Genomic DNA, 144,179 nt, shown 5'->3' with positions numbered 1-144,179 from the left:
TATTGACTGGCTTCTATCACTCATCTGATTAAAGGTACCACTTACTTCCAAATGCTTAGAGCTGGGGCTGGGAGCCATTCATAAAACTCGTATTGAACGATCAGCTTTCACAAAGTTTGCCTTAATGTTTTTTGCACAGTATTGATCTGTGGGGGGAACTATAAAAATTGACACCAGAATAAACTTTGAAAGACGGCTCTCACTCAGCCGAACTGGGATCAATGCAAATCGACCGAGGCAAGGAGGGAGGGGAGGAAACAGCCCCTTCTCCATTAGCTGGTCTCCGCTTGACCAGCAAAACTCATCTGGATCTTTCCTGGCTCTGCTTAGGCTCTCAAATGCAGATACAATGGTGGTTAGGGTAAGTTCTGAGGTGGAGAACAAACCCCTCATCTTGGGATAAGGGGATCCTAAGAGCTGAGTTATCAGCACTTGAGACATTTGATTTTCCCTTAGAAGTCTCTCTTCCCCTCTGTGGTGCTAGTTATGGGTGAGGGAACCATGGAGGAGCAGAGGGGAATGAGTGTTTACTGAGCACTTACTATGTCCCAGGTGTTAGGACTGGGCATTCTGCAAACACGCGGGAGGCAGGGTCAGGTTGGCTCCACTAATACCTGGCTGATGACCTCAAACAAGCGGCTCAACCTTTCTGAACTTCCACTTCCTTCTGCAAAATGCTGATTATTCTAACATCCTCCTTACCAGATTTTCTTCTGCTTTTCAGGGATTAGTACTGAAAACTAGAGTACTGGCTCCTAAAGCAGAGTATGAATGTGTAAAAATTTTGCTATTACCTTAATCAATCCTAACTGCAACCCTGCAATTCGAACATAGTCACCTCCACATTGAAGAAGTACAGACTGAAGCTCAGAGAGGTTAAGTGATTTGCCCAAGATCACACAGCTAGTAAATGATAGGATTTTAACTCAAGGCTCTCCAACTCCCAAGGCCACGCTCATTACCTGAGAGCATATCACTAGTTATAACATAAGTCGAGGGCAGAGGGTGGGAGCAGGATGGCTCCCAGATCAATTTCCATGGTACGCATGAATCGTGGGGGGCTTGAGGCCTTCTCTGGCGCAGTTAGATGCTCCTTTCTGCATTTCATTACCCTGGCATGATCATCGTTAGCCAATCCTGGGAGCATCACCTCCAAGTGACCGCAAGCAGAGGGCACTGCATTTACAAAAGCTTAGAAGTCCGTCTGGAATAGGTGGGCACTGCTGGGATGCAATGTGAGAGACAGGGGTAGAGAAATAAAGGTTTCCCATCCATTGATTCACTCCAAGAATACTCACTGAGGACCTACTGTGTGGGGCACAGGGCTAGGGGCCGAGGACATAATGTTGAACATTCCTGACATAACAAAATGTGGACAAACAGATGAAGGTGACAATGCAGGGTAGTGATGAGCTATAATTAGGGGCCCGGCAGGGAGGATATGGAAGCACAGGAAAGGGTTCCTCAGTCTGAACTTGGAGCCCTGGGGAAACCTTCCCAGAAGAAGGTACATCTCACCTGAACTTATAATGACTCGCAGAATGTCTTAAGGTACAGAATCCAAGGTACCTCCTCTGGGGATGCTGGTTCAGGACAGAGAGAGTGGGGGAAAAGGACCTGTCCCCAGGTGATGCTAACAGCTAGGATGGGCAACTTCTAGGCTAGATGAACTCTTAAGATAGTGGTTCTCAATGTTGGCTGCATATTGAGCCTCGCTTGGGATGCTTTGAAGAAATTCCAGTAGCGGCCATACCTGTCTCCAGATCACCAGAACCAGAGTCAGCAGATGGGGGGTGGAGGGTGGCCTGGACATCAACGTTTTGTACAAAAGTTTCCCAGTTGATTCAGATTCATTGCTTTGGGAGGACCATGTAATGTTTGGACAAGTAAATAAGTAGGGGGAAAGTCAGCCTGCCCTGAAGTTTTTTTGTCTGGGTAAGAAAGTTAATTGCATGCCTTAGGTACTTAGTGCATACCAGCCCCTTTCCCAGCCACCAGCTCTTTAGCTTCATCTTTCCAACACCTAGATGTTGTTTTTCATCCCAGTTGCTTAGATGCAGCTCCTGAGATTCAGAGAGGTTGGGTTCAGACCCAAAGTCATGCAGCCGGCCAGCAGCAGAGGGTGATCCCACCAGGGCATCCCTTTAAAGGCGCCTGGATATGCATGTCCTTAAAGGCTTAAAGAACATCACGGAGAAAGCAAGAAGTGGGTAATGACTTCACTAAAGGTATTTCTGGGCCACTGGCCAAATATAGCAATGAGTCTCTTGCTCTTGAAATACAGGGTGGCTTGGAGGAAGCTGGGGGAAGCCAGGGGGCGAGGAGGGTACTTCCTGGGTGCTAATGGATACCATCTGAGCTCCAAAACCCTGCAGTGAAGAGCAGCATTTATTACGCCCACCTCTCGCACCAGAAAATTTATGACTGCTTCCAGTTCTAAGACTTCAAAATATAGCACAAAAATCAGCCTCCGCTGCTTCCCCTCACTCCTTCTCCTTATTTATTTATTTATTTATTTATTTAATTTATTTGTTTCCCTTTTCTCTTGTGCCCATGAAGTTTGCCCTCCCTTCAAATATCCTTGTTTGTTAGAAGTGATTCCAAGGCTGGGAGAAAAACCCCACCTCAGGCTGGTCATTACTTACTGGGGAGAGTTAGAAGCTGAAAGTTCCTCCTACCCAGCACCATAAATAACCTGTCTCCTTCATCAACCCACAAATCACTCCAGATTTTTGGAGTAAATAGTAATAGCTGTGTTTTCCCCCATGGGCATAGCTGAGGGTGTATGTATGTGCATGTATGTGTTTAATCTAATTTAATTCTTTTTTTTTTTTTTTTGCCTTGTAAAAAGCACCTTCGGCTCCACCCTCCACTTCTGAACACTCTTTTGAAGGGATTACCGCTCCCAGACTCCGGACTTGGGGACTTGGAAAAGGTCTATAGGTTTGAGATTTACTGTGGCTCCAGGGAGCTGCGAGATAGGCCAGCCTGAGTCAGGGCCGGAAGAATGTTCTTCTACTGTTTTGTTTGGGGGACAGGCACCCTGGCACTCCGTATCTTTCACTCTATTCGCTTTCACTGCACTGGCTCTGGCTTGCGAGGGGTCTCCAGCAGCCTCCTGCATGGTGCCCATCACTCACTCCACACTGTCCTCCCTCTAATCCGTCTTCTGTGCCAGTCATTCTTGAAGTGACCTTTCTTTTTTTTCTTTTTTTTGTTTGTTTGAGACAGTCTCACTCTGTTGCCTAGGCTGGAGTGTAGTAGCATAATCTCAGTTCATTGCAACATCTGCCTCCTGGGTTCAAGCGATTCTCCTGCCTCAGCCTCCTGAGAAGCTGGGCTTACAGATGCTTGCCACCACGCCTGGCTAATTTTTGTATTTTTAGTAGCAAGAGCCTTTTGCCATGTTGGCCAGGCTGGTCTCAAACTCCTGACCTCAAGTGATCAGCCGGAATCGGCCTCCCAAAGTGCTAGAATTACAGGTGTGAGCCGCCATGCCCGGCCTGCAGTGGCCCTTCTAAGCCTCCGGTCTTATCCTCATTGAGTGCTTTTCATCATTATGTCGGGTTCCTGCCTTAAAACCTCCCAGTGTCTTCCGATCTTAGTTTGGGTTCTTCCACAAAGCAGACCCACAGGCAGGAATTTGGGTACAGTCGAGAGGCTGCATACTATGCTAGTTAAACGCATGAAGTTGGAGTCAGATGTTCTGAGTTCAAATCCTGACTGTATGACTTGGAGCCACACTTTCCATATCTGTAGAGTGTGAACAACCATTATATCTACCTTACAGGGTTATGGTAAGAATGAAGTGTGTGAATAAAGCATTCGGTGCTGAGCTGGCCACTGAAGGAAGGTTTTTATTATGGGATACATCCTGGTATAGCTTTCTGTTCACAAGGCCCATCTGCCACATTCCAGTTGTTAGTCTCTTTGTGTGGCTTAGTCTGCATGCCCTAACCCCAGACTCCATGAGCATAGGCGTTATGCCTCACGTGGTTCTGTATCCCTCCCGGTGCCTAACTCTGAGCTGGGCAAACAGACACTCACGATAGGTGAAAGGGAACCAGAAGGTACTGACCTCCTTCCTGTGTAAAAAACAGGCATTATCCTTATTTTGAAAATAAATAAAGAGAGACTTGGATGTTAGCTAACTCGACCAAGGTCACACAGCTTGAATTTAGAACATGTTTGAACTGACCAACTTCAAACTTAATGCATGCTTTTTATTGCACTGAGCCACTTGCTCATGGTTTGATCCAGAAGAGAAAATACCAACCAAATATTAGAGATGACATTTTACCAGCTGCTAGGACTAAGAGGTGATGAGAAAGAGCCCGGTGACAAAGGTGTGGTTGTATCCAGGAAAAGAAAGAAACCTGTATGATCAAGGCACCGGAGTAGCTATCTTGATAGGTTATTTGATTGTAAGCAACAGAAACCTATTCTGGCTAACATAAGCCCAAAATGCTTGTATTGGAAGAACTGGAAGAAGTAGCTCACAAAATAGAAGAACCAGATGTCGGAGGGGTCAGGGAGCTGGTTGGACTTGGGATCTAAGTAGCAGTAAGTAATGCGATCAACCCGGATCACATGATAGCCTCTTAGCTCTAGGCAGTCAGGGTTTGAATGACTGTCCCACTGAGACTGCATATAACAACAGTGGGTGGGAACAACTTCCCAAAAGGGAAATGAGCATGCTAAGACCAGAAAGAAAAGAAATAGATATTAGGTTGGTCAAAACAGCTGATGCCCATTGCAGTGACGGTGTCAGTTAATTTTAGCAATATATATCATCTGCTGGGTTTTCCATGTGTTGGCCGTATTGCTGTGTACAGTTTTGCAGATTGCATCCTGCCCAAGACCAGCTTGCTAAGGAGGCACAGAGGTGCTAAATCCCGGCCCAATCACTGCTTGCCAAATAGCTGTATTAACCCAGAGGAAGGGATGTCTTTCCTAATGTGCAGAAAAACACCAGGTATAAATCATCCTATTTAGTCCTCTCAACAACACTGAAAGGTAGGTGTGGTAGATTAAGAATGGTCACAAATTCTTGCTTCTCTTCCTGTTGAGGAGATAGCTAAATCCTTGGGGAATGGAGCTCATGCTACATGCATTGTTGAGAAGCGGAGACTAAATACTCTCCCCTCTGAATCTGGACTGGCCTTCACGACTCACTTGACCAACAGAATATGGTGGAACTAATGGCTGGAACTTCCAAAGCCAGGTCATAAGAAACCTTGCTGCTTTTTTTTTTTTTTTTCCTGGATTTTATGATGCTATGAGACACCATGTATAACGTTCAACTACTGTATTCTATTGATCCATCACAGAGCTCAGATTAAAGAAGTCATAAACACATCACCTCTTAACCTAAGAGTACCCAAACAATTTATGACCACCTTCAATCTACCAAATTGTTGGTTGAACCCATTCAACAAGCATTTATTTGTTGAGCATCTACTTTATACCAGACACTAAGGCCCTGGGAATGCAGTGGTGAACAAAGCAGAAAAGTGATGTGCTTCCATGGAACCCGTATTCTAGTGGGAGGCTGCATTCTAGCTTGAATAGATGGATCAACGAACTGGAAAGGAAAACTGAGAATGTCTATCTGGTTTCCAACTTTTGACCTGCTACATGTGTCCTGTAAAATAATCTCACGATGACATGAGATCCAATTTGCTCTTTCCAAGCCAATTTTCCACTCATTGATCATCTGCATTTAACTTTGAGGCAACAGCTGAGAAATTCTGAAATAGTAAGAGGAAGATTCTCCCGCTTACTTTCCATGGGCTGTCTGGCATGTCATAGGGCTTAGGGACTAGGTGCTGCCTGAAACTCTTGTGGCCGAGTCAGGTCCCCCATTAGCTCTGAGTTCTGGAAATTGACCAGGATTTACAAAGAAGGAGGGCACAGGGAGAATGAGGAAGCTGGAGTTGCATCATCATGACTCAGGTCAGCCAGTGTCCACCTTGGCAATTGGCTGCAAGCTTTGGGATTGGCATGAGAAGGTTACGTTGACTGGGCCATCTAACCAGCAGCCTGAGGGCTGGGCCTGAGCAGCACCGAGGAATTTCACACATGGTGGTGCCAGTCTGGGTTCTGTTCTGGAATAACACATGCAAGTGGCAGGGAAAACTCGTGAGTCATTGAGCTAATCTCAGCTCTTTTAAACCGGGTGCCTGGAAGATGAGCAAAGTCCTGACTTCAGCACCATCAAAGAGGTTATATGGCAAAGTCAACAGTTTCAACAGGGAGGAAAAGGCTGAATCACCCAGGCCATTGCTTTCCCCTTGCCTGAGTCAGGAGTAAAGGATTAAGTATTCTATTTTAGGGAGTTCCTAAGTGCTCCTGAGGAGAGCTTCCAATAGAGGTGAGTAGGTTCCTATTAACTCTGCAACACACCTTTCAAGCTAGAATCCATTTATTTTACATTTCCATTATTGGGCAACCAAGTGCTATTTATGAACGCTAACTCTGAGCGTCCACAGATATAATTTATATCAATCACCTAGATTTGTTTTTCTAAAAATGTGCTCTGCAGAACACAGCAAATACTTGGTTACGTTTTCTTCAACAGATTTTTCTACTATAGGACTTTTCAGAGCCTTTGATATGCTAATGTACATTGCAAATCTCCAAAAAAGCTTTAGATCCCATTAACCTTTCCCAGCTTGTTTTGTCTATGAACCCCAACTTTGGAGACTAATGAAATTGTTTTTCATAAAGACACTTTGAGAAATGAGTTTCCTTGAATGGTTTAGAACAATTCTTTCAAATTGTGGGCATACAGATTAACCAGAAAGCTTATTATTAAAAATGCACATTTCCATCTCAGACATGAATATTGAGTAGGTCTTGGGTGAGGTCCAGAAATATTCATTTAATAAACATTTCAGGTGATTTTGAAGTGAGTGATTCATTGCACACACTTTGGAAACCACTGCTTTAGAGCCAGAGTTGGAAGGCATGTACATTTAATCCTTTATTTTAGAGAGAGGGAAACTGAGGCACTGAAAATGATTTTTCATACTGTTGAGTTTTTTGTAAAGTCAGGGATTGGTCTGAATTCCCAGATTAGAAAAAACCTTTCTCATCACCTAATGAGACATGCGGTACTTCATATGCATCAGAAATTTCTAGAAATAATAAATTAACTGTTCAAGGAGTGTTGAAATCACGGATGGATAAGTAAGTGAATGAATGAGTAACTGTATATCCCTGTTCTACTCACTTGTCCCTCTTTTGATGCAGCCCAAGAGCAGAGTTTGTTTGATGGGTTCTACTTCATGGCAAAGAAAACTGAGGTTCAGAGAAGTTAAGTAATTTGTTCAATGCCACTCAGCAAGTCATTGGTTAAGTCATAGTGTGAATCAGGACTTTTTCTTATTCCAGATTTCATTCCATGGCCAACCTCAGACCCTAGAATCAGAAGTGGATTTGTTTCTCAGCTCTGCTACTTGCTAATTGTGTGACACTGCTCAAGCAACATAACTTCTCTGAGTCTTTTGTGTAAAATGAAGATAGTAACTCACTTCATTGCTTTGCTGAAGGCATTAAATGAGGTAAAGTGTGTGCACCATGGCAGGGTGCCCAACATGTGCTAAGCACTTTATAAATATTAACGGCTGCTAATAATAATATTGATAACCGTGAATAGCATACAAAAGAGAGCAATGCACATTGCAAAGGAAAATAAATTTCTTTTTTGGATAACGATGCAATGGTCATCAGCTCGTAATGTCTGGATTTCCTGGTGTGTTCTGTTGGGTCTCAGACTCCCAGAATCCCAGAATGGAAATGGGCTCTCAAATTCACCTGGTCTAAGACCCAGCCCCTAATATAGGTTCCCTGTGAGAAGGCCCCAGCAGCCCCAGCTTCTCTCAGTTTATCACCTCCACTGACAGTGAATTATTTCTAGACAAATAGGAACAATTTTTGGTGCCCCATTTCCCAAAGTGTTGCCTAAGTACTACAACTTCCAGAAACTGGTCCTTAAGTAAAGAATTCTGCATTCAAATAATCTTGGGCAATGTCATTTGCTACTTTTTTTTATTTTTTGAAATGCCGTGGTGTGATCTTGGTGGCTCACTGCAACCTCTGCCTCCTGGGTTCAAGCGATTCTGTGCTTCAGCCTCTGTAGTAGCTGGGACTACATGCATATGCCACCACACCCGGCTAATTTTTGTATTTTTAGTAGAGACAAGGTTTCACCATGTTGGCCAGGCTGGTCTCGAACTTCTGACCTCAGATGATTCCCCTGCCTCAACCTCCCAAAGTTCTGGGATTACAGGCTTGAGCCACTGTGCCCGGCCTGTCATGTGCTCTTAACTGCTTTCCCGCACCCTACCCAGATATATTCCTAACACCCATGTTCATGTCAAAGGCTCTGAGAAGTCCTGCAGTCAGGAAAGAAAAGTCACTCTGTGTTGAACCCATGGCTCTCCAGACTCATTTGATCAAAAAACCACATTGACAGGCAGTTGAGCTTTTCCTCTGTGGAATCACTTTGGGAGCTTCTTCTGTGTTAGAAAGTTTTCTCATCTAGTAGTTCATAAGTAATTGTTTTTTTTCTGCAATCATGCTGCTATGCTATGACATGATTCTTGATTCATCCAAGTCAAAATACTACTGTTGTAGTAGTTCTTTTAGGAAATACATATTTTCTAAATGTGTATTTACTATTTAGTAACGCTAAATAGTATTACTAGTACCGTTTAGCATCTGGTACTGGTTCTGGCTGGTATGCACTGGTGCAGTTTTACTGGTTGTTTACAGCTGACATCTATTCTGAATGACCTCTGTCTGTGCCACATTGGTTGTTAATATTTTGAATGCCACTTCTGCTAACAACTCCTCAAGACTGTTCTGTCTCAAAGTCCACGACTGTAATTCTTAGTTCTATACATCAGCTTCCTGAGTCCCATCTCTTCTCTAATGGGACTCCTTGCCCAACTCAGACCCTACCTCATCCTTTAGCTTGTTTCTGCTACTAGTTAGTGACTTTAGTTTCTCTTCCCGACTCTCAAGGACCTTGTCCCCAGAAAATGTGCCTGAGAAGAAAGGTTAATGAAAAGTCACAAATCCCAGCACAGCGCTCGGTGTTTAAAAATTGCCATTTGACCTTGAAATTCAAGCACGCCCCTGCACACACGTGCAGACACCTCCCAGACTTCCTAAATGCAAATACCGAACTATAGCCCTTTGCCTATTGTAGCGGGGGTCTCCCTTCTCCCCATGAGGCAAATCTACTAAGAGAACTTCCAGAGCCCTTTCTTGGGGAGGGGAGGAAGGTTAAAAGTGTACATAGAGCATTCTTTCTGGCTCTGCTCAGAAGCCGACAGGGCAAAAGGAGTGGGGTTTCTGGTTTCAAAGGGAGTCCAAGCAAAGCTGCTTCTTTTAGTTGCAGCCCCTCTTAGCAAAATGAACAGCTTTTTTTTTTTCTTTCTTTCTTTCTTTTTTTAAAATCCTCTCTCTCTCTTGCAAGCAAAGCCATAAATCATGAGCGCTCCTCCGGCTCTGCGAGTGGGGGTCGGATTAAAGTTGTTTGGTTAGATTTGTTTGAATGTGTGTCTTTTGGTCTTCATCGCCTCTCCCTTCATAAACATCAGCTTGTAAGTTCTCGTCCCCTAGAGGACACACCGACAGCATCACGTTAAATATTTAGAACAGGAAACCACCTTACTCCACTGAATGGGAAAAGCAGTCTTGGGAATGGCGCTCCACCGGGCATCCCTTCTCTCTCCTGAGCTCCCAGATAAGAAGGCAGCCTCCTTATACCCAGGTGTCACCTCAAAGTCTCCCTGAGAAAGGAGTCAGGCTTGGCACCTAGTAGGCAAGCGCTTGGCTGGGAAGATGTAGCTCCTTGGAGCAGGTTTTGTAGACCAAGTTTAATCGATAAAATATATATATTTTGTGTGCCCTGGGGCAGGGCAGAGGCTTGCTCTGGTGTCCAGGATGGAGTACAGTGGTGCTGTCTTAGTTCACTGCAACCTCCACCTCCTGGGTTCAAGTGATTCTCCTACCTCAGCCTCCCAAGTAGCTGCGATTACAGGTGTCCACCACCACGCCTGGCTAATTTTTGTTATTTTTAGTAGAGACAGGATTTCACCATGTTGGCCAGGCTGGTCTCAAACTCCTGACCTCAGGCGATCCACCCACCTCAGCCTCCCAAAGTGCCGGGATTACAGGTGTGCGCCACTGTGCCCAGCCAAAATACATTTTTAATAGCCTTTTTCTTGTGAGCAAGATAGTTATCTGGTTCAGTGAAGGAAGAAAAACATGGTAGGAGTAAGAAGTCTGCCAAACCATCTGCCAAAGCATCACCCAAGTCCAGGTGCCCGTTTGTTGATAGGTAAAACTGTTCATGCTACTTTCCTGCGCAAAACCTTCTGTGGCTCCCTATTGCCAAGGGAAAAATGTCTACTTGCCATCTAGAACATAGAAAGACCTTTCAGAACTTGGCTCAAGTCTATCTTTTTCCCTGTTTGTTCTTTCTTTTATCCATGCCTCTGATCTCATCAAACTCTCATGCCTCCTTTTACAAAAGATGTACTTTTCATATCTTATATTCACTTCAGACTTGCCACTCCCTGTGCCTAGAGTGATATTTACTCCATCTCCCCTTCACATCCCAGGAAGAATTCAGCCTGTCTGCTATTAGTTTAGAGCAGAGTAGTCCCCCCTTACCTGCGGGGTATATGTTCCAAGACCCCAGTGAAACTGAAGATAATACTGAACCCTTCAAATACCATGTTTTTTTCCTATACATACACACTTATGATACATTTTAATTTATAAATTAGGTACAGGGAGAGACTAACCATGACGTGGAAAGTGAAACTGTATGGAGAGGACTCCTGTATTTTAATAGTAAATAACAGTAAATGGTAAAAAGGATATGTTGGTTCATGTAACTGAAAAGCCAAGATACATATGGGTTTCAAGTAAGTTCAAACAATGGCACAGGGGGCCCAGTTTCTTTCTGTTTCTCCACTTTGTCTTCTGCTGTGTCAAACACCACATAGTAAACCCTTGGTAACTCAGATCTTCCTTAACGGCAGCAGAGAAGTTCTAGACCTCACATATTCATAACATTCAGGAGAAAAGAGACTGTTTAGATAGCTTCTGCACAAGCCCTTGGATTGACATTTTAATGGTCCAAATCAGACCTTGTGTCCATCCCTGTACCAATGGCTGGGACTTTGGCGGAATCATATCTGTTTGTACATGTCAATCCCTCTGCTTGGCATACGCCTCCATGAAAAGCCCCTATTCAACCCTCAAAACCCAAGTCAAATGTCCCATAACTCTTTTAGGCTTCCCCTTTCATTCCAATCTCTCTGTGGTGAGTTAAATTCTTTTCTATGTTCCCAAGGCCCTCGATTTTATTTCTCTTTGTGCATACAGCATATTGCCTTATGCTTCCATTTTTAAATTTGTGACTTCCCCACTAGACTGTGAGTTCTTCTAGGACCACTGACCACACTGGATTCATATCAACTGCCCGCATGTTGACTCACATACTGCCAGACACATAGGAGGTCTCGAATTATCTGTCAAATGAATGTATGTGCAATGTGCGTGGATATCTGCTGTCATCACATCCAGGTTCTGAATCATCAAGCAAGATAGAGAGGTTCTTGAACTCTCAGGCTTGGAGCATAGAGATGACGCTTCCCTGCTGAGCACTGTCCCACTTTTGCAGAAACAACACACATCTGTCAAGGATCGTCTCTCAGAGATATCCCGGTCCTAAGAGAGTAATTTCAGCCTGGTTCTAAAAACAGATGGTACAGAGGTCAGACTCTCAGCAGGCTGGCATGTCCCACTCAAATTGTATAATTTAAGGAGACTTTAAAGGAATAGCATTTATCTTAGACATAAATAGAGGAGGTGCGGCTGGTTATAGGGAAACCAACTAGGGTAGGGAAGCACTCCAGGATTACTGACATGAGGAAGCTGTTACAACCTCACATCCTATGAGAGCAGTTTTCAAAAGCCAGAGTGTGAAAGCTGAAAGGGACTGCCATCTCACAGAAGCAAGGGGCTTCAGAAGAAGGAGACAGGTAAACCCCAACACCCTGACATACAGGAGACCAGTGTGTAAATCCCAGACCTCACGCTTCTCCTGCCAGTACCTCCTATTGCCCAAACCCAGTGGACACCAAGAAGCAAGGGAGCTGCTGATACAGTCCGTGTGGGTCAGCCTCCTGTGACAGAGAGTAGAGTGGAGAAGGCTGGGGAGGCGCAAGAGAACTGCCCATAGGGTAAGGTGAGTCAGGCCCTGGAAAATGAGGCTGTGATCAGCAGGGGCCAAATGGGTTTTATTTATTTTTTTTTTTTAATATTCTGTTAACTTGACCTCATTTTTCTTTTTGGATCAGAGAAGATGGCAGATTGTCTACCTTGATTCTGACTAGTTAATAAATAAAGATCAGCTAACTGGAAATAAAAGCGTTTAGTTAATTCTTGAACTAGTATTTCCTTTAGACATTTGGCATAGGTTTTCACAAGTTATTTTCAGGAAAGATGGGAAAGGTGGGCTGGATGTCTGCACTCATCTGTGGGCCTCCCTGCAGGCTGCATAATTCTCACCCAATGCGGGTGGATGAAGAATTGGAGGCAGGCAGGAAGATGGTTATGAATCCGTATGGCAGGGCTCCAGCAGCAGGCTTGCCTGCTCATACCATTGTTATCAATGAATTGATTAAAAACAGAAGATGTCTGTTTATTGTATTTCCTGGTGACAGGAAGTCTGAAGAACTGGCTATCAGTTTGGATGACAAGCTGGGATGGCAAATGGATGAAATGATGAACTGAGTTAAATGGGATCCCTCGAGTTAAGTTTTGGTACTCAAAATGCCAAATGAAAAAGCCTTAGGCCAGAGTCGGTTTTTAAGGAATGAGTACCAGTTGGCCAGGTGGAGGGAGCAAGAGCAAGAGAAGCACATCCCAGTTGGAGGACCCAGCAAGAGCAAAGGAATGCAGGTATGAAGCACCGTAGGCCCCAGACTGCGGACAGCTGCATTGAGAGGCAGGAAGTAAGAAGAGGTGAAATAGAAGAGGTATTGAGAACTCTGCCTAAGAAGGGCTTGGTCAGGAGCATAGAATTCAGCCCAAAGGTGACTGGGATCATGCAAGGGTTTTTAGGAAGGGAGTAAATAGAGAAGAATATTTATTTATTCATGTATATATGTATGTATTTTTAATTAAATCAGTTGATTGGTTCAGGATGTTTTCTTAAAATTTTATCAGAAGAATTTTCAAACATACAGAAAAGTTGAAAGAATTGTGCAAGGAACATCTGCACATCCCCCATCTAGATGCCATAATGGATATTTTGCTAGATTTGCTTTATCACACATCCATCCATCCCTTCATACTTCTAACCACTTCTAACCACACACCAATCCGTGTTCTTTTTTTATATATGTATAAATTGCAGACATTGGAATACTTTACTTCTAAACTCTTCAACATTCATAGCCTTAACTATAGTTCACACTTGCTAACACAGATTTGATTTTAAATATAAAATCATTACATGTCACAGCTTGTTAGCAAATCCAATCCATAGAGCCTGATTCCAGGGCTGGCGCTCATGCTCATATTCACCATCACACGGCATCTGGATGGAGCCACTCAAGCATTTTAAGTAGAGGACTGAGCCAAGAGGTGCCTGTCAATTAATGAGATGGAGATTTAATACAGGAGGAGGAGTCTGCACAGTTACCCGGGCAGGACCAAGATGGAGCAAGACCAGAACCATGGAGGAGAGATGCTAGATGCCCATCAAGCTGCTGCCCCAGAACTCAGGCTTTCTGAGTCATGACTCAGAAAGAGAGTTGAGCATTTGGACAGACCCTGTCCCTGATGGTCTTTATATCCCTGACTCAGCTCAGAGCACTTCCCTTATGGAAGACTGAGGAGGGCTCTGAGTCATAGTTCAGAACTAAGCAATTTCCTCAACATGTTGAAGGAAACAAAATAAACTCCAGAAGTACTAGAAAAAAACAGTGGAAGGACTGTTAACTGAAGATTGAGCGTTAATGCTTGGGGTTGGAATTCTGATGCTACTGTGTTTAGCTACCTGTCGAAACGCAAGCCAGTATCCCCAGTTTATCCACTTGTATATATTTGGAGAACTCCAAAATGCTCTTTTCCTTTTGTACTGGCCTAGATTTCTCAAGGCAGAATGGGATTTCCTTGGGATCCGTGGGAGTTTAGACGTGGTTCAGATCAAAATTCTCTTAGTGATAAATTAGACTGCTTAGTACATCATTTGCCATCAATATATGATTAAGTGGAGATTTAGTAGGAAACCAGTCAATAAATAAAGATCAGCTAATTGGAAAAAAAGCAATTAGTTAATTCTTGAAGTAGTATTTCCTTTTCCTATCAACTATCAATGCTAATTTTGTGCAGGGGAAGGGTTTAGATTTTTCTGACCTAGGATACAACTATTTTTATCCAATAAGCAATGAAGCTGTGTTGTAATTTCCACAGGCATTTTTGCATTATATAGAAAGTAACTACACACAGACTCAACAAAATGTTAGGACACAAACTTTTGCAATCAACTTGTAAACTCTCAGTTAAACATGGGGGAGATCAGAGAGAAGAATGCCAAGAAAAAATCTCATTAGCTTTCTTCCTAGCCTGGACTTAATAGTAGAATGTAATTTGGCTAATGGAGTTTGTGTTTTTCATTAAATTATATGAACATTAAAAAGATATCTAAAACAATAAAAATATTCCAGGAGGTTAATTATTCTTGGAGTTATTCATTCATCCTCACTCTGTCAAGCTGAACCTCATAGATTCTGTCTGATACAAGTAAGGCGAAGGTGAATATTTTTTATCATAATAGGGGTTATATCTTGGTCCTTTGAAACATTCCTGGAGCCTTAGGTTGAGAAGGCTCTTAGAAGATCTTACTCAACAGTTTTATTTTAGAGATGGGTCTGTATCATAGACAGAGTGCCATTAGATTTTATTTCCACCTAGAAGGAGCCCGTGTGATCCAGGAAGGAGGAAAACATATCAGAAAAGATATCAAGCTCTGTGCTAAGCACTTTGCAAACACTATCTCATTTATATATCTGGTGTGATAATAATATCGTTATCTCTATTTTACAAGTAATGACATTGAGGTCTGGGGAGGTTCAAGCCTTTGCTAAAAGTCATATAGTGAGTGGAGGAGTCAGTATTCAAACCCAGGTCTAGCAAACTCGAGAGTCTACATTCTTAATTAAGCTGTGAAAATAAAGCTGAATGGTGGATGTCTCCAGGAAGGCCGATTCTGATTTGTTATAAGGAAGTCAAGGTTTTCCCCCAATGGAAAGCCCAAGTGCAGAGATGAGAATTGTCCAAGGCTTGGCAGTATTCAAGCAGAGGAGGGTGATAATCTGTTAGAGTTGTTGCATTGGGATCTCTATTTCAGGAGGGAGGACGACTTGGATTCCTTTATCCCAAGATCCTCTAATGTTTGTGGAAACATCATTTGATAAGATGAGGTGGGTTTGGTCATCAGAGATTAGGAACATATTAGAAGATGTCACACAGTTTTTGGATTGATGAGCACTATTTGGGGATTATAATTGGTCACCTTATTCATTTATTTGTTCATATATTTACTCACCAATATTTATTGAGCACCTACTCCATGTCAACCTTATGTTAGGCACTGGCGATGATCTTATAGAGTTTACAATCTAGTGATGGAGTCTGAATCTTAAAACAAAGCAAGAAAACAAACCATTGGCAAATGATATAAGAGCTATGCCAAAAGAAATCAGAATCCATTGATGGAGAATGGGAAGACGCAGACAGGCTCCACATAAAATGACTCTCCGAGGAAGTGGCATTTAAAACTGAGGCTTGAATTATGAGAAGGGACGAGCCCTGGGAAGTTCCGAAGGTGGAGCATTCCTGGAAGAGGGAAGAACTTGTGCAAGGGCACTGATGCAAAAGAGCTTGCGCAAGCGACTGACAAAGACCCATGAGGTTGAAGCAGTAAGATGGTGAAGTTGAGCTGAGTGAAGTTGAGTTAGATGGTGAAGAGCTAGTTTGTACATCACACAAAGCAGTTTATGCCAAGTGCAATGGAAACTCATTCAAGTATTTTCAAGAATGAGAGTAATGGTATCTGATTTAAGTTTTTAGAAGATACCTCTGGCTTCCAGATGAAGGATGAATTAGAGGAAGCCAAGAATAGAAGCAAGGAGATCTGGAAGGAGGCTATGCGGTCACCCAAAAGTGACATGATGGTGGTGGCTTAGAGGAAAGCAATGGTGGCAAAAGGTTAGAAGTGTGGAGAAATGTGGAATATATAAATATTGGAGGGAGAGTCAGAAGGATTCACTGATGGGTTGGGAGAGCCTGAGATAGACTACATGGGAAGAAGAAAGCAAGAGATAGAGGGTAAATCCCAGGTTTTTGGATGGATAGTAGTAGTGGTTTCCTAAGATGGTGCACCAAGCTCTTGTGAACAGCATAAAGCTCACAACTGTTGGGGCCCAGGGCCATTCCCATAGACAAAGCAACTTAGAGACACACACACACACACACACACACACACACACACACACACACTCCTAAAACATCAGGGCTCTGTCAATTACTGATGGTAAACCACAGCCTGGATCTTGACCAATCCCAGGCTCCCACAAAAGCCAACAATTAAAAGCCGTATCCTCCCTGGATGACCAACCACTCTGGAGACCCCATACTCTCTAGGGGTTGTCTAACAGCTTTCAAGAGTACGCCCCAGCTCTAGCTCCCGAAAACCTGGCCCCGGCCCTAGGAAGTACTTCAATAATGGATGATCACCAATAAACAGCCAGCGATTTGCTGGAAATTATGAGCAATAAATAATTGAGAGGTAGGGAGCCTGACCAGTGGTACCCTTGCCTCCTGCTGATTCTCCTTAATGCATTTCCTTGATGCAACTCCCCATAGTGTAGGGCGCAGACAGTAATGAGTCTTTCGGAAGATGCTGACCAGAGAGTTATAAATAAATGAGCCTCTGCACATGGTAACAACAGGGAGCAGCTCAATAAAGACATGACTGAGCCGCCCCTGTTCAACCCATGTGGACTCCAATTGCTGTTGTGTGAAGCACCCTTGTCCCCAGCAGGGAGCCGACCTCGAAGACCTTGAGAAAGGTTCCAGGTTGCAAATCTATGCAGGTTTAGGGAGAGATGAGAAGGGTTGAGTCAACCATGAAAAGAAATTGAGGGAAGTTTTGTGATTAGCTCAGTTGTCCAGATCATAAAGAATTTAAGCTGCCTTTTCTCATCAAGTCTCAACCCCTATTCCTTCCCTCCTGAACTTCTATGTGGGGCTCATACCAATGTCCGCATGACTCTTGTCACTTGTTATCACCTCTTCTGCTCTGATTCAGTGCAAGCCACTCTCATTTCTTGTCTGTGTTATTGCAATAGCCTCAAACGGTACTCTCTACTCCAGTCTACTTTCAATACAATAGCCAGAGCAGTTCTGTTGATAGATAAGTCGCAGCATGTCTCTTTCATCTGCACAAAGCCTTCCAATGATGTCCATGGGAACCAAAGTGAAAATCAAAGTCCTCCCCAATCTGGATGCCCCATCAGCACTCCGGCATCCTCTGTTCCCACCCCATCAGGATTCTCTGCTGTTCCTTGCACAGATCAGACAAACTCCCACCTCCAGGCCCTTGTACTCTGCTCCTCCAGATATTGAGTCTTAGGAGTCATGAAGACTCTTCATACAGGTATCAGCACGGCTTTCCACACTGCTTTCTTCAGGTCTTTGTTCACATATCATCTTTTGAAGAGGCCTTTCCTGACCACCATATTGAATGTTGAATTATTTCTCTGCTTAGAGCATGCATACCTGTCTGGCTCCCTTTTTGACCTTGTTTTTCCAACCATTTTTCTTTTATCATCACCTGCACTCGTTTTCTCTTGCTGCCATAACGAACTACCACAAGTTTAGCAGCTTACACAACACACATTTATTTTCTTACAGTTCTGTAGTTTGGAAGTCCAACATGGGTCTCAGTGGAGTAAAATCATGGTGTCACCAGGGCTGCTCTTCTTCTGGAGGTTCTAGAGGAGATGCACTCCCTGACCCTTTCCGACTTCTAGAAGTCACACACTCGGCTCCATCTTACTCCACCTTCAAAGCCAGCAACCTTGCATCTCTCCAGGCATTCCTCTGAGGTCGCATTTCCTCTGAACTCTTTTTCTGCCTCCTTCTTCTACTTTTAAGTACCCTTGTGATTACATTAGGCCCACCCAGAGAATCCAGAAAAATCTCCTCCCATTTTCAGGTCAGCTGCTTAGAAAGCTTAAATCCATTCGCAACCTCAATATGTCTTTGCCATGTGATATGGTTTGGCTGTGTCTGCACCCAAATCTCACCTTGAATTGTAATAATTCCCATGTCAGGATGGGGCCAGGTGGAGATAGTTGAATCATGAGTCAGCTTCCCACATACGGTTCTCATGATAGTGAATATGTCTCAAGAGATGTGATGGTTTTATAAATGGGAGTTCCTTGCACACATTCTCTTGCCCATCACCATGTGAGAAGTCCCTTTGCTCTTCCTTTGTCTTCCACCGTGATTCTGAGGCCTCCCCAGCCATGTAGAACTGTGAGTTCTTTAGACCTCTTTCCTTTATAAATTACCCTGTCTCAGGTATGTCTTTATTAGAGCATGAGAATGAACGAATACACCCTGTAACCTAACATGTTCTAAGATTCCAGGGATTCGAATGTGGAATCATTTGGTGCTATCGTTCTGCTTGCTACACCATCCAACTGTAAACGTTGCTCTGCTAACTCAAATGTAAGGTGCAGGAAGGTAGGGTGTTATTTCAGATAGGTCAGTGGCTTTATCTACATCTGACACCTGCAATAGTGCCTGGTACATAGCCATCGTTTAAAAAAAAAATGGTTTTTGAGTGCATGAACACATGATGCTCTCAGATCATGCTCCACCCTTCTCCACCCACTTTGGGGCCCTGGAAGGCCGATCTGTATGTGCTGTGTCAGCAGGTTCCTTTGCCAAATAGGTGCTGTTTCCCTGTCTGGAATGTTCTTGTGTCTATCCTGAAAGTTTCAAACTCTTAGTCACCCTTAAGACCTAACACCCTAACATCCATTCTGTGAAGCTTCTCTGATTCTCCCAGGAAGAAGAAAAATTACTCTCTCCTCTGTGTTTGTTCTCACAGCAATTTTTTGCATCCTGGATGGTGTCCATCTCCTTCCCTAGAGTATTGTGAGAAGATTGAAATCATGTCTTTTGTTTGCTGGCCTTTGTGTTCCTGTATCTAGCATATAGTAAGTCTTCAGTCATTTCTTCATTGTATTCATTTATTTATCTTGGTGGAAAAATCCAGTGCCTGGGAACTCCAGATTTGAGAATTCAGTAGCAACTGGGGCATGAGACCCTAGAGACGAAGTATATATTACACTTAGGAAAGTAACAACAAAAATTGCTTTGAGTACTTACTACTTGCCAGGAGTTGTGTCAAATATTTTACATGCATTATCTTACTTGTATCTTACAATAGAGCCACTCTGCTGCCAAAGTTCATGCTCTTTACCATAAGATTAAAATGCCCAGGACAGTTGAAACCAGCAATCACTCGTCATATGGCAGACAGAGGAAGAGGATGTGAGTTCTAATGCAAATGTTTGTATAGTCCGTTCTGAAGACACACAGAGGAGAGAGTGAGAGGAGAGGACAGAGACACACAGAGAGAGAAAGAGAGAGAGAGAGAGAGAGAGAGAGAGAGAGAGAGAGAGAGAGAGAGAGAAACACACAGAGAAATAACACAATCTTAAAGGCCAAAGAGAAATAGAGGAAAGAAGATAGAAGAGAGAGATCCAGAAGTCAAGAAGTAACTGCTGTTTCCAGCTCAGAGTGACATTTCAGATGTCTCTTTGGTGCTGATTTTGTCAAACACAGCCTAACCTGGCCATTGATTTCTGGGTCAAAACTTTATTGAGACTAATAGGACTAGATGAGACTAACAGTTGGGCATCATGAACTTGACTTTCAAGTCAGGGAGTGAGGTGGGAATTCCAGACACATTAGTAAGTTCAGAGGATGAAATCTTTGGAGAAAGGGGGACTGCCGTGGATCCTGACGGGACCGAGGAGTATTTAGTGCACACCCGTGTGAACTCCGGGGCTCTAGGGACCTGAGCTCCAAGGGAGATGCTGGGAAGGTGGGGAGCATGGCCTGCCACCCCCGTTGGAAGCAGCACGGACTAACTTTTTCATGTTCTGGATGTTGCTCTTTTTTGATTGTTGGTTTTTGTTTTTGATTTATTCTTTTTGAGAGTTTTTTGACAAAGGGTCTCACTCTGTCATCCAGGCTGGAATGCAGTGGTGCAATCATCGCTCACTGCAGCCTCGACCTCCCGGGGTCAAGCAATCCTCCCTCCTCAGCCTCCCAAGTACCTGGCACCACAGGTGCATGCCATTACAACCGGCTAATTTATTTCTTTTCTTTTTATTTGTAGAGACTTGCTATGTTGCCCAGGCTGGTTTCAAACTCCTGGGCTCAACTGATCCTCGTGCCTCGACCTCCCAAGGTACTGGATGACAGGCATGAGCCACCACACCCAACCAGATGTTGATCTTTTACACACCACCGTTTGTGAAGGAAGGGTTCTGCTACTTGGATGAAGGAACGAAACCACCTCTTCATTGGTGAAAGGTGGATGTTGAGAATCAGAGAGGGGTTATTTGTATAATATGTCTTCTGTTTTCCCCAGCACAGCCTCTATTCCCCTTTCTCCACTCAGCATTCTGCCCTGAGAAATGTAACCAGGAAAACTGCATCAGTGGTCTTCTGTACCTCCTGGCTTCCGGCTGGATTTGGCCAATGAGAGCACTGGGAAGTCAGAGAGAGGGTGGAGGAAGGAGAGAAAGGTTGATGCATTTGGTCCCCCTACTCCCTTCTTGTGGCATCATCACTGACTTTGGTCCCTCCCCCAAAGCTCACAGCTCCCGCCAGGTGACCCTATTGCACAGCAATCCAACTCCAGGTTGAGCCCCCACTCCCTCCTCTTTGCCCTCTCAGGTGTGTACAGCCTTCTCCCCTCCTTACCAGCTCCCTGGTGAGGTTCTGCCACACTCATTGCTATTTTCCCCACACCCTTCCCAATCTTTGCAGTTAGACTCTTCCTTAAATTCTCCCAACATTTTCCTGACTTGAGTATACCCTTCGCTTCTTGCCAGGCCTTCTTGCCAAGGTCCCCGCCTTCTTAGCATCTTGCTTGGGGCTCAGCTCCTAGGAGCCCTGTGGTTTACACAGGTGTGCACCAAATTCTCCTTGGTCCCTTCAGAATCCACAGCAGTCCCCCTTCCTCTAAAGATTCCCTCCTATGAACTTATTAATGTGTCTGGAATTCCCACCTCACTCCCTGACTTGAAAGTCAAGTTCATGATCCCCAAATGTCAGTCTTATCTAATCCTATTAGTCTCAATAAAGTTCAGACCCAGAAATCAATGGCCAGATTAGAATCACTGCTAAAGTCACATCTGACTCTGATGGACACTATGTGACTTGCCCAAGATCACATGGAGGGTCAGGATTGGAGCTCTGCTCTCCCAGATCAGTGGCCTTTTGGTGTGGCAGATTCCAGGGGTCACTGCCTCTCTTTCTGGGAAAGCAGTCTGGGGGCCTCTGACATCAGCCAGGCCAGAGAGTGATGCGGGAGTCACCCAGATTAGGCTGGAAAGGCACAGAGTCTATGTTGAGCCATGTTGGAAGAGAAGAATGAGAAATTAAAGTGCTCAGGACCCTCTGACATTCCCAGGACCTAGGAAGACCTCAGCTCCCAAAAGTCAACTGACAAAATAATAACGCCTAGAGAGTGGATACTAAGCATTTTGCAGACAGCGAACTTATTAGAGCTCCATAACAAGTGTACAAGGGACTTAACATTGATTATAAGGCAAATGTGTCCAGAGATTTTTAAATGAGCATTTAAAATTCAATGTAGTAGGTGTTATTTTCATTTTGCCAGTGAGGAATAGCCTCCTCCCTCTCATTAATTTTATTACTGTTACTATCTGCATTACCATGATCATGAGTATTAGTTTTATATCCAAACCATGTGTCAGGTCTTAGGGAATCAAAATCTCATAGAAATCCACAAGAAGGAATGGACCTTCACTGTAGTGTGGGCTCCATGTGGGTAAAGGCTATGCTGGATTGGTTCTCATTAGGTGGCCTCATTTCCGACTGTAGTTTCTGAAACATGGCAGACACTCAGCAATCAGGCGGCTAGGGAAGGGAAGGGGAGGGGAAGGGAGGGGAAGGGAGGGGAGGGAAGGGAGGGGGAGGGGAGGGGGAAGGGAAGGGTAGGGAACGGAGGGGGAGGGGAGGGGGAAGGGAAGGGAAAAGGAGGGATGGGGAAGGGAGGGAGAAGAAAGAAAGAGAGGGAGAGGAAGAGAGGGAGAGAGGGAGGGAAGGAGGGAGGGGAAGGGAGGGGAAGGGAGGGGAGGGGAGGAGAGTGGGGAGAGGGAGGGAAGGGAAGGTAAGGGAGAAGAACGAAGGAGAAAGAGAGGAAGGGAAGGAGGGAGAAAAAGGGAGGGAGGGAAGGGAGGGGAAGACAGGGGAGGGGAGGGAAAGGAAGGGATAGGAAGGGAAGGAGGGAGAGGGAGAAAGGGAGGGAGAAGAAGGGAAAGGAAAGGAGAAGAAAGAAGGGCAGGGAGAGGAAGGGAGAGAGGGAGAGGAAGGGAGAGAGGAAAGGTGGGGAAGGTAAAGGAAGGGAGGAGGGGGAAGAGAAGGGAAGGGAAGGGAAGGGACTAATTTGTGAAGTCATGGCCTTTGGGATGCCAAGGCCAGCTCTAGCATTGTTACTCAAGCTTTCTCAATCTGGGTTCTATGTCTGTAAAAGGAGAATGAAAGCAGCACCTATCTTGCAGGGCTGTTAGAACACATGCATAGCACCTGACTCTGTGCCCAGCACTAAGTAGGTGCTCAATAAATACCAATCCCCTGTTCTCCCCACCACTGGCTAAGACAGCACCAGAGCTGGGGAGCAGGAGGGAAGGATGAGTTCACTGCCTCTGGAGTGGGGTCCCCTGGGATGCTCCCTTCCAGGGTCACTGCCGGAGAGCCGTATGAGCACAGCCCCAGATGATGGTGGTTGGGAAGGGGGTCACAGGGTGAAGTTGAAGGAGATTCATGACCTTGACTGTCCTCCACAGCCTGATTTATGGAGCAGTGCCGTCTCCAGATGATATGGAGACGCTGTGAATGAAGGAGCTGTAGAAAACCTTAATCCCCAAATGGCAGAAAGAGATACTCTCATGGCCAGTGTGTGTTTGATCACATCCATCAGGTGAGGCATGATTTCCCCGCACGGAATCCAATTGGTTGTCAGGCCTAAGCTGGTGTTTCTGAACTAGGAATGAAATATGTTCCCCACTTAGCCAACAAAATCCTTGGCCGATTTTGCTCCAGAAAAGGGTCTGGCCTCGGAATATTACAGTCATGTTACTGAGCCAATGCCAGCATTTAGGGGGTAGGAAGCAGGGGAAAGAGGAAGTGAGGGAAGAAATCCCCTCAGAAAAAAGAAACACCCAAGCCCCTTGGGCTGGTGAAGGCTTCAAGCAGAGCTGTGATGTGAGCAGTCTCTTAATGACCAGGCTTCCGGGAGGGCAGGTGGGAAGAACTGGGGGAGAAGTCACTGTTTGTCTTCTATGTGAGGATGCTGGTTGGATGGTCTAATGGGACCTAGAAGCAAGAGGAAGCAGCTCTTTTGGCAAGACCAACCCTTCTCTGTAGCTTCCCTGGATCTGTGCTCCCGGCCGTGCAGGCTGCCAGAACCATTCAACATCCAGGGTGGATAATGGGAATCCCATAAGCTAGAGGTGGCTGAGATTCAAGGCTCTGTCTGATGGAACAGTGGCCAGGGGAGAAATTCTGACTTCCTTATTCTCAGACCTGCCTCTTCTCACCGGGTCTCTTGGACTCGCTACTCTGAAGGCATCGACTTCCTGACAGACAGTTCCCTATGGTCCTCCCCTTGGTCCTCAGTTCACAGGATGGCAATTTATAGCCTGGACGCAGGATAAAAAAAGGGCAACATCTTCTCAACCTCTAGATTCAGGATACTTTTGCTGCACTAACCCTCTGAACCCCAGTGTGTAGTAGTTCTGTCTGTGGTCGGTTTTCTACGTGCCCCAAGCCTTCTAAATGTGGTGCATGCTGCTGTCGGATGTCCAGTCACATTTGCTGCTTGGTAAACATGAATTTATACTAAGAGCCCGTTAAAATGTCACCTCCACTGAGAAGCCTGATACATCTTCCTATTCTCTACCACAGCACTTCGTGCATCTCTCTCATGAGCCGTATTTAGGCCATTTTTTAGTCGTCCTCATTCTCACTATATCAGGGGCGTCATGAACTGAATAGCATCTCCCTCAAATTCATACATTGAAGCCCTGGCTACCAGCACCACTGAATGTAATCACTGAATGTATGGAAACAGGATCTTTAAACGGGTAATTAAGTTCAAACAAAGTCATTAATACGGGCCCTAGTCCAATAGGATTGATGTCCATATAAAATAAAGAAATTTGGACACAGACACCTACAGAGGGAAGATGATATGCAAACAGGGAGAAGTCACCACTGCAAGCCAAGGAGAGGAGCTTCAAAAAGAACCAACCCTGCCCACACCTTGATCCCCAACTTCTACTCCAAAGCTTTCAGAAGATACATTTCTGTTGTTTAAGCCCCCACCCTGACACCATCTACAGTACTTTGTTACAGCAGCTCTCACAGACTGATATAAGGGGGACAACAATTGTTCCCTGCAGTCAAATGCCCTACTAAGTTATATACCTCCTGCACATTGGTAAGTATTCTCAGCTTTGGTGGGTCATAGGGTCTCTGTCACATGTGCTCAACTCTGCCATTGTAACGTGGAAGCAGCCACAGGCAATACACAAATAAGGGGGTGTGGCTGTGTTCTAAAATGCATTACTTGCAAAACAGACAGCAGGCCAGTGAATTGGAGCACCATGGCAATAAAGGAAAGCCAAGCACAGAGAAATACACATCTCCTGCTACAGAAGATGATCAGCAGTGAGCCATCAGTTTGACCCTCTGTCCATCCTAGTACCCCAGACATAGAGGGAGGTGCTCTGGCCCCTGAGCTGTAGTTTGGCAACCTCTGTATTAGATGAAAGTTCCATGAGGCCAGGGTTTATGACCATTTTTGGCACACAGTAGAAGTTCAATTACTATCTGTTTTAAAAAGTTAACTTTTAAAATTGTTTAATTTCAAAATAATTATAAAAATTATACAAATCAGATAGTTACATGTAGTTTCACGTTTACCTAGGTTCACCTGTGGCTTATTATATGTCAAATCAATATATGTCAGTTTATATATAGGCATTAAAGCCAGAAAGATCTACTCTGCCCATTTCCTGATATGATGCCTGGGCAAATGACTTAACCCCTCTGAACCTCAGTTTCTTCACCTAAAATTGTGATAGTAACAGAACCTACCCATTAGGCAGCTGGAATTTAAATGAGAAAATGCATGCAAAGATGTTCTCACTTAATAAGTGGGAGCTGAACAACGAGAACACATGGACACAGGGAGGGGAACAACACACACTGGGGCCTGTTGGGGGAGGGGGTGGGGGAGGAAGAGCATCAGGAAAAATAGCTACTGCACGATAGGCTTAATACTTAGGTGCAGCAAGCCACCATGGCACACGTTTACTATGTATCAAGCCTGCACATCCTGCACATGTATCCCGGAACTTCAAATAAAATAAAAAATACATGCAAAGTATTGCATGCAACATTTGGTACTTAGTAAGCATTCCTAAATGCTAATATGTCTTTAAGTAATTCCACTTTTTTGTTTCTCTGATGTTTCCAGACCTAAACACCCGACTCTGTGGTCCAGACCCCAGTCCTCCAGATGACCGTGGGAGAGGTCTGCCCAAGATTTTTCCTAAGAAAGCCCCTGGGGATAAAAGGAAAGGGTCAGACCCCAGGACCTTCTGATGAGCAAGAGAAAATGGGATGACTCCAAGAAGGTTAGAGGGGTAGGCCACATGAAGATGGGCTATAAATACTTTTTATACTTTTTGTATTTCTGAAGAAACCTGTTAAAAATAAGTTGAGTATTCATGAATGCTTTGGGAGCCAGGAGAAGGTCCAGCTCAGGGGCATTCCTTCCTCAAATGCAATCAAATACTTACCATTTCTCACTCCTAGATCTGGCCACCTCCAGGAAGATGATAAAAATTGTAGGAGGAAAGAAAAACCAAAACCATGTGTTGGGAACGAGGAGTGGAAAAGGTGAATTCCACAAAGAAGCATGAAAAAGGACCGCAGGGAGACCACATGGCTCAGCACTGCGCAACAGTAGCCTGAACTGGGATTTTCCAAAGACTGTAACCATGAGGAGGGTGAAGCTAGTAACAACAGTCATAATAATAGCTGATATTTACATAGCACTTCCTATCAGCCAGATAATGTTCTGAGAGCTTTACTCTGGTATTAATTTATTTATATGGATGAACCCTCAGTAGTTTGTGAAGGTGTATTCTTTTCTTTTTAAATTTTACAAATACAAAAACCAAGGCACAGGGAGGTTAAGTAACTTGCCCAAGGTCACACAGTCAGTAAGTGGCATGGCAGGGGTTTGAACAGACTATCTGGCTCTAAGGTCTGTGTTCAACCACCAAAGCCAACCAATTGCTTCTCTTCATAAAACAGCCCTATCGGTGGACTTGAAGATTGTTTCCACAGTTGTCTGTTTTGTGCAATCAACAGGAATCAACAAACTTTCTATAAAGAGCCGGGTTTCCTTTCAGTAAATCTGGCCTTGTGGGAAAAGAGAGAAAACTGAGGATATTATCCAAAAAGAACCCCACATTCTCACAGTGTTTTTAATAGACAAATTTAGACAAATTTGAATTAATAATACAAATTGGATGCAATTGTTTTTGTGATATGTCTATTTATGAGAAGAATGGAATTCTGGTTTTGGGGGGTGTATTAATCTGTTTTCATACTGCTAATAAAGACATACCTGAGACTGGGTAATTTACACAGGAAAGAGGTTTAATGGACTCACAGTTCTATGTGACTGGCAAGGCCTCACAATCATGGTAGAAGGCAAGGAGGAGCAAGTCACATCTTACATGTATGGCAGCAGGCAATAAGAGAGCTTGTGCAGGGATGAGACTTACTATTGTGAGAACAGCATGGCAACGACCTGCCCCCATGGTTCAATTACCTCCCACCGGGTCCCTCCCACAAAATGTGGGAATTTAAGATGAGATTTGGGTGGGGACACAGCCAAACCATATCAGGGGGTTTAACATTTGGTATAAACAGGGTACAAAGTTAGTGTTCCCTACCATCATGGTAGAAATAGGGCCTCATTCTACAAATCCTTTCCTTGTTTCTCTGAAACACTGATATTCCCACATGAGAACTCTCTAGAAGGCATGGCCACTGTCTCTTAGCACAGCTGTACCACCCTCATAGTGCTGGAGAACTTCTCATATGGAGAAGCTGGTTAGGAGGGAGTCTCTGGGGAAGACTCCCTGGGTTTGAATTCCAGCTAAACTAGTCAGTAGCTATATAATCTTTGATGACTTACTTAACCATCCTAGAATAGAGATTGTTAACCAGTGACGATTTTGCTCTCCAGGCAACATTTGACTGGAGACATTTTTGGTTGTTCAAATTTGGGGATGAGGGTACCACTGGTATGTAGTGGGCAGAGGCCATAGAAGCTTCTCAACATCCTACAATGTATAAGAAAGCCCCCACAACCAAGAGTGACCCAGCCCCAAATGTCAATAGCGCTGAATTTGAGACTCCTATTCCAGAAGCTTCAGTTTTCTCATCTATAAATTAAACTGTAGTATTTTCTCCGTAGTAAAGATTAACTGAGCTGTAATAAATGCAAAGAAATACAACAGACTATGACATATTGCAAAGCACTTGAGATAAATATTATTATTCCTTTGATTTTTATTCCAAGATTTAGAAACATACAATCATTCTGAGCTTGCAGGACATACCCAAACAAGATCATGCCGGGGGCTGCATCTGGCAGCCCCTGCTCTAGCCTGAGGTTGGAGCAGGAGATCTCAGAGGAAAAAGCATTGTGTTACTGTCTCCTTTCCAGCTCATCCTCCCCGACAGCCACCCCTTCTCTCTCCCTCCCCTCTTAGCCAAGCTTGGAGACTGGATGCAAAAGCCATTATTAAAAAATGAACATGAGTTGTTTTTTCCCCTTTTTGATCAAATAATCCAGTTTGCTGCCTCAGACAAATCATTATTCATGTGGAACCTGCCCGTGCCGCCCCTGGGGAGGAAGACCAAATTGATTTAACATCTAATCCAGTTTGTACCTCCTGCTAACCCCAGTGGTGTGCTAACTTCACCCTTGCAGGATGGGGAGGAAGGAGGTAGAAGAAAGGAGGGGGCAGAGGGTAACACAAGGAAATTAACCCAAGGCGTAAGTCTAAGCCCAGCTTTCTACAAAAGCAAGACAGAGACAAAGCCTGTCATTATAGTGCCCAGTCTTTCTGTCTTAGGCTTTCTCATACTCAGAGATACGTTTTCTTCATCCGTCAGCTCATTGTAATAATAACAACACAATCGAAATGCCAGCCTCTTACTCTGTGATGAGTGGAATGCCTGACATCAAGAGGCATCATGGAGTCCATTTTCCAAGCTAGGGAAGCTGAAGATTACAGAGGTCAAAGAGCATGCCATGAGTGCATAGAAAGTTCTAGAACCAGGACTCACCATCAGCCCTGTCTATCCCCAAAGCCCCAAAGCCATAAACACCACATAAATAGCTTTCTGGACATAGGAAGGCTGTTTGGAAGGGTTCTATAGCCTTTTTCTGTAAGGGTCACCCACACACAATGCTGCAGACACATTTGGGTTGCCTATGTGTGGTGGTTGAAGGGTGAGTTGATCCTGATTATTGCTGGATCTCTGAATTTCCTCCTTCTCCTCACTACTAAACTTATCTTTCCATCTCTCTGGACTGGGGAGGTGGAGATGGAGGATATAAAGCAATTTGCTTCCTCTGGATGGAAAGGTGGTGTCCTATGGCACTGGGCAGAGTCCTGGCCTCTGGGGAAACCTCAGAGAGGTCAGTAGCACTGACATGTCTCTGGCTGTGTCCCTCTTTAGTAAGTGGCACATTCTGTGACTGTTGTCCTGAGCCAGCAAGCGGCAGACTCAGGCTTTTGCTCCAGGTCTATCTGGCTCTAAGCTGAGGTGTTCATTCCATTGGGTGGCACCGTCCCCTCTCTGCACTGTTCTTGTGTCCTCTCCTGTTCTGCCTAAAATTTGTGCTTAAAATGGCCTGAAATGGCCATACTGAGGCACTGTCTTTCAAGTGCAGACAGAAAGCAGCTTGAAACAAACTTCAGGGAAAGAGGTGGAAAGGATAGGAAAGAAAGGGAGGTGGAGCAGGCATGGGGCTGCCTATGCCTTAGGTCTCAGTTATAAGGGAGAGGGGGAGGAGGAGAGGTAAAGAGAAGGAAGAGGAGGAGGAGGAAGCGAAAGAGGAGGAAAAGTGGAGAAAGAAGGGAGAGGAGAAAGAAGGGAGAGGAGAAGAACAAGCGAGAAGAGAGGAAGGAAGAAGATGAGGAGGAAGATGAGAAGGAGAGAAGGGGAAGGGAGGGTGGGGAGAAGAGAAGAAGGGAGGGTGGGCTTTCATATGGACTTTGAGAGGAGAGATGAATCTGGTACTGATAGGAGTGCAGGCATCAGAGTGAGCTGGGCATCGGTCAGCACCCCAGCTTTGTCCAGCACAGTGCAGCTCTGATGATAAAGTCCACAGTGAATGTAGCACCAATAGGCATCCCCAGGGCTGGCAGCTTTGGGAGGACCAAGAAACAGTGCTTGGACAGAATTGGTGTTTTGTGTTGGACTCCAGCAACCTGGCCGTATGACGTTGAGAGAGAACCTCCTGCAAAGCTTTGGAGGCAGCCCCTTAACAGGGGTCATCATAATGGAAAAACAGATTACTCTTCAGGAATGCATGTGAGGCAACCGCTAGGGATTCCAGAAACAGCTGAGTGAGTCATTACGCATGGGAACCCCAAGCTGCACAGGTGAGAACCCTGAGATGGCAGCATTTGAGAGTCAGTGTTAATGAAAATAACTTCACTGAGCCCTATCCAGGCACCTTGTGTGTTAATATACTCAATCCTCAGGAAAAGGAAGCATTACCACCCCTGTTTTATAAAAGGAAAATGGAGCTCTGGTTTATGTCATCACTTAGTGGCAGAGCAGGGATTTGAACCCATGCTGGTGGCTGCCTGTCAATTTCTCTGACCCTCAGTGCTCTTCTACCTGGCTCTGCCCTTGGCCTCATGGGACTTAAGGAAATGGAGATCACATTTGTTGCTCAGGATCTACAGCTCTGGAAAGAATTGCCCCAAGGCATTGACGGCATCAGTGGGGCTGGAGGGCCCAAGTCCTCTGTATGAGTGCATGCCATGGCAGTGTGCGTGTGGGTGCATTTCTCTATGGGCTTGTGCGTGCTTTTGTGTGTGTGTTCTTGAGTGCTTTTGTTTCTGTGTGCATGTGTCTTTCCATATGCTTTTGTGTTTGTTTCTGTGTGTTTGTGTGTGCATTTGTGTTTATGTTTCTGTGTTTGTCTGTATTTTGTGTTTGTGTTTCTGTGTGTTTATACGTGTATTTGTGTTTGTTGATATGTGTTATTTGGATGTTTATCTTTTTGAGTCTTCATTTCTGTATGTATTTGTGTGTTTTTCTGTGTGTTTGAATGTGCATATGTCTGCATTTATGTTTCTGTGTGTGTTTCTGTGTGTTTTTGTTTCTCTGCATGTGTGTGTTTCTCTATGGGCATTTCTATATGCTTTTGTGTTTGTTTCTTTGTGTTTCTGTGTATGTTTTTGTATCTCTGTGTATGGGTTTGTGTTTCTTTTTGTTTGCTTCTACCTGTGTATATGCATGTGTGTGTGCGTGTGTGTGTTGGTGTGTGTTTATGTGTGTGTTTATATGGGTGTTTGTGTCTGTCTTTTGTGTTTGCATTTCTGTATGTGTTTGTGTGTGTCTCTGTGGGTTGTATGTCTTTTGTGGAACTGAGGCTGGAAGACAGAGATGATAACTAACACCAGAACGGACTTCCCATAGAGATGAAACAGCATCGCCAAAGGGTAAAGTAAATGAGACAGGCCAGCATTCCATCCTGGCTGGGAGCAACAACTCCATCTCCACTCTTGGGTTCTGCCCTCTCCAGTGTGGGATGTGGACAGCCCCCGGGCCTCTTTCTTGTGCCCCTTGCAGCAGCCCCTTCACACTGACCTCATCACCACCAGGGCCAGCATCCATTTCACCGGGTTGATGCTGGTGTAGCAACTGCCTTCCTTCCTCTGCCCCTCCATCCAAGTCTGCCTGTTTCACTGTGTGGGGCTGCATGACCAGCCCTAGGGAGAACCCTCACCCACAGTCTACATGGACGGTGTCTCTAGGCCTGTGATGTGTGCAGCCTGCCCAAGTTGCACCCATTTCTCCCTCCAAACCTCCTGTCCATTCCCAGATTCCAGGTTTGCATTATTCTATGGTACCTTCAATAATTCAGATGGGAGATCACACTCTAGTTACAGAGGGGGCCAGGAGGAGGGTGGGATGCACCATCTGGAGTGTGTCCCCTGAGCTCTGGGTGATGGAGTCCCTAACACTCGCCTGAGTCCTGTAGCAGACTTCAATGACCCACTCTGCCTAGGATGTTACTGGTCGATTTGGGCAGCAGATGGGCTCTCTGACCCCTGACACAGCCTGGAGCTCAGGATTCAGGAAGGAGCAGACAAGAGCTAACAAAACCAACTCTCTGAGCTGGGGGGCATTTTGGAAAGAAAGCACGAACCACCTGAAGCCAGATATTTGTTTCTCCATCTGCCTCCACATTCAAGTGACTGGGAAGGTTCCTGGATTTGTCCAAATGAGAAATGAGGCTGCACCCTTGGCCTGGGATAGGGCAGGCTACACAGTCCCTGACGTCAGCTTAAGAGAGTGGTTTCTGCACAAAAATATGCAGGCAATTTAGAATGCTTTACTGAAACAATTGGAGGATGATTTTGCAACTCTGCATGTTTAGGTGTTCGCAAAAATATAAGCGTGAAAATTGATACGTATAAAAGAGCCAAGATTTATCATGTACTTACTCATGTCAGGCTTTCATTGCAGTGTCTCATTTATCGTTCACATCCACCCAATGAGAGGGGTTTTACGTGATCTGCTACATTTTACAGGTGAGAAAAATGAGGCTCAGGGTTTAGATGACTCACTCAAGGTCACACAGCCAACAAGTGTCAGAGCAAACCTTTAAAACCCAAAGTGTCTTTGTATAACACCCCTGCCTTTTCTCCTATATTTTACTGACTCCCAGGACTTGCAGGGACTTATGTGTGTCTGTATATGCATACGTTTGACACACATGATATGATGTGCATATTCGGGTTTGTGTTCCTACGCCGCACAGCCTATCTTCCAAAAATAGCTGTAGTTAGAGATAACACTTGCTCGGAAACAAATGAAAAGCTTCAAATGCCCCATTTCATTTAATTCTCACATGAATTTTATATGATTGGTGTGATTGTTTCCCTCTGATTACAGTGCAGAAACCAAGGTTTAGAAAGCAGAAACAACTCCCCCACAGGAATGAATTAGTGAATCAATAAATTTGAGAGATATTTCAATGGCAGATATGATGACCTGTTGAATAACCTACATCAGGGACTGATTTTTTTCTGTAAAAAGCAGATAGATAGTAAATATTTTAGGCTTTTTGGACCAAGAGACAAAATTGAGACTTTCATGTAGGGACTGATATAACAGTTGAAAATATAACCATTAAGAAATGTCAAAATGACTCTTAGCTCTCTGGCCATCCTCAAAACAGGCAGAAGGCAGAATTTAGATTTGACTCACTGCCCAGAGCTGCTGACCTAACGTGGAGGTAGTTAGAAAACTGTTTGTTGACTTGAAGGCAAGCAACTGGGATTTGGAAAGAGAGATGGATTTTTGGATAACAGGTAAAGAAAGGAGGGCATGAGCATCCTCTTACAGGATGTGACCATCTTTCTCCCTCAGACTTTTCCATTCACAACATTCCCCCTCTATGTAGAACTTCCAATGTTCCAACTGAGATGGAACGAACAACCAAGGTGGGGCCATGATCAAGGTGGCTTTGAGTCCCAGAGCTTTGCAAGCCCGTGTGTGGCGGGGGCACTGTGGGGGGGTTTGGGGAGCCCTACTCCCATGAGGTCTTGAGAGATACATCCCTCCACCCGTATTGATGAGCCTGGGTACAAATTCAACCTACCATCAATGTTCTTTGCCTTTTGATGCTTTATTTTTTTTCCAGGTTTCCTCTGTGACTGTTGATGCTCTGAGATTAAAACAAAGCAGGAGGCATCTACAAGTAAAGGAAACACAGAAGCCGAGGCTGCACATCTTTTATTTGTTGTCTGATGATACTGCCCATGCTCAGTAGGAGGCCCTTTGGATACCAGAGGCCCCTGAGATATGTGGTCTATCAAACCAATGCTGTGCTGCTTATCTGAACTTCAATCCTGTGGCAGCGCCAGTGACAGAGAGGTGCCAATTGCAGCTTCTCTGATTTGCCACCTTTGGAGAATCCAGAGTGAACTAGATACAGGAGGGCACATTTCATTGCTGATTTTGACTGTAAGTGCACTCTCTGGGCAGACAAATCAATCTGAGAGCTGGCAACCCCCAGGTGGGCTGGTCACTCGCAGCAGCAGTATTCTTCACCTTTCTCTTTAGAGATCCTGGTGCAACAAAAAATGACTCGGGGGTAGAGTATCAGAAGACCTGGCTCACAGGCACCAGCCTGTTCCTTCCTTCAGGGTGGCCTGGGGCAGTGACAAGACCTCTCTTCTCCTTACTTTTTTCATTTGTAAAGTGGGAATCTTTTACAAATGAGAACTTTCATGCCTTTTGATGGGCACAAGCCCTTCATTGAATTTTGCATAGAGCTGGGATTAAACCCAAAATTGTGGTTTAAAGCCCTCTAAAGAGCATGCTACTGAGGCTGGCAGAAATGTGGAGAAGAATCTGGGTTTTCCAACCCCAACTCCGAAACCCTTTCCACTGCAAAAAGAATGATAATGCTCATAGTTTCCTTACCTGACAAGCCTGTGTTGAGTTTCGAAAGCATGTGAAAGCAGGTTGAGCAGGGCAGAGCCATGGCATGTCCAAAGTTGTTGCACTAGACAGAGTTGTACAGAACCAAGAAGAGGAGCTAAGAATGGACTTTGGGGCTGGGCATGGTGGCTCGTGCCTGTAATCCCAGCACTTTGGGAGGCTGAGGTGGGCAGATCACGATGGCAAGAGATTGAGACCATCCTGGCCAACATGGTGAAACCCTGTCTCTACCAAAAATATAAAAATTAGCTGGGCGTGGTGACACACACCTGTAGTTCCAGCTACTTGGGAGGCTGAGGTGGGAGAATCACTTGAACCTGGGAGGCAGAGGTTGCAGTGAGCCAAGGTTGCGCCACTGCACTGCAGCCTGGCAACACAGCAAGACTCCACCTCAAAAAAAAAAGGGACTTTTGAGCCTCACTTCCTAATGCAAAAAGAATAATAATGCTTGTAGTTCTCTTGCCCAACAAACCTGTGTTGTGTTTCGAAAGCATGCAAAAGCAGGTTGAGCAGGGCAGAGCTACGGAATGTTCAAAGTTGTTGCACTAGACAGAGTTGTACAGAGCCAAGTAGAGGGGCCAAGAATGGACTTTGGAGGCTCACTGCTATGGTTCAAATTTAGGCTCCACAAATGACAAGCTGGGGTAGACTTGGAAAAGTGAATTAACCTCTCTGTGCCTCAGCTTCTACACGTATAGAGGGAGATGATGACAGCAGCCTACCTTCCAGAGTTGTGGTAAGGATTAAATGAATCCATACATGTAAAGCCAGACACAAGGCACTTTGTAAGTATTGTTGTTGCTGTTGCTGCTGCTACAGTTCTTTTTTATTTATATCTAGCTCAAGTGGGGATTTCTCCAGCGACTAAAGCAGGTGTTCACCATGAGAAGCTCAAAGCTAAATTTCAATGCTCTAGTAAAACAATCAGATAAAAATTTAGGTTGCAAACAAATACCCCAAGTGCTAAACTCTCCCTTTCCTACATCCTCCCTCTGTCTTTATGAAGCTCAAAGGACTTGGCATCTTTTACAGGCACAAAAATATCAGCACAAGAATCCAATACCCACAAAACCCAGAGGGAAGGCACAATTCACTCCCAGCAAACACTGAGCATTATTAGAGTCATTTTTTTCCATTGTGAGATAGACATTTTTTAAAATTTTCTTCTTTTTAACAAGATGCCCTATTGCTCAGCCTAGTTGAGAGTGGTTTTATTCTGATTGATTAATACTGAAAAATAACTTGGCATCTTAGCCCTTCCAGGTTTTCTGCAAGGAACAAGGTGGCAGAGAGGATGAAGGAGGGTGCTCCAGGCTAGATACAATAGTCTGCCATCACCCAACCCACAAGGGCTGAAAATATCACCAAGGGAAGAGAAGGTAATGAAAGGACCTTCTTTGTCTATAAAGGGCAGCAACCCATCCAAAAACCCCAGTATCTGCACATCATACCCTGTACTATGTCTTCAATTCATTCTGTATTCTATGGACCTAGGTTTGGATAACCAAGTCAGCTTTTCATTTACAAGTCACTTTGCAGGATTCACTGCCAGGTAAATAATTTCTTGATGAAATCGATGATCAAGTAGCTTTACAAAGGTTGAATGAGGCTTGCTCGTGAAAGAGTGGAAAGGAGTCTATGAAAACCAACACGGAAATGATCATCCTAAATATAAAAGGAAAAAAAGTAGAAGCAAACCTAAATGCTCAACAACAGAAAATCAGTGTAGGGGATTGTTGAAGTCAGTGTGTTCTAAAATATGTGCTTTGAATAGTTCTGCTGAGATTATTATGCAATAAGATCATAGGTTGATAAGTAAATGAATCATAAAGTTTTATGTCCAGATATGTGTGAGAAATACTTAAACACATGTCTTGGCTTGGCTCACATAGTATTTAATATGCTAATGTGTTTGACACTCATTGGCTTGCTTCCTTTCAGTTCCCTTCCCCATCTTTCTTCTCCATGGTTCTGTACCTCAGGGAGGTGATCCCTACAAACTACATTTCCCAGTCTCCTTTGCTAACTGATTTCCAGTTAGTTTCCAATGGGGAGTACTGGTAAAATCCTAGAGGGTGGGAATACAGGAAGAGCCAGGGTATTTCTCTCTTCATGCTTTAAGAGGTGTCTCTGGCAATGGCCTTTTCTTGTCCATGCTTTTAGCTTCCCTGGCACAGTGTCTTCCTCCATGGCCCCAGCCCCCTCCAGACAGTCTCTGCTCTGATTCTGAGTCCTGATCCTTGGTAACTAAGCCATGAGACTTGCTGCTGATGAGAAAAGGTAACTAGAAGAGGAGGAAACTGTTCATTCCATCTGGCCCTAAGGGGTTGCAAGATGAAGGTGGAAACAGAAGAGGCAGGATGAAGCAATCAGAAGATGGGCCTGTAGAGTGCAGAAGATTAACAGAGAAATGGCTGGCCTTGTTGCAAATTGGGTTCCCTGGGAGGGAGATCCTGAGACCAACTTTAGACTAAGGATGTTTATTAAAGAGTTCCTTTAGAATCAACACCTGTGGAAAGGAAGGGATGGGAACAAGATCAGGCATACGGAAGCGTTGAGCTGTGATGCGATCCCAACATGGGACTCACTTGAGCCCATGAGAAGCTTTGGAGCAGGGATGGTCTTCAGAGATGTCCCAAATTGAGCCGGAAGCTCTGGGACTTTGTAATCCAAGTTTGCCAGTCATTGGATGCAGCTAACCTTGGAGGGAGATATGACCTTGTGGAGACAGTTTTTTCAGTTCTCCGATAGTAGGAGGAATAAATTCTTCATTCCTGAAAGGAATCAGAGTGATACGTCATAGTGTTCAACAAAGTCCCCATTCTCATTTGCGATTTTAGTAAGTGATATGTCTGGGGCTACCAAATGGGGACAAAGCTACATCCAAGTGGACTCAGTGACCATGATAATTGGGCTAACATGGACCTAGAGATTGAACTTTTCCAAGATACTTCTGGTTCCGGTGTAGAAAGGTGGGAACGAAGGAGTTCCAGTGCAAGGAACACAACACAGGTAAAGTGACAGCCAATAGAGTGGGAATGAATTACCACCCTGATGTGGGAAAGTAGTGCAAATGTAGGGACTCAGAACTCTACCATAGGGCTATGTCTAAGAACAAGGCTCAAATCTGGCACCTGCTCATGCTGGCGCTGGCTGAAGGCTTCAGCTGTAAATGTAAGAGGACAAGTTGCAACCAAGAAGACAGAAGATGCTGCCTGGGCTTCCCTAGGAGTTTGGTTTTTCCTTCCCTCAGGAAGTCATATAAGTAGCTCACCCTTCTTGCCCACTCAGCGAGACACCACTGTGGCATGGAGGCAGGAAGGGAAATAACAGAATATATTTCTTTCCAAGGAATTGCATATTACGTAGGGAGATTAATATAAGGAAAAACATCTAGTTAAAAGATGGGATTAAAATGCTGAATTTTAGTGTGAGCTAAATTTGAGAGCTTTCTATAAAAACTAGATTTGTGAACTATGCCAAATTCTGTGTGAAAGAACCAGGACAGGGTCGGGGTGCTGATTCCCAGTTAACAGTGACTTCGAAAGGAAAGAACAAGTGGGGAGCACTGTGATGTCCAGGGCCCAGGATTCTTCTGTCCTTTCATTCCTCCATGCACATCCGTCATTCGTAGATCTGTCTGAAGATTCAAGATGGAAGCATCTATGTTTCAGATAGCAAGGCGAAGCAAGGAGCAGAGAGAGAGCAAAGGCCACACATCAGTGATCTCTTAAGGATGGGTCCTGGATCCTGCCCCAGGGCACTGCCTCTTGTATCCCAGTGGCCAGAATTTAGTCCATAAGCCCACATCTAACAGCAGAAGAGGCTGGGAAATGTGACATCTATTCTGGGAAGCTATGTGCTTAGGTAAAACTCATAGTGCAGTGCTATGGAAAAAAGAAGAAAATGGCTCTCAGCAGACAGCTGGCAATCCCTGCTGCAGTGCATAGAGCACGTTGTAAGTGCTATCTAACTTAATTCTCATAGTAGCCCTAAGAAGTGGGCTGTGCCCATTGTACAGATGAGCAAATAGAACCCAGTAGCACCAAGCTTCTAGTCGATTATTAATAACACCAGTTTGCTTTCAGCCAAAGTTACTTGCTACAGGTAATATAATTAGCTTGTTGGGGGTTAATTTTTTCAATTTCTTTGGAGTTTCAGAGACAATATGCAGGTGAAAGAACCAGCCGCTCTTGGCTGACCTTGCTTTTTCTCCATAGCAGTCCTGGCTTTGTAAGAACCCTGAGCTCTGTTTGCTTTGCAATTACCCTGGGTGAAGGGAGCCCTCTGACATTTTCACATTGGAGAGGGACAGACACAGATCCTCAGCCCTCCCCTTGATTCTTTGATTGTCATTTCCTCTACCTTTTAAAGAAAATTACATAATAGCCATTACTTAGGCACCTTTCCAAAGTACTTAAACTACATTACTGCAAAAGGGCCCTGTGAGGAAATAGCCCCAGATGTCACATGCCAAGTTACAAAGAGAAAAAGAGGAGTCGGAGCTTCCTTTACTGAGATCCCCTCACTAAACAGTGCCACATGGGCATATGAATTTGCTTATTACCCACTCTGCGAAACCCAGGGCCAACCCAAACAGTATCACAGTCATTAATGAGACTTAGTTCCATTAGGCTAAATGTAAACATTTGCAACAAGTCTTCAAAGCCTCTGTTAAAAAAATATATACGTGTGTGTGTGTGTGTGTGTGTGTGTGTATTTTAGGATAATTTGAGCAATTACAAGTGACTAACCACACTCACTTTTCTATCTGTCCCCTGTGGGACTGCTGCTCTGGGGCCAGAAATGGTCCTGCTCTTCCAAAAGGAAAGATATTCATCTAACTTAGGAGGTGGAAGGTGATAAAGTCAGTCGTCACTTGTTGAATGATGAGTCAATATTTTTATGTCGTTTTTGTTGGACTAGAATTTACTCATATTTCTTTGCTCATGGCACCTCATTTTTTGCTGGGGTACCACCCCACCCCACTCTTAGTCCATGCAGGGGGGCAAGGTTGACTCTCTTCCCTTGAGTCTGGCTAATGGCATCATTCATACCCCTGGCTATAGTGCTTGGTTCAAGGAAGGGCATATGACCCAAGTCAGCTTAATGAGATTCAGACCTAGAACTTTTCCTGAAGATAGAGGGAAAGGGGGAGAAGTAGATGTCACTGTGCCTTATTATATTCCTCTCGTGCTGACTGTTGCCAAGCATGCTAACACCTTCTCCTTTGAGCATGAGAGACTGTAATGCTCTGAGCGCTTGCCTAGGGCACACAGAAGTGCTGTGAAGCTAATGCTCCTGGGAGCAGCCCCCAGCCAGGGGTGGATGGAAGTCAGAAAATCAACAGCACAGCTCCCTCATCTCTGGAATGAGATACGCATTCAACTATGCCCCAGAGGTCTTAACAGGGTATGGTCCGTATTTTTTTCATATGTAGAAGTGGGGTTGAGCATCAAATGCCCACAGTGGTAACCTTCTTATTAATGCACCTTTCTTCCCTTCTCTTCTTACTTCACTACAAGAGTTTTCTAGAGTCACTTGCCTGATAAATCACTTGCACTGGAATCCTTGTCTCAGAGTCTGTGTCTGAGGGAACCCAGCCTAAGAGACAGAACTATGTTTACACCACAGGGCAGGAACTGGCCTTAGGACACAGTCAAAACAGAAGAGGTAGCACTTAAAAGCAGAGACAGTGAGGTAAATATTCCTGATGGCATCATGTTGGGCATCTGGATACAGCCATGCCTGAAAGTTGCACTACACTTGAACTTGTCCTTAGATAAAATGTGTAAGAGCTGGGATTCCAAGGACTTGGTTGTGAGGCTTTTATACTGTCCTTTATGGTTCCAAATATCCATTCCCATTGTACTTGCATTAGCTCATACAGTACAAGGATATGGATTCATTCCAAGGGCTACTGGACTTTGCCTTTACCAAGAGAGGGTTAAAGCCACCAGGGTGGCACAGTTCAAATCCTTCACTGTAATTTCATGTAAATAACCTTCTGGCAGCTTCCTTTTCACTGATGTGCTCTTGTCTGCCAGCCAATCTCAGGCCTGGGCTTCCCCCAGGAGATGTTAACTCATCGTCCCTTATCTGCTTGACTGACTGTCATCTTGACACATCATTGAGCTGGTGATGAAGCCCTTAATTAGTTCATGTCTCCAGGCCCCTCCTATTGCCACCTCTTCTTCTGTTTGCTCTTTCTAGGCTTCTCTCTTTTCTTCTCTTTACCATCTCCAAAGAGAAAATTCTACCAGGTATTCTATGCTAAGCATTTTGCAACACTGTTCTATTTCATCCTCCCATCAGCCCTCTGAGATAGCAACTATGATCCGGAGTTTACAGAAGGAAAAACAGACCAAGAGAAGTTGCATTTACTGGTATTAGGCCCAGACAAGACCTGGTTCAAATCTCAGCTCTTTTACTTTCTTGCTGAGTGAGCTTACAGGAGCAATTTAACCTTAAAGTTTTATTTTCTTACAATGGAAACAGAAATACTGACCTCATGGGGTTGCAGTGATGAATGAATGAAATAATTATTACATAGCAGTTTGTTTAGGGTCTGGCACAAAGTAGGGACGTAGATATCATCATCATCATCACTGTTCATCTCTGAATCTAGAAAAAATTATATGTACAATGTATGTGTCTATCCTTGTGCAGATTCATTTATTTTGGAGATAAGTGATTTAATATAAGAAAAAATAATGAATGCTGTCCAAAGTTAAATCATCACAAAACCTATGGAAGTGGTCCTGCCATGATCCCCAATTTAAAGCAGAGAAAACTGAGTCTCAGAGGGGTAATGTCTCCAAGAAAACGGTGCTGATATGTGGTAGAGCCAAGAATTTAACCTACCATTTGGTTCCAGGGCTGGTGTTCCCAGCTCCTACTATTTAACCAGGTAAGAATGTGCGTGTCTCATGGGCTTACCAAGCTGAATGGTGGAAGTGGTGGTTCTAGAATCCAGATTTTCTGAATCACAGTGTGTTATGTTGTCACTTCAAACCACAACTTGTTAGGCCCCTGTATGTCCTGAATTGAAAGAGGTCCACTTTGTCTGGTGCAACTAACAAATTTAGATGCTATGCTACAGTGGGAACCATTCACATCTCAGCAAGAACTCCTCAGCTATTCACCAGCAGGAAATAGAACAAGGTAGGCATCTGACATAAAAAAAAATGCAACCCATTTTCAGAGAATGGAGCACAAGAACCCAAAGAGTCCAGTTTGCCTGAGCACTGCAGGTCCATACAGACTGATGTAATTGTTTCAGGCATGCAAAGAGATGTGGGAGAGGAGGTGAGGCTACATATCCCACCCTGCTCTCCTGTCTGTGTGAGGGAAATAACCGCCTCTCCTTGGAATGAAGACAGAGCCAGTGGTGAGGCCATTTCGCAAGGCAGCTTGAGGTTATCTGCATGGGGAAAACAACCCCCCAGTGAAGATTCTGGAAGACCTGGCTTCTTTCTATGACTCCCACTTCCCAGAAGAGAAAGTCTGTTCTCTCCTGTGTGGTGCTGGTAATGAAGGGTGGGATAGTAACAGCCAGGATCTCATTCAGTTAAGGGATCAGTAGATAATCCATAGAAAGAGGTTAGCACAAGGAGTTCGTGTGGTAAATCCTCCATAAACGCTTATTATTATTGTCACATTATAATTATTGTTGAATGGTTTATAACTGATAAATTGTAAACTAACATTTACAATGTTAATACATATATTAAAGTACTTATTAAGTAACAACTAAGAGGTAAGCATTGAGGATTCCATGGTAAATAAGTTGGACCAAGTTACTGGCCCTCAGGGTGCTTATGTTCTAGTGCAGAACTACCCAGTAGAAGTTCCTACGATGATGGAACTGATCTACATTTGTACTGCTCAATATGGTAGCCCCTAGTATCTTGGGGCTATTGGTTACTGAAGATATGAGGGGCTACTGAACACAGCCACAAGATACTAGGGGCTACTGAAATGTGGCTGTGCAACTGAGGAGATGGATTTTAAAATTTTATTTGATTTTAATGAATTTCAGTTACATTTAAATATCCACATTTTGCTGATAGCTACTGTATTGGACAGTGCATATATAGTGGATGAAAATAGATAATTATTTGCAAGTTTAAAACTAACATCTATGGGAGGAATGAATTGAATAACAAATATCTAATGAGTATCAGGAAAGTGCTAGGCGTTGGGGATTTAGTGGAAAGTAAGCTGGACAAGCGGCTGCTCTGAAGGTAAGATATTTAAGCTAAAACCCACATGGGATGGTCATGTTTTGTGAACAATGAGAAGAAAGTGTTCCAGGCAGAAAGATCAGTAACACAATGGCTGTGAGGTGAGAACAAGCTTGGGATATAAAAGGCACAGATAAAAAGCAAAAGCAAAAGCGGATGAATCACAGTGAGAGAGAACAAGAGTGTGGCATGATGTCAGAACAGGCAGAAACAGATCACAGCAAGACTTTTGGATTCAACTCTATGGGTATCCACTGGAGCGTTTTGCACAGGGGAGTAGCATGGTGAGAATTATAATTTTAAAACATCACCTGGCTGCTCTATGATTGAATGAACTGTCCGAAAACTAGAGTCTATGACAATCAACAGTTGTGAGGTTACTGGAGTCATTGATGTAAGAGATGATATCATAGACTAACATGCTTATAAAATATTCAGTGCAATGCCTGGCACAAAACCAGCATTTGCAAAATAACTGTCATTATTTTGGAGGCTACTTCTTTCCTGTGATGAAAACAACAGTTCACCTTAGCCAGCCAACCTGTCAAATTATATTCATAGAACACAAGAATTCAAGGGGAGTTTCAGGGCATCTGGAATCAAGTCAGAAGCAGTCTCCCCCTTTAAGTAACTCAAGCATAACTGGGGAGAGAAATCTGATGTTCTGTAAATAATTAAAGAAGGTCTCAAGCTAGAGCATGACCAATGGGTAGACGGCACGAGCCCTCTCTGAGAGCTCTCCTAGCTCAATAAAAAGAAGCCGCTGAAGAAGACATTGCACTATTCATTCCTTCAAACGATCCTCCTCTTGGAAATTATCGCCAAGCTTTTTCCATTTGAAAATCATTGATGCATCTTCCAGGAGAAGATGAAGCCTAAATACACACAGATGAGCAGCCTAGACTCTGGTCCAACCATATCCTTGCAGAAAGAAGATGAGCATGGATATGCCCCAAATGCAAAGAATGAAGAGAAATTTATTTTGTGGGAAGAGGGCAGGGGCATACTGGGAATTGGTTGCTGGAGGTCGTTAAGCCATCTTTGAGCTAACGAGCCATCTGCAGTGGATGTGATATGCCAACTTTTCTTGAAGGAGCTAAATGGTTAAGAGTTGCACCCAACAGTCTCTATACCTCTCCTTCCACCTAACCACAACCATCTGAGGCTCTACTGCTTCCAGAAGTTAGAAGACCTCCTCCTTGATACTGGTTGAATGCAACCATTTTTCTAATTAAACCATAAAACCAGATGCCTAACACGTAAGTACAAAGGAGGAGAAAACAAAGAAAAGACAATTTGGTTATTGCAAGACGTTGGGGACTTGGAAACCTACGCTTTACTCAACCTCCATTCATTATCCTTCATGTGTTGCTTTTTTGTTTGTTTGTCCTGACTGTAAATGGAAAACGAAAACTTTTCCCCAGTTTCCCACATTGAGACAGACAATGACATTATTGGTCCCTCATGGACTGAGTGCCTCTGGGCAACTGAGGTTTGAAATGTCCTGCAGCCTCAGTAACCTTTGTGGAAAATAGGAGGACACAGTATCTATTTTACAGGTCTGTTGTAAAGATCAATGTGAAAAATGTATGTAAACAGTTTAGGCCGGGCGCGGTGGCTCACGCCTGTAATCCCAGCACTTTGGGAGGCCGAGGCGGGCGGATCACAAGGTCAGGAGATCGAGACCACGGTGAAACCCCGTCTCTACTAAAAATACAAAAAATTAGCTGGGCGTGGTGGCGGGCGCCTGTAGTCCCAGCTACTCGGGAGGCTGAGGCAGGAGAATGGCTTGAACCCCGGAGGCGGAGCTTGCAGTGAGCTGAGATTGCACCACTGCACTCCAGCCTGGGTGACAGAGTGAGACTCTGTCTCAAAAAAAAAAAAAAAAATCTTAATCTTAATCTTGTGCTTTAAAGAGCCTAATAGAACAATGGCTGCCACAGTCATTATTATTCACAAAAATCCATTTTGCAACGTGTAATTATTAGTGTCAATAGCAATGTCCACGCAGAGTTTTTGGTAGCATTGATGTGACTTAGTGCCAGATCAAAGAGTAAGACATATTTGAGTGAAAGATTACTACCAGCTTGATGCAAACATCCTCTCAAAAAATATTTATTTATTCCCCTACCATGTGCCAGGCACTGGCCTAGAAACCAGTGACACAGAAGTAAATATGACAGACAAGGTCTCTGGTTCCATTGAACTTCATCAGGGGTGAGTTTGGGAAATGAGACAACAGACAGAAAAAACATTAAGGTGTAAATATTCAACATGTCAAGTAGTGATTTGTTCTAAGAAGAAAATCTGTGCAGGGTACAGTAAAAGGCGATGGAGAGTTATATGAAAGTATGACTTAAATGAATGGTCAGAAAAGGGCTTTCTGATAAGATGGCATTTGAGCAGCCACCTGGAGGAGGCGAGAGGGTGGCTGTTGATATCTGCAGGAAAGAGCATTCCTGGAAAAGGGAACAGCAAATGCAAAGGCCTTGAGGCTAAACAGAAACAAACGAAATGGAAATCTAGGTGTTTTCCAGTAGGGTTGAGGATGTCTGGGGAAGGTCCCTCATGTTGCAAAGTAAATGTTGTAGAGTAGGTACAGAATTCATTGTCTTTGGGGTCAGTCTCAGAACCCTGCTTGGTAGCACCATTCATCTGAGCCATTATGCGAAGAGGACTCAGTTCTCATTTTTAAATAATGTAGGGATTCCAACCAGTGGCCTTCCAGTTTCTCTGGAAGTCACATGCTTGTCATCTGCTAGAAATAGTAATGTCAGGCCGGAAGGCACCAGGGCCCCAGCTTCAGCCCCCGTCAGACATCCTGGCTGAGAGATGTGTTAGGCAGACCCTTGGGAACAGTTTCTGCCCAGCGGCTTCCCTGAGATTGAATGCCAGCAACTCCCATGGATAACTCCCTGGATTGCATCATCTGTGATGTCCGGCCAGAGCACCCCAATTAGCAGCCCTCTGCTGCCCAGATGGTTGGGGGACACAGGAAAACAGAGCGGTCAGCAACTTGGGTGGCTCTCCTGGAGCACAGCCCCTCTCTGTGCTCAGCAGGCGAAGGCCACATCTGGCCTCAGAGTAACTGCTTCCATCCCCATAGCTGCAACCCATCACCTCCTGGAAGCTGGGAATTCCCTTAGAAGACCAAAGGTCTGAGATGTGCAAAAAAGGATAATTTGATGGAATGTGTCCCTTTCCCATGCCAGTTCTCATTGATAGGCAGTTCAAGAGGCTTGGGTCCTAGAAATGAGTTGGAATCAGAGGAATGTACTGTTACATGCAGTGTGCAGTTCAGCAGTTGCATTCCAAAGTTATGTCCAACCAGGGACTCTTGAAGATGCCTTCGCACAGTGATGGAGCTGAGTGCCCCCAGCACCTGCTAGGTGCCAGCCACCATGCTGAATTCTTTACATGCAGAGTTTCCTTGAGTGCTCACAAGAGCCCTATGAGGGAGAGGCTATTGTTATGATGCCTTCTTTCTGTAGACAGGCAACATTGAGGTTCAGTGAGGTTAAGTAACTGCCTGTAAGTCACATATTTATTAAGACAGAGTCAGAACTTGAACTTAAGTGGTTTGAATCCAGAGCTCATAACCCTTATACACTGGCATGGCTCCCATCTCCTTTTGTCCTAATCATATAGACTGGGGATTGGCACACGTTTTCTGTAAAGGGCAGGATAGTAAGTAGTTTTTGCTTTACCAGCCATGCAGTCTCTGACCCAACTACTCTAAAGTACTTCTGTGATGCTATAATGGAAAAGCAGCCACAGACAATATGTAAGTAGATGGTGCATGTGGCTGTGTGCCAGTAAAGCTTTATTTCCAGAATCAGGCAGGAGGTTGGAGTTGGCCCACGGGCCATACTTTGTTAATCCCTGCTGCAGATGGTCACCCGCTGTGCCTTTCATGGAGCTTCGTGGTGCCTTCACTGGACTTCTTTTTGTGAGTCTCTCCCTTCACTTGGTTAAGTTCCTTGTGGGTTGACATTTAGATGTGTTTATCTCTGCATTTTTGGCCCTCAAGAAAGATATTTGAATTGATGAATGAATAAGTGACTGAGTGAACACATGATATGGGGATCAAAATTGCCCCACAGCTATGGTTAGATCAAACACCAGATCTTAGGCTGGGTTTCCTTGGAACCAGAACTTGGCACAAAGGCAAGTAGGTTGGAAAGTAATCTCGGGAAATACTGGTAGGGGAGATTTGAAGGGAGGCAAGGAAGGTAAGTGGCCTATCAAGGGTGCGATGCTGAGCAGGTTACATCTGTGGGCAGCTGGAGTTCAGCCTAACTGGGAAACTCTGGGAGACTGAGTAGAACATGCATCAGCTCTACCAACAGAGGGGCTTGAGGGCTGTTTCCAGGGTTATTGGCTTTCTAGCACCTCCAGTTTTCCCTGAGCATGTTCAAGCATGATCCTTGGCCAGAAAAATGTCAGAAGAGAGATATGGGTTTTCAAATTAAGAGGCCACCTGATTACAGATGATCTAAGCAGGGATCTGTTCACTGGCCAAAACCAGCTTGCTGCCTGTTCTTGTAAATAAAACTTTATAGGAACACAGCCATGCCTATTTGTTTATGCACTGTCTTTGCACTGCAAAGGCTGAGTTGGGTAGTTGTGACAGAGAATGTATGGCTTGCAATGCTGAGAGTATTTACTATCTGCCTCTTTACAGAAAAAGTGTGCTGGTCTCTGGTGTAAGAGATATGGGAAGGGCACTGACATCATCTTCCAAACAGTGATTTTAAATCATGTGAATTACTTACACCAGAATCGAGAAAACTGGGAGGTTGCACTTGAAAATTTCCAGTTATGGCTTCCACGGAAAAAGTAAAAATGCTTGCTTTCCATTGTCTTCCTTATTTTTTATTGCAGTAAAACACACACAACATGAAATCTGTCCTCGTAACAATTTCTAAGTGTAAAGTATTGTTAACTATAAGCCTGACATTGTGCAGCAGATCTCTAGAGTTTTTTCGTCTTCCATGAGTGCAACTCTATACCCATTCAACAGCAACTCTTGCTTTTCCTCCTCCTCCAAGCCCTGGCAATCACCATTCTCCTCTCTGAACCTATGACTTTTAATATTTTCAATATTTTATATAAGTGGATTCATGCAGTATTTGTCCTCCTGTGACTGGCGTGTTTCACTTAGCATAATGTCTTCAAGGTTTATCTATATTGTAGCATATGTCAGAATTTCCTTTCTTTTTTAGGTTGAATAATATATCATGGTACGTACGTATGGTTTTATCCATTCACTCATCCATGAACATTTAGGTGGTTTCCATTTACTGGCTATTGTGAATAATACTGCAATGAACGTGGGAGTGCAAAAATCTTTTCAAGATTGTTTTTAATTCTTTGGTGCACAGGAAACCAAAGCAAAAATAGACATCACTGAAAAGCTTCTGCACAGCAAAGAGCACAATCAACAGAGTGAAAAGACAGCTACATATTGGGATAAAATACTTAAAAACCATACATCGCATAATATCAGTTATTTTATTGTCCAAAATATTTAAGAAACTTCTACAGCTCAATAGCAAAAATAACAAATAACCTGATTAAAAACGGGCAAAGGACTTGAATAGATACTTCTCCAAAGAAGGCATACAAATGGCCAACAAATATATTATAAGGTGCTCAACATCCCTAATCATCAGGGAAATACAAATCAAAATGACAATGCGATATCGCCTCACACCTGTTACAGTGGTTATTAGTTAAAAAAGCAAAACACAACATAACAAACATTGAAGAGGACATGGAGAAAAGAGAACTTTCGTACACTGTTGATGAGCGTGTAGATTGGTGAAGCCACTATGGAAAAGAGACTGGAAGTTCTTCCAAAAATTATAAATAGAATGACCACATGATCCAGCAACCCCGCTTACTTTCTATTCACTGATGGCAAAAATCTGTTGTTGCTACTCAAAAGGAGACTTCTTCAGAGGGGGTGGGGACTGCCCATTTTATTTTATTTATTTGAAAACAATTTTTTTTGAGACAGGGTCTCCCTCTGTTGCCCAGGCTGGAGCGCAGTGGCGTGATCTTTGGTCACTGCAGCCTCGGTTTCCAGGGCTCAAAGAATCCTTCCACCTAAACCTCCCGAGTAACTGGGAGTACAGGCATGCACCACCACGCCCAGATAATTTTTTATTTTTATTTTTTAGAGATCAAGTCTTGCTATGTTGCCCAGGCTGCCTGCCCACTTTACATCATCTTCCTGTTTGGGTCTATTTAGTTCACTGTGTTTGTTCTTATGTCACTACCACCTGCAGTCCCCACAACCACCACCTTCCACCTCCAGAATATGAGTTCATGACCCCCTCAATGAGAATTATCACCAAATCCATTTTAGGAAGTGTATTAGTCTGTTTTCATGCTGCTGATAAAGACATACCCAAGTCTGGGTAATTTATAAAGAAAAAGAGGTTTAATGGACTCAGAGTTCCATATGGCTGGGGAAGTCTCACAATCACGGCAGAAGGCAAAAGGCATGTCTAACTTTGCAGCAGGTAAGACAGAATGAGAACCAAGTGAAAGGGGTTTCCCCCTATAAAACCATCAGATCTCATGACACTTATTCACTGCCATGAGAATAGCATGGAGGAAACTGCCCCCATGATTCAATGATGTCCCACCGGGGTCCCTCACACAACACGTGGGAACTATGGGAGCTACAATTCAAGATGAGATTTGGGTGGGGACACAGCCAAACCAAAACAGGAAGTGATCTTTCTTAAACTGAAATCTGACTCTGTGACTCCCCTGCTTCAAACTCACCCATCCTGGTGTCCTGGGCCCCTGGCCAGCCAGTTCTCTTTCTCTGTTGCACTCTCCATCTATACACCCTGATGTAGACCCTTGGTCATACCCTCCTCTCATGTTTTCTGGGTGTTTTACCCAAGTGTTGCCACTGCCTGAAACTTGGAGCCCTGCTCCTCCTTTTCCACCCTGCTGAATCCTTCATTCTTCAGCATCGTTCTCAGGTGTTTGTTTTGGGAAAATTATCCCAAGTCAGGCACAGTGGCTCACTCCTGTAATCCTAGCACTTTGGGAGGCCAAGGTGAGAGGATTGCCTGAGCCTAGAAGTTCAAGACAACCCTGGGCAACATGACGAAACCCCATATCTACAAAAAAACACCAACAATTGGCCTGGTGTGGTGGCACACATCTATAGCCCCAGCTACTGAGGGTGCTGAGATGGGAGAATCACCTGAGCCTGTGAGGTCAAGGCTGCAGTGAGCCATGATCATGCCACTGCACTCCAGCCTGGGTGACAGAGCGATACCCTGTCTCAATCAGGAAAAGAAAGAGAAAGAAAGAGAAAGAAAAAAAGAAAGGAAGAAAGGAAGGAAGGAAGGAAGGAAGGAAGGAAGGAAGGAAGGAAGGAAGGAAGGAAGGAAGGGAGGGAGGGAGGGAGGGAGGGAGGGAGGGAGGGAGGGAGGGAGGGAGGGAGGGAGGGAGGAAGGAAGAAAGAAAGAAAGAGAAAGAAAAGAAAGAAAGGAGGGAGAGAAGGAAGGAAGGAAGGAAGAAGAAGGAAGGGAGGGAGGGAGGGACCATTCTAGATTGTCCAAGAGGACACAATGACAGTCTACGTCTGAAGTGCTGCCACACATTAACTATTATGCACCCCCCTGGTATGGGCTGCAATTCTGGAAGATTCTGATTATTGCAGACAAAAACCATACTCCCTTCTCAGTTAAGCATCTCTTCCAGGGTTTTGTCTTCAGGGCATTTATTCTTTCCTTGCATTCTCAGCTTCCCATCTAAATACTGGAGCCCTGTGTCCTGAAGCAGAATCAGTCTGGGGGAACATCCTTTACCATAATTCTCCCTCTTTTCTGGAACAAAGACAATTATTCCCTTTTCCTCCAAAAAAAAAAAAAAAAATCATGCTATAGTAAAGATCATTGAAGTAGAACATGGTTGTTAGAATTAACTTTGGATTTGAATTGAAGCTTTGCCGTTTATTAGCTATGCAATCTTCACTAAGTTTCTTAGACTCTAAGAGTTTCAGTTTTCTCATTTATACAATGCACACAACAAACAGGTTGTTGTGGGGCTTGAGTGAGCTAATGTTTATAAACACCAAGCACAGACCATGGCTCAGTGTGAGTAAGGATAAATGCTAAGTGCATCAGTTACCAGTGCTTTGGGCTACAAGTGACAATATTCCCATTTAACAGTATCTTAATTCAAGCGTGTGTTATCTCATTCAACAAAAAGACTAGTGGTAGGTAGGTAGTTCCTGGGCTGATTCAGTGTTTCAACAATGTCATCAAAGGCCCAGATTCTTTCCATATTTTACTCGGTCATCCTTAGTATAGTAGCTTTCCATGATCGCACTGATACCTTATGGTCACAAGATAGCTGCAGCAGCTTCAGGTATAATACCCCCAAATTGTAGGAAGCAGAGACAAGAGTGACCCAACCATCTTATAGGGTTTTTACCTGGAAAGGGAAGCCTCATATTTTCACCAGCCTTCTTCCTTCATTTCGTCAGCTGGCACTGAATTCTATGTTCACCTCCAAATCAATCCCTGGAAAATGGAAGTAGGATTATAGGAATCATAATATGAGACTATTATCCTCATCCCTGAGACTCAGGAAATGTTCTCCTTTCCTCCAAATCTAGAAATCATCAATCATTACAAAACTGTGTTACATTGGCTCAGAAGAAGGGGATGTGAGGTTTTTGAGTGAGTGACAACATCTGCCACACTCACAATCAGTTTTAGAAGCAATTCACAGTGAGGTCCAAGCTACCAGAGTTCCTGAAACACCTTGAAACTTGTGCTAAGCCTTTGAGGTATGAGGCGTGGGTAGAGCCGGAGTTGAGGCCACAGTTGGGAGCCTGTCACTCATTCTTAATACCTAGCTTCAGAGGAGCAGGTGTCAGCCCCAGAGCTGAGGCTGGAGGGGCCCTTGGGCAGAAAGAGGTGAGGAGACAGGTGTGAAAGGGAAGGAAAATTTTGCAAACAAGTTTGGCCTCCTCCCAGGAGTGAGATTCCTGTGGTTTGCAAACTCTGGAATCTCTCACACTGAAGCCACAGACACCTGCTGAGGCTTTTCAGAGCTCACCCTCAAAGTCATTCTTGCGTATAATCTGTGGAATCTCAACTTCCTCAACCCCCACCTCCAAACTAGGTCTTCTCTGCAAGAAACTGTATGAAGAAGTCTGAAGCATTTCTAAGACAAATTAAGTCCATCGAGCTCACACCTTCCCTGTAACACAAAGCGCATTTCATGGTATGTTAGACCCTAGGCAAGACACGTGTTCTTCTCTAGATAAAAGTGTTTTGAGATCTGGAGATGAAAGAAAATATAGGAGGTGCGAGTTGGGTACTTGCCATTCATTCATTCATTCATTCAATAAGTATTTATTGAGTGTTTACTATGTGCCAGGCACTATTCTAATTGGTTGGGAATCAGTAGTGAAAAATAGGTAAAAATCATATTCTTCATGAAACCTACTTTATGGTAGGGAAACTAGGCAATAAGATAAATCTGAAAAATATATTGATATTAATTGATATTCTACCCATAGAACTTCTCTTAACCTACTTTCCACTTATGAAATAGTTCTTTGTTACTCAATATTTATTGCGTGCCAGGCTGCAACAGTTTTATGTGTCAACTTCGCTATGGCTCCAAAGCTCAGCTATTTGGACAAACATTATTCTGGATATGCCTGTGAGGATGCTTTTTGGATAAAATTTATATTTAAATTAGTAGACTTTGAGTAAGGCAGATGGCCCTACATAATGGGAGTGGACCTCAGCCAGTCAGTTGCAGGCCTGAAAAGAGCAAAGACTGACCTCCCCCAAGCAAGAAGGAATTGGGCTAGAAGATAACCTTTGCACTCGAACTGAAACATTGACTTTTCTCTGGGTCTTCAGTCTGCAAATTTTGGACTTGCCAGCCTCCATAATCATGTGATTCAACTGCTTGAAATAAATCTCTCTATATAATTTATACATATCCTATTGGTTCTGAATTCTGACTAAAACACAGGCATCGTGTGCTAAGTGCTTTGCAGTTACTAACCTAATTGAATTCTCACAACCCAGTGAGGTATTTTTATTTCCATCCCCCTCTTTGCAGATGAGCAAAGTGTGGCTCCAAAAGTAAATTGCCAAGGCTACTCGGCAAGTAAGCAGCAACATCAGGATCTAAACCTAGGGCTGTGTGACATCAAGGTCTACACCCAAAGTCCAACACATCCATTCAGTCCCATTTGCCACATGATGGCTGTCCCCACATCTCATGTTCCCCAAGGATTCCCGTGTGTGAGCAGGAAGAGTCTCCACACAGTAAAGGTGCAGTGATACATTTCCCACCTCTTTTTGATAACAGGTGGGTAGTATAGCTTGAATTGGGTTCCTTATGACAAGGTGGCAAGGGAGTACCCTGTTTAAAATCTCTCTGCCCCTACCCATTGAGAAAAATCTCTGTCCCTAGGATTAGGCTGAACAGAAAGTCCAATGAGTCAAAGTTGTTCTGATGTGCTTTGAAGAGAAAACACTGTAGTGAAATTTCACTATGGGTATGGACTAGGACAGGCTTTCTATTATTGTGAGGTAAAAAGTGTAGCTATATGAGTTGCACTGCCTGGGTTCAAATCCCAGCTTCCCCACATACAGGCTGTGTGATCCCAGCCAACTTCCTTAACCACTCTGAGCCTCGGTTTTCTCATAGTAACTCTGATAATAAATACTCACACTTCCCGCTCCCCGAGAGGCATGATGAAGCTTAAATCAGCACACACAAAGCTCTTGGGACAGTTCCTGGCAAAAATGTAAGTATCCAAAAAAATGTGATATATATTCACCATGGAATACTATTCAGCCATAAAACAGAGTGAAATAATGGCATTTGCAGCAACCTGGATGGAACTGGAGTCCATTATTCTAAGTGAAGTAACTCAGAAAAGGGAAACCAAATATTGTATGTTCTCACTTATAAGTGGGAGCTAAGCTATGAGAATGCAAAGGCATAATAATGATATAATGGACTTTGGGAACTCAGGGGGAGCGTGGGAGGAGGGTGAGGAATAAAAGACTACACAATGGGTACAGTGTACACTGCCTGGGTGATGAGGGCACCAACATCTCAGAAATCACCACTAAACACTAAAGAACTTATCCACGTAACCAAAAACCACCTGTTCCCCAAGAAGCTATTGGAATAAAAAAAGTGTGTGTGTATGTGTGCATATATATATATAATATAGTATATATATTGAAAGCACTGTGCCAAATAATTTGCAGTTACTGTCTTAAATTCTCATAAGTATCACAAGTTTATTGATCAATATCCAACGAACATTAGTTCTTATTTTGGGAGTAGCAGAGTTACGGTGTGTGGAATTCATACAGTGTGTATGTGCATATGTGCATGTGGTGGGGTGCTAGTTAAGGAAATAAACAGAAATTTGCTAAAGAATTTGGGGGGTCAGTGCAGTGAGGGGCCCCAGGGCCCCAGGGCCCAAGGTCTGCCAACCCATAGGGTTATTCCCTGTGGTAGCAATATATTTTCCATCAGTGTCTCCAACTCCTCAAAAAAATATATGTCTGAGCATAGGGTTCCCTTTATGTCCAAGTGTCATTTGATTATGTTCCTGACAGTGAGAAATCTCAGGATTTCTCACACCTTACAATGGTGTGACGCTTAGAGAACAAGATTGCTGCAAGCACTGCCTCTGAACTTGGGGTCTATGGACTCCTCTCTGGACCCTAGAGCGGACAGCACCTGTAATGGTCTCTCTCAACCCCCAGGTTCTTCTACCTAAACATTAGACAGGCTTAAGAAATAACTGCTGAAGAGACATGGTGAACCCTCATAAGCCCAGAGGTGATTGTAGCTGGGGTCGAGTTTTTTTAAGAGCAGGTTTTAATTTTTTGATATTGCTTTCTTGGGCAACAGAGGTGTGTTTTGCTTTGTTTTGTTTTTAACAGATACTCAACAAAGAGTGAGGCAGAGAAAAAAAAATAAAAGAAAATGGAAACAGCACTTCTACTGTCTGTGCAAATGGTGCTTTATAGTTACATGTGATGATTTTCACTTTGAGGTGTTTGCAATCTCCCCTTCCCACTTGACCCTCACCACAGTTCTGCGACATCACCCAGGCTGGTGTGAACAGCTCTGTGTTATAGATGGGGCAGTTGAAGTCCACAGGATTTAAAAGGACATCCTTAGGTTGCACAGAGTGACGAGAGAACCAGAATCTAAATCTCTTAATGCCTTGTCTTATACATTTTTAATTAAATAACAGCATTCTTGGAATGTCTGGGTATTTTAAGCTCCATACATGAGAAAATTGAGTCCCCTTAAAATGCAATGGGTTGTCCAAGATCACTTCAGTTATAATAATAGGAGTAGGAGTAGGAGGAGGAGGAGGAGGAAGAGAAAGAGAAGGAGAAGAAAAAGGAGAAGGAGTAGGAGAAGAATAAGAAGAAGAAGGAGGAGGAGGGGAGGGGGAGGGGGAGAGGGGATAGGGGAAGAGGAGGAAGAAGAAAAAGAAGAAGGAAGGAGGAGGAGAGGTGGAGGGGGAGGGGGAGGAAGAGGAGGAGAAAGAGAGGAAGAAGAAGAAGAATTAAGAATGACAGGGCGTATCAGTCATCCTCGGTTATATTATGCTATGCTAACAGGAAAATCCCTTAGGGGCATGTGAAAATATTGCTCACAGACACTATGGCCATTGTGGGTCAGCTTCAGCTCAACTGTAGATTCTGGGCCCAGGCTGAAGGAGCACTCTCTGTCTGAGATATTTTCAGTCTTGTTCCTTTTTCCAGGAAAAAGATTGATGGTGATGGAACACTCAGGGGCTCTTAAGGCTCATGCTCAGAGGTGCTCGTCACTCATGCATCACCGGCCAAAGGAACCCATGTGATGAGCATGGTATCAATGGGGCAGGCATTTATAATTCTCCCACCTGAAGAATCTCTTTAGGAAAGATGCCATAAAGGCAGGAACCAACATTTTTAATAAAGTCCATTCTATCACTGTGGGAATTGAAGACACACAGTGAAGGTCTCATCGACTGCCATGCAGAAGGTTCTGCAGAAGCAAAGGCCAGGTGGGTAAAGGAGACACAGAACCAGAGAGCAATGGGGCAGGTCTGGCTGGAGGGGAGGGTTCATGTAGGACTATTTGACTCTGAGTCAGATTCCTCATTACACCGGGCAGGTTAGGCGCCGACAAACACGGAGACAGTGGATATATCTCAACTACAACACAGTTCCCCATATCTGGAAAAAAGAGCAGTCAAGGGCCCTTAGACCGGATGTTATGGGTCCCTTGTGTTAGACTCAACCATGGCTCTCCGTACCTCTTGGGTATCCTACGAATCTAGTTATTCCATTCTCACCTTCAAGAATTGTACTGCAGGCTCATGATTTTGTGTTTTACTGTCATGAGTTTTGCCTTGTCCTCATTCCACTGATAAAATAAGTTAACATTATTCATTGAAAGGCACTTGCTTTTATAACATAAATGGATTTATGTACGGTATTAGTTCCTAGGGCTGTACTAACACAGTAGCAGTGACTAGGGGGCTTAAGCAACAGAAATTTCTTTTCTCATAGTTCTGAAGGCTAGAAGTCTGAGATCAAGGTGTTGGCAGGGATGGTTCCTTCTGAGGCCTCCCACCTTGGCTTGTAGATGACATCTTCTTCCTCTGTCTTCCTTCTGTACCTGTCTGTGCCCCAGTTGCCTCTTCTTATAAGGACATCAGTCCTATTGGATCAGGGCCCTCCAAAATGACCTCATTTTAACTCAACACCTTTTTAAAGGCCCTGTCTTCAAATACAGTCACATTCTGAGCTACCAGAAATTACAATTTCATCATAAAAATGTGGGCACCCAATTCAGCCCACAGCATGTTCCAAAGAAATATTATACCATAATCATATTATACTATCACTATAAATAAAAAAACACTCAGTTGCCATACACAGAAGCACCTAGAACCGTGCCCAGCACATTAATAGGTGCTCAATATTTATGAAATAAATGATTGAATACCAGTAAAAATAACCACAAATGGGGCAAAATTATTTTGTAACATTCTAAGTAGTTGATTATTAAAAGTTTGGAGCCTGATGTTCCTCTTTTTTAAAGCTGGGAGATTACAAGTGCTGGGGGGTGTTAAGGGCATATTAAAGCTGGGAGATTACAAGTGCTGGAGGGGTGTTAAGGGCATATTAGCACTAACAGAGACTTCTGCTCCGCTTAGTTAGAAAAACAAAGACATGATAAAGAGAGTAAGTTTCTCTTCAAGCGATTCTGTGTCATTTTCTCCTAAAATCTTCTCACATCCCGTTGGAGGCTTATGTTTCACACTTGGAAACACGTGGGCCTGCTCACAGGACAAAGCCACACTCTTACTAGAGAGCATAATGTCCTCCTGATCCCTCTCCAGTCTCTCTCTCCAGCCTTACATCTGTTTTTCCCACACCTTATACTCTAGTGGGCTCAAGTGAAGCAACTGAAGCAGGGCAAGTTGTCTCATTCCCTTCTGTGTGCCTTCATACATCCTCCTACCTCTGCTAGAAGCACCTTTCCTTACTCTGCTGGCTGGGCAAACTCCTCTTCATCCCTCAAGACCCATTCAAGAATGCCCACATTGGCCGGGTGCAGTGGCTCACACCTGTAATCCCAGCACTTTGGAAGGCCAAGACGGGAGGATCACAAGGTCAGGAGATTGAGACCATCCTGGCTAACACAGTGAAACCCCGTCTCTACTAAAAAAGAAATACAAAAAAAAAAAAAAAAAGTCAGCCAGGTGTGGTGGCAGGCACCTGTAGTCCCAGCTACTCGGGAGGCTGAGGCAGGAGAATGGCATGAACCTGGGAGGTGGAGCTTGCAGTGAGCCAAGATCATGCCACTGCACTACTCCAGCCTGGGTGACGGAGCCAGACTCCATCTCAAAAAAAAAAAAAAAAAAAAAAGAATACCCCTAAAAGATGGGAGATGGAAAACGTGGACTGCAAGTTATCATTTGCAGCATAATTCCATCTCAATGCACAAAAATACAAATATAGTTCTGAAATCCATGCATATGAACATATTAAAGCATGATGAGAATATAGCAATTTATTTTATTTTTGGTTATCTGTACTTTCTGATTTTTTGACAGCCAATATGTATTCTTCTGTAATGGTAATAAATAGCTACTTTTGATGTTTTCAAAGAGCAAGTGTCTACAGGTTTTCTTTTGGGAACTCTTCTTGAATAATACCCTGCTCCTCAAGACCCATGCACACACACACATGCACACACATGCCCCAGGCAGGCAAAGACATTAACAGTCTTTTCTGCTAACCTTGCATTTTGCACATAAATTAATTATTTCACTAATCATTCTGTTTAGGAATTATCTACTAGTTTATTTCCTCCCCACCCTAGCCTGTGAGGCAATATTGTTAGATGTTAAGAGCATTGGTCCTAGAGTTGCAATGCCCAGCATTACAGCCTGAATCCACACTGTCTCCATTGGCTCACTGACTATTAAGCATTATCCTATGCAAGGTGCTTTAGTTGGCAGGTGGGATACCCTTGTATTCAGAACAGACAATGAATCTGCCATTCCAGTGATAGGATGGACCACCAAGACAGTCATCTGTAAGCATAATAAATTAGCAAAATCAATAGTATACTAGAAGGCGCACATCGTGCTGTGCAAAAATGAAAATGCAGGGCACAGGGAAAGAGATTGAGAGTGTGGAAGGAAGCGAGTGACGGAAGAGATAAAAATTTAATGAGGGTGGTTGGTTCTTACAGAGAAGGGAAATTTTGAGTAAGAACTTGCAAGGAGAGAGGGTGTTATCCATGTAGATAACTGGTAGAGGAGCATTCCAGAGTAGAGATGGCCAGTGTAAAAGTGGGAGTATTCTCATGTTATGAATTGAATTGTGCCCCCATAAAATCCATATGTTGAAGCCCTACCCACTAATGTGACTGTATTTGGAGAGAGGACCTGCATGGAGGTGATAAAGTAGAATGGGGTCATAAGGGTGGGGCACTAGTCCAACAGGATGAGCATCTTCATAAGAACAGGCAGAGAGACGAGGAGCACTTGAGCACAGAGGAAAACCATGTGAAGATACAGTAAGAAGGCAGCCTTCTGTAAGTCAGAAGATGAGCCCTCATGGCTGGGTGTGGTGGCTCACGCCTGTAATCCCAGCACTTTAGGAGGCCGCGGCAGGTGAATCATGAGGTCAGGAGATCAAGACCATCCTGGCCAACATGGTGAAACCCCATCTCTACTAAAAATATAAAAATTAGACAGGTGTGGTGGCCTGTAGTCCCGGCTACTTGGGAGGCTGAGGCAGGAGAATTGCTTAAACCCAGGAGACTGAGGTTACAGTGAGCCGAGATCACGCCACTGCACTCCAACCTGGGGATAGAGTGAGACTCCATCTCAAAAAAAGAAATAAGCCCTCATAAGAAACCAACCTTGATGGAATCTTGATCTCAGACTTCTAGCCTCCAGAACTGAAGAAAAGGCCTTTCTATTGTCTAGAACACTCAGTCTGTGGCGTTTTATTATGGCCGCCTGAGCTAATATATCCGGTGTTTTGGAGAAATGGGAAGAAAACCAGAGTAACCTGGGGCAGACTGAATGACAGGGAGTATAGTGGATAATGAAGTAAGAGAGGCACCCCTCCAAGGAGCTAGACAAGAGGGAAACAAAACAGGTAGGGCTTTGTGGGGCACTGTATGAACTTTGCTTTCACTCCAAGGGAACTGGGGAGCCGTGGCAGCATTTTGAGCTGAGAGTGACACACTCTGAACTATGCTCCAAAAGCATTCCTCTGGTTGCTCTGCTGCGAATAAATTGTAGAAGAAAGGAATAGAAGCTGGAAGAACAATAGAAATCTGATGAAACAATTCACGGGGGAGATGAAGGTGACTTGGATTAGGCTGGAGGGGACAGCCATTGTCAGATTCTGAGGAGAGCATGACAGACAAGAGAACAGAATTTCCTAATGCCTGGGGAGTAGGGGTGTGAGAGAAAGAAGAGTCATGGAGGACTCCGAAGTTGATGAGAGCCACAGGAAAGAGGTTCAGGGGACATTAGGCAATATCTGGAGATAGTTTTGATTGTCACAAATTCAGAGGTGCTGCTAGTATCTAATAAGTAGAGGCCAAGGATACGATTAAACATCCTCTAACACACAGGAAAGCGCCCCACCACAAAGGATGGTCCCATCCAAATGTCAATAGCACTCAACTTCAGAAGCCTATGTGCAGAAGGTGGAACAGGTTGGGCTGAGAGCAAGACATATCGTTAGGAAAGACCAGTAGTTCCATTTTTAACATATTAATTTACTTACTAGCTCCCTGTGTACTGGTTGTATGATATTGGGAAATCATTTCATCTCTCTGGACCTCAGCTTTTCTCAAACTGGAAAATGAGGATTAAAAATTCTACCTACTGCATAGATGTCTTATGGAGTAAAAATGTAATGCACTTACAATAGTGCCTAACACAGAGTAAGCACTTCCTAAATTTTAGCCACGATTACTGAAAGAGAGTATTTCTTATTCATTGTGTATGCCAGCACTGAGAGCAAGACCTGGGACATAGTAGATATGCAATGAATGCTCATTGATTGACGTACCAAACTGATCACAGAGTTTCTTTTTATTTTCTCTCTCTGTCTTTTCTTTTCTCTCTCTTTCTTTCTTTTCTTTCTTTTTCTCTTTCTTTTTTCTTTCTTCTTTCTCTCTCTGTCTCTCTCTCTTTCTTCTTCTTTTCTTTTGATGGAGTCTCACTCTGTTACCCAGGCTGGAGTGCAGTGGCAAAATCTCGGCTTACTGCAACCTCTGTCTCCCAGGTTCAAGCGATTCTCCTGCCTCGAGTAGCTGGGACTACAAGTGCACACCATACCACCACACCCAGCTAATTTTCATATTTTTAGTAGAGACGGGGTTTCACCATGTTGGTCAGGCTGATCTCAAACTCCCGGCCTTGTGATCCGCCCGCCTCAGCCTCCCAAAGTGTTGGGATTACAGGCGTGATCCACTGTGCCTGGCCTGATCACAGAGTATCTATCTGATGATACGTGGGTTTTCTCCAGGCCCCACCCCAGCTGGAACTTAAAGGTGAATGTGGGAAGTCAGGTTTGTCAGCAGGTTTTCCTGGAGCTGGGATAAGGAAGCCAAACTGAAGTTTCAGTTGAAACCCACAAGCAGGAAGCATGAAAATGAGGGACAAGATGTAATCAAGCCCCAAATCTCTGTTCAGAGAGCCTTTCCCAGGGGCCTCCTGCTGGCACTGCCTGAAGCCTGGGCTTTTTACTAAAATGCAATTTCATTTATTTATTGCTTTATGGCTTATAACTCAAACGGCTTTGCATGTCATTTTTTAACTTATTAGTTAATAGACAAAGGTTTTATTAGATCCAATCAAGAAAGAGATCATGCATTCTTTTAATCATGATGTATGCAATGTTAAGCCATTCTTTGTAACTGAAACTCATCAATTTGCTCTTTCCAGGGACCAGAAAGAGTCTGTCTTCGGCTCCAGTCCCTCCTGCTTGGCTATCTTCTGGAGGCTGCTATAAATGGTTTCACAGCTCCTGTCCCTTTGGCTTGTAAATCACAGGCATGTGCCCATATGCACCAAGCTTCGACTTACCAACGTACAACCAGACACCAGGGACACGCAGGGGATCTAGCCATGAGACAAGCAAGCAAAACATGCTAAAGCCTGCATCTGTCAGGACTTCAGTTACAGGCAACAGATCAAGTCAATTCAAAGTGATGTCTAATACTAAAATGTTTATATATGTACATCTATGTATCTATAGAGGTGTAAAAGCTGGCAAAACAGGTCACTCAGAGGCAGACTACCCCAACATCAGTTCACTCAGTGGCCTAAACAAATCATCAAAAACCTCCGAATCTTTCATGATTATAGTCTTGATGCAGCCCAATGCTGGCCACATAGATGCTCAAAGAACATTTATTAAAAGAATGAGAAGAAAGAGTAGAATGGATCCAAGCTTAGCAGCTTCTTCTACTTGTTAGCCATGTACCACAGTTCTCAGCATCTCTTCCAGATACAATAATGTCCAGGTAAAGAATAGACTATTTTTCCTATCTTTGGGGATTTTTGCATATTTTTATTTTGAATTATTTCATATAAACAAGTATATACATATATAAATACACACATATATATACACATATATACATATATACACACACACACTTATACATGACTTTAAGTCTACGTAGTTTATATGTAATGTATATGACATATTGGGTTTAAAGGAGAATAAAATTAATTAATGTTCCTATAACTCATTGATGAGTGAAAGAAACAATACTTAATTGAGCTATGGAATCTTCCTGTATGCCCACCTCCAATTATCTCTCTCTCCCTGTCTACTCCCTCCAGGGAGCTAATCATTAGTATAAGTGTTGTATCATTGCTTCATCACTATCCTCTCTCCTCCTTTATAAGAGCAGAACACCATTCTCATGAGCACCCAAGAGACTTCCCTCAGGTTTTTTTGTTCCCCCCGCCCACTCCCCCTCCCCCCCCCGCCCACTCCCCCTCCCCCCCTCCGCCCAGAGCAAAGTCACATGCCTACTCATCAACCAATCGCAGACCAAGAGATTGGATTGACTGTGATTGCCTTGAGCCAATCAGAATTTTTAGTTTGTTTGCTTGAGACGGGGTCTAGCGCTGTCACTCAGGTTCTAGTGCTGTGGCACAATCATGGCCCACTGCAGCCTTGACCTTCCAGGTTCAAGCAATCTTCCCACCTCAGCCTCCTGAGTAGCTGAGATGACAGGCACACACCACCATGCCTTGTTACTTTTTGTATTCTTTGTAGAGATGGCTTTTTGCCATTTTGGCTAGACTAGTCTTGAACTCCTGAGCTCAAGCTGATCCACCTGCCATGGCTCCCCCAAAGTGTTGGGATTACAGGCATGAGCCACAGCACCTGGCCACGGTTAAAATGTTTAGTTTCTTAACCTTGAGAGAAATTACAAAAGGTTGTCCCAAAGGTTTTCATAAAGATTGTCATAAAGATGGAATCAGAACCTATATGTTACCCTATCATGGTATTTAGTTAATCAACTGATTTTGTTTCAATATGTAGGCCAACTTTCACTTCCAGCTGCAATCCTGCAGCTATATACACATACATACACTTGCACAAACACAATCACATGAGTGCACATACACATACGCATGCACATACACACAACTCTGAAATTGAATAGTCCTGAGTATTTATCCCAGCTCAGTAACATGAGTGACCAGACGTGTGGTTTTTTTTTTTTTTTTTTTTTTTTTTTTTTTACCTTCCTGTGTCTCTCTTTGCCCTCATTCTGTTGACAATAATTTTTATACGGCTGCTATGTGCTGGCACTGGAAGGTTCCCAGAATAGAATGATGAGGAAAGAATAAAGACAGAATCCTGCCCAATGGGACAGGATTCAAAGACTCATACAAATAAATGCAAAGTTATAATTCTATTGTAACTGCATCAGCCTAATACTAAATCCCATGAAGACGAGTTCTGTCTGTGAGACCACGTGGCATGAGCTGTGTGGAGGGCTTCCCTAGGAAGCGAAGGAAGTGGAATCTGAAGAAAGAGTAGGCATCAATTGGACATCAGATGTGGTATGCTCAAGCCTGCCCATATGCCTCGTGAGAACTGATAGTGCAATGTTCAGGAACTGTGCAAGCTGGTTATTAAGCACAGTACTTATTAATAATTAAATTATACAAACATAAAATTTTAAATGCTACATTAAAAACAAAGCAATAAATTCTCACAACTTATCACTCCCTGATTTTCTTACTATGTTTTACTATTTTTTTCTCTGAGGTCACTTATAATGATTATAACTATATGGTGGAAATGCCATATAATTAGGTTCTATGGTCCTTCTCTTCCCAACTTTGTGTCCAGTGACATCACGTTAGTAGCTTGAAACTTGGCCATGGTGGGAGTATTTACGCCACAGAAATTGGCAAGTGCTGTAGATGAGGTTTTTGTTTTATTATCCACCCACCCCCACCTAGAAAGCCAGTTATTAAACATTTACCAGCACACAATCTGGCAAAGGGGATTCAAGAACATTACAGATAATAGGGATGGTTCATAAAAAGGCCCCATGGTAGAGAGTAACATGACATATTTGAGAAATTGAAACAAGTTCATTGAGAATACTAAGAATCTCTACCTCAAAGGGTTCTATGAACTAAATAGAATAACCCATATAAACTGTTTAAAACAGTGCCTAACACATACTAAGCTCCTAATAATGGTAGATTTTTTTTTTAGTTCAGCAGTGTCCAGTTGCTTCCAATGGTAGCTTTTAGGTGTAGATTGTTAAGAAACAGGGTGGCAGATACTACTAGCTGCCTACCCAATATCCACCCCATCCCTTCTTCCTCAACTTAACAGAACTGCAGTATTGTTCAGGGTAGCAAGGTACTTAGTTATAATATTTGTGATCCCAGGTTCTGTGGAGTTCCAGAAAGCCACAGCACTCAGTGTTGACCAAAGAGACATAACTGAGGGTCTTGGGAAAAAACCCTTTCTGGATGCTCTTCGTAACTTTAATGTGGACACGGGGCTTGAAGCTGCAACAGGCATTTTTGCATTTGTGTGTGTCTTTGAGCTGCTATAACAAAATACCATATATGGAGAGGCTTCCAAACAACAAAAAAATATTTCTTACAGTTCTGGAGACTGGAAATCCAAGACCAACGTGCTGGCAGATTCCATGTCTGATGAGGCACTGATCTTCATACACAGCTGTCTTCTGACTGTAACCTCACGTGGCTGAAGGGGAAAGCAAGGGATCTCTCTCAGACGCCTTAAATAAGAACACTAATCCCATTCATGAGGCTTCTTCCCTCATGACCTAATCACCTCCCAAAGCCCTCATCTCCTAACAGCAGTATCTTGGGTATTAGGATTTCAACATACAAATTTACAAGAGCATAAAACATTCCATCCATTTCTATGTTGAGGATGCATGGAGGAGAAGAAGAATGAAAAACTTGGGATCACTGATGCTAACAGGGAGCCACTGGAATGGTCCTTCTCTGGACTTTTATATGGTAGTTTCCAAATCTGTCGTTTATGTCCATTCATCCATTGATGGACACTTAGGCTGATTCAATGTCTTGGTTGATATGAATAATACAGTGAACATGGGAGTGCAAATATCTCTTTGATTTACTGATTTTATTTCCTTTGGGTATAGAATTCAGAAGCAGGATTGCTGGATCGAATGGTTCTATTTTTAGTTTTTTGAAGAACCTCCGTACTGTTTTCCACAGTGGCTGCACCAATTTACATTCCCACCAACAGGGTGCAAGGGCTCCCTTTTCTCCACACCCTGGCCGACATTCATGATCCTTTTTTTTAATAGCCTTTCTAAGAGGTGTGAGGTGATAAATCATTGTGGTTTTCATTTGCATTTCCCTGATGATCAGTGATATTGAGCATGTCTACATAAACCTGTTGGCCATTTGGATGTCTTCTTTTGAGAAATGTCTTTTCATGTTCTTTGCCTGTTTCTTTTTTTTTTTTTTTTTTTTGAGACGGAGTCTGGCTCTGCCGCCCAGGCTGGAGTGCAGTGGCCGGATCTCAGCTCACTGCAAGCTCCGCCTCCCGGGTTTACGCCATTCTCCTGCCTCAGCCTCCCGAGTAGTTGGGACTACAGGCGCCGCCACCGCGCCCGGCTAGTTTTTTGTATTTTTTAGTAGAGACGGGGTTTCACCGTGTTAGCCAGGATGGTCTCGATCTCCTGACCTCGTGATCCGCCCGTCTCGGCCTCCCAAAGTGCTGGGATTACAGGCTTGAGCCACCGCGCCCGGCCTCTTTGCCTGTTTCTTAATCAGGTTATTAATTTCCTTGAGTTCTAGGAGCTTCTTATATATTTTGAGTATTAATCCTTTATCAGACATACAATTTGAAAATATTTTCTCCTATTCTGTAGGTCATCTTTCCACTCTATTGATTGTTCTCTTTGCTGTACATAAGCTTTTTAGTTTGAGGTAATCCTATTTGTTAATTTTTGCTTCTGTTGCCTGTGATTTGGGGGTCATATAAACACAATAAAATACTCTTAAGCATTTTAAAAAAAGGCAGTCCTGTCATTTGTGACAACATGGATGAACCTCAAAGACATTTTGCTAAGTGAAATAAGCCAGACACAGAAAGACAAATTCTTCATGATCTTACTTTTATATGAAAACTGAAAAAGAGTGAAACTCATAGAAGCAGAGAGTGGAATGGTGGTTACCAAGAGCTGGGGGCAGGAGAGATGTTTGCCAGAGGACACAAAATTTCAGTTAAAGAGGAGGAAGAAGTTCAGGATATCTATTGTACACAAGGTGACTATAGTTACTAACAGTGTACTGTAATCTTGAAAACTGCTAACAGAGTAGATTTTACATGTTCTTATTACACAAAAAAGCTCTCATCACACACAGAAATGAGAGATAATGAATATACTAATTAGACTGAGTTAGCTACCCCACAGTTTATATATATATATATCAAAACATATTTATGTTATATACTATATATATATTCAATTTTTATTTGTTGATTAAAAAATAATTAATTTTTTAAAATTCCTTGTCTATTTAAGCCACTGAAGCTGTGTGTTCCATTACTTGCAGCTCAATGTATTCCTAACTGATACAAATGAATTTTCCAGCCAGTATAATATGCAATGTGGCTATAAGAAGCCAGTCAAAAGACCCTAGAAACTTCTCACTGAAATTCTGGTTCAAGAACCAACAGGATTCACAGCACCCGGAAGCTGGTTAGAAATATAGAGTCTCAGGTCCCACCCTGGACCTCCTAACAAAATTTACATTTTAATAAGTTCTCCAAATATTCATTCCACAATAATAAAAATTTAGAAACACTTCTGTAGAAAATCCTCAGGGAACAGTTAGATTTTCTAACCTTTTGATTTACGGACACTTGTCTGAAAATGCTCTAAAGATGCAAAATCAGAACCTATCCGTGCAAGCAGATTTTTTTTTTTTTTTTTTTTTTTTTGATGCTTGCTGGACTTCATTCTGAGCCTCGTAAGGCAACCAGAATTTGCTGTTAGCAGCTCTCCAAAGTGGTTGCAAGATTACCCAACACCCAGAAAAGAAGCCTAAACATCCATCCCTTGATAAACACATCCAGGCCCTGAAAAGTTCAAGCTCTGTGTTGGGTCTTGACCTCTGAAATATTTATACACAGTGATGCACCTTCCAGATAACATCTCCTGGAATCTGCTTAGCAGCCAGGCTGCAACAGGGAGTGAGTTAATAAATGCTCTTGTTGTCTATAATTCAGCAAGAAAGCTTTTGCTAAGCCCCCAGACACAGCTAAGAATAGCTAGGTTCCTTCTCGTCTTTGAGAGCTCCAAGTTCAAAAATAAGTTTCCCGCTCCTCTCCTGCCTCTGCTAGACTATGCTGTAGAAGCTCTCAGAGTTGGTGCTACCCTGGCCCATGCCCAAGAATACCTTTGTTTGTTGGAATGGATTCAGCTCTTGGCTGATTTCTTCCTTGTACCACTCCTTGCCAGACTAGTTCAATCTTGGGTCATTCCTGTTTGGGTTTCTTGATTAACTCCAAGTCTCCCAGGGAAAGGAAGAGAAAAAAAGCTTTGTTAGAGCAACAGGGCCCATGAGTCACACCAGCCTAGGCTTGTCTTTTTTCTCCAAGCAGACCTTCCAGAAGACCTATCTTCGTTCCTCTACTTTGAGAGTTCTACTTTTCTCCATGGATTCTAAAACTGGGTTTTCTCTTCTGTCCCCTGACTAAGGGAGAGTCTGAAGAGCAGGTTCTTTAGAATGTAACATGCCAAAAATCAAATCCCTGCTTGGCCTCTAACCAACTGTGGGACCAGGAGTAAGCGACTTGAGCTTCCCAAGCTTCAGTGTCCATGGTGGTAATGACGTGCACTCATGGCTCATGCCAAGAATTTTGTGCATATCCACTAGAATATGTGTCCTGAGAGGGTAAGGTTTCTCCCTAAGTTGCCTACTGGTATATCTTTGGTGTCTCTGTCCATCCCTGATCCATTGAAGTTACTCAATAAATACATTTTTTATGGGTGGGGGTAACTGATTCTTACAACAATCCTATAAGGTAGATGCTATAACTCTTCCCATTTTTCAGATGTTGAAACCAAGGTTCCGAATGGTGAAGTCAGTTGTTCAAGATCACACAGCTTACATGTGACAGAGTCAAGATTAGGACACAAACCTGCCTGCCTTCAAAGCCTATTCCAGCCATCCTAAGGAGCTATAGATATTAGATACTGAAGTCAATATGCATAACACACTTCACACACGGTAGGTAGTCAATAAATACCGTCTCCCTCTTCCTCTTGATCTCTCATACCATCTTCTCTCACCAATCCTGTTTTTTACTCCCCCATCTTTCCCCAAACTCTACTTCAAGTTGGAAAACATTGAAGAACAAACAAAAAAATTTCCTTGACTTGGCCTCCTCAGGTCCCACCAACTGATAGGAAGCAGACATTCAAACTCAAGGGAAGGGAAGGAGGGCATATTCATCCCCAGTGACACTCCCAATGACAAGGACAGTTCTGCTTGAGACTTCAGTTTCCTGTTTTTTTAACCTCTACCTTTCTATCACAGCCGAGTTGTGTCATGTCAACATATTGTGATCATTCTTTAAGTGAGGTGTGTACACTAGCTGTTTGTGAAAATTCAGGTTCCTGGGCCTTGCCCCCAACCTACTTAGTTCAAATTTCTGGGAGCAGGGTCCCAGCGTGTTCATTTTTAATGATCTCCCTGAGTGGTTCCTAGGCACACTGAAGTCTGGAAACTCCTGACACAGAACTTTGGCAAGTGGGAGAGGAAAAGCAAGCGCTTCCTCAACCTGAGCACATAAAACTCTGCACTCCAAGTGAGCTCGGGAAGCTGAGTTCCTGTGGGGGATGGCTTCTCATGTCTCTTATCCACTGTGCACCCTTGGGATCATCCCCTCATTTGCTACTGGAGACAGATATTGTAGCTCTGCCTGGCTCCGGCACCCCTGAATTCATGCGTGTTCTGCATCATGTTCCACTCTGTTCCAACTGTCCCTGGGTGTAGCTTTGCCTTAGAGCAGTAAGTGTTCCCCAACTTTTTCAGCATCAGGACTGGTTTCATGGAAGACAATTTTTTCCATGGATTGTGGGTTGGTGGTTTTGGGATAAACTGTTCCACCTCATATCATCAGGCATTAGTTAGATTCTCAAAAGGAGCATGCAACCTAGATCCCTCACATGCACAGTTCACGCTAGGGTTCACGCTCCTATGTGAATCTAATGACGCTGCTGATCTAACAAGAGAGGGAGCTCAGGTGGTTATGCTCCCTCATCTGCTGCTCACCTCCTGCTGTGTGTTTCAGTTCCTGAGAGGCCACAGACCAGTACCAGTCCACGGCCTGAGGGCTGGGGATCCCTGCCCTACAGCATACAGTGCTGCCTCTAGCTTTCAATGAGGAAATACAATTTCCACTGAGCAGAAGAATTTAACATATTAGTCAAAGGGAGAAGTTAACATATTAATCACTGAGATAAATAAATACTACAAAAAAAAAAAAGAGAGAAAGGAATAAAGGAAGGCAGGGAAGGAGGGAGGGAGGGGAAAAAGTAGTCATTCACAGCCATGAACATGCCATGAGGTTCCTAGGGAGTGAAACACACACACACATACACACAAGCACTTGCACACACGTTTGTGTTGCTATTTCATTATCTTTCATTCATTTTTCCAAGTCCCTTCAACATCAACCTTATCACAGTTTTCTTTTTGGGGACCTGGGCATGTCTCTGAACGGCTCTGTGTCTCTGGAGCCGTAAAATTGGGATAATAACCCTACTTTTTCTGTCCCCAAAATGTTGTGAAATAATTTAGGTGTGGCTGCTTTCTTTGAAAAGACTGGAGAGCTGTGCAAGTATCACAGGTTATTATGATCATTACCGGTTTCCAGGGCCCCTGAGATGCCCATGCCAAAGTACCCCAAGGCTCTCTAATGAACATACATGAACCCGTTCTATAGCTGGACAAGCTGATTCAGTCTGAGCTTTGGCAGCGCGACCCAGTGAACAGTAGAACAAGTTGAAGACATCAGACAAGGCTCCTGGCCTCTGCTTGTGGATGCTGTTGTGTTTTGCCTGTAAGTCAACATACTTTTGTGAAGGAAACAAGGGGAAGTGGGTCATAAAAGTTCAGGACCTTTGCTCCTGGAAGCACTGAGCACTACTTCTTCCAGAAAGGTCCTTTGTTGATTCTAGGCACTAATAGGATCAATTGACCTCATGGTAGTCCAGGATTTGGGGTCATAAGCTCCCCTTGGATCTGATAAAATACTGAGTCAAGGTCCCCTGCTTCCATCAGGGAACAGACGATGTCTGTTGCTTTAAATGCTATATCCCTGAGTTCTGCCCAGGGACCTGACACATAGTACGTGCTCAATAAATGTTTGTGGAATAAATAAGTGATTGAATAAATGAATGAACAAAAGAATAAATAAATTTCCTCGTGGGACGCTAGATAAACAGGATACGTTCTCTATGTCTCCTCTCCACACCCACAGCCAATGTTGACAGATTCCCATCCTGTGAGTCCGGATGCAGTCTCAGTTCTTGTGGCAGCCACTTCCAATTATTTATTCAGCAACTATCAATCCAGGGCCTCAACGGTGCAAGGCACTGTTCTGGACACTATGGAACATGGCATTGGATAAAAAGCCAGCTCTCTACCCCGTAGCTGTTTTTATTCTACAGATTTGGCGGAAGAAATGAAACTGATTTATCACCCACAGTTGCCAGAGTAGGAGTCTTTTCAGAGTCCTCCTCCCCAGGGATCAAGTGTTGTTTTTCTCATACAATGGGAACATCATTCTCTGCTCACATCCCATGCTTGATCAGTTGCTAGGTCCTATATACACAGATCCTAAAATATTCCTAATATATTTTGAATCCGGTCACCTCCCCTAATCACCACTCCCTAGACCGGAATAACATCGATACTTCCTGGGCAACTGCAGTGGTCTCACCCCCACCATCCTCCAACTTATTATTCATGCAATGGCCTTAGCTCAGCACCTGACACACAGGGCTTTTGATAAACGCTACTTAGTGTTTTGTTTTTACAGCAGGGGATCAATACAAGGTAGCCCAATACTACAGTTTCTGCAATTATCACTGAGACAAAGCACATGGAGAGGCTGAACACATAGACTGTGGAGTCAGACTTCCAGCACCCAAATAGGTATTTGCCATTTACTCATTGTGCATTTTTAACCCTACCCTCTCTGCGTCTCAGTTTCTTCATCCACAAAATAGAGATAAAAATGAGCTGACTGCTAAATGTACGCACATTAATATATGTAAAGGGTTTAGACCAGTTTGAGGCACATAGTAAACACTCTATAAGTGTTATCCATTCTTGATTTTTTTTAACATGGCAAAATGTAGAAGAGCAATTATGTAGGATACTTAGCACTCTTGTTTCTGAACAAATATTGCTATTTAACATATGTATTTGTTATATATATATGTTTAACAATATATATACATATATTAACACATATATTTGTTAGGCCATTTCACATGTTTTAATGAATCACTCACACACAGAATACGTTGGGTACTTCTAGCTATGATGGGCAAATTCTATGAGGACATGGCTCCCGAATGCATTTCCCACCACGGGGGGAAGACAACACACGCTGGAGTGCTCTCCCTTTTAATCACAAGAAAGACAAAATGGTAAAGTTGCTTCACGCTTACCCTCAGCAAGCCTGCCAAATATTTAAACTTCCCCTTCCATTCACAAGCATCCAGGCCCCTGACAATTCTCTGCCTGCTGATGATCTTCACCTGCACCCACTGGCCGATACATCCTGGTTGAACTCCCCCAAACCCCCATTTCCCCAACCACTCTTTTCTTCTCTTTCACTATTCCCAAATTCTCTGTCAGTCTCTGTTAATTTTCATTGAAGAAAAAAAAAAAGTTACTTCCTAAAATGTTCAAAAGTCTTTCCTCGGTTTGTTATTAAAGCAATTATCTAGCATAACAAACCGAAATTGCAAAAAGTATTCTAATGGGAAACAAATGCTCCTGACAAGGAACCGACTGGGCTCAGAATCTTTATTGAAAAATGAGGGGAAGGTGATTAGTGGGGAAAGGCAGGGGAGGAAAGATTTTCCACCTGGCCTTGGACAGTACATCAAAAGGCCGTCAGAAGGATGCTATTTATAATCATTATTGCTATGTCTTAGAGGGCTGTGGGTCTGCCATCCCTGCTGACTCCCCCCACAGTCCCGTTTCTGCATGTAGCCTAGTTCACACAGCAGCCACCTTGTAGAGCCGGACGACGTGGGGCCATGTCCTGAAGAAAACTTGCAGCCAAGTGTGGTGGCTCACACCTGTAATCCCAGCAGAGGGTGGGAGGCAGAGGTGGGTGGATCACCTAAGGTCAGGAGTTTGAGACAAGCCTGGCTGACATGGTGAAACCCCGTCTCTACTAAAAATACAAAAATTAGCTGAGCATGGTGGCATGCACCTGTAATCCCAGCTACTTGGGAGGCTAAGGCAGAAGAGTAGCTAGAACCTGGGAGGCGGAGGTTGAAGTAAGCTGAGATCGCACCATTGCACTTCAGCCTGGGAGACAGAGCAAGACTCCATCTCAAAAAGAAAAAAAAAAAAAAAAAAAGAAAAGAAAAGAAAAAAGAAAACTTGCATGGTTTGAGGTCCATGTGCCACAGCCAGATGCGTTCCCATGTGCCTTCATTCCATCCCTAACATCTTTCCAACCTCACCTCAACCTTCCAATAGGTCATGGCCAACAGCAAAACCCAACACCTAGAACAGCTGCTGAACTTCCCAGATGCCCAGTGAAGTTCTGATTTTCTGTGATATGGACTGGAATCGTGTGAATATCACAGGAAAGAAGGCTAGGAGAAAACACATTCATTCCACAAACATTTATCAGGCATGTATGATGTGTATATGGGTGGAAATAAAAGAGCCACAGAGTTTTCTTCAAGTGTGGACACCAGTATGGAAGACAGGTAGAATTTTGGGCCAACTCCCATTGATTGGTCACTATGACCTGAAACCATGACTTGAGAAGATTCTGATCTCAGAAGGAAGTGATTCTCTGATTGACGATGGACGCCTGTCACAGGCACAATATCAAGAAATGGGAGCACACAGCATATTTGACTAAGCTTGCCTAGTGCCGCTCTTCTCAAACTGGAATGTGCATGCTAATTAACTGGGATCTTGCTAAATTACAGATTCTGAAATAGCAGGTCTGAGGTGGGGCCTGAGGTTTAGTATTTCTAGCAAGATCCCAGGAGGTGCTGATGCTGCTGGGCCACAGAAGTGTCCGGTAGGAACTATCAATAAAATCATCATGTTCTCAGATCTGTCATTCACATGGTCAAATAACTTTATCTAAATAATTGCACTGGAGAACAAGGAATTCCAGGGTACATTCTGAAAGGGCGATTCAAGATCTGGTCTTTGAGTTTTCCAAAATCAAAGGTGGTGGTTCAGTCAGCTCGGACTTGGAACAGGTGTTTCCATGGATTGTCTGGGAGCAAATGAAGGCTCCCATAGGGTTTCAGGCTCGGCTCAGAACTCCATCCAGAAGTTCAGATGTTTCTCCAAATCAACTCCAAGGCATCTGTCTGTCTCTGGGGGCCTCCTAGGAACTCTGTCTAAAGCTCCAGAAGACTGCATTCCTGGTGAACCTTTGGGCAGCACCACCTCCTTCTTGGCTGAACAGATGATCACTTCAAAGTTCTCCTTTCTTGTGGTATTTTAGTACCTCTGGCCTTGGCCAGAAACCATCAACCCAGAGGCGTATGAAAGTGAAAAAGAAGAGAAAAGAGAAAACATCATGTATTAACTCCCCCACTCACACCTAAATATTGTCAAAGTGTTTTGTTTGGACCAAGTTTGAGTTTGGGTGAAGATCCAATGAGACCTTATAGAGTTTGTTAACTCTTGTGCTATTTCCCCAGTTACATCCTCTTATAACAGCTGGAGCAAAAATTACCCATCAGATAGATGGTGTCATATTTAAAATCTTCCAGCTGCTCAAAGAACACCTTCTAGCCATGCAGTGAGAGGGATGACACAATGCACAGGAGACCTATGCTTGGTGGACAGACATACCTCCCCTGAGCAGGGTTGTATAGAAAAGAGTTAAAGAGCAGATGACTTGGAAATCACATTTTGGTTTTGAGATGCCAGCTTCACCACTGAAGTACTCCATCTCATACTCTCTCCTGCTCATGGACTATAGTCAAGCTATACTATCCATGTTTCTCTTCGTCTAAGCTTATTCCCACCCCACTGTTTTTGCACCTGCTATTCCTTCCACTTAGAAGGATCTTCCACAAATCTTTAAATGGTTGCCTCCCATGACTTGAGTTGCACCTCATCTACCACCTCTACAGAGAGGTCTTAACGGATCATACCAGCTAAAGGAGTCCACACCACCTCTGGCCATTTTTAAGCACATTGCCCTAATTAATTTATTACACAGCTCTACTCTCTGTCTGAATTTGAATGACAGTTTTTAAAATTTGTTTATATGTTCATTGTCTGCATTTTCCTCTAGAATATAAGCTCCATGAGGGTAGGAATTTGTCTTCTGTTTGCTGGGGTATTTTTATACATCTTGAAGAATTTCTGACACGTAGAATGTACTCAATATATATTTATTATTGCTATTGAATAAATGATCTCCCTGACTAGAGTGATGGGTTTAGGGCTGATCATATGATTTCACCAGGGTGACGTGATTTTGGCAGGGCCAAAACTTTTCGGGCTTTTTCTCTGGAGTTAATGGAAAGAGAAGTCACTTTCCACTGGCTGCACTAGAGGAATGTGGGTGTTGAGCTATCAGAAGACATTTCACCTACTGGGTGAAGAAAGCCTGCCCAAGAGATGCTTGAGCCATGACCACAAAATGTAGATGATGTCTGTAACTAGAAATATCTACCTTTGGCATCTTCAGCTACAGTGACTCTATATCCTCCAGTTCCTCCTCCCCCTATTCAACCATCATGCAGAAAGCTTAAACTGCAATGGGTGTCTGTCATTCACAATGGATGCAGTCTAAGCAACCCATGTGGGATTGTGGCTAGAACTACATTAGGTCCTGCTTCTACCACTTCCTAGCTAGAGGACCCCGTAGCAAGTTGAATGCTAGTCCCCCTAAAACGTGTTCACCATGTAGCATTTGGGAAAAGGCCCTTTGCAGATATAATTACAGATCCCCACAGGAGATCATTGTAAATTATTCAGGTAGGCCCTACATCCAATGATAGCGTCTTTATAGGAGAAATACAAAGGCAAATTGGAGAGACACTGAAGAGAAGGCCATGCGAAGACAGTGACAGAGATTGGCGTGATGCAGACACAAGCCAAAGAATGTCTGGAGCCCCAGAAGTTGGAAGGGGCAAGGGATGGCTTCTCTCCTGGAGGTTTTGGGGGATGTGCAGTTCTTCTGACACCTTGATTTTGGCCCACTGATACTTATTCCAGACTTCTTGCCTCTAGAACTGTGAGGAAACACAACATTTTTGTTGTTTTAAGCCACCAAGCTTGTAGTAAATTGGTACGGCAGCCACAGAAAACTAATACAGTTCCCCAAACTCTCCCCTGTTTCAATTTGCTTTTCAGGAAAAGTAAAACACCAATTTCTGCCCAGTTTTCATCAAAGAAGGAATCAAATGGAAATAAAATTAACCTGGGCCCAAATCACAGCTCTGTCACTCACTGGCTGTGTGACCTCCAACAGCTCTTGTTTTCTGAGTCATGGTTTTATAACTTGTGAAATGGGTGCATTCATAACCCTCTCCCCATACAATTTTCAGAAAGGATTAAATGCAGTAATACATGTAAAGTTTTCTGTGCAGTGCCTGGTACATCATAGATGCTCACTGAATTACCAAACTATTCCGGCCATTATATACGTTTCATATACGTGCATTTGCTTTGTATCGTAGGGGAGTCACTGTCAAAGAAAGCCTTGAACTATTATTTCAGGAAACTTTTTGAAATGTCTGTGAATAGGATATTGACATTCTTAGATCAGTGATTTTCAAATGTCATAATTAATTGCTGATAAATTAATCCGAAAGATAGTTCAATGCAGAGATCACTGGATTCCATCAGACTCTTCTTAACTGGGAATTCAAGAAGTAGGGCTGTGAACCTGGATTTTAAACAAGCAGAGCAACATGTGGAAGCCATTCTTTTAAGATTATAATTCCTATTATTATTACTTTGAAAACAGTTGCTGAAAATGTGCCGGACACAGCCTACCCCAGTGAGTGGTGTCCGAGAAGCTGGACCCTAGTCTCCTCTCTCACTCCAAGCCTCTGCAGCCAACCACACGGTGCAATGGAGGGCTCAGCTGGAGAGAGCCTCTCCCCAAGGTGGTTCACACTGGGACCATATTCGGGGAGTCAGCAAGAGTTTTCTCCAACTCCCACAGACCTTGTGATGTGGTGTTCCCTGTCGGGTGAGGCAGAGGGAACATGTGTGAGGAACACACATCATAAACAATGGAATCCATAAATCTTGGGTATGTTGTCTGGTTCCTTAATTCCAGTTGCAGAACAACAGTCAGGACCAGGAATTGCAGGCAGATCTGCAGGCCGCCCCAATCTGCCTTCTGAAGGCCAGTTGCTGTAGAGAGAAGCTCATGTTTTCAAAAGCTTTTTAACTATCTGTGATTTATCGCCTTAACTATTTTTTTTAATGGAAGACGCAGAAACTAAATAATTTAAAAGAGAGTCTCTAACATTCTTGCCTGTAGTCTTAGGAAGCACAGGCCTTGGGTGATGCTCAGCAAGTTTGTGAAAACTCCAACTGTTTTCCGAGGCAAACTTCTTTTGAGTTTTTTGGTTTTTGGTGATGAGACATCCACTTTGTTTTTTTTAATTTCAGTAGTTTTTGGGGTACAGGTGGTTTTTCATTACATAGGTAAGTTCTTTAGTAGTGACTTCTGAGACTTTAGGACACCCATCACTGAAGCAGTGTACACTGTTCCCAGTAGGTAGTCTTTTATCCTTCACCCCCTCCCAAACTTCTCCCCCAAGTCCTCAAAGTCTATTATACCACTCTTACACCTTTGTGTCCTCATAGCTTAGCTCCCACTTATAAGAGAGAACACACCATATTTGGTTTTCCATTCCTGAGTTACTTCACTTAGAGTAATGGCCTCCAGCTCCATCCAAGTTGCTATAAAAGACATTATTTCATTGCTTTTTATGGCTGAATCATATTCCATGGTGTATATATACCACATTTTCCTTATCCGCTCGTTGATTGATGGACACTTAGCGTGGTTGCGTATCTGTGCAATTGTGAATTGTGCTGCTATTAACATGTGTGTGCATGTGCCCTCTTTATATAATGACTTCCTTTCCTTTGGATAACTACCCAGTACTGGGATTGCTGGATCAAATAGTAGCTCTACTTTCATTTCTTTAAGAAGTCTCCATACTGTTTTCCATAGTGACTGTGCTAATTTACAATCCCACTTGCAGTGTAAAAGTGTTCCCTGTTCACCACATGCATGCAAGGTAAACTGTTTGGAAGGAAAGCTGTTCCCTGAGTTCAGATTCTGCTTCTATGTTATCTGCATTTACTTGTTTTCTGGCATTCACAGAGCGGAGCTAAGAATACCGTAATGTATTTCCGGTACCTACATCTCTACGAAAAAAAAAAAAAAAAAAAAAACCTAAAGAAACACTGAGACAATGCTATGTTTCAGGAACAACAGGAAGTTTGTATACCCTTAGCCTGCATCATTCATTTGTATGCCAGATCTCTGAAAGGAGTTTGTAAAACCTGTTTGACTGAGCTCCTGGTACTGGGGCCTGCAGATGGGGAGAAAGGGAAGGATTCCAACCCCAACCTCAGGACTAGATTCAGTGTGTGGGTTCCGGTGCTGACTGGCTGACTTGAATCCTGGTTCCCTCACTTCCTCGGTAAATGCACCTCAGTTATGTCATCTGTAAAATGGGCACAGGTACCCTTACCTCTCACTTAGGGTAGCTGTGGGAGTTGAAAAGAGCTAGTTGAGCATGCAATTAAGTTCTACAGATTTTAGCTAGTAGCACTATCTTGGGAAGTTTTCCTAATTTCTCTAGGAAGGCTAGACTTGTGGCTAATTCTTCCCGACTCACAGGAGTGTGGTACGGTACTGATGAGACAGCACCTGTTCTGTGTGTAGCATAGAGCCTTAGCAGGTACTGAACCAAAGTCAGGTGTGTGTTTTCCCATGAATGGGCAGAAGTGGAGCTTGCAAATACTTTTTTGCAAGAAGTAGCCATTATCACTGAGTTGCTAACGAGTTAAAGAGAAAAGAATCCCCATTACTGAATAGAGAGACATTACACTCAATAACCAATGAGTCAGGGTACTGTATGGGTGTAATGATTGGGGGACTACATGACAGATAAATTCTACAGCGAACCCAGCAACCCAGAGCATCAGGCCGCACTTTTCCATGCCAGGGTGCCATCTTCTCAGGCTGCAGAGACACAAGAAGATGCTGTTCTCACAGTGCCAGATCACAGTCCTTGCTGGAAGGGTCTATTAGCACCACGAACTTGCTCTGTTCTAACAGCCTGTGCTTATCCTTCTCTAGTGATGATTTAATGCTTCAAGCCTCTGAGATCAGGGCCAAAAATAAAATGGTGGGGAAATCAGACACAGCGCTAGACACCAGCAATATATGTAGGAAACAGGAGCATTTGTTCTGTCCATTTTCAAGAGTTTTTTTTTTTTTTTTTTTTTCTTTATGACCTTATGGCACGTGGTTGAGACATGGAAGCTTCCAGGAGATTCCAGGGTGGAATAAAGGTGTTTCCATAAGTAACGCCACAAATATAATTCATTTTACTATTGATCACTGGGAATATGGCAGTGAACAGAACAGACAAAACATCCTTGCCCCCTTGGAGCTGGCATTCCAGTGGGGTGGAGGGTTTGGGCCAAAGAACAACAAAAGATGAAATGGCATTTGTCTCCACTGTGTTCTTCTCTAATGACAGGCACTAGGTGAAGTTCTGCTGATGATTGTGTAAACTGAGCCTCTTGCACAATCCCAGTGCAAATCACACTGTGGACGATGTCAGTGGCCCTCCCTAGAGTCATCCATCACCTAACCTGTTTGACTGTAAACTACAGCCCTAAAGATACAGGGTAGGAGCTAGTGTTGGGTTATACTGAGATGAATACCCAGTGCCTCAAATGAGAAACGAAAACATACATAGAACAAAAGGTGCTACCGGTGGGCCCTGCTCTCCGCTTGCATTGGTCTGAGTATCTAACAACAACTGCAGCATCCATCATCTACTGGGAAGTGACAGTGTATCACAGCCTGTGTCAGGTCACACAGATAACAGGAATTAGAATCAAGTCATCATGATTAAGCAATTAAAGAGACTCTCTTATTAAACAAAGACCATGGCTAAATATTGAAATTGGGAAAAGGGCTTTTCCTCTCATGTCCTTTGGTTCTACCATTTTTTTTTTTTTTTTAAGAGAGATGGGGTCTCTTTATGTTGACCAGGCTGGACTCAAACTCCTGGCCTCAAGCCCTCCTCCCGCCTGAGCCTCCAGAGTAGCTGGGACTACAGGTGTGTGCCACTATGCCTGTCTTAGTCCCACTTTTAATTCTCCTAGAAACATTTCCACCCTACCTCCTCTCCCTTTCTCCTTCCCTCCTCTCTCTCCCTCTCAAATTCTCCCCATACTCAAACCTACCTCATATGCTGTTTCCAACATGAAACAAAAGCCCCAGTGATGCATAAAACAAACCCTTGTGCATGTCACTCATCCTTGGATTTTTGTAACATCCTCTGCTGGTACCTGAAATCCAGTGGAGGCTCAAAGACTCTTTTTAGTTTGAGAGAATAACAAGCAGAGAACTTTTTTGGAACATGTCTTATCCAATTATGTATTTTTTTTAAAACCCAAGACTTTGAATTATGATTCTAGATACTGATATTTATATTTTTTCAGCCCCAAGTTTCTTGTATCATTAGAACTAAGTTTAGTTCTAACAGAGTCTCAAACTGACAGCAGCGTACCCACAGTAGAAGTGTCCTGCTCTCTCATGTATAAATCTGAAGGGAAGAAATCTAGAGCTAATGGGAGACTTCTGCAGGTCAAGTCCCCAGAGGCCAAGGTTCCTTCCAGATTTTGGCCCTGCCTTCCTTAGGATGTGGCCCAGGTTCATGTAATCAAAGTTGACTGCCAGGACTGTCACCATGCTAGTCACCTTCCAACCAGCAGGAAGGAGAAAGAAACAACAAATGAAAACAAACAAATAAATAAACAAGGGTCTGAGCTAGCTGTCTTTTTAGGAAAGATCTTATAATGTACTGGCCAAAGCTTAGCCATATGGCCAAATCTAGTGACAAGGGAGGCCGTAGTCTTTATTCTCAGGGACTATATGTCTAACTCAAATGGTGTATATGTGCTTTTTCGTGTTTTCTGTTCTGATTCTTCCTTCTCTGAAATGAGGAAGCTAGTCTGGCTAGGAACTTGCCATGAGGGTATAGCAGCAGGAACCCTCATTTATATCCCAAACCAAGCCCTCATTTATATCCCAAACCTAGCTCTGGTAGAAAGCTCAGTGTTTGGTGCCATTGAATGTTGGCTAGGTTATTCATTTGTATCAGTTATTAATAAAGCAGTGGCCTGCTTCCTGCTTGGCGGGTAATCCTTATGTGAAGAGCTCCCTCTGTTAGGACCCTTTAAGGGAGAAGAGGTGAATGGCAAAGCATCATGATCTCAAGCTTTGCACCATTAGCCCATAATTGAAACCTCATCCCCACCTCTAATCGGCCCTACATTGTGTAAGGTGCCGTATAGAGCTGCTGTCATTCATTCATCACAAAATCCGCATATGATTTTGTTATCCCCACGTTACAGAAGAGGAAGCAGAGATGCTGAAGGTAGACTGTTTTTGTCAAGCTCACTGTGCTCTCTCAGAAGAGGCAGACCCCAGGCTCCAAAGTCAGTCTCTTGACTTCAGCCACTAATTTAACTCCAGCTACATTTTATCCCCTCTTCTCTCATTTTGCCCTTGTTTTAACTTCTTCATGAAATTACATATTTTTTTTTTGCATTTCTTTTAATCTCACTTTATTGTTCTTGTTTTTATTGTCATTTTTATAATCCCATTAAATTCTTACCAGAGCAATGAAAAACATGAATTGTCCCGTATAATTATGGATGCCTATGTCTTCCCCACTGAACTCTGAGTTCTCTGAATTCCGTGACTGGGCCTTTCTTTCTGCAACCTCGGTACCTCCTCCAAGCCTTGACACATGGTTGGCCCTCAGTCCATACTGGAAAGAAGGACACAGTTCCACCTCCTCCTCCTTCTCCAGACCTAGCCAGCAAGTTGGAATTCCAGTCCCTGGTGGGCCAGTCATTGGTTTGTTGAGCAATCTCTGGCTGGTCGAGGATGGGTTTTCTTTGATCTGTCTGGGTGATCTTCGGGGACTAATGAAGCCAAGCTGGGCCAGCAGATTTGGTCAGCATCTGGGACCATGGTCCCATATGGTAATTGGAACATGATTCCAGAGGAACTGTGTCCATCATGCTTGGACCTATCATTTCATTATGCTGACTGAGCTTCCAGAATATTGCAACCCCTGACTTATCACACCATGTCTGTGTGTGGGAGAGTCTTTCATCATTGTTTCCCATGGTGTCCAGTCTGGGTATCTCAAAATAACTTGCCTTTATTGGCTGTTGTTCAATAAGTCTTAATCTGTACTCATTCATTTGATCTTGGCAATAACCTCTTGAGCTAGAAACTAATATTATCTGCCTGTTATGGAGGAGAAGACCAACCCATGTAATGAAGGCCGTTAGCTTTCTCAAGGGCACACAGTGGCAGAGCTGTGGCTCAAATTCCAGTGTTCCAGCGCCAGAACCCGGACTCTTAACCACTGCACTATATGGAGGCAACCAAAACACGGTAGCCACACAGGTGTAGAGCATACTGTCGTGGTCAGCATGCTTCCTCGCAATGTAACATTGACCATATGGGAGGCACAAATGACCAACATGTGGGGCTTTCTTGACCAGTGTTGTGCTACTCTGAAATGATAGAAGATGTGAAGTTGGTAGTCAACTGTAGTGTTTTGACTTAGACACACTCAGGTCTGGATTTTAGCTCTGTAACTGGATGAGGTACATCTTTCAAGCTATCTCTCCACCTTCTAATGCCACCTTAACTGAGTCCTTCACCCACAGTGATCAATCCAGGCCATATTTTATCATATGACCCCATCCACCCACAGCCTTAGATATGTGACTAGGATTAAACACTTGACAGAAGGTAAGCCAATAGAAATTTTGTGCCCAGGATTCTGAAAGGGAGAGTTGCTCTATTTATCTATTTAGATGTCTTTTTTTTTTTTTTTTTTGGACAGGGTCTTGTTCTGTCACACAAGCTGTGGAGTGCAGCGACGTAATCACAGCTCATGGCAGCCTCAAACTTCTGAGCTCAAGGGATCTTCCTGCCTCATCCCCCTGAAGAGCTGGGACCACAGGTACAAACCACAATGTCCACCTAATCTTGTTATTATTTATAGTGACAGGATCTTGCTATGTTGCCCAGGCTGGTCCTAAACTCCTGGGCTCAAGTGATCCTCCTGCCTCACCCTCTCAAGGTGCTGGGATTACAGGCATGAGCCACTGTGTGTTTCTTTTTTTGTGTTTTAATCTTTGATATTAAAGTTGGCGGTGGTCATCTTTGATCACTCTATACATGAGAACAAGAAAGCTACGAAGCTAAGGGGCAGATAAGAGAGAAAACGTAAGTCACATTTTTCTAGCTGTTCATTCCTACCCCTTCCCAAAATCCACCTGCCTCTCTGTCTTTGGTAGACCATCTAGTGCTTTATTTTTCCATTGAGGTAGCCTCTGGATTTTATTACTTGTAACCGAAAAGACACAACCTATTTGCTCCACCGAGAACATAAGTTTCTCAGCTTTTTGCAATGTTAGCTCCTTATTTAATTCAGCTTTTAAAGTTTTGCCTCAAATCCACCATTTACATGGAGTTCTTAAAGCACTGTAGTTACTTAATAATATTTAACAGTGAATGGATAAATGAAATCTTACTAATACCTAATGTTACTTTGAGAAAATTCATTCACATCTCTTAACCTCAGTTTCCTCAACTGTGAAACAGAAGAATAGAGAGCCAACCTCAACAAGGCAGCTGCAGAGACTGAAAATAAGGTGTGCAAGGTGCCTGGCAGGGAGGAAGCACTCAGTGAACTGCAGCCAATGGTGACAATGGTGCTGCAGGCATCCCCAGGCATTAACTCCTGTCCCAGGTAATGTCCTCTTTCTACGTCTTGGCTTGAACCTCCAGCAGGGTAAGACTGTGGAAAAAGGAATAATCTGAAATTAGATTTGCCCCTATGATTCCCAAATCAGAATCTGTTTTCATTTGATGTCTCTATGCCCTGAGGAGAGCAGCTGTGCTGGGGATTAAATAAGAAGGACAGATCTGTCTTCTAAAGAAAGGAGAATTTTCCATACTGGTCTGTCAAGATATTTGCTTTCCCACTGTTTGTCTGGGTTGGATCCCAGATTTGCTGTCACACTGGCCTCTTCCCTTGCAATAATCAGAGATCATATTAAGCGTCCACTCATGGAATTGAGAAGAGAGAGAGAAACGCATTAGTGTCAAGATCTCCAGGGTGCATCTAAAATAAATATGATTCCTCTCTTCCCACTCCTCACACCATATGCGGGGGACACCCAGTGTTTATTTTTCAGCTGCGCCAGCCAGTCTGGAAGAGGATACCATGGAAATGGAAGAAAAAGGATCAGGGTGGTGTAACATATCACTGGGGGAAGTTTAGGGCCCATCACTCAACAAATAACAAGTCAACAACCCCTGTCGCTTGGATATCCCCTGTGAAAGCTGCATCACCCTGTTTCACAATAACTTTAATCTGACTGTGTAAATTCAAGAAGTTCCCATGGCTTGTAAATGACTGGCACAAAGTGGCCCGTTAAAATAATTCAGGCTCTTTGCAAAGCAAAAAAAAAAAAACTGGGGGCAGCTTTAAAATAAACCACACTGCATAAGTCACCAATAGGTTAGATGTTGGTGGAAACCAGCAAACTAAATCTAACTTATATTGTGAGGCCATACACAATTTTTTTTTTCTCTAATCAGCCTGCTTCCTCTCATGGGTGATTGGAGCTAATTTTTATCATGTGGTAGAAAAGACACAATGGCATTAACTTAATGTAGAGTTACCTTGTAGTACATTATGTAAATTTGGGCAAGTAATTTTTACGTGAAACTCAGATTGCCCATCTAGAAAATGAGAAAATTGGACAGCAGGTAGGAGAATATATATTTGGCTCACAGGTCATAACTCTCTATTGTCGCATCCACAACAGACATCACTGGTCAATCATTTTATTTATTTTTCCCATTGAACCCGGATGAGTTCTCAGGATCTATCTCAGCCGAGAGTTTCAGGGAGCCACTACCCACTGATAAAAGATAGACTTTGAGGCCAGGCGCGGTGGCTCAAGCCTGTAATCCCAGCACTTTGGGAGGCCGAGACGGGCGGATCACGAGGTCAGGAGTTCGAGACCATCCTGGCTAACACGGTGAAACCCCGTCTCTACTAAAAAATACAAAAAACTAGCCGGGCGAGGTGGTGGGCGCCTGTAGTCCCGGCTACTCGGGAGGCTGAGGCAGGAGAATGGCGTAAAAACCCGGGAGGCAGAGCTTGCAGTGAGCTGAGATCCGGCCACTGCACTCCAGCCTGGGCGACACAGCGAGACTCCGTCTCAAAAAAAAAAAAAAAAGATAGACTTTGAGAAGAAGCTTCTCTGTCATTCCTACAGCAGATGATTCTTGAACGTTCTTTGCATTGCACAAGCACTGTGTCATGTGGGCAATTGGACATACCACCTCCACCCTACATAAATTTGCAGAGGCACTTCTTACCTTCATATCTTCAACCAAACTCAGTAAAGCTGCCTTTGAAATAAGGTCATTAGGAGGTAAGATTTCCAAATAATAATTTGCACTCCAGTCTCAAGCTTTTTTTGTTTTTTTGTTTTTTAGTCGTCAAATTGCTCATCCTATGAAAGCTTCAGGAGGAGATGTAACTAATCGCATGGGAGAACAACATGGAGATGGTCTCAGAGCAATTCATAGGACAGTTCTGAATTGTCAAGATCTGCCTGGATCCAGAAGACCCGGAAGCTTTACCAAACTTATACATGAATTTCTCCACAGACCTCAGCTCAGCACTACCGACTTGGTAGTGACTTTTTTTTTTTTTTTTTTTTTTTTCAGATGACCAATTAAAGCATCAGTCTGCCTCTCCAAAGTTCTCAGAAAGAATATCAAAATTGTGGCTAGGTCTGAGAAAGTCTTTATACCATGTCATGGGATTGGTAAATCCATCGTAGCACTGGCTCATCCATCAAGGCTGACATATGGCAGGGTAACGCTTCCCTAAGCATTTCGCTTTGGTGAAAGAGAAACGCTGGTCCCTACGAGAAAAGAATATGAGACTGACCCAGAGTCCCATTCATGTTTGATGCTACTAGACACAGCTGTTCCTGGCTTCAGGGCATCTATCACATCCATGACCTTTTCTCCAGCAACCCCAGTGATAAAGTTGATGAAACTCGAATCCCCATAGAAGAACGGTGGCTGGCACTATACTTTGGGGACACAAGTTGTGAAACTCTCAGTGGCCCAACATCCAAATTTCTATTGTGCAGAATCTTCTCTCATTTTGGAAAATGCCTTACAAAGTTGGGATGTTGGGACAAGGCTCATGGTGATGACACAGGCAGGTTTTTTCTTGGAGTGGGGACAAATATTTTGAATCCTGCTTGCTTTTTATTTTGTCTAATGCACACATAAAACTCAGAGTGATGTTACCTGGGATATTGCACATCAAGCACTTAGCACAGTGTCTGGCAGGTGGAAAGGGCTCAGTAATGGGAGATACTGAGTGGATAATTACAATAACTTCTTAAGTAGGCTTCCTGCCTCTAACTTTAATCTTCTCTGTTCCTCCCTCTACTCTAAGCAAGAGTGAAGATGATGACGATGACGATGATGATGATAAGGGTAGTAATGGGTTTCCCGTTATCAAGCACCCACTGCGTGCCAGTAAGTGTTTGCTTGCACCACCTCGTTCAATCCTTTCAATGGTTATAAATATTATTATGCCGATGTGAACACTGCAGAGAAGGAGGTACAGAGAGGTTGTATTCACTTGCTAAAGTCTTGCAGCTTGTAACTGTATGAGCCAGGACTTGAACCCCACCCCTCCTCTCAAGCACTTTACTATGCTGTCTTTCATTCACCCATCCAATTATTATTTATTGAGGGCCTACTACACTCTTAGTAGACGGTCTACCCTGTTCAAGCCTGGTATAGACTGAGTGGTGTTAACTATAAGGTAGAAATTATCGTTACTAATTATTATTTTTATTTAGATAATTTTGCCTCATAAGGGAGGCTTAATGATTATATTTGTCCTGAAAAGTGAAGCCAGAGAGTATGATATGAAAGGATGGACACTGCATTAGGACCCATGAGTCCTGGTTTCTAGTTCCAGCTCTGATCCCCACTCACTGTGCTACATGAAGCAGGGCATTTCCCCAATCTGGGCTCCAGGTATCATGGGTTATCTCTCAACTCAGCTGTTACAGGTCCCCTTCCATCTAGAGGAGAGCATCGAAGCCAGGAAAAACTAAGCTTCCCTAAACCTGCAGTGCTTTTCTTTGTGGAGTCAAACTCCAAGTAGCAAATGTAACACCTTGATGCTGTGTAAATTGGCACATACACACAGCTTCCACATGGTGATGACTATCAAAACAAGCTTTTGCCTGCCCCACGGGGTCAGCCTCCCTTCTGAAAATCAAGCAGCTGACTGAGTCCAGGTCCAAGTCCCAGTGGGATTGAGAGCCCAGAGCAAAGCATGCACTTACATTCCATGATGATGATGCTCAGTGGTGAATGAACCAGCTTCTTGGCAGGAAGGAAGCTCCTACAGGTTGAGGTGATCCTCCTAGCAATGTGTTTATTTGACAGCCTAAGGCAGCAAAAATTCACAGAGAAGAGAAAAGAGAGAAGAAAAGGGCATAAAAGAAAGGTTATTTAAGAACATCAGGATCCTCTCTGGCCAGCCAAACACTCATAAAACTATAGCAGAAGATCATATAAACACATTGTGAAAAAATAAGGTAATCAGAGACTAAAAAGGTCCTAGAGAGGTATTAAGGCCAGGAAACATGTCCTTTCTCTATCTTAGTACTTAGGCTCATTAATTTTTATTTAATCTACTTGGCACATAATAAATACTCATGAAATATTTGTGAAATGAATGAACTACAGGAAGAAATCATTGTTGACTATGGCTGCCAATGACGGTGTCACAGGCTAAATGGGTTGTGGGAGATGAGTAGAATTTGAATTGCTAGAAAAAGAAAAGAATTCAGGAAGACCATCAATTTTAACAAAGGTCCCCATGAGAGAACAAACTTGACTTGCTCTGTTGGGATTTAAATTATTCAAACGAGGCTAGACTATTTTGCAGACAATTTCTCTGGAATTTTAGTGATTCAATATCATAAAGGTTGACTTCTTACTTGTGTTGTATGTCCAGCAGGTAATGTAAGGGGGCTCTGCTCCACATAGCCATTCAAGGATCCAGGCTGATGGCAGGATCCATTGACTACCTAGTCTTAGCTGCATCATCTGCAATATTAGTCCTCCATGGTCACCACAGAAGGGGAAGAGAGCTCATGGAGAACCCACATCTGATTTTGTGTGCTTTGGCATGTGAATGACATGTATTCCCTCTTCTCACAGCCCACTGGACAGAATTGGAGACATGGCTCCACCTGACTCTAGTAGACTGGGATATACAAAGAACCCATGGCTCTGCTTCATAGCAGTTATTAAAAGAGCAACCTGCTGGAGAGGTAAACACATTTTAGGTAAGGTAGAAACATAATTAAGTATTTGTAGCTTTGCTAGGACAATGCATGACCTAGAAGTATCTCCAATAACATAGGAAAATTCCTTCTATGGTGTGCTAACATTTGTCAATGTATTAAGAAAAGAAATCTTCATTCTTTGCATCTTTATGATTTCAAAGCTGTTAGAAAAGGACTCCAGTCTTTTGAGTCCATAGCCTCTTCTCAATTATATGTGAGTGAATTCAGGTGCCTGGAAAAATTTAATTCTTAGGACAGGAAGAGATTCTAAACTTACATAGAGCTGGGTCCAAATTCCAGCTCCACCACCCTCCTTGAGGCCCTTAATCTTTATCTCTGCATTCACTCATTCAGTTAATATTTACTATGCACTAGCGCATTAATCAAGAAAGATAAAAGGAGAATTTTCTGATGTAATTCTTATCCTCAGTAAGCTTTCAGACTATTGGATGACAACTAAATGAAATGGACTGATACAATTAATAATAATGTTGTTAAAATGTCTGTACTACCCAAAGCTATCTATAGTTTCAATACCATCCTATTAAAATCCCAATGGCATTTTTTTTGCAGAAATAGAAAACAAATTCTAAAATTCTTATGGAACCACAAGTTACCCAGAAACCAAAGCACTCATCACACCTTCCTAATTTGAAAATCTGTTTCAAAGCTACAGGCATTAAAACAATATAGCACTGGCATAAAGACAGACATGTAGACCAATGAAACAAATAGTGAGCCCGGGAATAAACTTGTGAATAAATAGTCAGTTGGTATTTGACAAGGGTCCCAAGAATACATATAGAGAAAGGGTATTCTGTCCAATAAATGGTGTTAGTAAAACTGGATATCCATGTGCAAAAGAATGAAAGTGGATCCTTATCTTACCCCATACACAAAAACAAACCTAAAATGAATTAAATATTTAAATTAAGATCTGAGGCTATAAATATCCTAGCCTATAAAAATCCTAGGAAAAAATGTGAAAAAGTATCCTTGATATTGACGTTGGCAATGATTCCTTGGATATGGCACCAAAAACACAAGCAACAAAAGCAAAAACAGACAAATTGGACTATATCTAACTAAAAAGTTTCTTCACAGAACAAAAAAACTTCAAAATGATAATACAACTAACAGAATGGGAGAAAATGTTTGCAAACCAAAACTGTATGTACAATTAAAGGTTGATCTCCAAAAGATATAAGAAACTCCTACAATTCGATAGGAGAGAGGCAGAGAGGAGAGGGAGGAGGGAACGAAGGAAGGAAAGAAGGAAGGAAGGAAGGAAGGAAGGAAGGAAGGAAGGAAAGAAAGAAAGAAAGAAAGAAAGAAAGAAAGAAAGAAAGAAAGAAAGAAAGAAAGAAAGAAAGAAAAGAAAGAGAAAGGAAGGAAGGAAGAGAAAAGAAGAGAGGAAGCAAAGAAATAAAGAAGAAAGGAAGGGAAGAAGGGAAGAAGAAAAGAAGAAAGGAAAGAAGGAAGTAAAGAAGAACCAGATTTTTCAAGGGGTAAGACTTGAATAGACATTTTCCCAAAGAAAACATACCAATGACCAACATGTATGAAAAGATGCTCAACATTATCAGAGAAATGCACATCAAAACCACAATGAGATCTCACCTCATACCTGTTAGGATGGCTACTGTCTTAAAAAGATAGGTTTTGGTGGTGATATGGAAGGAAGAGAACTCTTGTATAATTTTGGTCAGAATGTAAACTGGTGCAGCCACTATGTAAAACAGTGTAGAGGTTGCTCAAAAAGTTAAAAATAGAGGTCATCATGGCTGGGCATAGTGGCTCACACCTGTAATTCCAGCAGTTTGGGAGGCCAAGGCAGGTGGATCACTTGAGGCCAGGAGTTTGAGTCCAGCCCAAGCAACATGGTGAGACTCCGTCTCTACTAAAAATTAAAAAATGAGCTGGGCGTGGTGGCACATGCCTGTAATCCCAGCTACTTGGGAGGCTGAGGCAGGAGAATCGCTTGAATTCAGGAGGTGGAGGTTACAGTGAGCTGAGATGGTGCCACTGCATTCCAGCCTGGGTGACAGAGCGAGACTGTCTCTAAATAAATAAATAATAAATAAATAAATAAAAATAGATCATTATATAATCCAGAAATCCCACTTCTGGGTGTATATCCAAAGGAATTGAAATCAGAATTGCATTATTCACAATAGCCAAGACATGACAGCAACCTAAATGTCCATTGACAGATAAATGGATAAAGAAAATGTGGTATATACATATAATGAATTGTTACTCAGCCTTGAAAAGCGAGAAAATCCTGCCATTTGAAACAATGTGGATGAACCCGGAGGATATTATGGTGAGTGAAATGAGCCAGGCACAGAAGGACAAGTACTAGATGAACCCATTTCTATGAAGAATCTAAAATAGTCAAGCTTACAGAAGCAGAGAGCAGAGTGGTGGTTGCCAAGCCTACAGGGAGGGTGAAATGGAGAGATATTGGTCAAGTGATAGAAAGTTTTGATTATGTCAGATAAATAAGTCCTAGATATCCAGAGAACAACATAGTGGCTATAGTTAACCATATTGCATACTAAAAATATGCTAGAAGTGTAGACATTGTCCTCTTATCACAGCAATAATAACCACATTAAACAAAGAGGACAGAAGGAAACTTTTGGAGGTGAGGGAAATGATTATGGTGTTGATTGTGGTGATAGCTTCACAGGTATACACTTATCTCCAGACTCATCAAGTGGTTCGCATTAAATATTCACAGCTTTTACATGTGAATCATATCTCAGGAATTTGACTTAAAAATGGACTGACAATAAAGTAAGAAAGACAGAAGTTCAATTTAAAGGGAAAATTCTGGTTCCTCAGAATTGCTGAGATTCTTGAAATGGGAAAAGGCAATGAGCCTCCTCACTTCAAAGGACATTACAGATATTTTTAATGACAGTATTTTCAGTCTCAGGATTCTATTCCCAGCATTGGTCCACCCAATCTCCTCCTTGCGAACTCTTTTTTTTTTTTTTTTTTGAAACGGAGTCTTGCTCTGTCACCCAGGCTGCAGTGCAGTGGCATGATCTTGGCTCACTGCAATCTCTGCCTTCTGGGTTCAAGCAATTCTCCTAGCTCAGCCACTGAATAGCTGGGACTACAGGTACGCCACCACACCCAGCTAATTTTTGTATTTTTTGTAAAGACAGAGTTCCCCATGTTGACCAGGCTGGTCTTGAACTCCCGACCTTAAGAGATCCACCTGCCTCAGCCTCCCAGAGTGCTGGAATTATAGGCATGAGCCACTGCGCCCAGCCAAAGACTGTTAATTTTTTTTTTGCTTGTTTTATTTTTATTCAAGATAAAAGCTTAAACAAATGGAGTAATGATAGCTTTTCTAGAAAAACATGAACATCATTCTTTGATAATGAAAATGTCTTTACTATTAAAGAAACACTGAACGCTTTCACACTGTTAGTGGGGGTGTAAATTAGTTTAACCATTGTGGAAGACAGTGTGGCGATTCCTCGAGGATCTAGAACCAGAAATACAATTTGACGCAGCAATCCCATCACTGGGTATACCCAAAGGATTATAAATCATTCTACTATAAAGACACATGCACATGTATGTTTATTGCAGCACTGTTCATAATAGCAAAGACTTGCAACCAACCCAAATGCCCATCAATGATCGACTGGATAAGGAAAATGTGGCACATATACACCATGGAATACCATACAGCCATAAAAAAGGATGAGTTCATGTCCTTTGTAGGGTCATGGATGAAGCTACATGGATGGAAACCATCGTTCTCTGCAAACCAACACAGGAACAGAAAACGAAACACCACATGTTCTCACTCATTAGTGGGAGTTGAACAATAAGAACATATGGACACAGGCAGGGGAACATCACACACCAGGGCCCGTCAGGGGGTGGGTAGCTAGGGGGCAGATAGCATTAGGAGAAATACCTAATGTAGATGATGGGTTGATGGGTGCTGCAAACCACCATGGCATGTGTATACTTATGTAACAAACCTGCATGTTCTGCACAGGTATCCCAGAACTTACAGGCTGTTAATTCTTAACACGCCTATCATCCAGTCCAGAGATCGCTGATAAAACCCAAGTTTCAGACCATTAATCTCACAAATAAAATGACTCTATAATTGTTAGAAAGGCACTGGCCATGGTAATACTATTTAGAAACTAAGAATAAATAAATGTAGCTTACAAAGTAGAGCTGAGTGTCAAAGGTAATTATAGATCTTCCAGATCTATATTTATAGATCTTCTCCTAGCTCAGCCACTGAATAACTGGGACTACAGGTGCACCACCACACCCAGCTAATTTTTGTATTTTCTGTAGAGACAGATTTCCAACATATAATAGCTTCTATGAGAGATTGTATAGATAAAACAATCTGTCCTCGTTAGGAAGCTAAAAAGCTTAGGCTGGAATTTACGACGCATCTTCCATATTTAAAGTTCTTGCTGACAACAGCTACAAGGCACTGCCTCCTATGTGCCTGGTACAATCCCTGGAGCATGGGAAGTGTCCGAGTAAATACCAGCTGATCAAATAAATGACTGCCACAACGAAGTCAGCCTAGGCACTCTGGAAGACCTGGAGGGGGGCATGAGCAAAGCAGTCTAGGCCAGTGGTTCTCAAACTGTGGTTCCTGAATCAGTCACCCAGGGAAATTATTAGAAATGAAAATTCTCAGGCCCTCCACCCAGACCTACTGAAGCAGAATATGCAAGGATGGGGCCCAGGAGTATGTGTTTCAGCAAGTCTTCCGGGTGATTCTGATGCACAGTAAGAATTGAGAACCATTGCTATAGAACCTTGCTTCTCAAAGTGTGGTCTGTGAATTGGTGGTGTCATTGTCACCTGGGAGCAAACGAGAAATGCAGAATATCAGATCCCACCTCCTACTTACTGAATCAGAATCTTCATTTTAACAACATCTTCACTCAGAGGGTTCATTTGCAACTTAAAGCTTAAGAAGCACTGCTCTTGGCCATTGGTTTTCAAACTTAGCTGCTGGTTAGAATCACACGGACAGAAACTAGCGTGGTTAGTCTGGGATGTGACCTGAACACCAGGGTTTTCTAAAATTCCCCCAGATGATTCTAACATGCAGCAACGTTTCAGAATCACAAGTGTGCATGACTTTAAAAAGGCTTTCCAGAGAAGGCAGCATCTAAGCTCAGCCCTGGCCCCCAAGGCTGGGTGTTTCCAGGAGAGAGAGAAACAAACAGCCAGATTGTTTTGGGTGCTGCTGCCGCCACTGTCTCTACCTGTCTTCAGTCAAAGAGGGAGGCCTCCCAAATCAAGGGCTGTCAATCCACCCACGTCAACAGCCTCAAATTCACTAAAATGCTTGAGGCATGGGTTCAGAGCAAGGGCAGAGTAAGGGAGAGGTTTTATTAGATAAAGCCCACATTCTCTGAGCTGTGCATTAATTAATTTCAAAGTAGGCTGAATGATGGGGGAGGGCCAGGGCAGCAGTGTGGGTAATAAAAGCGCTTTCAGAAAGTGCCCCCTTGCTTCTTGGAATGTCTTCTCCCCCGACCCGCCCAATGGCAGTCCTAAAGGAAGGTCAGCCTGGGAGCATCTCACCTTTGATGAGGCTGGCCAGGGATGCTGCTGAGAATGAAATAAATTCTTCTCTCTTTTGCTTGGAGAAAAGAAATCTTGGGTAGTAAAAGCCTACGACTCACATGGAGAGGTCATCAGCGGGGGCAGAGATAGAGGGCAGGGGAGTTTGGAGGAGGTGGTGGGGAAGGCAAAGGTGGGAGGAAGGAAGGAGTGGCAAAAGCAATGTCAGACAACAAAGGTCCAAATGTTTCAGAGTTGGCTTCCTCAGCTCCAACACTAGAACTGTTACTGTTGCACCCACTCCCCCAACCTCCCCCTCCTTCTCTTCCTCATATCATCTCCAATGACTAATTATTTTGACCTTCCCCAACCCGATCTGCAATATCTCAAGCCTCTGTCATAGTCGGCTTCCGGCCATCGTCGGTCAGATGGCTGTAAGGACACAAGGCCAGGGTTGCCTTGCCAAATGGCAGCAAAGCATGGCCAAAAACAGTCTCGAAATACCCCCAGGGCCCAATTTTTGCTTTCATTCCTTCCTTTCCCTTTCCCCTAAAATAATCTGGATCTTAATTGTGGATTATTCTCTCCCTCTTTCGGATCTCTCTTTTCTAGGCACCAGTCAGAAGAGAAGTAGGAGGCAATGATAAAGTGACAACGTAGGTTTTTAGTCACCTTACCTGAATGAGTTTGTCACATGACAACTTTTCACAAGTATTTCTTCAGAACAAATACGATGCCATCCCCCTCCCACCAAATGTTCTTGGAATTCCTTTTTGAACATGGCCTTTGGAAATGTCTAAATGGGCATTTACAAGTGAGGCACAAAAAAACATTATTATTCATTTAGGCTTTTTCCTTTTTTTTGGAGACAGAGTCTCGCTCTGTCGCCCAGGCTGGAGTGCAGTGGCGTGACCTCTGCTCCCTGCAACCTCTGCCTCCCAGGTTCAAGTGATTTTCATGCCTGAGCCTCCTGAGTAGCTGGGACTATAGGCATGTGACAAGAGGCCTGGCTAATTTTTGTATTTTTAGTAGAGACAGAGTTTCCCCATGTTGCCCAGGCTGGTTTTGAACTCCCGAGCTCAGGCCATCCATTCACCCTAGCCTCCCAAAGTGCTCGGATTTCAGGCCTGAGTCACCGTGCCCAGCCCATTTATTCTTTTTTTTTTTTTTTTTTTTTTTTTGAGACAGAGTCTCACTCTGTCACCCAGGCTGGAGTACAGTGACACAATCTTGGCTCACCGCAAGCTCCGCCTCCCGGGTTCACGCCATTCTCCTGCCTCAGCCTCCCGAGTAGCTGGGACTACAGGCACCCGCCACCACACCAGGCTACTTTTTTTGTATTTTTAGTAGAGACGGGGTTTCACTGTGTTGGTCAGGATAGTCGTGATCTCCGGACCTGGTGATCCACCTGCCTCGGCCTCCCAATGTGCTGGGATTACAGGCGTGAGTCACCGAGCCTGGCCACTTTTTTTTTTTAAACAAAATATCATGATTGCATCTTAGTTACTCGACTCTAGATTAGTATAACCAAGTAAATTATCTATTTATTCTGTGTGATATTTTATTCTTTCCCCAAGTTAAATCTATCCTCAAAGTTTATAGATCTTATCACCAGTAAAAAAAAATTATTCCAAAAAATTAAGCAAGATTTTTTTATATTGCACTCCACTTCCCCTTCCCCACTCAGAAAAGAACTTTTACAAATACTCTGAATAATGATCAAATCTTCAAGTGTCAAGACTCTGACAGGAAACTATATCAGGGCAGAACCAATTGGTGGGGCATGATCTCTAAAATCACAAACTAAAACAAGCATTAAGGGTTTTCTTAGTCACTATTAATGAACTCAGTTCCACTTCCTCTTTTATCTTCATAATAGTATCTGGGACAATCCTGAGCTCTTAGCAACTCAAATTTTCCAGTCGTCTGTCCTCCTCAGGATAGGCAACAAAAGGAACAAGCACATACTTGACTCAATATTGTATTATGTGGTTTTCTTCTCTGTTTTATTTTTGCTCTTTGACTCATCTCCTCTCCTACCCTGAAAGGAAAGATTATTTAACACCAGGTTAAATTAATTCCATAAGTATTTTCTGCATGTAAGGCCCTGTTTCACATGGTGTTTGGGAATCCCTGGCCACCTAAGATGTGCTTTCTCATGTTTTCCTCTAGCACACCTATAGGAAGAAATGGGTTGGAGATGCTGTGTTGAGGAGGATTCTGAGGTCCATACTCACTGGGAAAGTGCATTTATTTTTTTTTCCCCTTATTTTAATAGACACTCAAATATTTGCCGCCTCGTTAAATGGAAAGAGGAGGGAGGGAGGGAGGGAGGGAGGGGGAGAGAGAGTGAGAGAGAGAGAAAGAAAGAAAGAAAGAAGAGAAAAGAAAGGAGGGAGGGAGGGAGGAAGGAAGGAAAAAAGAAAGAAAAAAGAAAGAAAGAGAAAGAAAGAGAAGAAAGAAAAAGAAAGAAAGAAAGAAAAAAAGAGAAAGAAAGAAAGAAAGAAAGAAAGAAAAAGAAAGAAAGAAAGAAAGAAAGAAAGAAAGAAAGAAAGAAAGAAAGAAAGAAAGAAAGAAAGAAAGAAAGAAAGAAAGAAAAGAGAGAGAAAGAAAAAGGGAGGGAAAGAAGGAAAGGGTAAGGAAGGAATGAAGAAAGGAAGAAGGGAGGAAGGAAGGGATAAAGGAAGGAAGGAAGTTGGTGAGTGAATGAATACCTGAGCAGTGAGACCTACCCCTTAGGCAAGAGGAAATGAATCACATCACGACCATGGATTTCAAGTGAACTTTTTGAGAAGTATCAATCCCAGATGTCTGCCGGAACACGCTCCCTTCCTACTTCCATCCCATTTCAAAAGTCACAGTGTAGGTGGGATCCCCACGGATATTGTTTATTTTGAAGTACATTCTACCTCGTTCTGCTGAAATACACTAGACACACAGGAAAGTCAAGCAAAACTGAGGAATTGCTCCAGACTGGAAGGAAGCTAAAAGAAGCAAGAAAACTAAATGTAATGTGTGATTTTGAACTGGATCCTTTGGCTACAAACACATCATTTTTTTCTTTCTGAGATGGGGTATCCTAGTGGTGTGATCACAGCTCACTGCTGCAACCTAGACCTCCTGGGCTCAAGCGATCCTCCTTCATCAACCTCCCATGTAGCTAGGACTACAGGTGCACACCACCACACCTGGCTAATCTTTTTATTACGTGTGGAGGTGGGTCTTGCTGTGTTCCCCATGCTGGTCTTGAACTCCTGGACTCAAGCAACCCTCCCATCTCAACCTCCTCCCACCTCAGCCTCCTCCCACCTTGGCCTCCTCCCACCTTAGCCTCCTCCCACCTCAGCCTCCTGAAGTGTTAGAATTACAGGCGTGAGCCACCGTGCCAGCCTACAAACACATCATAGAGACAACAGGGGAAACTTGAATGACATCTGAGAACTATAGGGTAACAATGTGTCAATACTAGTGTTCTGAATTTAATACTTCCATTTTTAATAGTTCCATTTTTATTATAAAGGGAAATGCCCTTGATTTTAGGAAATAAATATTAAATTGTTGGGGCTAAAAAATATAAACTTTGACCTCAAATGTAAGTGTACATCTTCTCCTATTGCTTCCAATAAAAAGATAGAACTTATACACGCAAATATACTCAGAGTTTCCTAATAAACACCTTTTCCCTAAAAAAAAAAAGTAGACAGAAATATGCAGAAGAGATGAATTTAATCTACTTATATCCAGCTTGATATGCTAAGGAGGAACTTTCCAACTCCTGTGAAATATGCTCCCAAAGGAGAGTGTACTTTTTAGAAGCCATTGAACATTGAGGCAAAGGAATGGACTCACAATTTTATGAAGTCTTAGGTCTTAGAATATTATGAGTTGTCACATCCTGGGGCAGCCATAGAGATTTCATGGCTTTTACCCTAGAAGAGCAAGAATTCCAGGCATGTTTCAAAAATAGTGTCTTACCATGGAATACACCTGTCAAAGTTCCTTCTTACTTTGAAAGACATCTTTAAAAAAAAAATCCTGATGGAAGAAACGTCCTTAATTCATAGTTGTCAGAGTCAGGTTTTTGTAAGGCAGTTTTGGTGAACAAATAACTGAACAGATGCCGGAAAACCTAAGACTTTCATTTGAGTAGAGGAGAGGGATTTATTAGACCACTAGATTAAAATTCCTGTATTTAAGACATATTTCACAAACACTTAATGGGGTTTTCCCACCCGTTAAGAGCAAACTAAGGGCACAATGTTCCATTTTAATAGGGGCAGTAACTCCATTTCATTTATAGACTAAACGGACAGGAAAAAAAAAAAAAAATACAAGGGCAGTTCTCGCCAGAGAAAACATGACCTAATACAAGCGCTCAGGCAATGTATTCGAAATAAAGGCCTGTCTGTAGCCCTGGCCGTTTCTTTTCCTTTTTTTCTGTTTTTGGGAGGGGGGGTTGGTGATTTGGAAGAAAAAAATTCTGTGGTTGATATCCAATGAAGTTAACACTTCTCAGGCAGGACTTCTATTACATGCAAACATCATGAATTATAATTAGAGAACAGCCTATTTACACATGAAGGTACACTGGGTCAAGTGAAAAACTCTGCCAAGAGTCTCAGCTTTTGGCTGAGAAATATTGGCAATTGGCATAAAGAAAATGGTCCTGGAATGGGACAGAGCTGGGAGGAGCCAGGAGATCTAGTTTTCAATCCATGTGACATTAGCAAATGGATGTATTGACATGCAAAGATGTTTCGGTAGATGAAGTTAAAAATAGCAATGTATAAAAAGATGTAAAGTATGATTTTGTTTTTTATTAAGAAAAACAGTGAATGTCTGTGTTTTTACATGTACTTAAAAAATCAGGCTTATGCCTACTGGATTACCAAAGTGTTTATTCTTGGTAGGTAGAGTTACGAGAATATGTCCACTCGCCATATATGTCATATTTCTATGTTGTTTGAAGTTTTAAACAAATATAGGTCACATTATAATTAGAAAAATTTATAAGAGTATTTCCAGTAAAGGAAAAGGCAGTCTCTATCTTAGAGAGTTCACTTCTTCCCTAGAGGAACCCTCTATGTTGAATTCAGACACACCTGCTTTTTAATCCTGGCTCTGCCATTTACCCAGCTGTTGACACCAGGGAAACCACTGAGCGTCTCTGAGTCTATCCTCTACTCTGTTACGTAAGGACATTCCTTTCTTCCTAGACTGGCAATGAGGATTATGTGAGGTAATGTTTGCACAGGGCCTGGCCTATTGCCTGGCATGCACAAGGTGTTCAATTAAAGAAAAGAAAAAATGAGTGCCTTGTCTTTTTAACAAGTACAATGGACAAGATCTAAACTTTAGCCAGGAATGGAAAACCATGACCAAGGGGGATACAGTGGGGTGCCTACTTGGTATCTAGCCTGCAGCTTGGCACTGTATAGACAAAAATCCATCAGAGCACGTGTTCTCTACCTAAAGCACTTACTTGCTAGGTGGGAGACTGATAACTGCAATTAGTAACTTTTTTTTTTTTTTTTTTGAGATGGAGTCTCACTCTGTCACTCAGGCTGGAGTGAAGTGGCACGATTTTGGCTCACTGCAACCTTTCCCTCCCAGGTTCAAAAGATTCTCCTGGCTCAGCCACCCGAGTAGCTGGGACTACAGGTGCATGCCACTAAGCTCAGCTAATTTTTCTTTGTATTTTTAGTAAAGTTGTGGTTTCACCATGATGTCCAGGTTGGTCTCAAACTCCTGACCTCAAGTGATCTGCCCCTGTTGTCCTCCCAAAATGCTGGGATGACAGGTGTGAGCCACCGTTCCCGACCAGTAACATATCTTGAGCACCTAATATGTGCCAGGCACTGCTTGGGTTCCCTAATGTGATAACTCATTTAATCATTGCAATCACTATTGTAGACAAACACTATTATTATTATCACTCCCCCCCCCCTTTACAGGTAAAGAAACCAAAACACAAATAAATTACCTGTCTTGGCCATGGTCACCCAACTGGTTGGGGTACAACTGAATCTAGAACCCAGAACTCTGACTTCCGAGTCTGAACTCTTAACCCCCAATGCACACCTTTGCCATGTAATTAAGGGTGAGACCAGGGTTAGAGAGGGGAATTCAGAAAAAAGGGGGAGCTTTGTAACAGGCTTAGCCACCAAAACCTTGGAAAAGGCCAGGGGTGCTTAAACTTGAGTGGCTACCAGAATGTCCTGGGGGGCTTAGTATAACACAGGTTGCTAGGCCCTACCCCCATGGCTTCTGATGCAGCAGGTTCAGGATGGGGACCGAGGACGTAAATTTCTGACAAGTTCCCAGGTTATGCTGCTGCTGTTAGTCCAGGCACCCCAACTGGAGAACCACTGTTCTAAGCTCCCCCAGGTGCACAGGATTCAGACTGGCCAGGATCCAGGGTAAGGTAGCCCATGAACTGAGACCTTCCAAATATGCAGATTATGCAAGCAATAATAGCAGCCATTTAGTCCATTACTAAAGGCTTCAATGACTCCAAAACATTCATGGAAGATGTGTATTATTCACATCTCCCTATTCACTAGTCATGGCATAGCCATTCTCATTTTTTAAAATGTCAAATCATGAGTAGTTTTAAAGAAATGTAGCAAAAACACTTGTTTATAAATGCAGCATAATTGACCTTTGATTTTTCACCTCTGAGTGATGAAGAATTCAAAAAGTGTCCTTCAACAGTGTATTAGTCTGTTCTCATGTAATAAAGACATACCTGAGACTGGGTAATTTATAAAGGAAAGAGATTTAATTGACTCACAGTTCTGCATGGCTGGGGAGGCCTCAGGAAACTTACAATCATGGCAGAAGGGGAAACAAACATGTCCTTCTTCACATGGAAGCAGCAAGGAGAAGAATGAGCAAAGTAGGGGTCGGGGGGAAGCCCCTTATAAAACCATCAGTTCTTGTGATCTCACTATCAGGAGAACAGCATGGAGGTAACTGCCCCCATGTTTCAATTGCCTCCCTCCAGGTCCCTCCCATGACACGTGAGGATTATGGGAACTACAATTCAAGATGAGATTTGGGCAGGGACACAGCCAGACCATGTCAAACAGCCGATCAATGAAATGAAAAGGAATTTCATTCTTTAGCTGAGTCTGTCAAAGGATGTCATTGAGGATGCATTTCATGGCTCACCCCATGTCACTTCCAGTGAACAGTTTACCATCCTCAATTTTCTTACACATACGCAAGGACATTCCCCCTTCAAACTCTCCCCAAAAGGTCTCTCTTCAACCCTGGTAGAAACAAGGAAAGAGAACATTTTCTATTTCTATTTAAAAAAATCATTGGGATTTTGTTGGGGATAGCATGTAATCTACAGATCTGCTTTGGGTAGAATAGATATTTTAACAATAATAAGTCTTCAAATCCATGACATGGATTTCTTTCCATTTAGTTGTATCTTCTTTAATTGCTTTCATCAATGTTTTGTACTTTTCACTGTACCAATGTGCCTTTATAGCTACATTTGTTTCTAAGTATTTTATTCTTTTTTTAATACAGTATGTCTCTCCATTTATTTAGACCTTCTTTGATTTCTTTCATTGGCATATTGCATTTTTTAGTATATGTATATCATTTAGTCCTGTATATGCTTTATCAGATTTACAGCTATACTATTGTAAATAGTATTATATTTTTTAATCTTTGTGTCGATGTTTTTATTGGTAGTTTGTAGAAAAAATTGTTTTTGCATGTTTATCTTTTTGATGCTATTGTAAATAAGGTCACTTTCTTAAATTCTCTTGCCAATAGTTTATTTTTAGTGTATAGAAATGCAACTGATTTTTTTTGAGAGAGAGGGTCTCACTTTGTCACCCAGGCTAGAGTGCAGTGGCCCAATCATGGCTTACTGTAGCCTCAACCTCCTAGGATCAAGCAATACTCCCACCTCAGCTTCCTGAGTAGCTGAGACTACAGGTGTGTGCCACCATGCCTGACTAATTTTTTTTATTTTTTTATTTTTGTACCGATAGGGTCTCACCATGTTTCTCAGACTGGTCTCAAACTCCTGAACTCGAGCTATACACCTAACTCAGCCTCCCAAAATGTTGGGATTACAGGTGTGAGCCACCATGCCTGGTGCAACTGATTATTAAATGCTGATTTTCTATCCTGTGACTTTATTAAATTCGTTTATTAGTTCTAACACTTTTTAATGGAGTCATTAGATTATGCTATCTGCAAATAGAGATAATTTTACTTTTTTTCTGATCTGAATGTCTTTTTAAATGTCTCCTTTTTCCCCTAATTGCTCTGGCTTCAACTACCATCTTTTTTTTTTTTTTTTTTTTTGAGACGGAGTCTCGCTCTGTCACCCAGGCTGGAGTGCAGTGGCACAATCTCGGCTCACTGCAAGCTCCGCCTCCCGGGTTCACGCCATTCTCCGGCCTCAGCCTCCCGAGTAGCTGGGACTACAGGCGCCCGCCACTGTGCCCAGCTAATTTTTTTCTATTTTTAGTAGAGACGGGGTTTCACCATGGTCTCAATCTCCTGACCTTGTGATCCACCCGCCTCGGCCTTCCAAAGTGCTGGGATTACAGGCGTGAGCCACCGCGCCCGGCCTCAACTACCATCTTTAATAGAAGTTGCTAGAGTGGGCATCCTTGTCTTGTTCCTGATCCTAAAGGAAACACTTTCAGTTTTTCACCACTAAGTATGATATTAGCTGTGGGCTTTTCATGTATAACCTTTACTGTTTTGAGGTAAGTTTCTTCTACACTTAATTTGTTGAAAGTTTTTATCATAAAAGGGTGTTGAATCCTGTCAAATGCTTTTGCTGTATCTACTAAGATGATTATATGCTTATTAACCTTCATTCTCTTAATATGGGATATTACATTCATTGATCTGTATATGTTGAACCATCCTTGCATCCCAGGGATAAATCTCACTTTTCATGGTGTATGATACTTCTAATGTACTGTTGAATTTGATTTGCTAGTATTTGTTATGAATTTTTGCATCTATGTTCATCAAGGATATTAGCCTATAGTTTTTTTTTTCTTATAGTATCTTTGGCATTAGTAACAGGGTAATTTTGGCCTCATAAAATATGTTTGGAAGGGTTTGTTCCTCTTCAATTTTTTGGAAGAGCTTGAAATATATTGGCATCAATTCTTATTTAAATGTTTGCTAGAATTCCCCAGTGAAGCCATCTGGTGCTAGGCTTCTCTTGGTTGAGAAGTTTCAATCTAGGCAATGATTTCTTGGATATGACACCAAAAGCATAGGCAACAAAAGCAAAAAGTAACTAATGGGACTACATCAAATTGAAAGCTTCTGCAGTGCAAGGGAAATAATCAACAGAGTGAAAAGGCAACCTATGGAATAGGAGAAAATATTTGCAAACTGTTTATCTGATAGGGGGTTAATATACAAAATATACAAGAACCTCTTACAACTCAATAGCAAAAATACAAATAACCTAATTTAAAAATGGGAAAAGTGCTTGAATGAACATTTCTCCAATGATTTACAAATGGCCAAGTACAAAAGGAATTCAAAATGTTCATGGAAAACGTGTATTATAAAAAAACAAACAAAAAACAAAACAAAAAAAAACTGGGCATGGATTTAGAAATGTTTTACATAGAAATAAACTTATACTAAATTGTTACAACACATCTCAACAGGATCTAGTTTGAGGCACTAGGAAGGGTAAGACATCAGTTTGAGAATACCCCTTATCAAAGCAACATGAATTCTGCTAAAATTGAAGCAAAGACAAACATCAAATGTATGGTGAAGCTTGGGTAGAAGAACGGTAAAATCATCGATGTTTTATGAAAAATGTGTGGAGATGATGCTCCAAAGACATCAGCTGTTTTCAAATGGATACCTCACTGTAAGAAAGGAGGAGACAATGTTGAAGATGTGGCCCACAGCGGTGGCCCATCCACAATGATTTGTAAGGAAAAACATTCATCTTGTGTGTGACCTAATTGAAAAGGATGGATGATTAACAGCAGAGACAATAGCCAACACCACAGACATCTCAGTTGGCTCAGTTTATGCAATTTCAACTGAAAAACTGAAGTTGAGCATACTTTCTACTCAATGGCACCAACACCATCAACTGCATCCAGACCTGCTGTAGACAAGGGCAGAGCTTTCAATGAAAATTTTGGACAAGCACAATTAAGGTTCTGAAACATTTCTTTGAAGAATTGTAACAGGAGATGAAACATGGCTTTATTATGATGATCCTGAAGACAAAGCACATTCAAAGCAATGGCTACCAAGAGGTGGAAGTGGTCCAGTCAAAGCAAAAGCAGAACAGTCAAGAGCAAAGTCATGGCAACAGTTTTCTGGGATGTTCAAGACATTTTGCTTGTTGATTTTCTGGAGGGCCTAAGAATTACAACATCTGCTTATTCTGAGAGTGTTTTAGGAGAGTTAGCTAAAGCTTTAGCAGACAAACACCTGGGAAATCATCACCAGAACGTCCTTCTCCACTTCAACAACACTCCTGCTCATTCCTCTCATCAAACAAGTGCACTTTTGCAAGAGTTTGAATGGAAAATTATTAGGCATCCACCTTCCAGTCCATATTTGGTTTCTTCTGACTTCTTTTGGTTTCCTAATCTTAAAAAAATATTTAAATGGTACCCATTTTTCTTCAGTTAATAATGTAAAAAATACTGTCTTAACATGGTTAAATGCCCAAGGTTCTTTAGTGATGGACTAAATGGCTGGTATTACTGTTTGCAAAAGTGTCTTGAAGTTGATGATTCTTACGTTGAGAAAAATAAAGTTTACATTTTTAAATTTTATCTTTTAATGTAAAAGATAAAGTTTTTGTTCACGAATTTTTGAAGTCCCCTCATATATGAGAAGGTGCTCAATATCACTAATCATCAGGAAACACAAATCAAAACCACAATGAAATATCACATCATACCTGTTAGAATGGCTATTTTCAAAGGGAAAATAGATGTGTTGGCAAGGATGTAGAAAAAAAAGAACTCTGGTACACTATTGGTGGGAATGTAAATTGGTACAGCCATTTTAGGAAACAAAATAGAAGTTCCTCCAATAATTAAAAATAGAGCTACCATATGATCCAGCCATTCCAGTCCAGAGTTTATAGCTAAAGGAATTGAAATGAAGATTTTGAAGAGATAATCTATACTTCCAAGTAGCACTCATGGGTAGCCAAGTCATGGAAGCAACCTCAACAAAATATCATTCAGGCTTAAAAAAAACAAGAAAACCTTCCCATTTACAATATAAATCAAACTGGAGGACATTATGCTAAGTGGTACAAACCAGCCACAGAAGGATAAATACTGCATTATCCTACTTCTATGAGAAATCTTAAATAGCCAAACTCATAAAAGCAGAGATGAGCATAGTGGTTGCCAAGGCTGGGAAAGACAGACTTGAGGAGTTGTTTTCTCAATGGGTATAAAGTTTCTGTTATGCAACATGGATAAGTTCTCAAGATCTTCTTATAGCATAGTGCCTGTAGTTAATACAATAATGTGTACTTTAAAATTTGTTAAAAGGGTGGATCTCATGTTATGTTCTTAACACACACACACACACACACACACACACACACACACAGAGAGAGGAGAGAGAGAGAGAGAGAGAGAGAGAGAGAGAGAGAGAGATAGGAAAACTTTGGAAGGTGATGGATCTGTTTATTACCTTGATTGAGATCCACATTATTTGGATATTACTGCCACTAAAAATATTGCCAGTAAGGAAACCAGGCGGTACTTTTTTCCATTTTTCTCAGTTGATTTTGCCAGATGATTCTGTTCCAGTTACTTCTTCCTGCAAGAATAAGCATAGTATACACTAAGTTTATTTTGTTATTGTTGCTGTAGTCTTTTCAGATGAGCCGAAAAAGTCATGAACTCTATCAAATCCCAGATTAAAAATAGCAACAATTAAGAAGTCTCTGTACAAGTTTAAGTGATGTGAATTCTAAAAATTAGAGGGAATTTTTAGGTGCAATTGCTAGAATCCCAGTTCATTAAAATAAATGTAGTTTGAGATTTGGTATCACGTTAAAAATTTGGAAGCTGCTATCATGTTGTGACCTAATTTAATATTCATGGAAAATAACATTTTTGTGGAGGGAGAGAAGTGCTGATTTTCTCATTGACTTTGGCTGGGGGAGGAATCCATAAAGTAGGATATGGGTTTCCCATTCTTGTTCCCCAAAAATGCCTATATTACCTCCAAAACTCAGTGAGAAAACGACCCACTACTTGGACCTCAGATCTCCCATCTACTCTTCTAGTAGTGTGACCTTTTTAAAATATGGTATATGTTGGAGTTTAAATATAAGGCTTCTCTTGAGAAAAGATTTCTGCTGCTAAAAGTAGGTTGATCATCTCAATGGCAAAAACACATTTCCCCCTTTTGGGACTCAATAAAACTATTTTCAAATTTAGTGGGAAAAATAGGCTATAAAATTGTTTTATTTTTCCTGAATAATTCTTTCTGAAGAAGAAAAAAAAGAGGGTTATTTGTCACTGATCTAAACCATGGTTTTGTATGTTTCAGGTTTATAGGAAAATAAGAAGCTCTCCCTCTCTCTCCTCCCACCTCAATGTTACCACCCCCAAGCAAAACCACAGTCCATTTTCCCTGCTGATGGCCCCATGTACGATGTTAGAAAAAGGATCTGACTGTCTTCCCTTATGTCTGTTTCAAAGGTTATGGACACAGCCCTGGTTTCTCTATTTCCCTGAACATACCATTATTTAAACACCATGGATGGATTCATGTAAACCAGTGGCTTTTAGCCCTCATTTTATATCCAAGCCCCTGGGAACTTTAAAAAAAAAATCTAGATTCCCAGACTTCATGCCAGATCTACTGGAAGAGAATCTCCAGGGGTATGTTCTAGGCATCTTTAAAAAAGAGCAATGTAAGGATAGTTTTCTCATTCCTCCTCCTGAAATCAGAGCAAAGTCAGTATCACGGAGGGAAGCTGGCTTCACTATCTGAGAACAAAAGGCTGTTCATCACCCACTTAGACACCAACAGGTGGACATGTCAGGAGGCCCAGGAGCTCTTGAACATGCCCTTTCCCTTCATCCACAGGTCCTTTCAGGGTCAAAATACTCTACTCAGCACCATCTTGGTTCCTTTCCTCCATACCAGACACTGCCTAAGACAGATGACACTCCTGAGAAGTCAGGTTATGAACTCCTGAATTAGCATCTTCCAAATGTACTTATCCTGTGCAATGCCCAGTGGAAAATGGAGCTCTGTGGTTAAGTTCATGATATGCTACTAGCACTGACCCTCTTTTAAGAGCCACTATGCTGGTGCACGTCTGTGGTTCCAGCTACTCTGGTGGCTGAGGCTGGAGGATCTCTTGAGCCCAAGAGGTTCAGACTGCAGTGAGCCTTGATCATGCCACCGCACTGCAGCCTGGGTGACACAGTGAGCCTTGGTGGGGCGGGGGGAAGAAACAACAAAGAGCTACTATGCACTTGGACTCTAAAAATTTCTGCAATCAAGAAATCTGTTTACTGAGCATTCCCAACCTGTATTTGACTACAGTACCCTTTTCTATTAATATCCCTATCAGTATCTGAGGAATACACTTTGCCAAATGTTGATCCTGACTATGAGCTGCTGGATATAAGGCCCAGTGTCCCCTGATGTCTTACTCCTTAAAGCAACCGGAGAAGGAAAGGAAGCAAAGCAGAGTCCAGGAACAGGAAAGATATAGGTTGGCCGAGGGGAAAGCAGCCTGATAGTAATCAGAGAACTTGAGTGTAATTGCTTGTGTTGTTTCTGAAAGCATCTCAGCCAGGCTGGTGGTCCAATGTCCAAATTAGCTAATGGGTACAGGAGGGCTTTACATGTTTAGAAATGATGGCTTTTTGGATCAGCACTCAAAGGTACTCCTTTTTTTTTTTTTGAAAATTGCCATTTTCCTCTCATATCATGATTCTCAAACTTTAGCTTGCATCGGCTCCCCTGGAGGCTTACAAAAACACAGATTGTTGGGCTCCACTCCGGGAGTGGCTGAGGCAGCAGGTCTGGAGTGAGGGCAAAGAATTCGCATTTCTAACACGTTCCCAGGTGATGCTGCTCTGTTGGTCTGGGGACCACACTGAAAAGGACTGTTCCAGGAGGAAAAGAAGTGCAACAGAAGAAGGGAAGGGGATAAAAGTGATAAAGAGGAAACCGAATAAAAAGAAGAAAGAAAATATAAAAGAGGAGTGGGAGAGAAGACGGGGAGATAGTGAGAATGACAGGAGAACAAGGGAAAAGGGGAGAGATAAAGCTGGGAAAGGAGAGGAAAGCAAGGAAAAGACAGGACCACAACAGAAGAATAATGAGTAAAAGAGAAAAAAGAGGAAGAAAAACAGAGAAGGAGACTGAGCTGCGTGCAGATTTGCATAAGGGTTCCCAAGGTGTCAACATTGGCATCTGGGCAAAGGACCAGTAGGAGGTAAGCTTGTGGCATCTGTGTGGACACCTACTGTATACACAGCGACAACTTCCCCATCCATATTGCTTGTGGATATGCCTGGGTTTCCAGTTCCCTGGACTCAGCTTGGTTACACCAGCTGCTTTGGAAGCAAACCTGGCTCCAGTTAAAGGAGAAAGCCATGAGAAAGGAGGACAGAATTCTCACGTCCTTATTTCCCTATCCTGACCTCCTCCCCTCCTGGGTCTTGTCAGATCCTGGATTCCCTTCTCAACTTCCCCTCTGACCCAGAAGGACTGCCAGCTGAAGCTGGAGCCAACCCTCCCTCCCCAGGGCTTCTGCTCCCGACTGCTGGCCTGCACCCACCCTCCAGCCGCCCCAAGACTCAACAAGCCCTACCTTTGGGGGCTGTGTTGGTCTCCACCCCCAATGTCAGACAAACAAATGGGATCTTAGGGGTCCAAGGAGGCCCCACTAGGGGTTGCTGATAAAATTCACGTGTTGTCCCTTGGGCAGCCTTCAGGGCTAGGATGTGTGCATCATCAGAACCCAAAGCCACCTCCACGAGAGGAAATCCTAGTAGGTGGAGAGGAGCCAGGGCTTGGCTATGCCACCTTATTCAAAAGGGGTGCACAGTGGCCCCTGGAGATGGACTCTGTTGTAGCAAGACGTGGATAAACAGGCCGAGGAATTGTGAGCTCAGCCTGGGAATCAGACTGAGATGGCAGTACCTCTCTCCCCTGGAGGTGTGAGAAATCCTGGCTATAAATCAAGGAAATTAAGTAGAGTGCAAGGCTTAGGGGCATTGCTCAAGCTCCTAATCCAGATCCCAGAGTTGCTGAAAGGGTCACCACGCCCAGCAGCCCAGAAGGAGGGAAGCTCTGTTTTACAGGCTTTCCTCTCCCCAGAGCACAGCGAGGGGGCTGGACGTGGTAGAAACTCCAAGTGTGTAAGCTGCCTTGCCATCCCAAGGCAGCGGAATGTGAGAGCTAGAAAGGGACTCAGAGACCATCTCCTCCTAACGCTCCCCTTTTAAAGGCAGAGAAACCAAGACCAGATGAAGAAAAGAGGAATTTGTGTAAAGGCACACAGAGGTATTTGTTATCAACAAAATCCACAGGTAAATAACACTGCAGGTGGCAACCGGAAACTGTGTCAGGGAGCAATGTACAGGTGATTTGCTGAGAATCATGAGGTCCTGCAGAACAGTAGGTGGGGATAGAGCAAAGTTCCAGGAGGCAGGACCCATCCTGACAATAAACAGGCAAACAGCAAACCAGTGCCTTTGCCTATCATACAGCTATGCAAGCACATGCATAACTTTTTAAAATTTGTCAACTTTTAGTTTCGATTCGGGGGTGTATTTGCAGATTTGTGACATGGGTATAGTGCATGATGCTGGGGTTTGGAATGCAAACGATCCCATCACCAGGTAGTGAGCATAGTACCCAATAGGTGGCTTTTGAGCCCTTTTCCTTCATCCCGCATTTAGTGGTCTCCAGGGACTGTTGTTCTGATCTTTACGTCTATGTGCATTCACTGTTTAGCTCCCATTTACAAGTGAGAACATGAGGCATTTGGTTTTCAGTTCTTGTGTTGGTTTACTTAGAGTAATGGTTTCCAGCTCCATCCATGTTGCTGCAAAGGGCATGACTTTGTTCTTTTGTATGGCATGCATAACTTTTTGCAAAATTTTGTCAAACATTTAGTATAAGTGGACAAGCAACTTGGAGAGAACGAAAATCTTACTTACCATGCAGATTAAAGACTGACTGTAGGCTTTTTTAGAGTATTTATGATGTGTCAGACATGGGGCCAAGCCCTTTACTTTAGTCTTCTCACTTAATCCTCACAAATGCCAGGAGGAACTATTTTTGTTGCTGCCATTTTTCCAAAAAGGAGAGTGAGGCACAGAGCAACAATTGCTCAAGACTGAAATCTAGCCTCTCTGTGTTTTTTACTTAACTCTCCAATGTGAGCATTTTTCAGTAGCAGAAATTATTGTTCTATGGCATCACTTTTAAGGGCTGACCATGATTTCACGGTAGAGTGGACACAGTGCCTTTGAGCACACAGGGTCTGTGCTGATCTCTGGCAGAGTTCTGCAAACTCTTTTTCTTAAAAGGTAAGAGAATACATATTCTCTGTTGTGCTGACCCTGGGGTCCTGTTGCAAGTACTCAGCTCTGCTGTTGTGGCACGTGCAAGTAGCCATAGACAGTACAGAACCCAATAAAATTTCATTTGCAAAAACAGGAGGTGAGCTGAATTTGGCGAGTGGGCTGTAGTTTGCTGCCTGCACCTTGCTATAAGGTCTCACACCTAGTAAATGCTCAATAATTATAGTCATTGTTATTGATGTTATCTGTCAAAATAGCTTTAACAATATATGATAATAATATACATACATCTCTGAGCCAACTTCTCCGGTACAGACACAAAATCGTGGAGAACAGTGATTCTTCAACTTCACCGTACATGAGAATCCATGGAACTTGTTAACAATGCAGAAGTGGCCTCATTTCCAAAGAATCTGATGCAGATCATCTGAGTTAGAGCCCAAGAACTGGCAAAAAAAAAAAAAAAAAAGAAGAAGAAGAAGAATCTGCTATTTAAAAGAGCATTCCCGGGTGGCCCTGATGATGGAGAACTGGGGTGAACGTGCTTACAAAAAACACTAAGCGTTTGCTTAGATGAATCATGGACTGAAAAGCAATGAAAGACGTCATGGGAAAGGCTGGCAGGAAACTCATGAGTAGGGAGGAGCCAGGTCATGTCCCTGGCAGGACAGCTCTTCAGCCACTTTAGGGTGTCCCAGGAAGGGACAGTGACCAGATAGGCATGATAGAGTGTTGAAAACAACAGATCTCATTGGGAAAGCATCTACTATGTGCCAGGTGGTTCCCTTGGGTTAACTCAATTCTTTCAACAGCTCTTACATCTGTCCCCTGTCCCCTCCCCATCAGAGTGGAGCAGGGAGGAGCAAAGCTTGCCTACCAGTGGGCAGGATGCTGATGTCAGGGTTTGTGTTCTTGCCACTTCTTCGCAGAACCTGCATGAAGATCTGGGTGTTTCGGGGATGGAAAAACTGGGACACAGAGGATGAACTGGGTTCAGAGGGGAGAAGGGACCCATGGGTGTTCAAGGCCTCAAGACCCAAATAGGTCTGGAGGAAAAGAGCCTGACTTTCCAGCCAGCTCTTGACCATGTTGACTGGCTGATTTCTCAAGCGTCCCAAAGGGAAGTTCTATTGGTAAAGTCCTGATTCTCAAGAGTGATTTCTAGACCAGCAGCATCGACAGCACTTGAACTTGTTCAAAATGCAGATTTATCGGGCTCACTGCTAGACCCAATGACTCAGAAATTTGCAGAAAGAGAGATTCAGACATCTACATTTTTATCTGCATTTTAACAAGCCCTCCCGGCTATTGTGATACAAACTCACATTTGAGAATGAGCGTGTGAGGAATTCTTTTTATATATGAGGGAACAAAAGGACAGAGAGGTCAAGCAGCCTGTCCAAGGTTGCAGAGGCAGTGGTTGTGGGGCTGGGCCTTAACCCCATTGTTCATGGTTTCTCATGAGAGACACCTGGGAGATGCATCAAAATGCAGTTTCCCCTGTCCTCTCTAGACCGACTGACTCAAGATCTCCAGGGCTAAAGCCCCCAGTTTGTCTTTTAGCAAACTTCCAGGTGAGTCTAGAGTTTTAGAATTCTTCCCTAGTTCCTGTTGCTCTATACTCGTGTAGTTATTTTCTCTTCCCACTGTCCAGTTTCCTTCTTTTCTTTCTCCCACACCCCTTCATTTTTTCCCCTTCTCCTATACTTTGGGCCTCTCTCCACAACCAGCTAGTTGTACATAACTAGTTCGTCGCAGAGAAACTAGAAGAAACCCAGGGTACCGTGTCTTATACCTCTCCGTTTTTAAGCTGGTTAATAAAAAATAATTAAAAATCATCCACAAATATGTTTTTTCTTAGCATTTCAAACAGTATAGAATTTTATAGAGTTTTAGAGAGTAAAAGCTGTTTTTCTTCTGATCCTTCCCAAAACCAGGCAACCCCCAATTACTGTTAATAGTTTAGTGTGTCACGTTCCAGACATCTACATTTTTTATTCAAATAAATATATGCACATATACACTCAGATGATAATTCAAAACAGAAATGGAACTATACTATTCCTATTATACTGTGACGTGGCTCACTTAATAGGATATTGTGTACATTCCTGTGTGTGATTTTGTTTGTTTGTTATTTATCTATTTTTTTATTTTACTTTAAGTTTTGGGATACATGTGCAGAACATGCAGGTTTGTTACATAGGTATACACGTGCCATAGTGGTTTGCTGCAACTATCAACCCATCATCTAGGTTTTTAAATCCCGCATGCATTAGGTATTTGTCCTAATGCTCTCCCTACCCTAGCTCCCCATCCCCCGACAGGCCCCGTGTGTGATGTTAGCTTCCCTGTGTCCAGGTGTGTCATTGTTTAACTCCCACTTATGAGTGAGAACATGCAATGTTTGCTTTTCTGTTCCTGTATTAGTTTGCTAAGCATGATAGCTTCCCTGCAAAGGACATGAACCTGTTCTTTGTTATAGCTGCATAATATTCCACGGTGTATATGTGCCACATTTTCTTTATCCAGTCTATCATTAATAGGCATTTGGGTTGATTCCAAGTCTTTGCTATTGTGAACAGTGCCACAATAAACATATGTGTGCATGTGTCTTTATAGTAGAATGATTTATAATCCTTTGGGTATACAATACAAATAAATATAGCATATTCTTGCTAATGGTTATAGAGTATACCACTTTTGAAAGTGTATGACTTAGTTGAATTCGTCACGAAGAGATGGTCATTTTTGTAGCTTCCTATTTTTCACTACTGTAAACAGCATGACCCTAAATATGTGCTTGTACATGTTTGTTTGTTTGTTTGTTTTAAGACAGGGTCTCACTCACTCTATCATCCAGGTTGGAGTGCAGTGGTACAGCCTTGGCTCACTGTAACCTCTGCCTCCTGGGTTCAAGTGATTCTCCTGCCTCAGCCTCCGGAATACCTGAGATTACAGGTGTGTGCCACCACGCCTGGATAATTTTCGTATTTTTAGTAAAGATGGGGTTTCACCATGTCGGCCAGACTGGTCTCAAACTCCTGACCCCACGTGATCCCCCAACTTCGGCCTGCTGAAGGGTTAGTATTACGGGCATGTGCCCATATGCTTTTTTGAACATGTGTAGTCTGAAAGGTGAATTGCTTTGGAGAGAAAATACTGGGATTCAACCTTCTGTCCATTTGGCAATTTTCTTCCATTCTTTTCCAGTCAGAGTTTTCTATGCCTAAGAGGGTAATTGACACAGAATGACAGCTACTTGTTTTCATTGCTGCTTTTCTTTTTTACCTGCTTCTGGGGAGTAAGGGAGAATTGAAAACTGAAATGGATGCACTCTCTTGCCAAAGTGGGAAGATTGTCATGAAGGCCAGCTCAAGCTTCAAGACAAAAGCTATTAATAGTGCTCTTCACATCATTCCTAGAGAGAAAGAAGATGCTCTTACTGATTAAAAAACTTGGCAGTTTTTAGCAACAAGGAAAGTTGGTGAATTTTCCCAGGTTAAGTATGAAACATGACAGAGCTTGGATGAGCTGCTCTGACTCCCTATTCATTGTTGCTATTTTCCTTTTTTTTTCTTTTTAAAAATTATACTTTAAGTTCTGGGATACATGTGCAGAACATGCAGGTTTGTTACATAGGTATACACATGCCTTGGTGGTTTGCTGAACTCACATCTGAACCCGTCATCTACTCATTGTTGCAATTTTCTATGAGGCCCCCAACCCCCTGTGATTTCAGTATAAACACCATACAGCCACCCACACCCCACCCGGCTCCCTATGACTCAGTCACATACTCATCCCAGAGTCATTAGAGAATGGAAATCATGAGCAAGATCTGGCTCACACCCAGGGAGTGACAAAGCATGTCCAGAAAATCAGGGATTCCCCTTCTGCCAAGGAGGCACGAGTGGAGACAGCCAATTCTCCATGGTCAGGAGGGAGATGTTTCAAAGCTCCAGGCCTCTGAGGTTGGCAGAACTGCATGTTGTTTTGGGAAACCGTGCATTGCAGCAATTGTGAGGGAACAGAACTGTCTTCGAGGCAAGAGAAATAACAGAGCTGAAATAGACCATGCATTCATTAATGGCGAATTGCAATCTCAGGTCTCATTGGTGCCATGCTCTTAATTATAAATAGTATTTGAAACCCATTTCCCTCCCTCATTAATGATAACAACTAAGTTTGTTAAGTAGTTACTCTGTTTTAGGCACTGTCCTAGGGACTTAGAATACTGTAAGTATTTTGGACAACCCTTTTGATAGGATTATTATGATCTTCACGGCAAACTGAAGAAACCAAGTCTCAGAGAGGCTAGACAAGCACTTTGTTACACAGTTAAGAGAGCACGAATCCCAGGCATTGTGAAAGATTACAATAAGCACAAAATAAAAAGTTCCAATGCATGTTACAAACCAGTACTGAAAAGGAGCAAATACATTTAACCTCAAAGTTAACCTCACAGTTTCTGAAGGTTGAGAATCTGGAAGCAGCTTAACTACATGGTTCTACTTCAGAGTCTCTCATGACATTGTAGTCAAGTAGTCAGATGGGCTGTCATCTCATCTGAAGGCTTGACTGAGGGAAATCCATTTCCATGCTTATTCATGTGGCTGTTGGCAGGAAGTCTCAGATTCTCACTATGTGGGTCTCTTTTCAGGGCTGCTCCCAAAATAGCTCCCCCAAACTGCTCCCTGCAATCAGTTGAAAGACAGAGAGGAGAGGAGAGAGAGAAGAGGATGGAGGAAGAAAAAAGGAGAGCAGGAAAGTGGGGGATGGGGGAGAAATAATATACCTGCAATATTTTTTGTTATCTAATCTCAGAGGTGAAACACCATCACTTCTGCTGTATGCCATTGGTCAGACCAACCCTGGTACAATGTGGGAGGGAACTACATAAGGATAGGACTATTAGAAGCTGGTTACCATAAGAATACATCTCTCAGCTAGAAAATCTTTGTGGTCTTCATGTGAAACAACATACCGAGGACCTAGTATCCTTTATTTTTTCTCTCCATCCATCACTCAGACCAATGTCAAATGTATACAGTTGGAGGGAACATTTCCTGCCAAAGAATGAGGAGTTTCTATCTTGATTCTGCACAGGAATATCGCCCAATAAACTTCGTTCCTGTCAACTCAGTCTCCTCAACAAACAGGCAGGTGGCATTGTCTTCCCTCCTACCACTTTGAACCAAGGATGCTGATTATTCTAACTCCAACTTTATCACAAAAGTTAATTCTCTACCTTGCTCTGCCCTCTCTGTGATGCATGCAGACTATAAAACTCATGTTCCCTTACCCTTGGCTTTCAGTTGGGCTTGACCAATGATAAACACCAGCAGAAGACTGAGGGTGGCAAGAGAGAGCGCTTGGGTATCAATGCCTCTATTCCCTTTCTGCTTCTGTATTATATATCTGAAAGGGTTTGTGGCTCCCCATGTCTACACCACTCACTGGGTGGCCTCACCTCCATGGCTCCAGCTTTCATTGGACCCCAAGAGTCCTTTTCCTCCCACTGCCCCTTGTGTTTTAGGGCTGGTGACAACTTCCTGCTTTTAGAAGTCCCTGATGGTGCTTCATCATCCATTTCTGGTTCTCCTAACTCAGCTCATAATTCTGTAAAAAGTCCTTATAGAAATATCTCTCAGTTAAACAGCTGAATGGAATTTTTTTTTCTGTTGGGATCCTGGCTCCACAGACAATGAAATGGGCTCTGACTCCCACACCTTTGTTTCTTCACACTTCAAGACAATCCTTTAAACATGTATAAGTGTAGAGAAGGGCATAAGGCTCACTTTCGTAAACATGGGATTTGAGAAATCCCTTGAGACATATTATGGGGTATAAGGATTCACAAGGCCTAGGATTCACATGGCCCTGACCACCACATCACCCCAGCAGAACCTTTTGAATCATCAAAAGTTTATGCATTTTAAATGTGGAATGCATGAATGTAGGCTTTAAGAGGATTTCCAGTGGATGATTACCTAGGGCACTGAAATGTGAGGAGCTTGAGTAAGTTCTTCCTCATCCCCCAAATCCCACCTCCCTACCAAAACCAATCACGGTTTGCAATTTGAGTTATGTAACACTGTGTATGGCCTCCTCTTTATTATAATTTCCTCATAGGAATCTATTGTTTTTTTCTTTCTGGGGAAAGAAGGTAGAGGAAACCTAAGTTTGAACATCCCTTCCTTAGACGAATAAAATGTAGTAGTCTTCTATTACTGATAGTGTCTAAGAGAAAAGAGAAATAGCAAAGCTGGCAATGATTTTGCAAATCACTCCCTCTTACATTCATTCATCCATTCATTCACTTATTCATTCCGAGATCTGTACCTTGTATTATGGAGGTTCTGAGGGTGCACAAATAAATCTGATGGGGTACCTTCCTTCAAGGACTCCACAATTGAGAGAAAGTAAGCAGACAAGAGCAAAACAGCCAAAGTAAAGCAGAGCTTTTTGTCATTGTATTTGTTTGTTTGTTTGTTTAAATCTAGACTTTCTCTCTTTTCCTCTACCACAGAAGGTCAAACTGAAGGAGGATTCTTCCATGTGCTGTGTTCCATAAGAGTAGATTAAATAATTAGGATGATTTTATTTGTTCATATTTAAGAAGCCATTTCTCAGGCAGGCTCTATGGAGGAGGGGTGGAGAATGAAGGCACAAAAACCCAGGAAAAAATCATTCTAATTAAACCATACCTCCAAGCTAAAGGAAATCTCTATTTTAAAAAAATTTTTTTTTTAATTAAATAAGCAAACAAAATCCTCTCACTTCCCCTCTTTGATGAATCCTTGCTTCACAGCAGTTCCTGAAGTTACAACAGTACATGGGACCATTAGTCCAATCACCAACTATCAACTCAAGCTAGAGGAAGACAAATGAAGCTTTCTCCCTTTTTCCCTATATAACTTTAACACCACAATTACAGATGTACACATCAAGGTGGGAAGATTGTTGTTGTTTTTGTTGTTGCTTGTTGTTTGTGTTTTGGTAGAGCTTCTTTTATCTTTGTTCTTGGAATTTAAAAGATCTAAGGGAGTTGACCTGGAAAGATATTTATACTTTATTGGTGAATGGGAAAAGTTGCTTACTGAAACACATATACAGTTTAATCTCACTTGTATGGACATATAAGTGCATGCCTATGTGTGTCTGGGTATATATATCATACTTAAGAATGTACAGAAAATGTGGATGAATATAAATTAAAAGGTAAATAGTTTTCATTTTAAGTAACAAAATTGCAGATCATTGTTATTTTTCTCTTAGTGTTTATATTGATTTTTTTTCAGATTTTTAACTTTTTAATATTGCTACCACTTATGGAATACTTGCTCTGTGTTTTCATAAGTGCCGTTTACATCCACTACCTCCTATAATCCTTTAGATACCCCACAGGGAGGGGTCCTATTATGCAGATCAAAAAAGTAAAGTCCAGAAAGATTAAGACTCTTGCGTAAGGTCACAAAACTCGTAAGTTGTAAGTTTAAGATTGGATCGGCTGGATTCTGTGGCTCACGCCTGTAATCCCAGCACTTTGGGAAGTCAAGGCTGGCAGATACCGAGGTCAGGAGATCGAGACCATCCTGGTCAAAATGGTGAAACCCCGTCCCTACCAAAAATACAAAAATTAGCCGAGTGTGGTGGCACACGACTATAGTCCCAGCTATTCGCAAGGCTGAGGCAGGAGAATCACTTGAACCCGGGAGGCGGAGGTTGCAGTGAGCCGAGATTGAGCCACTGCACTCCAGCCTAGTGACAGAGCAAGATTCCATCAAAAAAAAAAAAAAAAAGGAATGTGTTTTTTATGTGAAGATATTTTTAAAAACATTATCTAGAAAAAGAACTATTGAATTAATTCCTAAGAAAGCAACGGATCACGAGGTCAGGAGATCGAGACCATCCTGGCGAACACGGTGAAACCCCGTCTCTACTAAAAAAATACAAAAAAACTAGCCGGGCGAGGCGGCGGGCGCCTGTAGTCCCAGCTACTCGGGAGGCTGAGGCAGGAGAATGGCGTAAACCCGGGGGGCGGAGTTTGCAGTGAGCTGAGATCCGGCCACTGCACTCCAGCCCGGGCGACAGAGCCAGACTCCGTCTCAAAAAAAAAAAAAAAAAAAAAAAAAAAAAAAAAAAAAAAGAAAGCAATTTAGAGAGTTAAAGGGAAGGGCAAAACTCACACTCATTTGAAAACTCCCTACCACATTTTCTAGGAGCCAAGTTGTTTGACCAAAGCTCTAGATATTGGTGTGGTTAAAATGAAGTGAGAAAAAAGCAGACCAGCAAAGAGTATGATACCATTTTTCTAAGAGAGAGCGAAAGAGAGAAAGACAGAGAATGTTATATTTTCATCTAAGATGATTGTCATTATAAGATTCAATATTGATTTGATGTCCTCTTTTATTTAGAGGGGTATGAGATGAATGGTGTGAAATATTAAATATATGTACCTATCCTTTATTTTAACATGTGTCGGGATCTCAGAAATCAGGAGAGCACGTGTGTACCTTAGAATCAAGGAACACTCACGGCAGATAATCTTTGCAGAAATAAGGACCAAAGGCCGGGCATGGTGGCTCAGGCCTATAATCTCAGCACTTTGGGAGGCTGAGGTGGTTGGATCACTTGAGGTCAGTTTGAGACCAGCCTGGCCAACATGGCGAAACCATGTCTTTACCAATAATATATAAATTTGCTGGCCTTGTTGGTGGGTACCTGAAATCCCAGCTACTCGGGCGGCTGAGGCAGGAGAATTGCTTGAACCCGGGAGGCGGAGGTTGCAGTGAGCTAAGATTGTACCATTTCACTCTAACCTGAGCGACAGAGTGAGACTCTGTCAAGAAGAAAGAAAGAAAAGAAAGAAAGAAAAGGGAGGGAGGGAGGAGGGAAGGAAGCGGGGGAGGGAGGGAGGAAATGAAGGAAGGGAGGGAAGGAGGAAATGAAGGAAGGAAGGAGGGAGGGAGGGAAAGGAGGGAGGGAGAGAAGGATGGAGGGAAGGAAAGAAGGAGCAAAATATTCCAAGGAACAAAATATTATTTATTATCTCTGCATTTCTCATGTTTTCTACATTAAGTACTTATCACTTTTGTCATAATTAAAATTTTATTTTAAAGACAAAGTAATTGCATTCAAAAACATCTTTCTGCATTATATCCCGTCTCTCATTATACCCCGTCTCTCATTATGCACCTTCTCTCTGTATGAACCCACAGGGGCAGAGATCTGTAGACCTGTCTACTCCTTGAAGGGTTAAGCTATGTTTCTGGAGACCACTAGTATTTGACCTACAGCTGGCCCATTTTACAGATGAGAAGAAGAAGAATCAAGTCGAATACAAGTTAGAATTTTCAACCCCTATATTTTAGCAAGGATATTTTTGTTGTCTAACAACCTACTTTATAACCCCAAGAGGGTGGTGGATGGAAAGAGAGATAATCTCATGGAACACCCCAAACAAAAGCAAGGTAGAGAAAAACCTCTTGGAAGGTGATACTAGCTACAAGGTCGCTGGAATCAATACAAATACCCAGGGCCAGTCATTTGGAGACCTTTCCTCTCTTAATGTAACCCAGTTCTATTCACTTTTCATGTTTGAGTGTCTTCCTCATTTCCCCACCTGTGTATCTTCCTTGTCCCTTACAGCATCTTCTTCCTTGCAGCTTTAAGTTACCATGGTTCCTCCAGCCTTAGCTTTGCCCCACACGATGTCTCTGCACAACATTTTAGCTCCCGAACGTCCCTGTCACCGCCACTCAGTGTCCTCCCAGCTAACTCACAGAAAGACAGGGAATTACATTGGCCTATTCACCTTCATCTGTGCCAAGTAACACCACCGGTGACAGCTCAGCTGAAAGGCAACCAATAAATGACTTCCCCTGAGTCCATGGTGGTCCTTATTTCCTTGTATATTGACACCACTCTTGCATTTATACGATCATTCATGTATTCATTCAACAACTATGTATTGAGCACCAACTCTCTGGTAGTTCTAAGCACTGGGAATATAACAGTAGACAAAACAGGCAACAGTGACCCAGTGTGGGTAGGGGGGTCAGGCATTAAATTGATATGTATGTAAATTATGTGGTGTATTTGATAGGAATCAATAAGGCAGAGTGAGGTGGAGGGGGAGGTATTAGGGAGGTTATGTTTTTAAATAAGATGGCCAGAATAGGCCTCCCCGAGGCGACAGTTGAACAACAATTGGGAGTAAGGGAGTATTCCATGATGCTATCTTGGGAAGGCATTTCAGGCAGAGGGGGCAGTGAGTGCAAAGGCCCTGAGGTGGCAATCATGCCTGGTATGTTTGAGGAGCATGATGGGAAGTCTGTGCATCTGGAGGAGAGTGAGGAAAAGAACCGCGCGGGAGATGAAATCAGATACCCCCCAGTAGGTGGAGGGTGGGTGGCCACATAGAGCCTGTGGGTCATTGTAAGCAATTTGGGTTTTACCCTCCTTAGTCTAATTAAAACAGAATATTTCACCAAAGCACTTTCAGAGCCCCTCTTTGCACATGTATGGAGGCGTTAAAAACAGAAAAAGGCTACAACAACTTTTCTTTCAGGGAAGAAAAGCTAAAATCATTATGCAGGTAAAGTGCATAGGAAGTCCTAGTTGTGATGCCTGCACGTGTACACACACATATGCACATGTATGCGTGCCTGCTGTCTCACACACACACATGCACACATACACACACACACACACACACACACACACACACACAGTCCTCCCTGAGAAGTAGGGGTGATATAAATAGAGAAATGGCGACGATGGCAGCCTGGAGCCTTGGGCTGAGGTTGGATGAAGCCGTGGCACTAATGCTAATGAATTCTGATGATTTGGAGCGGTCATTAAACTAATAAGCCCATCTCCAAATTAGCACAGCGGTTGCAGCCAGCGAACATTTAATCAAGCCACCTTCATTATTTTAGACACGGCACACTTGGCGAAAGTGGCTGTAGGAGACGAGACTGAGGACCCTCATCTGATAATTTTATCACTTGCCTGCCAGAGCGTGAAGGAATCAGCGTGATGAAGTTGCCCTGTTGGTTTCTTTCCCTGCCAGAAGGGAATGCCAGGGAAAAGCAAGCCTTCGTCTTCTCTATAATTACATGAGCCCCATCTTTTTAAAAAATGTCTTGTGATACATTCATGATTTCTGATTTTGAATTTATTCTTTAAGTTTTACTAGTTAGTGTCTATCTTCTAAAGAGCTTCTCTGCTTCAATTCCTCCCATTCTTTCTCCACCTCCCTCTCCTATCAAAAATTGATCCAACCCCTGGCCCAGCAACCCCACCCTTGCAAACCTCAGCTCAGACAAGGCCATGCATGAGGAAGGAGGGTGGTGGGTGCCCACGGAGATTTTCAATTCCTCTCTTGAAATTTCTGGCCACATCTCTCTTTTACATATGCCCCAGCATGACCTGAAATGCCACCTTTTCTGGGCCAGTTTGTGATCTCTGTGGCCTGATCAAAGATGAGGGTGACCAACTCACCTTGGATTTCCTGGGACTTTTCTTGTTTTAGCACTGAAAGTCCCATGTCCTAGGGATTCCTTAGTCCCTGGCAAACTGGGACTGCTGGTCCCCATGTCAGAGATTCAGCATCATTTCTGTCTCATAGTGGGCTTCAGTTTTTTGAGTGTAGTTTGGGTTTATGTGGTTGTTATTTATAAAGGATGAAATGCTGTTTCCCATAAGCAGCTCTGCCTCTCTCTCTTTCTCTCCCTCTTTCTCTTTCTCTCTCTCTCTCTCTCCCCTCTTATATTTCTTCTCTCTGATTCTGTCTCAATTTCTTCCTCTCATTAGGAAGATTAGATGAGTTAACGCTCCATGCCTGGGAAAGTTCTGTGTAAGATAATTGCATCCAACTCCCTGATTTTAAAATCAACTCAAAATTGACATCACGGAGTGCCTGGGGCGGGGCTCTCCCAGCCGGGAGGAGCTGCATGTGGAAACTGAGGCTTAGAGAGTTAAATTCTGCACTCAGGATGCCGCAGGTTCGTCCTCGGTGGTCCCTTGCTTCATCCCCAGGCCTGTCTGACTCCAAACACTGCCCTGGTAGGCACTGTCCTCTATGGCCTTAGGGAGCCACTTAACTTCAGTTTCTCCATACTACAAAAAGATAAATAATCCCTGCATTTTCTTCCTCACAGGAAGATTTAGGGTGGAATGAACAAACAGACTGTAGATGGTTCTCTCCAGCAAAAGCAAGTGGGGAACAGTCCAATCATCATTACTGTTTACCCGGGTCCTTTCCCTGGGGTATTCACTTTTCTTTGCCTTGGATAGAAATAGAAAGAGTGTGTGTGTGTGTGTGTGTGTGTGTGTGTGTATTAACTGCTGCTGAACAATTTCACCATAGTTCTCAGAGAAAGTGGCCCTCTGTAGGCATAAGAGAGATAGAACATTGATCCCACAAAAGCATGCAAAGCTAAAAGCTGTTCTTACCTTTACAAACACTTCTGTCAGGCCTGGGGGGGCCTCCTGGTTGGAGGATCAGGGAATTAGACCATGAAGCTGCAGAAACAGGGCAGAGGAATTGAGTAAATAAACACGCCATTTGAAGGTGATTAAGTGGTTGACAGGAACCTCATCGTGGGTGGGTTAATTGGTCAATATTTACTGAATCCTTACATTAGAGGCCATCCTGAGTCTTTAGAAGACGTCATTCTTGCTGCAGAGGTAATGGAAAAGATCTTTCGAAAGCCAAGACTCCAGTTCCGGCATGTGGCAATCTATCCTCTTTCTGAAATGATAATGCCCACCATCATTTATTGAGCATTTACTAGGACCCTTGATGTACATTATTGAATGTGCATTATGGATAAATATATATAACAGATAAATATACATAATATATTTTATTTTAAAATATGCATTATGAAGTGTACGTTATTTTTATTGGATTCTCATGTTAATCTCTCAGAAAACTGAGACTCAGAGAAGCTAAGTGACTTATACCTGCTGGAATGAGGCTCCTGCGTACACCTTCTCAACTTCCACGGATCCTGCCTCCCTTCGCCTGCGTAGCAATCTAGATAAGCTAGAGCAGAACTCTGGGATTCTTGTTGTGTGCACAGATCACCTGAGGTCCCTTATTAAAATGCAACTCCTAGGTCTGGACGCAGTGGCTCATGCCTGTAATCCCAGCACTTTGGGAGACTGAGGTGGGTGGATCGCTTGAGGTCAGGAGTTCAAGACAAGACTGGCCGATGTGGTGAAACCATGTCTCTACTAAAAATACAAAAATTGGCTGGGCGTGGTGGTGCACCCCTGGAGTTCCAGCTACTCAGGAGGCTGAGGCATGAGAATTGCTTGAACCCAAGAGGCGGAGGCTGCAGTGAGCTGAGATCTCACCACTGCACTCCAGCCTGGGTGACAGAGTGAGATTCTGTCTCAAAAAAAAAAAAAAAAAAAAATGCAGCCCCTGATTCAGTAGGTCTGGAAGAGGAGGTCCAAGATTTTGAACTTCTAACAACCCCCCAGACGAGGCTGATGCAGTCAATCTGCAGGTCACTCTTTGAGTGTCAAGGGGCTAGGATTTGTGGCAGTAACAAACATCCCCCAAATCTTGATGGGTTGAAATAATAAGGGCCCATTTTTTATGCATGCTACATGTTCATCACAGGCTGGCTGAGGGCTCTGTTCCATGACATCCTCACTTTAAGAATAAGAATAATGGAGGAACTATCATATGGAATACTGCCATTCACAAGAGCAGAGGAGAAAAGATCTCTGGTGGATCTCACACCGGCATTAAATACCCATCAAGAAGTTCACAACTCATTGGCTAGATTTAATCACATGACCCTAACTAAGTACAAGGAGATCACAGATCGTCTATTACATTTGGGAAAGGTGAAGAGTCAGAAATATTTGGTAAGCATCAGTAAAACCATCACAGCCTCCTACAAATAAATCCAACAAGTGTTTACCAAGCACTGATTAAACAACCCACACAAAGTGAGGCACTACGGGGGATATTCAAAAAACTCTTCGCTCCCTTTCGTGTGAACCCTGGCTACTTCAACAACAAAAAGGAAAATATTTGAATGACAGTTCGAATTACATGCACACAAAAGGCAAATCAAAAGTTTTGCAACTCTAAAATATGCAGTGACTACAAAGGATCTTCTTGACTTATGCAAAATTTGAATTGCACAAGACTTTCCAAAATAAAAACTATTGCATAAGCTGGGAGTGACTGTGTTTTAAATGGAGATCACTCTGTACGCATATTTTTGCATACTGTCTTTTTTTCTTATCATTTCCACATCTTGGATTTTAGAGATGGCATCATTTTCTCAGGCTGTAATATTCTAATGTATTTAACCAGTCTTTTTTGTTGAATATTCAGATTCTAATTTTTTGGTCATTTTTTTTTTTCTTCTTTAAGAAACAGTACATCATTAACTCTAGTCACTCTGTTGCAGAGCTGGTCTTCTGAATTTATTCCTGTTATCTAATTGAACTTTTGTGTCCTTTGGCAAACATCTCCCCAACAACCATGCTCCCTCCACCAGCCCCTGAAAACCATCATTCTACTTTCTGTTTCTATGAGTTAAATGTTTTTAGATTCCACATATAAATGAGAGATCATGCAATATTTGTCTTTCTGTGGCTGGCTTATTTCACTTAGTGTAATGTCCTCCAGTTTCATGCACATTGCCACAAATAACAGGATTTTTAAAATAAAGCTGAATATTATTCCACAGTGTACATCTACCACATTTTCTTCATCTATATGTTGTTCTGTTGATGGACACATGTTGCTTCCATAACTTGGCTGTTGTGACTAATGCTGCCATGAACATGTGAGTGTGGCTATCTCCTTGACATGCCAATTTCATTTCCTTTGGATGTATAACCAGTAGTGAGATTTCTGGATCATATGGTAGTTCTATTTTTTCTGGGGGGTGGGGGGGACTGAGTTTTGCTCTTGTTGCCCAGGCTGAAGTGCAATGGTATGATCTCAGCTCACTGCAACCTCTGCCTCCTGGGTTCAAGCGATTCTCCTGCCTCAGCCTCCTGAGTAGCTGGGACTACAGGCATGCGCCACCATGCCCAGCTAATTTTGTATTTTTAGTAGAGACGGGGTTTCACCATGTTGGTCAGGCTGGTCTTGAACTCCTGACCTCAGGTGATCCATCCACCTTGGCCTCCCAACGCGCTGGGATTACAGGCATGAGCCACCACTCCCGGCCTCTATTTTTAATTTTCTGAGGAACCTCCGTACTGTTTTCCATAAAGGTCATACCAACTCTGCTGTTATTTTCAACAATGAATTAGCTGATGGCAAAATATTTCTGCATATTTATTTCTTCAGAAAAAAACCTAAAAGTAGAAACAGCCAGTTAAGAAAAATGAATGCTTTTAAGAGTTTTGCTATGCAGTGTCAAAATGCTGCCATAGAGCTTATACCAATTCAGATTCCCATCAGCATTCTCTGAATGTCCATTTCATCACACTCTCACAAGAATGGTAAGTAGGTTTTAATCACAAATTTGAGAGTAAAATATGTTATTGCAATTATGGCTTGTGTTTCTCTGGTAACTAATGTGTGTGAATATATACAGTTTTAAATATTCATTAGCGAAATTTTCATTCCCTTTCACTTATTAGTTTATGTCCCAGTTCCATTTTCTTTTCCTTTGGGGTTTTAGAATTTTGCTTATTCTATGACTGCTTTATGTAAAGGAGCACTTAACCCTTTGTTGAATACATATGTAGCTAAAATTATTTCCAGTATGTCACTTGCCTTAGTTATCTTTTTAAAAATAAATAAATAAATGATACTGGGGAGATCTGAATTGGTGTAAGTGCTAAGGGAACAATCTGACAGTGTGTATTGAAAGTTTTTAAAACTTAATACTCCTTGAGTAAGCAATTCCACTTCTGGAAATTTTTCCTAAGGAAATCCAAATGAACCTGCCAAAATATTCAGGGACCTGGTTAATCATTGTAGTGTTGCAAATGATAGCAAAATGAGCCCTTTATTTTATTTAGTGAGACCTGCCCATTCTTTCTTTCCTTGTGTTTCCTTTTTATTGTTTATATTAACGTTATTCTAAGAGACATAAAGATGATGTCATTTTAATATTCTTTGAAGTTTTCTTTTCTGCTTAATTAAAAGTGGATAGATAAAACAAAGATGGATAGCTAGATGATAGTAGATGATAGACAGGTAGGTAGATTAGATAGATAGATAAACAGATAGATAGATACACAGATAATAAGTAGGGTGAATGGATGGGTAGATATCATATATATAATTATGTATATAAATACTGTGTATATAGATACACAGATACATATTGGTATGCATGTATGTATACACACACACACAGAGCGAGAGACAGAAAGGGGGAGAGAGAGAGACAGAGACAGAAACAGAGTCAGAGAGAGACAGAGGGAAAGAAAGAGAGAGAGAGAGATCCTCTGGTTCCCTATATTGAATGTACATCAGGATCACATGCAGAGCTTTAGTAACTTACACAAATCTGGGTTCCTCCTCCAGAAAGAATGATTCAGTGGTGTTGGGTGGGGCCCAGGCATGGAGGAAAGAGCGTGAGCAGTGGTACTAGGAACAGAAGCCAAGAATCAGAGGAAAAACAAGGAGGCAGCTGAGTCACCTCCAAAGCAGAGAGCTAGAGTTCAGAATGAGCAAGCTGCTGCCTAACTGAAAGTAAAATCCACACTCCACAGAATGGCACTGAGGCTCCATTCCCATCCGGCCCTGGAGCACAGAACAGAGCCCACCTTGTCCCAAGCTCCCCAGCCTCAACCCACCCAGTTCCACTGGCCTTTGTTTTTGTTTCCCCAAAGTGCCAAGCCGGTTCCTGTCCCAGGACCTTTGTTCCTGAGCTTCTCTCTGCCTGAGACATAGCTGTCTTTCATTATTTATTTAACAAAGTACAAAAGGCACATCCTCAGGGGCACCCTTCCTGGACCTTCTCTTCCAAACACCACCCCAGCTCCTTGTAACCAGGTACTTCCTGCCTCACCACCACATCCTGGGGCTCTCTCCTCCATCCCTCTCCATGGCTCAGTTCTCTCCATCTCTCTCACCTAAACAGGCGCCGCACCCCCCTCACCTCTTCAGCTTCTGCTGTGGGTTGTCAGTAATTCAGGTCCATCAGGCTCATCTCTGGAAAGGACAATGGGGATGGTGTCACATCACCTTCCAAGTATGACTTTCAGTTTCTCTTCACCTATCGATGTGCTATTACGCTAAAAGCCTGCCTGCTCGCTCGCTCTCTCTCTCTCTCTCTCTCTCTCTCTCTCTCTCTGCCTTCAGTTGTATTGCCAAATGTGCCTTTTATTGCCCTATCCTTGGTGTATGCCATTCTGAAATGCGGGTGGGAAATACTGTACCCCACATATGAATTGTTCCACTGATCCCTTGAAAACCTAGAGTGAGAATATATTGAATGCGGACCTGCCGTGTTCTAGGTATTGTGATGGGCAATGAAGATTAAGATGTTCTCCCTTTACTCAAGGATCTCTCAGGCATTCTTCAGTTTGCCATAGTCCCTGCGACTCCCTATCGTTACCCTTAGTCTGCTTTACACATTTCTTACTTGCCATGACCCTGTCACCATTTGAGATTCTAATATTTGTTGTTGAAATTGTTAAGAAGTTTACAGCAGGTTTTAAGCAGAGATGTGACAGAGACCTGTTTTGTTATTTATAGGGGAGATAGACATGTAAACACAATTCCAGTTATGTAAATGTCATTAATCATGTACTATTTGTTGAACACCTTCTATGCGCCTCGTCCTATTGAAGCCCCGGGCACTGTTTTAGGTGCTATGATGAGGGTAAGGCAGAATGCCTTAAGAATGTACCAGACGATTCCTTTACTCACTTCAAGGATTCAGATGGGATTTCCTGATGGAAGATGGTGACTAAGAGCGAAAGAGTCTGCAAGGGATAAAATGCTCCAGGCAGAAGAAATAGAAAATGCAAAGCTTGGGGTTAAGAACATGGGGAGTTTGAGGAGGTAAGAGCAGCTCAGTAGGCAATGCAGGGGGTCATAGGAATTAAGAATCTGGAAGGATAAATAAGGGCCAGTGGTTCCAAACTGCAGATTCAAGAGCCAGACGCTACCTTTAAAATGTGTGTTTTGGGGCGTTCGCGTACTGTTGAAAAATATTTTTGAAATAGTTATCATTTAAAAATTGGCAGATTTCACATAAACATATAAACTTTCAACTTATTTTTTAAATGGGGGAAAATCTGGCCACAGTGGGCCCAGATTTGCATGTGTCACCTGTCAGCCAAGAACATGTATCTTCTACTTCTTATCTCTGTAATTTGCCATAGTCTCCACCCATCTCTACTGCCTCACACTTGCCTTCCACTTCTCTTATTTATATTCTCTAGCTGGTCTCTGCACACAGTTGTGCTTCTGATACCCGTTGTTGGGATAGAGAAGTCAGCAGAGGCCAGATCCCCTAGACCCTTGAAGGCTGTTTGGTCTTTATCTTTAAAGCAATGAGGATCTGTTAAATCATTTGAAAGAGGGGAACAATTGGAGTTTTGTGATTTGAAAAAGAACTCTCTGGTGTATAATACGCTCACCAGAAGATAAGACCTAGACTAATCATAGTAGTAGTATTTATACGAATTCCTGGCTGAGGTGCGGTAGCTCATGACTGTAATCTCAGCACTTTGGGAGGCTGAGTTGGGCGGATCATGAGGTCAGGAGTTCAAGACCAGCCTGGCCAACATGGTGAAACTCTGTTTCTACTAAAAATACAAAAATTAGCTGGGCATGGTGGCATGTGCCTGTAATCACAGCTACTCGGGGGGCTGAGGCAGAAGAATTTCTTGAACCGGGACTCGGGAGGCAGAGATTGCAGTGAGCCGAGATCACGCCACTGCACTCCAGCCTGGGCTACAGAGCGAGACTCCATCTCAAAAATAAATAAATAAATAAATACATACATACATACATACATACATACATACATACATAATTTTTTATAATTTTATAAAAATCAAGAATTCCTAACTGAAAACTGCCCAATGCCTGCAGAATTAAGAAATAATTGAATAACTGTGGCACATTCACATAATGAGTCCTATACAGAGATGAAAAAGAATGATCTACAACTAAACACAGTAACACAAATGACTCTCACAAAAATAAGATACAAGAGAGGGCATGCCTTAAAATTCCACTTAGGTAAAGGATAAAAAGAAATCAAACTAGTTTATTGTGTCACAAGTCCAGATACCAGTTGCCCTCGGGCAAAGAGGAGTACAGGGGTTTGATGAGGTTCTGTTTCTCATGGGTGCTGGTTACACGATGTGTTTAGTTTGTGACAATTTATTAAGCTGGACACTTGAGACCTGTGCCATTCTCTGATGGCACATGAATTTAAATATTTTAAAAATGACCTTTTTTGGTACCATTTTAGAAATAATGGTGACTGGCCCAAGATAGTGGTTCTCAAACTTTTCAAGAATGGAGTTAAAAAATGATAAATAGGAGATAAAACCTCTAAACTTGGATTTGCAGAGATGAATGATGAATGGGGGTAGAGGGAGATTTGGGGGCAGGAAAAACATCATGAGAACAACCACAAGAGCTGGAGATTTCCAGGTATGTTCAGAAGAAAAAGGGAAATCATTCATCTCGACTCTATTAGTAAAGTAGAGTGAGAATAGCAGGAAACTACACAGATATCCCCCTACACCAAGCCAGGGAATCAAAGGAACTCAAAGGAAAAAGAAATGCAAGATTTTCTGACGAAACATTTACTTGCTTAAAAATGTCACATGATTTAAAAACACATGTAATAAGAATGGATGTGTGCCATGGAAACTTGTCCCGCATAAATTTCCTCTAAAGGTGTCTAAAGTACCCTTCCCTTCCTTCAGGTACCATCTGCTTTAGGACTCTCTCTGCTTCCTCCTCTCCTCTCCAACCTCACAAATATCTTTATCAAATTCTTGTTGAAACATGGAAAAGAAAAATATTTCCAGCAGTGAAAGCTTTAACTTGTCACCTCCTGTTCTTCTCGAATTTCTAAAGCACGGAGGCCCAGAGAATGTGTTTCCAATATCCTCTCGTCTCTCTCTGTTAGCATTTTGCTCCCTTCTACACCAAGGAGGTTCTGACCCCTGGCGTCTCTTGGGGACGAGGGGTTTGGAGTGGGGTCAGGCTTGTCAGAAAGGGAGAATCCACGGCCGCCTTGAACAGCCCACGTCCCCCCGCTCCTTTAATACATTTAACCTGGAAGAGGCATTGCTCCAGCCAAGATTAGATTACGGGGTTGGTGAAGGTGGCCTAACAAATGGCAAATGGTGGCATGTGAGGCTGAGCTAATCTCTGTTGACATGCATCTAATGCAAGGCCCGTGTTGAAGGCAGCGGGTCCCGTCTGCAGCTCCAGTCTGCCTTGATGACCAAAGGGGGAGGTGAGGCCCAGGGAAAGCCACTGAGATGCCTGTCTCTTTCAATCTGAGAGCGCCTGGAGTGTGCACGTCATTATTTAAAGGTCTCCCGGTACCAGCTAAATGTCTCTGCTTCCTATGGGCGATGAGGTCGATTTCATCTTTTCTCAGAACGAGCTTTTGATGATTGGAATTCTCTAAAATGATGTTCATCTCCCTGGAAGTCTGGGAATTATATCATTCATTCATTCAAAAATTTGGATTAATTTCTCTTTTGTGCAGAGCCCTCATAGAGGTGCATCAGGCTCCACCTCTTTGTTCCCTGTGAAAGTCACATAGATAAATCCAACTCTACTATCTCCTATGAGAAGTTGGACAGATTTAAATTTTTCAAGTCTCAGTTTCCTCATCTAGTGCTTGTCTGGCTCCTACATTTACTCCAGGACCCTTGATTTGGATTTGTGTCCCTGCCCAAATCTCATATTGAATTATGATACCCAGTGTTGGAGGAGGGGTCTGGTGAGAGGTGATTGGATCATGGGGGTGGATTCCCCACTTGCTGTTCTCATCATAGTGAGTCCTCACAAGATCTGGTTGTTTGTAAGTGTGTAGCACCTCCACCTTAGCTCTCTTCCTCCTGCTCTGGCCATGTAAGATGTTGCCTGCTTCCCCTTCACCTCCCATCATGATTGTAAGTTTCCCAAGGCCTCCTCAGAACCTGTGCAGCCTGCAGAAATGTGAGTCAATTAAACCTCTTTTTTTGTTTGTTTTTTGTAAATTACCCAGTCTCAGATAGTTCTGTACAGCAATGAGAGAATGGATGAATACAGCCCTGCACAGGCTAGTAACCATTTGTAGAACAGGATCATCTATAGAATAAACACAGCTAACTAGAAATACCAGTGCACAGCAGAATTCAGTAGCCTAATCATGTATCCAAATGCCATCTACACGTTATATTTTGTGGCAAAAAGTTTGTCATCTCTACTTTCCCCCTGCTTCCATCCCACTAACTAGAATGTAAGATCCACAAAGGCAAGGCTTCTCAAACACCTGGATTAGTGGCTGAATTGTTGTTAGGAGTATAATAAAAATTTGGAAAGCATCTAACAAATAGTGAATTAAATTAATGAGTAAATGAATGGATGAATAAATGAATGGAAAATTTTCTTGGATCAGTCCTCCTGGAAGGTAGACCACTGACCTATTTAACATCTCTGCATATCATTTTATTTCCCTTCTTTGTTTTTCAATAAGATCAATTCTTCTGCCTTTTAAATATTAATTAAGCTACTGCACGTTTGGTACCATGTACCTAGGCTCTGTGGCCAGACAATCTGGGTTTGAATTTTACCTTCATCACCTGTTAATTGGGTGACTTCAGGCAAGTCATTAGGCCTCTCTGTGTCCAATAACTCAGTTGTAGAATGGGGGGAAAATACCAACTACCTAATTAGGTTGGTGTGAGGTTCAAATGAGTTTATATATGTCAAGTGCTAAAAACAGTGCCTCACACATTGGTAGCTGTTACTAGTATTCATAAGTATTGAATAATGTTGATATTTAGTAAAGTAAATCTATTTGAGACAGGCTGGGTGTAATGGCTTATGCCTGTAATGCCAGCACTTTGGGAGGCCAAGGCAGGAGGATTGTTGAGCAGAGCCCAGGAGTTCAAGACCAGTCTGGGTAACATAGTTAGACCCTGTCTATACAAAAAAATCACACACACACACAAAACTAGCTGAGAGAATAAAGACACTACAAGTAATATTAGAGAAGAGAAAGAGAAAAATATAAACATGAGGGTTAGTTTTAATCACTTTAATGAGGTATGATTGATGTTCAAAAACCTGCACACATTTAATGTATACAACTTGAGAAGTTTGGAAATAGGCATACATTCGTGAAACCATCACCACAATCAATGTCATAAACACATCTATCACCTTCAAAAGTCTTCTCCCACCCTTTTTATTTGTTATTACTATTTTTTGTGATAAAAACAGGTAACATAAGGTCTAATCTCTTAACAATTTTTAAGTATGTAATACAGTATTATTAACTACAGGCACTACACTGTACAGTAGATCTCTAGGACTTATTCATCTTATATAACTAAACTTTGTGCCCTTTGACCAACAGATCCCCATTTCCTTTCCCACTAACCCCTGGCAATCACCATTGTACTCTCTACTTCTATGAGTTTGACTATGTTAGATTAGTCATATACATAAGATTATGTGGCATTTGTCCTGCTGTGCCTGGCTTATTTCATTTAGCATAATGTTCTCCGGGTTCATTGATGTTGTCATAAATAAGTCTCAAAAAAAGTATATGTATACACCACATTTTCTTCATGCATTCATCCATCAATGGGAATTGAGATTGCGTTCATGTCTTGGCTATTGTGAATAATGTCGCAATGAACATTACATTGTAATGAAGTGCGGACATCTCTTTGAGATCTTGATTTCAATTATTTTGGATATATATTCAGAAGTGAAATTGCTGGAGTTTATGGTAGTTCTATTTTTAATTTTTGGAGGAACCTCCATATTGTTTTCCATAGTGGCTGTGCCAATTTACATTCCCACCAACAGTGTACACAGGCTCCCTTTTTTCCACATCCTCACATTTATTATCTTTGGAGTGAGATAATAAGTAATACATAAAAGATAACAGTTGTGAGATGCTGTCTCATTGTTGTTTGGATTTGCATTTCCCTGATAATGATTAATGATGTTGAGCGCCTTTTCACGTACCTGTTGGCCATTTGTTTATCTTCTTTGGAGAGATGTCTACTCAGATCTTTGCCAATTTTTTAATCAGATTATTTGATTTTGGGTTTTTGGTTTTGGATTTGTTTTACTATTGAGTTGTAGGAGTTTCTCATGTTCATTTGTTTGTTTTGAGATAGATTTTCACTCTTGTTACCTGGGCTGGGGTGCAATGGCCTGATCTCAGCTCCCTGCAACCTCCGCCTCCTGGGTTCAAGTGATTCTCCTGCCTCAGCCTCCCGAATAGCTGGAATTTCAGGCATGCGCCACCATGCCGAGCTAATTTTCGTATTTTTAGTAGAGATGGGTTTCACCATGTTAGCCAGGCTGGTCTTCAACTCCTGACCTCAGGTAATCCATCCACCTTGGCCTCCCAAAGTGCTGGGATTACAGATGTGAGCCACCACACCCGGCCTATATGTTTTGCATGTTAACCTTTTATCAGATATATGGTTTGTACGATGATAATGTTTAAAATAAAAAGCACACTATATAATTATACACACATAATTTACATCACAACAAAATAATCAATATTCTGGAAGTAGAAGTTACCAGAATGAAGAAACAGAGGAGAAGTGTCATTAAACAAGCACCATAGAAGACAATATTCAAAAACTTCATCCCCCAAAAAGATTCAGAGGCCAATTTTAATAGTCAGTTTTTCAACACGGACACGCTGGTAATTTTCATGCCATACATACACATTTGTTTTAGACCATAGGGAAAGATGAATCACTGCGTACTGCATTCTTTGCAGCTATGACACTGGCAACACAGCGGATGACCAAATTGATACAAGAAAAGAAAGCTACGGACTAATCTCACCTAGAATCATAAATGCAAAAATCCTTACTAATTAACTTAAATGTTACATTAAAAACACGAGTCTTCATGTTCAGTGAGGGCTTATGCTAGAATACAATATAAAATAGCTCATCTGTATATCAAAGTAAAAATGTATAATAATTTCAATAGATGCATAAAAAGCATTTAAAAAACATCAACATCATTTTACCAAAACATCTTTCAGAAAAGTTAGGATAGGTATTTTTCATAAAACATTCTAAAGATTGCCTATCTTAAAACTACATGCAGAATGATATTTAATAGTGACTTGTATAAGTATTTTTGTTAGAATTTAAATATTAGGTTGGTGCAAAAGTAATGGCAAAAACCACGATTACTTTTGTATCAGCCTACTGAGACAATGATGTTCACTATCATCATTAGCATTTAACGTCTTTCCCGGGAGATGTAGGCAACATAAGAATTCATAAGACAGAAATAGATTAATAGACATAAAAAAGGAGAAAAATGACATTTGCAGTTGATATAATATTCTACCTGAAAACACAGAGGAAACAATGGAAAATCATCAAAACCCAATAAAGAGTTCACTTGCATTGCCAGATACTACATAAAACATTCAGAAATCAGTAGTTTTCTTAAACGGCAACAAATGGTTAAAAAATAAAAGGGACCCAGCTTTAATAGCAACCATTTTTATTAAATGCCTAGAAAACAATACAAAATGCATAATACCATATGCAAAAAATTACTAAACATTCCTAAAAGGCATATGAAAATATTTGATTGAATGAAAAGATTCAACATTGTAAAGATGTCAGTTCCTTCCCATCGTTTAAGATGCAATGCAATTCTAAAACAAAATACCAGTGATTACTTTTGTGAGTTGCGACTAAGGGGCGGGAGGGTGTCAAAGTAGTTTTCAAGTTCCTTTGGAGAAGTAAATGTACAAGTTTAGCCAAGAATTTCTTCCCAAGGATGAAAGTATTTGCCTTTCCAGATGATAATGTTAACTAGCAACAATAATCAGATCATATGCATTGGAGGAAGAGTTGAGAACATGTGCTCAAAGAGATAGAAGAGTGAACACAGAAATAGGCTTTATTCAATGCTTTAGTGTTTGATAAAGGTGGCAGCACAGATCAGGGGAAATGAAGGGTTATTCAAAACAGGTGCTGGAGCAATAGATCTCTGATAGGTCCTCATCCGCTCTAAAGGCTGCCTTTCAGCTTAATCATATTGCATTAACCTCCATGGTATCTTTTGCAGAATCTGCCTCACCAAATTGCCTTTTTTTAGGGCTTTTCAGGGGTGCAAGACGAAAGATAAAGAGAGAAAGAAGAGCAAGATCCTATGAGGGTGAAATGCTAAAAATCTCTCCAAACATCTCAACATTTCCTCCCCACCCCCTGCCCGGGATCAGCATGGTGTCATGGGAAGAAGCGTAAAGAATGAATAGCGTGTCCAGCCATCCCACCCCATCTCCAATCAGCTTCCCAGTTCTACAAAACTGGACTTCAGGTTGTCATGTAAAGAGGTTTTCAATCACTATCAGCTTTAGTCTTTCACAGTATTCAGCAAAGAACTAGCCCACATACTGTAGTGAAGACACCCTTAGATTACATGACAGTATTTGAGACTGGAGATGCCACGTAGTGAGTTTGTTCTTTTGGAAATGAGAAGCGAGACATCAACTTACGGGTAAAGTACCCATAGCTATTATTTTTTCCCTCCATTCTCCCCTTCCTTCACCCCAGCTAAAGACAGAATTTGACTTCAAATTAATTTGAGGCCATGTTTTTCATACTGTTAGTTCTGAGAGAAGAAAGGCAATGGCCTCTCATCCATGTTAACTTACAGTGTCTCTTAACCCAAGGAATCAATACTGTATCACTTAGTCCTGGGCAGAGAGAGTAAAGGTAGTTGCCTGAATGAACTTTTGGCATTGATTTATCTATGGAACCCTCCAAAAACAAAATTCCTATTGAAGGAAACCTGTACAACACTGGCTTGTACCTTGCACCTATTCTGTTAAAGTCATTCAGAGCAGAATATATTAGAATAGAGAAACATATTTTGGTCTGCAATTAGTCTATTTAGCATTAATTGCCTCAGAAAAACAATAAGAGGGAGAGAGAGAGAGAAATACATCCAGAGATATCATAGGATTTCTGGAAAGAAGGAGAAAAATTATCTCAGTCATATAGCATGGTCTTCCTTCCTTCAAAAAAAAAAAAAATGCCTCTCAGAGCTAGACATTACCATTGAATAACTCTATTAATGTTTTTCTCCCATGAGAAAATGTTCTGTTGGATTGGATTTCAGGCAGTGAGAAGTCCAGGTTGCCAGAACTAGCTTGAGGCTGTAGTCTGATAGGGCTGGGGGGAAAAAATCAAGAGAAGTATTGGAGCACTCTCCTGCATGCACAAGCTGCTCCTGCCTCACTCTCCAGGCCAAGGTAAAAGTGAAATCCAATGCTCAGAAAAACCTGAATGCTTGGTCATTGCTCTGAGAGAAAAATGTAACAGGTCCAGAAAAAGACTGCATTCACATTCTATGGGGAGCTTATACATTCAAGAAGCATGTACTGAGTAACTGGCTACATGTTCCATGCTGTTTGCATTCACCCTTCACAGATGAGAGACCATTTACTGTCCACGTTTTACAGATATGTCAGAAGTCAGCCAGTCCCATGTGGTTTCTCTGTTTTAACTGATGTCAGTGCTTGTGCAGACAACTGCTTGTATCAAAAGCATTCAGTGGTGAGCTATGTAGATTTTGCTGAAGTTTCCACAGGGCAAAGGGCAGAGGATGCTTACCTCACACATTCACAACACACACACACACACACACACACACACACACACACACACACACACACACAAAACAAACAAAAAACAATGAAAGCTCCTCATTGGGGAAGTCCTTTCTATAGCTGACTCCTCCTTGTGCTCCCATCAGTGGAAAGTGTTCTCCATCCTTTGCCCAATGTGGTACCTGGATTCTTTCCCCTTCCTCCTGCATTTCCTCTGATGGAACCTCAAATGCCTCTTCTCTGTATTATGCAGTACACTTCACCGCCATCCTAATTACACTTCCAAGTATGTGCACCAACTCCCATCACAGGATTAACCAACCCTTCCTACTAAGACATTCCCCACTGTACCTGATGTGGTTTGGCTGTGTCCCCATTCAAATCTCAACTTGAATTGTATCTCCCAGAATTCCTATGTGTTGTGGGAGGGACCCAGGGGGAGGTCATTGAATCATGGGGCCAGTCTTCTCCATGCTGTTCTCGTGATAGTGAATACATCTCACGAGATCTGATGGGTTTATCAGGGGTTTCCGCTTTTGTTTCTTCCTCATTTTTCTCTTGCTGCTGCCATATAAGAAGTGCCTTTCACCTCCAATGATTCTGAGGCCTCCCCAGCCATGTGGAACTGTAAGTCCAATTAAACCTCTTTTTCGTTCCAGTCTTCGGTATGCCTTCATCAGCAGTATAAAAATGGACTAATACAGTAAATTGGTACCAGTAGAGTGGTGGTTTGCTGAAAAGATACCCGAAAATGTGGAGGCAACTTTGGAACTGGGTAATAGGCAGAGGTTGGAAGAGTTTGGAGGGCTCAGAAGAAGATAGGAAAATATGAGAAAGTTTGGAACCTCCCAGAGACTTGTTGAATGGCTTTGACAAAAGTGCTGATAGTGATATGAACAATAGGGTCCAGGCTGAGGTGGTCTCAGATGGACATGAGGAACTTGTTGGGAACTGGAGCAAAGGTGACTCTGATTATGTTTTAGCAAACAGACTGGTGACATTTTGCTCCTGCCCTAGAGATTTGTGGAACTTTGAACTTGAGCAAGATGATTTAAGATATCTGGCAGAAGAAATTTCCAAGCAGAAAAGCATTCAAGAGGTGACTTGGGTGCTGTTAAAAGCTTTCCATTTTAGAAGGGAAGCAGAGCATAAAAGTTTAGAAAACTTGCAGCCTGATGAAGCAGTAAAAAAGAAAAACCAATTTTTTTCAGGAGAAATTCAAGCCAGCTGCAGAAATTTGTATAAATAGCAAGGAGCCTAATGCTAATCCCCAAGACCATGGGGAAAATGTCTCCAGGCCATGTCAGAGACCTTCCCGGCAGCCCTTCCCATCACAGACCGAGAGGCCGAGAAGAAAAAGTGGTTTTGTAGGCCAGGCCTAGGGTCCCCGTGCTGTGTGCAACCTATGGATTTGGTGCCCTGTGTTCTAGCCACTCCAGCCATGGCCTAAAGAGGCCAATGTACAGCTCAAGCTGTGGCTTCAGAAGGTGGAAGCCCCAAGTCTTGGCAGCTTCCAGATGGTGTTGAGCCTGTGGGTGCACAGAACTCAAGAATTGAGGTTTGGAACCTCTGCCTAGATTTCAGAAGAAGTATGGAAATGCCTGGATACCCAGGCAAAAGTTTGCTGCAGGGGCGAGGCCCTCATGGAGAACCTCTGCTAGGTCAGTGTGGAAGGAAGATGTGGGGTTGGAGCTCCGCCCCCCCAACACAGAGTCCCTACTGGGGCACTGCCTAGTGGAGCTGTGAGAAGAGGGCCACTGTCCTCTAGACCCCAGAATGGTAGATCCGCCGACAGCTTGCACCATGTGCCTGGAAAAGCTGCAGACACTCAATGCCAGCCCGTGAAAGCAGCTGGGAGGGAGGCTATACCCTGCAAAGCTACAGGGGCAGAGCTTCCCAAGTCCATGGGAACCCACCTCTTGCATCAGCATGACCTGGGTGTGAGACCTGGCATCAAAGGAGATTATTTTGGAGCTTTAAAATTTGACTGCCCCACTGGATTTCCAACTTACATGGACCCTGTAACTTCTTTATTTTGGCCTGTTTCTCCCATTTGGAATGGCTGTATTTACCCAATGCCTGTAATCCTATTGTATCTGGGAAGTAACTAGCTTGCTTTTGATTTTACAGGCTCATAGGCAGAAGGGATTTGCCTTGTCTTAGGTGAGACTTTGGACTGTGGACTTTTGGGTTAATGCTGAGATGAGTTAAGACTTTGGGGGACTGTCGGGAAGGCATGATTGGTTTTGAAATGTGAGGACATGAGATTGGGAGGAGCCAGGGGTGGAATGATATGGTTTGGCTTTGTCCCCATTCACATCTAAACTTGAACTGTATCTCCCAGAATTCCCAAGTGTTGTCGGAGGGACCCAGAGGAAGGTAATTGAATCATGGGGGCCGGTCTTTCCTGTGCTACTCTCATGATAGTGAATAAATCTCATGAGATCTGATGGGTGTATCAGGGGTTTCTGCTTTTGTTTCTTTCTCATTTTTCTCTTGCCACCACCATGTAATAAGTGCCCTTTACCTCCCACCATGATTCTGAGGCCTCCCCAGCCATGTGGAACTGTAAGTCCAATTAAACCTCTTTTTCTTCCCAGTCTCAGGCATGTCTTCATCAGCAGTGTGAAAACGGACTAATACAGTACCTTTTTGGGATCGGTGTGGGTAGAGAGGCAGAGTGGGGCATGCTTGTCTCTTGCCAAGCTGAGTAAACAAAGGCCAAGAGGAGGGAGGCAATTATCTTGCTGTTAGGGAATAATAAGTTTTCAAATTCAGACATTCTAGTGTCTTTCACCTCTAGATCAGCCCACCTCTCCCAAAACTCTGTGAAATTAAACAACAATCATGATTCTGGAAAAGAAAACAGAAAATAAAGGGTAGGGTATAAAAATGCAAGAGTATTAAGACATCAACTATACTAGATCTAAAAGGGAAGTCAGAGGTCAACACTGGTACACAGTCTAGAATTTCCTTTAATAGCCAAGCACATTGGTTTTTGTGCCTTGTCTTGGATACTCCTAGTGGCAGAGAGCTTAGTATCTCTTGAGACAATCTATTCCACTCTTGGACAGCTCTGGGCAATTTTTCCTTTTCACTGAGCCAAACTCAACTTTCCTTCAACTTTAACAATTGCTAATTCTTCCTTCTGGATCTATATAGCGTAAATCAAGTGCCTGTTTAACTTGATGTCTTTCTAATATCTGACGGCAGCTAAGCCACGTTATCTCATTCAGAACCTTCCTGACCTTCTTGTGAGGTAGAGGTATTTTTCACACCCATTTTACAGATGAGAAAGTAGTCTAAGTGAGGTGAGGAATATCTGAAAACTTAGAGCAAGGGAGTCTCAGAGGCTGGGCTTGATCCCAAGACACAAAGATTTGAGTCTCACAGCAAAAGGCAATTTGAATGGCTTCTCGATCTATTATTGTAATTAGGCTAAGTTAACTTTATTAGCTGTTCCTGATGTCAGTAAAACTGAACCATAAAGGAATGTGAAGTGTTTATGAAAAGCATTCAAATAAGAAAGGAAGGAAAGAAACACAGAGGAAAGAAAAAGAAAGGACACAGGCAGAGGCAGAGAAACTTTAGGATGTAGATAGAGAAGAGAAAGAGAAGGAGAGGAAGGAGAGAGGGAAGAGAAAACTAAGACGCCAGTGATTCAAAGATGGTGACCAACCCTGAGGCTGCTGGAATCCTGGAGGTCTTCTGAAGGTCTCCGTGACTGGGGATTCCAGGAATTGAGACTTCTGCATCAATATCAAGAAAAGATAAAACGCTTACAACTTCTGGGTCCTGAATATCATCAATTTACAAAAGAAGGTAGAATATGCTTTTCTGTTGGACACAAGTAGAAGACACTTCAATTTGATATTGAAGAATATTTTAAAATACATGGGTATTATTTTCCTCTAAAACGGGGTTCTTAATATTGGATCCATAAATTAAACTTCTAAGCTAAAGGGGTCTTTGAACCCCCCAAAATTATTTATAAAATGTTGTATGGGTATTCAATTGCCTTTCTTTGTATTCTCAAATTCTTCTTCTTTTTTATTTTATTTTATTTATTTATTATTTTTGAGAAAGTGTCTCACTCTGTTGCCCAGGCTGGGGTGCAGTAGTGTCATCTCGGCTCACAGCAACATCTGCCCCCCAAGCTCAAGCAATCCTCCCACCTCAGCCTTCCAAGTGGCTAGGACTACAGGCATATGCCACCACACCTGGCTAATTTTTGTATTTTTTGGTAGAGATGGGTTTTCGCCATGTTGCCCAGGCTGGTGTCAAACTCCTGAGATCAAGTGATCTGCCTAACTTGGTCTCTCAAAGAACTGAGAGGCATGAGCCACTGTGCCCGGCCTCAAATTCTTATTTGTTACATGACTTTGTGACATTTCCATGATGGAGTCATAACTGATAAAACAGAGCAACCCCAGAGTTTTGGAAGAATAAGCCCTGGATCTCAGACTTCAGTGAGCCACTCACTAGTTTCAGTTTGCAAAGTGAGACTTTTGCAAGTCATTCCTTCTCTGTAGGAGCAGGGCATGAACTAGGACTACTTAAAATGTATTAGATGTTGTTTGGGGTGATGCTGGGAGCTTCCACCAGTCCCCCACTTTCTCCTCTCCACTTCCAACAAGGGTACTTTGTTGTATAACAGTTGTGCATGTATATGTGACCATATGGCGATGTCATAACTGATTAAAGTAGGGCACACTGGATCCTCTCTTGTTGGTATTTGGAATGGAATTCAAAGATACTGGTCATTCTCCACTGGTTGGTGAAACTAAGCAGATGGAGAGGTGAGAGCTATGGATTAGCCATGCTTAGTCCACATGGAGAGCACAGACGCTGATCTTAGGAGTGGAAGAGAATACAGATGTGACAAGAGGATCAGAGAGAGTGTATGGGTGTGAGGGTGTGTGTGGGAGAGAGAGAGGGAGGGAGGATATGTATCATATGTATATGGGTGCATGTGCACACAAGAAAGCTCTGAAAAGATAACACATCAGGCTAACAATAGTTACTCTGGCTGAGAGATTGAGTGATTGAGTGCTTTTTATCCTCTTCCTCCTATTTCTCTGTATTGACTGCAATTTTTTTTTTTTTTTTTTTTTTTTTGCAGCAGGCACACATTAATTTTATAATCAGCAAAAACGATGAATCTATTTCCATTTGGGAAAATTTTCTTTAGAAGGAATGCATCTGGGGATACTAGAATTTTCCCCATGCAAAGCCCAAGGGAGAGAGGGAGCCAGGGCTTAGGCCTTTGTAGTAAATATCTCCAGACCACACTAAATCCAATCTTCTCATTTGGGGTTATTTGCTTTCCGGACGGCAAGGCTGTGATGGATCCCAGATTCAGTACTCGTGGCATCTCAATCAGCTGTGTTTAGATGCCGCTGTGACACAAGATTATGACGTTTTGATGGGATTAGGAGATAACTTTGCTTTAATCTATAAAGCCCTGTATGCTTTGGGATCTGATTACCCGGGCAATTCCCTTCCTCGGCCCTAGCAATTAAGATTAGCCAGAATGCTCCTGTTAATGATCCCCATATTGAAAACTCAGGAAATCAGAAATCGGTGGTTTTGTTTTGAGTTGTTTTTACTGGTTTTGTTCTCCCTTTTCCTTTTCTGCGGAAGGCTCTGAGCTCTCTCTAAGGCTCTTGTCTTCACATCCTAGTGGGCTGTTTTACTTCTTTCTCTGTTTCTAAAGAAGCCATCTTTGGGAGCCCTCCTTTGTGTTCTTGTTTCACTGGGAAAAGTCTGCTTTTGTTTTATGCAATCAGTGGTCCTTGTGCTTGGTACAATTTGTCTCAGCAGTGATGAGTGAATTTTTAAATCCATCCGGAAAATGACAGAGCGTAAACTTACAAAGACTATTTAACAAAACTCCTGTGCCTAAGGAGGTTTCGTGGGTCCACCATAACCGCATTGGCCCCAGGTCATATTTTCCAGAGAGATCTGCTCCCAGAATCTTTAAACTACAGGAATTTATGGTCTGTGGTCAAAATGTTGTTAAGTTTGCCCACTCTCTTATTTCTACTGAAATACAGTTGCATAAATACAGTACAAAAAACAACCATTGAAAGGTGCCGGTTTAATCTGTTACCATTTAGATTAGGTGTATATGAGAGGCAATAGGTCACTATGCTGCATATTCTAGCTTACCTCTCCAGCTCAACCCTGCACCTCAGCTTCCACCCTGGAAGGCTGTCCTATAAGGTCAACAGGAACAGGATACCTTGTCTTCAGAATTCCTGTTGTGTTTGACCAATGGCAGCCATTCACAGGGAATAGGAAGGAGGAAGAAGGCAGATATCAAAGTGTTTATTCCCTCGGTTGTCTCCATGCTGGGTCTGGGATGGGCAATGACTAAGGCAACATATCTTGTCTGGAGACCCTTCCCTGTGGCTGTTGCTATGGTTCTGGTAATGTCTGCCTTCCTATACTAATGTCTTCTAGCCTAGAGTAGGTAACTCTTCAGGCTGTCGTCAATCCCAGGTTGTTTCACTAGGCATATGGACTTCACCCTGCCCACATTTTTTGCAAATGTTCCCTTAATTAAATTTTCTTCCATTTCTCTTGTGGAGTAAGCCTCCTCTCTCCTACCAGAACGCTGACCAATAGCAGCGTTGTGGTTGGCAGCTTCGTTTCAGGAAACCTTTAAACCTAGGGGGTCCATCCCTTCCTTGATACAAGAACTTGGCAAGTGATGTCACATTCCTGAACTTCAGTTACCTCTTCTATAAAATATGCACAAAAATAATACTAAGTTCACAGGATTGTTGTGCTAGTTAAGTGAAATAAAAGGTGGTAGCGTATGGCACACGGTAGTCATTCACTAAATGTCAGATTCCCTCCACAGCTTTCCATACCCAACACCCCTTTTTCTCATTAGGCCTGTTACCCATTCATTTAAGTCTTCCCTTCTCTGAACAAGTTTTTTCTCTAGCACCTGATATGATGATGACAAGCTGGAACCACTGAGTAGCATATGGTGAAAAATGAGGCAAAAAAGAAAGCGCATGATGGGTCATCCAGAGGGCCATTGATTGCCCACTGACTTTTGCTAACATACTAAACATGAGACTTGTCAAAATAACAATAGTGATTATTTATCGAATATAGCTCTTCCCAAACTGAGCCTATCATTCCTTCTCTATGTAACCACAGTACTCTGTACATTGCCAAACTTAGCACATGTTACACTGGATCATAATGTCTATTTTTTGTTTCATCTACTGTCTTCACTAAACTTTAAGATATTATGGCCTGGGATTTGTCTTCTTCTAAATACTTGGTGCTTAGCCTAGAGCAGTGGACATTCATGGAGGTGCTCATAAACCCTGTTAAAGAGAATGAATGAATGAAGAAACAGATGACAGAGAGATACTGAGGCTTGAGACTTTAAAGATAGGTGGTATGGGAAGGCTTCACCAAAGAGATGTAGGCTGGACACAGTGGCTCACATCTGTAATCTCAGCACTTTGGGAAGTCAAGGCAGGAGGATCACTTAAGCTCAGTCGTTTGAGACCAGCCTAGGCAACATAGCAAGACATCAGCTCTACAAAAAAGAAAAAAAAAAATCCCCTATCTCAGCATCCCAAGTAGCTGGGAGCACAGGCATGGTGGGATC

General features: G+C 42.7%; 2 long non-coding RNA genes across 3 annotated transcripts; both read right to left on the bottom strand.

The window, feature by feature from the left end:
• Window positions 1–36,568: 36,568 nt before the first annotated feature.
• LOC105495314 (uncharacterized) lies at window positions 36,569–70,968 on the bottom strand. Its single transcript, XR_011608802.1, has 4 exons — window positions 67,006–70,968; window positions 64,203–64,306; window positions 50,937–51,025; window positions 36,569–36,995 (listed from the first exon to the last, which is right to left on the bottom strand). It is a non-coding gene; the product is annotated as an uncharacterized lncRNA (long non-coding RNA).
• An 11,119-nt stretch (window positions 70,969–82,087) lies between these two features.
• On the bottom strand, window positions 82,088–110,634 carry LOC105495307 (uncharacterized). 2 transcript variants are annotated; one of them, XR_011608492.1, is made up of 4 exons: window positions 110,007–110,634; window positions 104,845–104,973; window positions 86,560–86,663; window positions 82,088–82,955 (listed from the first exon to the last, which is right to left on the bottom strand). It is a non-coding gene; the product is annotated as an uncharacterized lncRNA (long non-coding RNA). The 2 variants fall into 2 exon arrangements; XR_011608493.1 differs by lacking the exon at window positions 82,088–82,955 and adding an exon at window positions 84,980–85,104.
• Window positions 110,635–144,179: the final 33,545 nt, after the last annotated feature.

The sequence above is a fragment of the Macaca nemestrina genome, chromosome 10, assembly GCF_043159975.1.
Source record: "Macaca nemestrina isolate mMacNem1 chromosome 10, mMacNem.hap1, whole genome shotgun sequence".
NCBI classification, from domain to species: Eukaryota; Metazoa; Chordata; class Mammalia; order Primates; family Cercopithecidae; genus Macaca; species Macaca nemestrina.
The sequence above is the reverse complement of the archived record's forward strand: the minus strand, read 5'-3'. Positions and strand labels throughout refer to the sequence as shown.